The sequence below is a fragment of the Scardinius erythrophthalmus genome, assembly GCF_964197995.2.
Source record: "Scardinius erythrophthalmus genome assembly, chromosome: 5".
Lineage (NCBI taxonomy): Eukaryota > Metazoa > Chordata > Actinopteri > Cypriniformes > Leuciscidae > Scardinius > Scardinius erythrophthalmus.
This window is the reverse complement of record NC_138225.1, coordinates 49,202,941-49,347,119: the sequence shown is the minus strand read 5'-3', so window position 1 is coordinate 49,347,119 and position 144,179 is coordinate 49,202,941. Positions and strand designations below refer to the sequence as shown.

The 144,179-nt window shown below is 37.7% G+C and overlaps 2 protein-coding genes across 2 annotated transcripts; both read left to right on the top strand.

Moving 5' to 3' along the window:
• Window positions 1-41,331: 41,331 nt before the first annotated feature.
• kntc1 (kinetochore associated 1) lies at window positions 41,332-98,533 on the top strand. Its single transcript, XM_081364816.1, has 60 exons — window positions 41,332-41,705; window positions 42,683-42,803; window positions 42,906-43,021; window positions 43,434-43,515; window positions 43,645-43,757; window positions 44,342-44,452; window positions 48,387-48,480; window positions 48,580-48,632; window positions 50,158-50,270; window positions 50,374-50,425; window positions 50,728-50,832; window positions 53,227-53,270; window positions 53,418-53,483; window positions 53,787-53,862; window positions 53,955-54,077; window positions 54,476-54,642; window positions 54,799-54,910; window positions 56,284-56,427; window positions 56,781-56,837; window positions 57,122-57,193; window positions 57,302-57,421; window positions 59,831-59,974; window positions 60,840-60,935; window positions 61,816-61,919; window positions 62,403-62,505; window positions 62,664-62,798; window positions 64,210-64,329; window positions 64,571-64,643; window positions 65,929-65,996; window positions 66,094-66,422; window positions 67,668-67,840; window positions 67,977-68,074; window positions 68,948-69,089; window positions 69,331-69,387; window positions 70,340-70,503; window positions 71,119-71,223; window positions 71,317-71,445; window positions 71,755-71,871; window positions 71,974-72,083; window positions 75,146-75,377; window positions 75,613-75,702; window positions 75,783-75,951; window positions 76,092-76,150; window positions 76,903-77,119; window positions 77,481-77,554; window positions 79,800-80,010; window positions 80,283-80,395; window positions 80,579-80,634; window positions 80,776-80,854; window positions 85,047-85,171; window positions 85,366-85,501; window positions 86,201-86,296; window positions 86,619-86,675; window positions 88,198-88,252; window positions 88,354-88,417; window positions 92,104-92,233; window positions 93,993-94,082; window positions 94,163-94,317; window positions 97,130-97,232; window positions 97,333-98,533. Exons 1-60 carry the CDS (start codon window positions 41,574-41,576, stop codon window positions 97,381-97,383), a joined length of 6,702 nt encoding a protein of 2,233 aa, XP_081220942.1. The 5' UTR covers window positions 41,332-41,573; the 3' UTR covers window positions 97,384-98,533.
• Window positions 98,534-100,648: 2,115 nt separating this feature from the next.
• On the top strand, window positions 100,649-140,024 carry hip1rb (huntingtin interacting protein 1 related b). The gene is made up of 32 exons (XM_081365643.1): window positions 100,649-101,110; window positions 113,315-113,378; window positions 115,230-115,372; window positions 116,358-116,414; window positions 116,567-116,653; window positions 117,659-117,735; window positions 118,958-119,019; window positions 119,277-119,417; window positions 119,773-119,830; window positions 121,083-121,158; window positions 121,286-121,444; window positions 121,640-121,692; window positions 121,851-121,923; window positions 123,675-123,858; window positions 123,938-124,026; window positions 124,237-124,353; window positions 124,437-124,538; window positions 124,726-124,920; window positions 126,243-126,390; window positions 126,503-126,589; window positions 126,688-126,795; window positions 128,252-128,388; window positions 130,376-130,486; window positions 130,786-130,844; window positions 130,966-130,996; window positions 131,641-131,703; window positions 131,953-132,053; window positions 132,166-132,271; window positions 133,424-133,547; window positions 133,679-133,740; window positions 136,522-136,755; window positions 139,009-140,024. The coding sequence occupies exons 1-32, from the start codon at window positions 101,018-101,020 to the stop codon at window positions 139,015-139,017; spliced, it is 3,210 nt and encodes a 1,069-aa protein (XP_081221769.1). The 5' UTR covers window positions 100,649-101,017; the 3' UTR covers window positions 139,018-140,024.
• The last annotated feature ends 4,155 nt before the right edge of the window (window positions 140,025-144,179 follow it).

Below are 144,179 nucleotides of genomic sequence, written 5' to 3'. Positions count from 1 at the left end.
GCATTTTGGTCGATCGGATCACAAGTGGATGACGCTAAATAACAGGTGTAATCAGGGCCGTAGATTTAATTCACATAGTCGCCCACAACTAACCATAAGCTCTGCTCTTCTGCTCAAAAACTTCAGCATAACAGAAACTCTTCAAGCATAACTGAACATTAAATATTAACAGGTCACTCTCTGATCCAGCTCTATGTAAAGCATGCTGGGAACTAAAAGTCCACTGCCCGTTTCATTTAATGCAACAAAAATGATTTATGTTTTTCCAACACAAATACATTCAGTAAACTTCAATATTATATACAAAATTCTGTCATGAAACTCTAGATGGCGCTGGCTGATATGTCCTTAACTCAATCTGCTTGAAATAACATTATTATCTATAGGGCACAGCTGATTGGTTCCTGCTGTATCAGTAGCCAATGACATCGATACTCAACCTTTAATGGTCAGCATTTGCTGTAGCTGTTTGCAGCCAAGCGGGAAGGAAGTCGACCGGAAGTTGAAGCCGGCCGCATGCCACCATCTTGTAGCAGAACTTCACCTGCTGTTAGCATCCCATTGACTCCCATTCATTTTGACGTCACTTTGACAGCGAATAACTTTACATCTGAGGCGTTTGAAGACTCCATTTGTCCATTATTTCACGAGTTCACATCTACATATAATTAATACAATAAGTTTATGCGTATTTGGCGTGCTGTCCGGGGGGAGGGCTCCGAGCTCGGAGTTAGGCCCGAACCCAAAGTACTCCCCCCAGTTGGTAAGTGTAGATGGAACTGGAAGTGAGGAGATGGGGTGGAGGAGGGATGCTGACAAACTTTCAATGAACAGAGATAGGTCTGCTGTGAATTTATACTCTGTCATTGAGTTGATTACTGATTAATCTCCAGCTGTGCATAATTTGGTTAATTATCTGAACCTGCTCCTCCCGAACTTTGTTAATAAAACATCATTTATTTCTAAAGAAACACGACAATGTATAAAATGCTCCATTACCTTGTAGCTTATGTTATGGCCCCGTAGAAGCAGTTTTTGTAAAAGTAGGCTAACGATTGCGTCATAACCACGCGACTCTCTGTCGCACAGTAGAGAGATTACCGTATGAACAGGAGGAGAAGCTCGCGGGCAATCGGGGGGACGTGGAGGCAAAATGATAAAATAATTAATCAGAATACCTAGCAAAAGTTGCTCCTGCTCGAACCTCATGGACACCTCCTACTCACACTCTCCGTCTCTGCAAGATTTGGAAGGGAATGATTCAGATTTCTCTTGTCACATCTACGTCGTCAAGCTCAGTTTGAGTCAGGAACGGAAGTCCTAAATAATCGCTAAAAATGGGCTTCACTTGTCTCAATTGAGTTCCAATGAGATGGCTCTGTCCACTTCTTATACTGTCTATGTTTGCAGCACGCATTCAGAAACCCTCCACTTTCCCCAGCTTCACCTGTATACTGTAGATCTGCTACTACAGGTAATTCACGTGTGCTCTTTTGAATTCACGTGTGCTCTTTTGAACAGCAGCAGCATGTCTTACTTGCTCACAGCAGCGTGTCTTATATGTATTGGCAGTAGCAAGTCCCGTACTTTCTCTGCAGCAGCAAAAACAGCAGCAGCAGCAGCAGCAAAAACAGCAGCAGCAGCGTAGCAGATCTATTCCACCAAGACCAAACATATCAACATTATCATATACATTACCATGCCAAAAACTCAGAGAGTTGTCATGACATGATTGAACACAATGAAATTGAATGAAGTTAGGACAAAATAAATAATATTTGTGTTGCTTTAGATCATTTTAATTAAGTAAATTGAACAAGCAGCACAAAAAAAAAAAATTATAAGGATAAAGCAACATCCAACATATTGACTCTAACATAGCAATAGTGGGTCAAACTTCTTAACTGTTAATTTTTTTATGATATTCGTTATTATGATTCTTTTTATGCAAAAAAGTTATGGAAAAGTTGATTCTACCAAGTGAAAAATAAATACACTAAAATGTATTTGAAATACATGTATTTAATGCTAAGTATACTACAAATACATGTACATATTTATGCAATTGTACTTTTGGTATACTAAATTGGTATGCTTAAATTCTGCTTAATCCGAACAACTAATTTTGTTCTTAATGCATTTTAGTTATCTGGAAATCGTGCTGAGGTCCAACTAAAGATACAATTATAACAGTATATTTGATTGTGTTATGGAATTATTGCAAGTATGCTTTAGGGACACTTTAAATGTCTGGCATTTAAAGACATATTATACAGTGATCAAACTATCCTTACTAATAGTGATATTGAAACAGATTTTTAGGCTTAATATTAAGAAATGTGCAGTGTGCAATAAAGAATTACTTATAATATTTATATCAGTAAGTCTCAAGCGAAATGTTAGTAAATGTTAATGGATTTGTAGTATACTTAGTATGAAATAAATGTATATTTTTAATACATTTTGGTATAGTTTTTTTTTCACTGGGGTATGTATCTATGTTCAGAACTAATTACAAAGTTGTTAAATCATTTTACAGCAAAAAGCGTCTAAGCTATCATAAAATAATCTAAACTATTGTTTATTTTTAGAGTGAGTGAGTTTCTTAAAATATGGTTTTGGGTGATATGTACCTAAACATGCTTACATGCTTTTTAGTGCAAACAACCACACATTTACACAGAGTTGTTCTCTCTTACCATTCCCCCAGAGACAGAAACTGCACTCCCACAGTGACAGTTCCCTTCTTACCACTTCTGAATCAAGAAAACAAGAAAACAACACGTAAATACAAACAAGTCGTGCATGTCATAAACCGGTACCTCCCATGGGACCAGTAAAATACTGCACTGCTTGGTTAAATCAAACACCTTTGCAAGCATTTAAGTTTTCAGCAAAGGACAGAAAAAAAGAATGTTTTACACTTCATAATGAAGTGCTTGAGAAAAGTGGAGCAGATTTTCAACTGTTAACTTCTTCTTCTTGCATTCATTCCCAAGGGAAACCACATCTCAGGGTTCTCTCACCGCGTCACTAAAGAGACATTAAAATACTGTTGTCAGAAGCACTGGCATAGGATGTGATGCACAAATAGTCCCACCGCGACGCTGTTAAAAGCCCATTAAGTGCTAGTGCCCTTGCTAACGCTGTCAGAGTAATGTGCTAGTGTTACTGACACCAAAGGGAAAAAGTGTTTTTTTATTATTATTATTATTCTGTCATGTGGTGGAGGAAATCACAGCCAGTTTATAGAAAGCAGAAAGTTTGTTTGCTGTTGAGGGTGGACATTTACGCTTCCATCTACATTATTCACTGTGAGAAATGTTGTTTTTGTTTTCCCACTTGAATGGACGTTCACTTCCCCACTATTGACTGTGAAAAAGAAAAAAGAAAAACCTTGAACGATGAACACCACTGTTTTCTGCAGAGCCGCTTTATAGCTGATTCATAATTGATACATTTTTGCAACATCGACACTGTTGTTGAACTGAACTGAATCAGCAATGATCTAACTTGAGTTGAATAATGACACTATTATCTTCTAGCTGCCTAGCTGAATTAAACTCATTTCATAATTGAAATGGTTACTGACCCTAACTTTACAGTTATTGAACTGAACTGAATCAAAATCTAAACTGAAACCTGAATAATGAGCTTCTCTTAAGCAAAATTTTAATCTGTCTTTATTTGATGAAGTTTACATATTGTATCGTCATTTTCCTGTTATTTATGTGCAGCTGCTTTGAAATAATATTGTATAAAATGCTATAGAAATAAAGGTGACTTGACGACCTCCACATTTTGTTTCCGGCTCTCCGATTCACAGTTACATCCAATACAGCACCAGATGCCATTTTTGCCTGTAGGTGATGTAGATGCACTTGCTGTTAACAAAAACGTTCCCAAATTGCTGTGAACAATGTTAACACTGTTAAAGGCTATGCAGAAGGCGGGAACCAGCGAACGTTCAACGTAACTTTAATAATCACCAAATAAACAAAAACGAAAGTGAAGTGGCAGCTCCTCACGGACGACTGCCGCATGTAAACATAATAAGACATAAAATACAGACCTGGCCCTCTCTTGTCCTTCACTGTCCTCACTCCACCTTTAATCCTTCCAGAGCTCCTTCGTGGGACTCAAGACCGGTGTGGGGAGCAGGTGATGCTCATTAATACTCGCGCCACCGGCCTCGCTCCGTTCCCATGGCTCTCTGCCCCACCCTGATAATCCAGAGAATCGGAGCATAAGTGATAGTTATAGCATGAAGACATGTATTCCGTTTGTCATTCATTCATAAAATTCTACCCAATCAATGTATGGCTTCAATTTTAAAACGTCCATGACAGCCTATCATTCCGCTGCGTTCATTAAGCTCCTCCTCCTTCTGTCACCAGCCTCACCCCTATTCTGCTGCAGGGGGTAGGCTTTTGTCATTGCTGATCTGGTGTTTCGATGGGATTCTATCGACAAATAATCTATACAATTTTCTTAAATATATGTTCTTGCACGCATTCTGTTTCTCCCTGACAGAAAAAGCATTTTAGCATAAGGATAAATGCAGCTCTGGGACATTGGCTATAATTAATCCAAATGGTTGCTAAGGGAATTGTGGCTCATGGAAAAGTGGAAACATTCACAGATTAAAGAAAGACATGAGCCCCATGGGGAGAATCTTTTTTTTTTATTTACAGCAGAAAGATGGACTTCCGCCAGACCTTCTAATTGCAGTTCATTTATCTCATATTGATTTAATTAGCTTATCCACACTGCTCCAAATTGCTGATTTATTTCCTTATGTGAGAGGGCTTGAGGTGTTAGATATGTGTCTACTATGTTTGTGAGAAGTAAAAATCATAATATCCGGCAAATATTTTCATTTAAAGGAAAAATCTGATTATTTTTTTTTTTATTATTTATTATTTTTCCAATTTCATACATTCAAATCCATTTCTTTCTCAAATAGAACAGAAAATGAATCATACGAGAACATAATTTCACATTGAATGCTATTCTGCTGCCCATCATTGTTTCAGCCTGTCTTCTTCACACTGACATTTCCCACTTGGAATAGACTTACTCCAAAAACGGACTGCTGGTCTCCACCTAGAGCAGATACTGTATAAATGTCACCTCACACAATTGCAACCCTATTCACTGAATTTATTATCATGACACTCAAGCCAATATGATAATTTGCTTGGATGTGTATTTCAAGTCTTACATTGCTAGTGTTCTTTTTTTAATGTCTGTGACTCTTACCTTTTGTGCAAGAGAAGAACACAGAGGGTTGGTCTCAATCAGCTCCCTAGTTCAGTAGTCAGGGCACAGGGCCATTTTAAGGCTGTTTCAATCGCAAAATCATACGTCCCTTACAAAAAAGAAGTATACTTCAAGTTCATTTTATGAAGTATACTTAAGTAATGTTCAAGTATATTTTAAGTATACTTTATGTAGTAAGTATACTAATGTCAATATACTAGCAGTAAACTTGTAAGTGTACTATTTTAATACCGCTTGGGACTAAATTGGCCCACTTTTAGTAGGCTATATGTTTAAGTGTACTATAAGTGTAACACGTAAGTGCACAACTAGTTCATAATTACGTTTCTCATTTGTACTGCAAGTGAACTTATGGGTATACTAGTAGTTTACTATTTTAATACTTGTAGCAACTTTGAAGTATACTCTCAGTAAATTACCAGTTTAGTAGTTTTATACAAGTTTTCTTTAAGTGAACTTAACATCATATTTATAGTTTACCATTTATATATTATTTTTGCTCTTTTAGTGTACTCTCAGTAAACTACTAGTTTAGTAGTTTTATACTACACGTTTTCTTTAAGTGAACTTAACATTATACTTATAGTTTACTATTTATATATATATATTTTTTGAACTTGCAGTAGGCCTATACTACTATGTTCAAATGTTATTTTTTATATTTGAAAAATACCTTTAACTGTACTTTAATTTTAAAAACATTTTATTAGCTTCATGCATCCTTTTTTAACAACACTTGAATGTTGGTAAGTTTCATAAATAAAGGCAACATTTTAAACAAAAAAGATGAGAAAATCTAATTTTCTGTCAAAGACTACGCCTTCATCAGTTTCAGAAACGTGATCAAAACACAGATGGAGTAGATCGATCCAACACCCCAAAGCTTCACAGTCATTTTCTCTTCATGGGTTACGCTTAATTTCATTTGGTAATATTATGCAGTTTTGATTTACAAACTGTTTAATGTTTGATGATCACGTTCACGTTATTTTACATTAGAGTGAGCAATCTTCTATCACTTGTTTAAGCTTCTTCTTCTCCTGTGTTTTGATCCGGAGATTCTGTACTAGAAGATGTGTCATAGCGCCCCCTACCGTATAACAGTGAAAACATGGATAGCTGGAAAATTCACTCAATGGTGGGGAAAGAGTAAAGTAGAATTAAATTAAATTCCTATGTGCACTACCAGTGGACTAGCCTACCCAAAAATTCAGATACGCAGAATTAGAAACATATCTGTTTTATATATTTTAATCAATATTTTCAAACAATGTAAGTTTCATAAAGGGTCGTACAGACTAAATGACTTTAAAACGTCGGGCTGAACTGTGCAGTTCACACTACATGACTTGCTCTCTGTGAAATCAGGAGTGTTCAAGTTGTTGAGCTGTTCACACCACACGACACAGCGTGATTGATCCGCAACAGGAGGTAATGGACTACACGAGTTGACAACACCTCTGTCACCCAACAATTCTATCTTGTCTACAAACCACGTGACGTTTTGTCACGAAAAATCACGCAATAAAAAGAACCAGAAATGACACGAAACAGCACGCGCGCCACTACCCAGCGAAGAAGATGAACAACACAACACGCGAGTCTTTGTTTGAATATGGACGTCAGACAGAAATTAGTGCTGCAAACTATTTGCGCGATGATTTGCTTCCGTGTTTCTTTGAAAAACGCGTTTTTACCCGGTGACCTCAACCCATGCCTTGTTTTGATTGGCTGTAGCTAGACATGTGCCGCCTTGTTTTGATTGGCTGTAGTAGCTCATGACATCACTTGAGGTTGAGTCGTGCGACAGCTCCGGATATCTAACATGCTAGATATTTTTCTGGGCTTGGCGACGCGTCTGCGAGGCGTCTGCGAGCGTCTTTGATGCGTTGTTGGCTCTTTCATACTAACAGATTGGCGAGCGTTCATCGCCGCTAATCCCTCGCGATTTGCACGCGATAACACCCCGACCTGTCGGCGAGCTTAACGATTTGCAAATCGGGCTTAAATCTGGCTTAAAATCATGTAGTCTGAACTTGGCTTAAGACTGTATATGAAAAACTATGTAAAAAAATTATATTTAATAGGCTACTCGGTCAAAAGAGTTAACACAACTACAAGCCAAGTACACTTTGAATAATTAAACTTTTAAGTATATCAAAAGATTGAGTACAAGAACAGGCCAAATATACTTGAACTTTTCTCTCAGAGTAAGTCAAGTACACTTAAGTGTAATTAAGTATATTTCTGAGAAGTACATAAAGTATATTTTTGAGAAGTGTATAAAATGTAGACTGAAAGTACGCTTTCTTCTTTTTAGTTGAAAAGAAGTAGGCTATACTAATAGAACACTTGAATAAACTTATTTTTCGTAAGGGAATTATTATCGCTGTGTACAAAATCAGGTTCAGTTCCATGCTTAATTTATTTACTCTATAAGCTATTCCATCAGAAAGCTTGTTACTATATAAACTTGAACATGTTAGTTTATAAGACAGTGTGTAATATTATGTTTTTAAAAAAAAGTATTTAATAAGCTACTCAATCAAAATAGTAAACACAAGTACAAGCCAAAGAATACTTAGAATACTTAATCTCGATCAACAAGTATAGGCCAAAAATACTTAGACTTTTCTGTCAGTATAAGTCAAGTACACTTAAGTGGAATTTGAAGTATATTTCTGAGAAGTACATAAAAAGTAGACTTACTTTTAGTTTAAAAGAAGTATAGGCTACTAATAGCACACTTGAATAAACTTCTTTTTCGTAAGGGGTGCACTGAAACGTTTGCTCCCTTAAAACTCTCACAATGCACCGTGATAACCAGGCTGCATCGATTCTCACTATGTTCCCTTAGGAAGTTCTGTAGTGCGAAACATAAATCACTCGAGCAAACACACCACACATTATAGCCCTGTTTACACCTAATATTAAGATGCGTTTTGGTCAATCGGATCACAGCTGGACGACGCTAAATACAGGTGTAATCGGGGTGTAAAATGCTTTGAGCTCGTTCACTTTTTACACCTGGTATTAAGATGCGTTTTGGCCTCTTAAAAGAGCTGTTGGATTAAAGGTTGTTGTGGGAGATTGAGGAGTAGCCTATGTGATCTGAAGTAACTGCAAGACAGAAAAAATCTTGATTTATATTTGGTGTTTACACAAAAACACCTGGGGCCCTATCTTACACCCGAAGCAATGCAGCGACAGGCGCGACGCACGTGTTTTTTAGGGGTTCAAGCACGAAGTGCTGAAACCCTATTGTTATTGTTAATTTTCCCATGATGCAACATTCAGACATAAAACTGATCAGGTAGACCAAACCGTAAGTCTTGGAGACTTGAAACTTTGGGGGCTGGTAGTACTCACACTGCCCTACAGCGTCACCAAGGCCCGCCCCGGTTGGCCTGACGGGGGCGCTACAGCGTTCAAAAGTATGAAATGGCTCATAACTCATCAACCGTTAGGCCTAGGCTCAAGAGTCTTATATCGATGGATTCCTTGGCTCGAGGCAGACCAGATGCATGCCTCGGATTTGCTCGGGTATTTGGGGTTTTTCCAAAAACCTACTTTCGTGAACTAGTCCTAGGTTTTTGGCCCGACCGGAACCAAACCAGCGCGGCAAGATTCTCTGGAGTCTGAATGTCAATAATTATCAAAAAAAAGTGAAAATTTCGGTTCATGGTCCCTAAGGGCCGCCAAACCGTTCGAAGTGGGAGGAGCCCATTTTGCTTAATTGGCTATAACTATAACGGAACAAGATTTTTGCACCAAACTCAGCACACGTATGTATGAGCTCATTCTGTGGTCGCATGAAAAAGGACGCGGCGACTGGCCACTTGGTGGCGCTATAACTGTTAAAAGGGTGTCAAAATTATGTATTTCTATGGCAAATCCCATGAAATGGCTGAAAGCGGCCATCTTGCTGTCTGATTTGCATACAACCTCACAAAACCGGGCATGCGCATGCATCACATAATCCTAAAGAAGCTTGAAAACTTTCATGGACGTCGGGCCATTGGTGGCGCTTTAACTGTCATAAAGGTGAGAAGGCCTCTGTATTATCCTATGCAAAATGACATTTAAATGACTGAACAATGGGGGGAAAAAAGAGCAGAACTTCACCAAATTAGCTGAGCATATGCGCCATATTATTCTAAAGAAGCGTGCAAACTTTTATGGAGATTGGGCCATCAGTAGAGGTGTCACAGTTTAAAAGGTAAAAAAAAAATTCACCACATTTCCATGATAAATGAGCTAAAAGGGCAAAAAACTTACTTTTCCCTCTCCGCGGCACATGTTAAAAGGCTTGATAAAGTTTTTGGAACGCAGCAGCGCAAGCGTCAAGTGCCTAGACCCTATAGTTTCTTTTTTAGAGGCCTTTTTGTGGCCCTTTTTAGGCACTTATAAGGGTTTAAGCACAAAGTGCTGAAACCCTATTGTTATTGTTAATTTTCCCATGATGCAACATTCAGACATAAAACTGATCAGGCAGACCAAACCGTAAGTCGTGGAGACTTGAAACTTTTGGGGCTGATAGTACTCACACCGCCTACAGCGTCACCAAGGCCCGCCCCGGTCGGCCTGACGGGGGCGCTACAGCGCTCAAAAGTCCGAAATGGCTCATAACTCATCAACCGTTGGGCCTAGGCTCAAGTGTCTTATATCGTTGGATTCCTTGGCTCGAGGCGGACCAGCGCCAATTTCGAGTAAATTGTTTTTGTTTTTTTTACCTATTTTTGCGAACTTCTCCTAGGTTTTTGGCCCGATCGGAACCAAACCACTGCAAGAATATTCTCTGGAGTCTGACAATCAATAATTCAATAAATCATCCAAAAAATAATAATTTTCAATTAACGGTCGATAAAGGGAACCAAAATATTTGATGGCACCAGGACCACTTTTACTAAAACGGTTATAAATTGTGAACGGATAGAGATTTTTTTTGCTAAACTTGGGATACATCTTCCTGAGCTCAATCTGAGATCACTAGAAAAAATCCGGAACAATTGGCCACTTGTTGGCACTATAAAACGGTTTTAACTTGTGAATGGAAAGAGATATTTTCGCAAAACTTGGGACACATGTTCATGAGCTCATTCTGAGGTCACGTGAAAAAAAATCATGACAATTGGCCACTTGGTGGCGCTATAAAATGGTTATAACTTGTGAGCGGAAAGAGATATTTTCGCTAAACTTGGGACACATATTCATAAGCTCAATCTGAGTTGACATGAAAAAAATCGTGACAATTGGCCACTTGGTGGCGCTATAACAGTGAAAAAAAAATCATGAAAATAGCTATAAGCGCACCCAACTGTTAGTCTACTGAAAATTGGCACGCAATGATAGTCTATGAGAACATTGGTGTATCTCAAAAAACTCAGTATACGTTATTGGCACAATGCCTTGAAGGAGCCTTAGAAATTTCAAGCCAGTGTTTTTTCACAGGAGAGACCTTCTAAGACTCCTGAATCCTTGCCGAGTCCAACAATACCAAACATGCCAGGTTTCGCCTTATGGTTTTTGTAAGTGTCATTTAGAGCTTTTAAAAAATCGTGGTTATCTTCAAAGCCGTTAGTCCGATCAAGACAACAACAAAAAAAAACAAAGGAAATTTGAAAACATAGGTAAATAGCTAAACAATAACGCCAAAATGTTAAAATTATGATAGGAACTGACAAAAAAATAAATTAAATCCAATCAATTTCACCCATGGATCATTTTGATGCTCTCACGTGTTTGAAACGAACAATGATGGATTGTGATGAAATTTGTTTTGAATTGGGACTGGCGAATCCCCGTCCATACTATCAATGACCATTCGCAAAGACCCGCCCACTTTAGTTACTGTTGCTATGTCTGACAAGCGACGCCACTCTCACACCACACCAAGTTCTCACGCAGTGAAAAATACATTGCGGATCAGAGAGGACACTGCGCGCTGACAGACAAGAACTTTTGATATGAAACAAAGTCTCACCTTTCAAATGTAGTCATTTTTTAGAGACATTTAAACAATAAATACCGTTTTGTGACTCTTTAATGTGTCTGACAGATCGTTGTAGACTCGAGGCTCGGTTAAAGCTGCTCGTGAACCGATCATCTCTTCCTTCTAGTTAATTTATTGCATTAAAATAAACATGAATGAACATAAAAGGAATGTTGTTTTAAAGTGCTAAGACATCAGTACACTTTGTTTTTCAAATTTAAATCCTCCAATGTTAATCTACTAACTCTCCTGACTGCTTTGTTGGACAAAATGGCGGATTATGATTAGTCAGATCGCCTGTCAATCAAACTCCCTGCGAAGGGTCAATTGAGAATGCCCGTGCGCACAATCCTGATCTAATCGACAACTTTGCAGTTGCACATAGGAAAGCCCGGAAAATCCTGCTATAATGTAAGAGAGCATCTTTTTGATGTATTTGGACCTAGGCCTAACAATGTGTTATGGTGCGCTGTCACCAGTGGTTTTTTTTTTTTTTTTTGGTGAGCGTAGGCTACTCCTGATTTTGTTAGTCATCTCATCTCTTATATGCTGTGTATGATCATATCCTGCCCTATTCAAATTGCGTCATCAAGGGGCCAGCCTTGATAATCCTACTTAAGGGCCCGGTGTTGGCTCGTTACGCCACTGAATATAAGTGTCTAAACTCCTTATCAAAATTACATATTTACAACAAATTTGACACATATATATGGGCACACTTTGAGTACTACTAATAAAAGTGCAGGCAAGACTGTAAGAAGACTCAGGCAAAAAGGTGCTATAACTGAAAAAACGCTTTAAAACCATATATTTCCTATGGTAACCTGTATTGGCTGTAAATTGACTTTTTCATCTATGATGGCAGTTGTTAAATGCTTGCTAAATAAAACTTAATGTCTTTTGATGCTTGTGTGCTTAAAGGCCTTAAAGGCCTTAACTGCTTGAATAAATGCTGCTTGCAGCTTTAATTTTGCTAGTTTCAGTCCGACGCAGTTATCATTTTCACGTCCTGCGCCACGTTGTTTAAATAGCAAATGCATTTGCGCCCATTTGTGCGCCCATGGTCTGAAAACGAGGTGTATTCTGGTGCATTGTTGGCGCGTTGCTATTTTGAGGCAACTGAAATAGACTGCGCCATTGACCAACTGAAACCTGGTCTAAAGTCAATGGCGCAATATATATATATTTTTTTAATGAGCGTGTTAGTAATGTGCGCCTATAGGCGGGTCCACAACGCGTGTACACTCTGCTTATTAAACACACAGGGACGCACAGCAGCACACAAACATGCCAAATATTTAAAATAAAATTACAATGTAAAAGATTATTATTGTGTACATAAAGATATGGTGGAATCCGGCTTGTCCCATAGATGGTCTGCTTGCTTCGCACGAGCAGTTCCGTTTGCGCTCTGGAGACGCGTTCATTCTTTCCACTATCAAATTCCGTAATTTAAATAGCGAATCTGCCATGGCGCGAGCGCAACTGACATTTAAAGGGAATGGGAGATGAGAATCTGATTGGTTTAACGCACGTAAATCCCAAAACACACCCATTATAATACTCATTAAGAGAATTGGGACAACCCTTTTAGACCATGGCTTAGTCGTTAAACTAGCAAAAGTGGATTCAGACACGGCCTAAGTGAACTTGTGCCATGTGCTTTAGACCATGCGCTTAGATCGTTAAAATAGGGCCCCTGGTGTTTTAATCCGCCTCTTTTGTCCACTTTCAACCACTTCTGTCCTGATTTCTTCGAGCTTTTTTAGATATTTCGATCTAATGACAAAATAAGCATGCGCAATTTACATATGAACGCACACCAAAGACATTAGCTTTCGTTTCTGCTCTGACAGCCGCAAAAGACCACGCCGAACGCTGTGAGTGTGTGTTAGATATCAGGAATGGTGAGAGAACATTGTGCTTGATTCGTTTTTCGTCTTCAAAGTCAAACCAAACTTTGGGTCTTCAGCCGACAAAGTTTAAATCCCGCCTGTATAGCGCGCTTCCCACAATGTTACACATTAGGTCAGTAGGAGAGTGGGCGTCTTTTGCAGCTGTTCAAACACATTCAACCACATGAGCGTTTACACTACGAAAGAAGTCGAATGTGTTTTTGACTATCTCTGTAAGTGGTGAAAAAGTGGACAATCTCAAAACGCTTTGGACCCCATTTACACCTGAATTTAGCATTGTCCACTTGTGATCCGATCGACCAAAACACATCTAAATATCAGGTCTATACAGGGCCTTCGAGAGGTAGTCAGAAACGACTGACTGGACTGCTTTCATAGTGGAAACGCTCATGGGGTCGAATGTGTTCAAACAGCCACAAAAGACGCCTACTCTCCGCCTACTGATCTAATGCGTAAACATTATGGGAAGCCACTAGCCAGACGGGATTTGAGACCAAATCTGAGACCAAAGCTGGAGACCAAAGTTTGGTTTGAAGACTAAAACGTACTAAGCACAATGTTCTCTCAACATTCCTGATAACACACACTCACAGCGTTCAAAGTGATCTTGGCTGTCAGAGCAGAAAAGAAAGCTGATGCTCTCTGTATGTGTTTCCGTCATCGTTCATATGTAAATTGCACAATCTTATTAGATTGAAATATCTGAATAAACACTTACATTTATCCGCCCATAGACCCTTCCCTCGAAGAAATCAGGACAGAAGTTGTTAAAGTGGACAAAAGAGGCTGATTAAAACACCAGGGGCCCTATTTTAACGATCTGAAACGCAAGTATCAAATGCGAAACGCAAGTAACTTTGTGGGCAGATCTCGGGTGCTGTTGCTATTATACCGGCGGGATAAATGAAACTTGCGCCCAACACAAATCTAAAATGGGTTGGTCTGAAGTAGCTACATTACTCATAGGTGTGGTTTGGCCGTAACGTGAAATAAACCAATCAGAGCGTCATCTCACATTCTCTTTAAGAGCAGGCGCGCTTGTTGCATGGCGGATTGCTATTATAATGGCGGATTTGCCAGGCGCACACCAGGAGCGGTTCACAGCCGAGGAGACCGACGTTCTCGTCAGGGCCGTAAAAGACAGAGAAGTGGCATTGTATGGGGATGGGAGAAACCCACCCAAATTAGCTTCGGTTAAACAGGCGTATAATAATTTTGGTAAATGTGTAAGCTAGATTTATGCCTATTTTTTCACATCTTAATGGACACAACAATGATTTCCCTCATGTGGAATATTTTTCCTTGTAATTATGTATGGTTTTAAAAAATGGCAACTGCTGCGTCTGTGTATGAGAGAAGCAAAGTGTATGTGCGTTGTGCACACGCTACATTATGGCCAAGCATTCGCCCTTAAAATAGCATCTGAACGCGCCACTGAAAACGCTGAACCGCCCCCAGGAGCGCAAGTTCATTCCCTACTTTACCGATGTGCGTCTGTGGAGGGAAAAGTCCTCTGTGCGTCAGGTGCAAAATAGGAATTATACATGCGTCGGTGTACAAAGTCAATTGCGCTGGGAGCAAGATAGGGCCCCAGGTGTAAACAGGTGTGTCTCCCTCGTCTACTTATGATCTGATCGACCAAAACACATCTTAATACCAGGTGTAAACAGGGCAAATGACACGCTAAAGATTTTTTTTTTTTTAAATACAAACAATAATTTAATTATATATTTAAGCATTAACATACATTGTTAGACAGGTAATGAACATAATCTAGGTAATATTTATAATTTATTCACATCTGAAATGTTTCACGTATATATACCAAGCAAAGTATTTATAAATAACATAAAAAAATAACGTCAAAAAGATATCAGTTCTGCTGTTGTTCATAAATACCAGTATGTACAATGTACAAAGACATTGTCCTGTCGCCAGAAATAGATTCATCTGTGTCCCAATGTGTAGTGAGCCAGGGTCTTTACTATCCTAGTGCCCGAATTCGTGTACACGATATACTGATTAACGACCTAAGCAAGGGAGCTTGCTGAGATGCACTTTTTCCAGCGACTTTCTTTACTGCCATTCCGTATGATCAAGATCAAAATGTAATGCTGAGGATGTCCATGACATAACCTGACAGCAACTGTCAGAAAAAAAAACAACAAGACAACACTGTTTTCAAAGTCACAAAGTCAACCCATTGTCTGAAGGTAACAGATATAATATCAATTTAGCTGGTCAGATTCTAGAACTCTAGAAGAAAAAATCTTTAGTTGCTCAATTATTCCTCTATGTCTGATTGTTTCTTAAAGAGTACACTGAATACATCTAAAATGGTTGTAATATTCTTACCAGTAAGCCAAATTCATTTTGTGTGCAAGATTTTTGCCTTAATTGGGAGTTTGTCTGTTTTTAACCATTTCCTAATGAGCTGTTTATTGTCTAACAGTGCAGACCATCATTGTTGAATTAACAAATATCAACTGTACTGGTGTGAGAACAGCCTAATTATCATAAATTACAGCCTTATTGAATGTGGTTGCAGATTAAATACTTATAAATCATTCATTTTTAATACACTGATTGCCGGCTATAAAGCACCAGTTCATCAAAGGAGCCACCAGGCGCATATGAGCTTAATAGTTTTTATTAGGCCACCCACTAAATGTAGTCCCTGATGTAGTCATTATGAGCAATTAGTTTTGCACTGGATTTATCCACACAAAATTTGAGACAATTATTTGATAACTGGACTCATGCATTGTGAATAGTGTAAAAGAGTTGGCTGAAACCATTGGCTGAAATTTACATGCAGTAAAATGTCTTCATGTAAGCATAATATCTTGTTGCCTGTAAGCTTTATAATAAGGTTCTATACATTTTTATATTAAAATATATTAATATGTAGAAATTACTCATTGTTAACTAACCTAACTGTAGAAAATGCTAAAATATATCAATCACTCCTTAGCATGATATTATTTCGATACTTTTGCTCAGATTTTTCTCCTGAGAAAAGTACTATATTCTTCTGTCCAAATTTTAATATTTATTTGCCTAAAAATAGACTTTGTTTTGTAGATCATTTCAGTCTTAGCTGTGATTTTCATACAGTGTTGATTCTCATACAGGTGAAGCTCTGATGCAGCATTTACTTTACAAACACCTACCTAACTGAAACCTAAACTTACCTAAATATTTAACTCTGTTATTTTGTTTCACAGGAAATTCTAATCTGGTTTCTAAACAGCAATTGTGGACTTTTGCGATTGTACGCCTCTGAAGAATCAGCATCTGTCCTTTTTCTCACTCTGGCAGGCTGGCTCTAGTGAGGAGAGGAGGTGAAGAGTGCATACACACTGTTTTATGTTTGTGAGTGTGGATTATTTAGGCTACCTGTACATCTGTCAAACGGCCTGGGTAAATGGCTGAACAGTCTCATCCATATTTCAGAGCTTGTGGCAGAAGTAACAATCAGAGCTCTTGTATGACTGGGAGGCCAAACTCATGAAATATTGAAGGCATAAAGATCAGGTTAGATCATTCAGAGACTGTGGCCTGGTAAACAGTAACTTTAGTATGGGTGGGATGTTTACCCGCTTGTTTCCCCCACAAGAAAACCCACCGCCTTTAAACACAGAACAGAGGAAAAAGATAGTACACGCTGTACAGACAGTTGAACAGGCTGAACTGTGTAAGCAATATTTAGCAGTTATTTCTCATAGGCACTATGAGAAATCTATCTATCTATCTGAAGTATTCATGTGCAAAAGTGGTTCTAGCCCACATAGAATACATTTGTAAGCTTGCGTAGACACTGAAACTTACATCATCAACATATTGGCCGCATCTAAATTGTTAACATGTTAGGAATGAACAACTTTAGAGACAGGCAGATATTTACAAATCCTTTTAGGGTCATACAATATTGAAGTACAGTTTTTCTCAATTGCTTTGGCACTGTTTTATCACAACTTTATTGCATGTCTGCAAAATGCAGTAACTCAACCAAAACATTGAATTTATGCTTCAAAATTTTTGTGTCAGTAAAATGCCACAATTTTTTTTTTTTTTTTTTTTTTTTTTTTTCATTGTGTGAACCGTACTGGTCAAAAATGTTTACATGTTTTTTCACCATGGTAGTCAACCATGGAAATGTTTGTTATATACAAATTTCATATTTGTTCTATACATTTTTGATGACACTGACTGCTTACTGTCCTATACAAGAATGTTAGTTACTGAAAAATACAGCATAAACCAGCATGAATACCATACTGGTCCAGGCTGGTTCATGCAGGTTAGTGCTGGTATAGTGCAGGTCTAGCCGGTGGACCATAGTCATGCTATTCTCAAGCAAAACAGAGCTGGTGAAGCTGGTTTAAAAGCATGGTCTTGCTGGGTTGAGTTGGGTTTGTTCGATAACAGGGTTATGAGAAGAGCTCTTGCATTGGTACAGTTACTCTATTAAAAACGTGGCCCTAGACATCAGGAAGTGGCTCAATTAAAATCTAATTAATTTTCTTATGTGTGATTTCTGATTCCGTATTCAAGTAGTTACAAAGATTCACTTCACCTGTCTAAAATGCAACATTTTAATTTTGAATGAAAGTCAGTTCATTTTTATTTTGTTTGCTGTGGAATAACTGCAGAAAAAAAAAAAAAGTTAATGAATGGTAATGGTTAACATTCTACTCATGCATTATATTTTACAAAAATGTCTATATGCTGTAACTGTATGCTGTATGTATGCTGTAACTTAAATTAATGTCACTGTATATACATATTTCTATTACGCTTTATACATTTATATTTTGTTGAGAAGTAGTTCTACGACTTTTTTTTCTAATCAAAAACTACTCTAATCTAACCTGTGTAGTGTCATGTAGACAATATATTGACATAGCTTGTGTAAACACCTCTAATCAGAAACTTTCTGGAAGTTTTGCACTTGATCACTACAGTATGTCATGTGAATTGCAAGACTTGTTTATCAACCTGTTCTGATTGTCTTTGATTGAGCTCAGTAAGTTTTCACCCCATACCATCACTGTCTGTTAGTCAACATCAGTTTAGGCAGAACGGTGATTTTTCATGTGTCTGTGGGGGGGCCTTGATGATTGAACCATCAACTGATTGTGGAAGTCCAGCTTCCTTGAATCATCAGGCATGTTTATTAAAGAACACACACTCACACACTTTTTTTTTCCTTCGGCATCATTTGTCCCTTTGACTTCTTTTCTAGCTAATGAAAATTTCCCTTACACTTAAACCTAACCATCATAAAGCCTTTGTGCAATTTTAGATTGTTGTTAAGTGCATATTTACTATGTGAGGCTGTTTTGACTGTTGGCCATTGACTTGTCCCCACATTGTTGCTTTCAGGATCTTTGTCTGGACATTTAGTCCTTACGATAGACAAAATGTGCATGTATAAGTGAGTCTTTGAACATGTTACTCAATTTCCTTAATCTCTATAATAGATTATAGTGTAGTTTAGGAAGACACTACCCTGGTGAAATATACATAACACAACATACAGTGCAGTTTGTGAAGGTTTATTCTAAAATATCTATAAAGATTTAAACATTTGAGTTTGTAAATAATAATAAAAATTCTCTCTGCACAGTGTGTCAATCACAAATCAGAGTGATGACACTTTTTCAGCACATCCTCAGTAGAATTTCCTGTCTGCGAAAAATAAATGTAATTGTTTCACATTTGATCTACTTTAGTCTCTGATTCTTTATGGTTTCTACATTTGACCAGTCATTGTACTTTGGGAATTTTTGCATTTTTAGTTCACTGTCACCTGTTTCTGGCAGTTTGATAAACATTTTTTACATTGCATTTACAACTTTCTCAAATGAGAACTTTTATCTGTCGACTCACAAATGTTGGTGATGAACTTGTTATCAGAAAGTCCTTGGAGCTCCAGTCAACGGATCCAGCTGCACAGGGCCCATGGAGGCTTGTTAAACCCCTGAGGAGGGTCCCTAGTTGGCCCATTTTCCACTGCCCTGAGGGCCAGCTAAGGTTCTGCTCTCTCAGGTCAGGTAGTCTAAGTTTGGCCCACTGGGGTGCTCCAGGCCAGATGACAAAAAAACGTATAATGCAACCTGCAGCAGTGAATAGGGAATCAAGGCTGCTTTGCTCTGAGGATCTTTGGGATGGTGTTTGGATAATAATAAGGGTTGGAACTTTTTGGCTTGTTTCCATGGAGACCTGGGTTTCTGGGAGAAAATTGAGAATATAGCCCTGGGCATTGCAGAGGAATGTTGGACATGCTGATGCAATACATATTTCTGCCATAAAGACCTTTTGTTTTTGTTTGTTTGTTTTTTGTTATATTTCTCTAGTCTTATGCGAAGTCTAACATGACACCATGTTAAATAAGTTATATAAAGAAAGAGGGAAAAAACAGAATGACTTTGAAAAGTGAATGAAATCCAAAGTTTCTAGCAACATATTCAGTTAGACCCTGACGTGAACGAACCATCAATCACCAAACCAAAATGAAACCCTCTTATAATTTCTTAACAGGGTTACAAAACTTTATATTATAATTCAACTATGATCTTAAGGTTTGTACTTGTGTTGCTTTTAGTTTGTGGAGATTCCCTTCTCTGAAAGGAGTTTCCCAAATTCATGCATTTGCTGGTCCAACACGTTCTCACTCCCATCTCGTCACATATTGACACTTGGTCATAACCCCTCGGGATCACCTTTGAAAGCACAGGGTACTGTGGTGGATTTTTCCATAAACCTAACTATGTACCTGGGTCTCGTCTACAATCGATGTCCCCTAACGTCTACAGTTGACGTTTAGTCTATCTGGGTCTCGTCTACAATCGACATCCCCTAACGTCTACAGCCAACGTTTGTTTCGTTTAGTCGACATCCCCGTTTAATCATATTTATACTCTAGCGCATCTACAGTCGACGTCGGCCGAGTCACCTAACTAACTTGTTCCTTTAACTAGCTTGCTCCCCTATTTGACTTGCTGCGCAGCAATAATAAACCAACAGACTTTAGCAAATGTCCTTTAAATGCTTTGATCATGGCCGAAGGAGATCCCGAGCTGTTCTTAAAGAATCTCCCCCAAAAAGAAGAATACATCATGGCCGGAGGATCTCAGACAAATTTCATTGAGAATCCCACAGCGAAAATGACATGAAACATTACATAATTTCCCTACAATTTGATTGGTTCTTTATAGACAAGTCCTCTTGTTACTAGGTAACCACAAGGTTTCAAGTTTAGACATTTGTCTAGTTTCATGTCCCATATTTGTTATTTTTACTCAAAAAAGTCACAAGCTTTCGTCAAAGGGGAATATACATTTAAAATTAAAAAGCATATGAACGTTGTTCCTGCAAGAAAAACAATAAAAAAATCCATCACAGTACCCACTTAGCATAATTTTTCGACACGCAGGGACCCCCTTTGTTTCCAATGAGAAACCTTTGGCACCATACACAGATGCGTTGGGCATGGGAATGTTATCGTCATGATGAAATTATATATTGGGTTATAATTTTGACATTATGACATGTTGGAGTGTAATTCTCAATTTAATCAGTCAGCATAATTTTATTTACATTTATTTATTTATTTTTATTTACGTTTGAACACGTTACCAAACCCCACCCCTAAACCTACCCATTTGCCTATTACTGTATATGATATAAAACAAAGGAAAACAACAGGCAGATATGACTACAGGCACAATTTCTTTAAAAAGTACAAATATCAAGTGCTCCGAGGCCAAGCGATTGATTTGTGTGAAGAAAAGCTCTAAAAGCACTCACTTTCTCCATCCGCCGTACATCATATGCACACATTCAAAAAACTGTCACCCGAAGAAACGTTACGTCAGCTTTAATAGTGAAATTGCATGGCTCTCATACAGTATGTCTCATCGGTTGCTTTATTACATCAGCTTTGATTGTGAAATGGGCTCTCGTATGTCTCGTGAACGATTGCCTCATGCTAAAGAGTCGGGTATATATTTTGAATGAGATGTTTACGAAGCGGGATTGTGCAGCAATTAAAACATTAAGATCCACTCTGTTCATCACATAAAGATATCGTACGGCTTTAGAAGACTTGGAATGCAACAAGTTAATATTGTTTTTTGGTCAGTTTTTGCAATAAATACCTGTGTGTGTACTTTTATTTGCCTGTTGTGTGTTTTATATTGTTCAGAAGTAGGTAGGTTTAGGGTAGGAGTGGGGTTAGTTGCTCCAAAATATAAAAGTAGCCTATAAATATTAATAAAGTCATGTCTACTTTTACAAATGCAAAGAATTATTCATCCTGGTCTGACGCATAAAAACGGAAAACAATGAGGTACCCTGTACGTCGAAAAATGACGCTAAAGGATTAAATGACCCTGTGTCACAGTGTCTGGTTTATGTTCCTTGGGTCACCACTAGATGTCCTCCTTCCTCACGGTGTCATCCACATATTGAACTACATTCCCCACAATCCTTGTCTGTACCAATCACTGTTAATTACACTCAGCTCTCCGTCATCATTGTTTCAGCTGTTCCCTGTTTCATTGTTAGTTCCCTGTGTATAAAATCCTGTCTGTTTTTGTATGTGTTACGGAGTCCTTGTATTTATCACGCCACTTCTGTGTTCTGTTTCCTGCCTGTTCTTGCTTGTATCTTGTTTTGGACTGCTTATTTGGATTTTGACCCCTGCCTGGACTGGTTTATGATTACGGATTTTCCTTATTAAAACTTACTGCTATTGGATCTTCTCCCTGTTTCTTGTGTGGATCGTGACAGAAGGACTCCGTCACATCTAGATCCAGCAGTATGTTTACCAGTGCCTCTTTCCCAGCCACCGAGCGGGAGAGGGGGCAAGGTTTTGAGGGGACCCGATTGGTCATTTTTCGAGGGACCCGTGGAGGCCGCAGTAGAGGAGGTGGACGTGAGAGAGACCAACACCACTCTACACTCTGGCCCCTCTTTGACCCTGGGTTGGTGGTTTCCAGCCCAGTTCCGGTGGTCCCAGTTCCGGTGGTCCCGAAACGGAGGAGGAGAAGAGGGACTCCCTCCGTGACTGTTCCGGTGGATCCTGTTCCGGTGGATCCTGTTCCGGTGGTCCCAGTTCCAGAGGTCCCAAGTCCGGTGGTCCCAGTGCCGGTGGTCCCAGTGCCGGTGGTCCCAGTGCCGGTGGTCCCAGTTCCGGTGGTCCCCGAACAGCCCGCTGTCGTCCCGGAGGCCGTGCCCAAACAGCCCGCTGTCATCCAGGAGGCCGTGCCCGAGCAGCCCGCTGTTGCCATAGCAGCTGAAAAGCTCTTGGATTATTTTTCGACGCTATTCGAGATCCTAGAGTTTCCCAGGAGTATTCACGTCCCGTCTGCCCAGCCAGAGACTATTCACATCACATCTGCCGAGCCTGTGTCTTCGGACAAGATGGCCGCCGCTGAGCCTGTTCACGTCACGCCTGCCGAGCCTGTGTCTTCGGACAAGATGGCCGCCGCTGAGCCTGTTCACGTCACGCCTGCCGAGCCTGTGTCTTCGGACAAGATGGCCGCCGCTGAGCCTGTTCACTTCACGCCTGCCGAGCCTGTGTCTTCGGACAAGATGGCCGCCGCCGAGGCTGTTCACGTCACGACTGCCGAGCCTGTGTCCCCTGACAAGATGGTCGCAGTCGAGCCTGTGTCTGTTCCTGAGCCGGAGCCGGTGGTGTCTGTTCCTGAGCCGGAAGTGTCTGTTCCTGAGCCGGAGCCGGTAGTGTCTGTTCCTGAGCCGGAGCCAGTGTCTGTTCCTGAGCCGGAGCCAGTGTCTGTTCCTGAGCCGGAGCCAGTGTCTGTTCCTGAGCCGGAGCCAGTGTCTGTTCCTGAGCCGGAGCCAGTGTCTGTTCCTGAGCCGGAGCCAGTGTCTGTTCCTGAGCCGGAGCCAGTGTCTGTTCCTGAGCCGGAGCCAGTGTCTGTTCCTGAGCCGGAGCCAGTGTCTGTTCCTGAGCCGGAGCCAGTGTCTGTTCCTGAGCCGGAGCCAGTGTCTGTTCCGGAGCCGGAGCCAGTGTCTGTTCCGGAGCCGGAGCCAGTGTCTGTTCCGGAGCCGGAGCCAGTGTCTGTTCCGGAGCCGGAGCCAGTGTCTGTTCCTGAGCCGGAGCCAGTGTCTGTTCCGGAGCCGGAGCCAGTGTCTGTTCCGGAGCCGGAGCCAGTGTCTGTTCCTGAGCCGGAGCCAGTGTCTGTTCCTGAGCCGGAGCCAGTGTCTGTTCCTGAGCCGGAGCCAGTGTCTGTTCCTGAGCCGGAGCCAGTGTCTGTTCCTGAGCCGGAGCCAGTGTCTGTTCCTGAGCCGGAGCCAGTGTCTGTTCCTGAGCCGGAGCCAGTGTCTGTTCCTGAGCCGGAGCCAGTGTCTGTTCCTGAGCCGGAGCCAGTGTCTGTTCCGGAGCCGGAGCCAGTGTCTGTTCCGGAGCCGGAGCCAGTGTCTGTTCCGGAGCCGGAGCCAGTGTCTGTTCCTGAGCCGGAGCCAGTGTCTGTTCCTGAGCCGGAGCCAGTGTCTGTTCCGGAGCCGGAGCCAGTGTCTGTTCCGGAGCCGGAGCCAGTGTCTGTTCCTGAGCCGGAGCCAGTGTCTGTTCCTGAGCCGGAGCCAGTGTCTGTTCCTGAGCCGGAGCCAGTGTCTGTTCCGGAGCCGGAGCCAGTGTCTGTTCCGGAGCCGGAGCCAGTGTCTGTTCCGGAGCCGGAGCCAGTGTCTGTTCCGGAGCCGGAGCCAGTGTCTGTTCCGGAGCCGGAGCCAGTGTCTGTTCCGGAGCCGGAGCCAGTGTCTGTTCCGGAGCCGGAGCCAGTGTCTGTTCCGGAGCCGGAGCCAGTGTCTGTTCCGGAGCCGGAGCCAGTGTCTGTTCCGGAGCCGGAGCCAGTGTCTGTTCCGGAGCCGGAGCCAGTGTCTGTTCCGGAGCCGGAGCCAGTGTCTGTTCCGGAGCCGGAGCCAGTGTCTGTTCCGGAGCCGGAGCCAGTGTCTGTTCCTGAGCCGGAGCCAGTGTCTGTTCCTGAGCCGGAGCCAGTGTCTGTTCCTGAGCCGGAGCCAGTGTCTGTTCCTGAGCCGGAGCCAGTGTCTGTTCCTGAGCCGGAGCCAGTGTCTGTTCCTGAGCCGGAGCCAGTGTCTGTTCCTGAGCCGGAGCCAGTGTCTGTTCCTGAGCCGGAGCCAGTGTCTGTTCCTGAGCCGGAGCCAGTGTCTGTTCCTGAGCCGGAGCCAGTGTCTGTTCCTGAGCCGGAGCCAGTGTCTGTTCCTGAGCCGGAGCCAGTGTCTGTTCCTGAGCCGGAGCCAGTGTCTGTTCCTGAGCCGGAGCCAGTGTCTGTTCCTGAGCCGGAGCCAGTGTCTGTTCCTGAGCCGGAGCCAGTGTCTGTTCCTGAGCCGGAGCCAGTGTCTGTTCCTGAGCCGGAGCCAGTGTCTGTTCCTGAGCCGGAGCCAGTGTCTGTTCCTGAGCCGGAGCCGGTAGTGTCTGTTCCTGAGCCGGAGCCGGTAGTGTCTGTTCCTGAGCCGGAGCCGGTAGTGTCTGTTCCTGAGCCGGAGCCGGTAGTGTCTGTTCCTGAGCCGGAGCCGGTAGTGTCTGTTCCTGAGCCGGAGCCGGTAGTGTCTGTTCCTGAGCCGGAGCCGGTAGTGTCTGTTCCTGAGCCGGAGCCGGTAGTGTCTGTTCCTGAGCCGGAGCCGGTAGTGTCTGTTCCTGAGCCGGTAGTGTCTGTTCCTGAGCCGGTAGTGTCTGTTCCTGAGCCGGAGCCGGTAGTGTCTGTTCCTGAGCCGGAGCCGGTAGTGTCTGTTCCTGAGCCGGAGCCGGTAGTGTCTGTTCCTGAGCCGGAGCCGGTAGTGTCTGTTCCTGAGCCGGAGCCGGTAGTGTCTGTTCCTGAGCCGGAGCCGGTAGTGTCTGTTCCTGAGCCGGAGCCGGTAGTGTCTGTTCCTGAGCCGGAGCCGGTAGTGTCTGTTCCTGAGCCGGAGCCGGTAGTGTCTGTTCCTGAGCCGGAGCCGGTAGTGTCTGTTCCTGAGCCGGAGCCGGTAGTGTCTGTTCCTGAGCCGGAGCCGGTAGTGTCTGTTCCTGAGCCGGAGCCGGTAGTGTCTGTTCCTGAGCCGGAGCCGGTAGTGTCTGTTCCTGAGCCGGAGCCGGTAGTGTCTGTTCCTGAGCCGGAGCCGGTAGTGTCTGTTCCTGAGCCGGAGCCGGTAGTGTCTGTTCCTGAGCCGGAGCCGGTAGTGTCTGTTCCTGAGCCGGAGCCGGTAGTGTCTGTTCCTGAGCCGGAGCCGGTAGTGTCTGTTCCTGAGCCGGAGCCGGTAGTGTCTGTTCCTGAGCCGGAGCCGGTAGTGTCTGTTCCTGAGCCGGAGCCGGTAGTGTCTGTTCCTGAGCCGGAGCCGGTAGTGTCTGTTCCTGAGCCGGAGCCGGTAGTGTCTGTTCCTGAGCCGGAGCCGGTAGTGTCTGTTCCTGAGCCGGAGCCGGTAGTGTCTGTTCCTGAGCCGGAGCCGGTAGTGTCTGTTCCTGAGCCGGAGCCGGTAGTGTCTGTTCCTGAGCCGGAGCCGGTAGTGTCTGTTCCTGAGCCGGAGCCGGTAGTGTCTGTTCCTGAGCCGGAGCCGGTAGTGTCTGTTCCTGAGCCGGAGCCGGTAGTGTCTGTTCCTGAGCCGGAGCCGGTAGTGTCTGTTCCTGAGCCGGAGCCGGTAGTGTCTGTTCCTGAGCCGGAGCCGGTAGTGTCTGTTCCTGAGCCGGAGCCGGTAGTGTCTGTTCCTGAGCCGGAGCCGGTAGTGTCTGTTCCTGAGCCGGAGCCGGTAGTGTCTGTTCCTGAGCCGGAGCCGGTAGTGTCTGTTCCTGAGCCGGAGCCGGTAGTGTCTGTTCCTGAGCCGGAGCCAGTGTCTGTTCCTGAGCCGGAGCCAGTGTCTGTTCCTGAGCCGGAGCCAGTGTCTGTTCCTGAGCCGGAGCCAGTGTCTGTGTCTGTTCCTGAGCCGGAGCCAGTGTCTGTGTCTGTTCCTGAGCCGGAGCCAGTGTCTGTGTCTGTTCCTGAGCCGGAGCCAGTGTCTGTTCCTGAGCCGGAGCCAGTGTCTGTGTCTGTTCCTGAGCCGGAGCCAGTGTCTGTGTCTGTTCCTGAGCCGGAGCCAGTGTCTGTTCCTGAGCCGGAGCCAGTGTCTGTTCCTGAGCCGGAGCCAGTGTCTGTGTCTGTTCCTGAGCCGGAGCCAGTGTCTGTGTCTGTTCCTGAGCCGGAGCCAGTGTCTGTGTCTGTTCCTGAGCCGGAGCCAGTGTCTGTTCCTGAGCCGGAGCCAGTGTCTGTGTCTGTTCCTGAGCCGGAGCCAGTGTCTGTTCCTGAGCCGGAGCCAGTGTCTGTTCCTGAGCCGGAGCCAGTGTCTGTTCCTGAGCCGGAGCCAGTGTCTGTTCCTGAGCCGGAGCCAGTGTCTGTTCCTGAGCCGGAGCCAGTGTCTGTGTCTGTTCCTGAGCCGGAGCCAGTGTCTGTGTCTGTTCCTGAGCCGGAGCCAGTGTCTGTGTCTGTTCCTGAGCCGGAGCCGGTAGTGTCTGTTCCTGAGCCGGAGCCAGTGTCTGTTCCTGAGCCGGAGCCAGTGTCTGTTCCTGAGCCGGAGCCAGTGTCTGTTCCTGAGCCGGAGCCAGTGTCTGTTCCTGAGCCGGAGCCAGTGTCTGTTCCTGAGCCGGAGCCAGTGTCTGTTCCTGAGCCGGAGCCAGTGTCTGTGTCTGTTCCAGTTCCTGTGTCTGTGTCTGTTCCTGAACCGGTGGTGTCTGTGTCTGTTCCTGAACCTGAGTCGGTGGTGCCAGTTCCAGTGCCAGTTCTGGTGGTACCAGTTCCAGTGCCAGTTCTGGTGGTACCAGTTCCAGTGCCAGTTCCGGTGGTGCCAGTTCCAGTGCCTGAGCCGTTGGTGTCTGTTCCAGTTCCTGCGCCGTGGCCGCCCGAGGGGTCTTCACCGCCGTGGCCGCCCGAGGGGTCTTCACCGCCGTGGCCGCCCGAGGGGTCTTCACCGCCCTTGCCGCCCGAGAGACAGTCTCCGCCCTGGCCGCCCGAGGGACAGTCTCCGCCCTGGCCGCCCGAGGGAGAGTCTCCGCCCTGGCCGCCCGAGGGAAAGTCTCCGCCCTGGCCGCCCGAGGGAAAGTCTCCGCCCTGGCCGCCCGAAGGATCGTCTTCGCCATGGCCGCCCGATGGGCCGTCTGGGCATCTGCTTTGCCCTGGCTACCGGCTAAGTCATCACCCCCTGTTTCTGTTCCCCTCCATGGTCCTGGCCCTCCATCCCTCCCCCTGATCCTCCACCGTTTCACCTTCCTCCTGGACTTTTGTTGGGTTTTGTTTTTTGTTATGTCTTGGAGCGTCTGGTAGCCGCTCCGTAGAGGGGGGGTTATGTCACAGTGTCTGGTTTATGTTCCTTGGGTCACCACTAGATGTCCTCCTTCCTCACGGTGTCATCCACATATTGAACTACATTCCCCACAATCCTTGTCTGTACCAATCACTGTTAATTACACTCAGCTCTCCGTCATCATTGTTTCAGCTGTTCCCTGTTTCATTGTTAGTTCCCTGTGTATAAAATCCTGTCTGTTTTTGTATGTGTTACGGAGTCCTTGTATTTATCACGCCACTTCTGTGTTCTGTTTCCTGCCTGTTCTTGCTTGTATCTTGTTTTGGACTGCTTATTTGGATTTTGACCCCTGCCTGGACTGGTTTATGATTACGGATTTTCCTTATTAAAACTTACTGCTATTGGATCTTCTCCCTGTTTCTTGTGTGGATCGTGACACCCTGTGCATTAAAAAGTGATGCTGAGGGGTAATGTCCAAGCTAAAGATGTGATGAGTTGGGTATGAGAATGTGTTGGCTGGTCTGGTTGCAGTGATGTCTTTGGAAGCCCATTGAATAGTAAATTGATTGATGCATAGAAGTCACATGGACGTGTTGAAGTTTGCATTGGCACAAAGATTAGAGTCAGAAACTGAGGCATTGTAGCAAAATTTTACTTAGAAAATGAGACCCGAAAACGGTTCATGCTGGCAGCCTAGACTAACCAGGATGAGAGTCCTGCACGCGGGCACTGGTACTAATACTTGATGTAAAGGGTGAAATAACATTTATTGTCATTTGCTGTGCAGATGAGGGTCGGGAATCAATAGACATGGGCGGACTACAGGTCCAGTAATGATCTACGGTACCCACTGATAGGAACTGCTTTCAAACGGTCCCATGTTTGTCACATTCTGTAGTCTGAAGACTGTCAAAGATTTCTAATTACAAGGCGATTTGCAGCATTTAGCATTGTCTTTGCTCTCAAGTGCTCTTTGAAGCAAAGAAAAACAGTATTGGTTACACTTTATTTTGATGGTCCCTTTTAGACATTCTGCTGACTATAAGTAACATTGCACCTACATGTCAAGTGTATTCATTAGAGTATTTCATTAGAGTATTATTTGAGTATTCTGTTGGGGTGGGGGTAAGTAGGATAAGGGGTTATGGTTAGTACAATAAGATGAAATGTACTTGCAAAATTAATTATAGTCAGTAGAATGTCTATTGGGATACCATCACAATAAAGTGTTAGCAGACAGTTTGTTAATATTCAAATACTCTTATGAGAGTTAGTTGACAACTTTTGTTAGTCAACAGAATGTCTAAAGGGGGTCATCAAATAAGCTTAGACAAATGAACAAGTTTAAACAAGATGGACATTTAAGGGACAATGTACAATCTTATAATTTATTACACAAATCTCTTTGCCTCAAAAGAAAGTTATTTGGAGTCTAAAATTGTAATCTAAATTTAATTTAATCTTTTGAGTCAGTTTGAGCTGCAGTAAAGTAGGGTAGACAGTGTTTTGAACCAAGGAATCAATCATACTGCGAGCATTGGCTCGAGAATGGGGCACTGCCTCCAAAATGATGGCCAGGGGTTCATGATAAACACACTTGACAGGGAGGTAATTGAATCCACACAAGCTTTATTGAACACACAAGCTGAAGCAGAGGTAAACAGGTGAGTGAGTAGTTATCAAGTTTGTGGATGGAATGCAGATAATAATGAAATGTCTCTCTTACAGGTGATAGACAGAAGGAGTGGATGGATTGTTGAAGCACACACCTAAGAAGGTATGTGGGAGACAAGCACAGGTAAGTATCACTTGGAAATCTACAAGAGAAGAATCACAGGAACCAGAGTTAAGGTGACAAATCACAGGTAAGGGTCCATGTCCTAGTTCAAGGCCAGACATCAAGTAAACTGAGGTGTGTGCTTATATGTGGTGGCTGATGAGGTGAGTATTTGTGACAGGTGTCATTGATTAGAACTTGGGTGACTTGGATCATTAAATGGTGGTGGTGAGAGAGCCTGGTGAACCCATGACAAGGGGTTCTCAACTCCTGCCCTCGAGGTCCACTTTCCTGCAGAGATTAGCTCTAAACCTAATCAAACGCACCTGAACAAGCAAATCACGATCCTCAGGATTACTAAAAAGCTACTGGGAGTTAAGTTTGATAGTCCTTTGGTCCAGCAGCTCCTCTACAGGATGGAGAGAGGCTCTTGCTTTTAGAGTGTGGACTGGTCATAGTGAGGTTTTATTATAGTCTTATTAAGTATGAAACTCTAGATGGTGCAGGCTGATGGGTCCTTAATGCAACCTGCTGACAATTACATTGTTAACTATACGGTACAACCTGATTGGTTCCTGTTGCATTGAGCTTGCTGCTGATCATTTAAAGGGTTAATTCGCCCAAAAATGAAATTTCTGTCATTAATTACTCACCCTCATGTCGTTTCAAACCCCATACGACCTTCGTTCATCTTCTGAACACAAATTAAGATATTTTTGGTGAAATCCGAGAGGTTTCTGACCCCATATAGACAGCAACATCATTGGAACATTCAAGGCCTAGAAAAGTAGTAAAGACATCATTAAAATAGTTAATGTGTCTACAGTGGTTCAACCTTAATGTTATGAAGTGGCGAGAATACTTTTTGTACGCAATTTTGTGCGCAAAATTGAGAACAATTTATTTTTTATAGATATCATACAGGGTCATTATTGGAAATCACATAATCCTATTGGGAATTACATGTTCCAAAATATTAGATTGATCTAGTTTTGAACCATTAGGTTTAGTTTGATGTTGGAATCCTAAATGACAATTCCCTGTAGGGTTCTAAAGAACTGATTCCAAATAATTCCCAGAGGGGAATAATTCATAAAAAATTAATGTGCACAAATAATTAATGTGGAAATGGAAATTCCAATTTCCTTTATACATTCCTTTCACCATTCACAGATTAGAAAAAACAGCACTTAAAACAAGACAGTTGTGGAATAAGGTTTCGAGTGACTTTGGGAGACATACTAAGAAGAGTGGGACAACCAATACGTATTCTATTAAGAAGCGGTTAAGGACACCCTTGGAGGGTGTTTAGAATTGTATTTCTCAGACAGAGTTGAGAGAGAGAAAGAGGTGAACTGGTTGAGCAGAATAAAAAAGATGACAGTAGAAGGGAGAGATACGGATGTAAGGGGCATAGAAACAAAAGCAGGGGAAAATGGGGGGGGGGGTATAATGAGAGAAAATGCAGTCCACTCCATAGCTGAAAGAAATGTTTTATTCATGCCGAGGCCGTAGATGCAAGACATGACAGAACAGAGGATTGCAAAAAAGAGGGATGAATACCATTACAGTCTAGCAAACACCACTGAAATATAAATAACTTGTTTACTACTCACAGAATTATCAGCTTTGTTATTAGTAAAAAAAAAAATCAGTTTATCTTGTCAAGTTAATCTAGGATTTTATTTCATTCTTAAAATGTTTATGAGTAGCCTAGTATCAAGGACTTTAACATTGCATTTATTTAGGATTTTCTGGCCATTCTCTTCTAATAGTGAATACGGTCATTTTTTTGTAATTTTTTTATTGTGGATTTTGAATGCTGTTAGATGTTTTGCTGTAGTTTTGCTATGCTTATCACCTTTGAGGAGTTCACCATTATAGTTAACAGGCTATGCCATTCCATCACTATTTGACATGCACCTTCCTTCTCTCTTATTGAAAATGCTGTGAGCATCGCCACTCTCTCAGCTCACGTAGAAGGATGCTGGAAACACCTGAGCAGACAAGAAAAATGATCCTCATTTTCCAAAGGGCTGCAAGTCAGCCGGGAATGTCTATTATTCCATCGACACTGTCTGTATTAAGTTATTTCCCTCTCTAAATACAAAAAAAGTTCATGAATATCTATTGAGTTCCAGGTGCGGACTCAGGAGGTTTTTCTTCACCACAATACTGTTCTCTTGCGAGAGATTGAGACCCTATATTCTACCTCGCTAACTTTTTTTCTCCTGAAATTGAAGTCGACAATAGTATTGGAAATTGCCTTATAAATCCTTTGAGAAAAGCACCACTACATTTTTTTTTTTTTTTTTTTTCATGAGAGGGTTAAAGATGTTCTTTGTGTTTTCACCATCTTGTCTCTTGGATTTGATTGCTGGGCAATCCTACACCTGTTCCCTTGTGTCAGCCGAGGCTCATGAGAGAGATTTTAATGTGCTCCAAAGCCTGTGAGAATGGCAGCATGCCAGGACTTGACTGGAGGGTGATGCTGAGTGGAGCTACAAGCTGTTCATGCGCTCCCTCAATCATTTAGGTAAATAATATCATAAATAAAAGGGCCTGGGAGAGCTAGCACAATGAGGAATTGAAGAGGGATGAAGGGAAAGAGAAATGTTGATACAGTACAAGAAGGGAGGAAATCAGCTACTGTATGCCTATGAGCTACCAGGGTGATCGTATTTGCTCCCTGGGATTTTACCTTTACCTTTGTAAGGGCAATTTGTAAAATTACCTTTTGAAATGTGTCTTAAATGTGTCAACTATTTAATGTGTCAACTATTCAAATTTACAAAATAGAAGCTCTTTTATATTTTTGCATTTAATTATTAAACATTCTTTTGGGGATTCTTGTTTTTATATATTAATGTCTACACTGAAAACAAATTGTGTAGGATTTTTTGGAACAATTTGTACACAGTAAATTCACAAATAATTACAAGAAATGGCAGTAGCACAAATTGTGTAGGATTTTTTGGAACAATTTGTACACAGTAAATTCACAAATAATTACAAGAAATGGCAGTAGCACAGTGAATTTAAATGTGAAATTTTGAAGTAAAGGCAGGAAAAAATTCTTGCTCCTTAACATTTTAATTTGCGGTGCTGATATTTAATTACCTGCTATTCAGTCCTTGACTGTGTGATGTGATAATTTAACTCACACATCCTTGCTTCCTCTATCTTTCCTTTTCCCAACAAATCCCCCACCCCCACTTTAACACTCTTCACACACATCTTTCACATCCTCCAACACACAGCCACACATGTTGCCTCTTGTCAGTTCCCTCTTCGCTAGCGTGATCACACTAATGCTAAAGAGGTGATTGTGTGGAAGAAACAGTATCTTACTGTTACTCAGCATGTACGTGGATATGCAAAAACAAAGAGCCAGAAACAAAGAAAAAGATGCAACCTAAAAATAAACCTTAAAAAGCCAAGACAAAACTGAAATTGACATTATCCTCATTGTATAAAAAAGAAAAAAAAAACATGTATGGATTATGAGTATTTTGTATAAGTCATTTCATTTTCCAGTAAATGTTCCACAAAAAGTCAAGTCCATTAATTATATTTTTGTCTTATAGATATAAACGATAGGGAAATAGTTCCCCAAAAATCAACGTTGTGACATTATTTACTTAATTACTTTCCTTCATTACATCATTTCATATCATTTCAATCCTGCACACTAAAATGTTTTTTTCTTCTTCTGTGCAACAGAAAAGTAAAGATATCAACTATTTTCCATACAACAGTTCATAGTGACCAAAAAACACCATAAAACATGTTTGATTATAAGTCTTCAGAAAGACAAGATGTATTGAGCTTGACAAATGTAGTATGGAAAAAAAAATTCTTCAAAATGTCTCCTTTTGTTTTACACAGCATATATAACAACAGCATGTTTAGAACATAACACGAGGGCAAGCAAAATTATCTTTACATTTAACTGAATTGATTAATTTTATTCACTGGGAATAAAATACTTTTAATAAAAAATGTAATCTCTTAAATCTTACTGCTGGCACAAAGTAAACAATACCAATCTTACCATGCCAATGAGTAAAAAATGAATGCTTTATCTATACTTTCTATACACATTTTCCTTTCTCTGCCTCCCTCTCTTTCTTGCTGTCACTCTCTCTCTCCCTGGTTTTTGCCTTGCTGCTATGTCTCATTTGAATAATTCAGCACAGTACTAGTATTCTCCAGGGATCCATTGTCTCAGTGTGGCAGTCAAGCAAAAGAGAGAGAGAGAGTGGAAAGGAGCAAAGAAGGAAGGGCAAAAGCCATAGCAGTGAGGTTTTCTTGCCTGCTTGCCTGACTGTGTAAATCAGTCCTAATGAGCCGGTGAAATGGCAGATAGTCCAACACGCGCACACACACAGCAGCCATCATATCTTCCAGAAGCTTAAGGTATTGACTGCTCACCTGACCTTCTCCTTATTCCTCTACTTCCATCTCTGTACCTTTTCTCTGCCTTTTCGACTCAATTCAAGCCAATTATGGTGGCAAACAAGATACAGAACTGTATTTAAATGAATTTAAAGAAGCAGAATTATATTGTAATGAATTCAAATATATTAATTTAGCTGCTGTAAGTTCAGATTTTAATAATGCACTTAAGTCTTAAGACATCTTAAATGTCATCATAACACAACAAATATGTAAAAAAAAAAAAAAAAAAAAAAAAAAAAAAAAACATTAGCTAGATCCATCCATCCATTTTCCTGCTTAGCATTCCACATGTCCTTTTCCTCTAGTTCCTCTTGATGTGATACCAGGGCGCTCCCAGGACTGCTGTGAGATAAAATTCCTCCAGTGTGTCCTGTGTCTGCTTGGGGTCAGTTTGGCATGTCCTGAAACACCTTTACTGGAAGACATCCCGGATAGATCCTGACTAGATGCATAAACCATCTCAACCTCTCGGATATCTGAGCTTTGCATCTGGAATCTCAGGAATAGCCCAGATACCCTACAGAGAAAGCATTCACTTTCAGTCACTACCCACAACTCATGAGTTTCATGACTATAGTTGAGGGTGGGAACACAGATAGACTCATAAATTGAGAGCTTTGCCTTCATGCTCAAATTCCTCTTTGCAGCTTCCTGCATTATAACAGTCACTGCACCCATCTGCCTATCAAGCTCATTCTCCAACCTGCCATCACTTGTGTACAAGACCCCGAGATACTTGAAGTCCTCCACTTAGAGAAGCAACTCACCCCCTTCCCGAAGAGGGCAATCCACCTTTTCCAGCCAAGAACCTGGCCTTGGATTTGGAGGTGTTTTTCCTCATCCTCACCACTTTAGAGTTGGTTGTCTAATGGTTTGCAATAACCTCTTTGAGGCAGACACAAAGTCCTTCTCTATGGCTTTTCCCACAGCCAAGTTTTTGCTTCGACTACTGCAGCTGCAGCTTCTAGCTTGCCATACCTGTCTATTGCATCTGAAGTCCCGCAGGTTAAACAATCCTGAAAGGTGTCCTTCTTCCACCTAACAGCTGTTGGTGTCCACCAACGTCTTTTTGGGGTTGCCACCATGACACCAACAAACTTCCAGCCACAGCTCAAAGTAGCTTCTTCTGCAATGAAGCCTTTAGAAAACCCACTTGAACTCCATGTCTCTGTGACCAGGGATTTAGATTTACCACCAGGAACACATTAGGGGGTTCTTCTATTTACTTTAAGTTTATTCATTTAATGATGTCAAATAAAAACAATATATTTTCAAATGTTGTCTATCAATTTAATTGAAAAGAAACAGTTCCAGTTTTCAATGTTCACAAAAGAACCACAAAAGAGTAAAAAGCAAATTCAACAAATGAGGTTAAACCACCTCACCGCATTACATTACTCAGATTGCAATTAACTCTGTGATACACTGTACGCTTGAGTATCACAGTCCATTGTGTGTAACAAACACAATACTCTAAAACACAAAAATACAAGAACCGTTTCAAAATGCAAAAACTGGAAAATCAAAAATAAGAGTATAATGCAACAATTCCAAAACTTTACAATACAATACAACAGTGGGAATACTGTACAAAGAGAACAAAACAACATAAGTAATTTTTTTTTAAATTACCCATACATATCATTTGAGAGAAATTAGAGAAAATAGCACTCACATACAGTAACAATCAGCTCCTACACACCACCACATTCACTTCACGAGTGCTGAAATCCCCAACATTATGTTGCACACTGTGTAAATAATCACATCAAATAATTATCACATGAAAAGCACATTCAACATTTGAAAAAAAAAATGAAGTGTGTATAACATTTGGCATAACGCCAAATAAACTGGTCTACACCGCATGGTGTGACGTCATATTATTATGTTGTGACATTACACACAACATAACTTTTCAAATATGAGTTCTCAGAATTAACACAACAAAATATGCATCCACAAATGGTATTTATCAAAAATATATTCACAAACATTGTATTTACTAGTGATGGGACGGTTGATACAAGGGCTCCGATACTCAAAGCATTATTGTATCACACACTGTACCGATGCTGCTTGTCCCGAAATGACAATACCACGTGAGTGATGACGTTTGAAGCTTCGAAAGTCATGTGGTATCTGAAGGTCAGGACAGCTGGTTTGAAAAAATTGGCGCTTCGCGGGAATCGCTACTCCATCAGATGCATAAAAAGGGAAATGATTATGGAGGAGGCATTGTTTAAATGATTTAGGCCAAACACTTCCCCAAAACATAATTTACTTTCTTTTTTTTTTAAACAACACCCAAAATATTTTTTTCAGTTACAAATACTATAATTATGATCACATGTATACTTTATATTATTGATCAGTATGTGAATCCGTTGACCAGGCTTACTTGTGATGGTGCTGTCAAGTAGACTTGCAGTCTGTGAGGTAAACTAAATTCTATTGGCTATTTGAAAAGGCGGAGGAGCCATTCAATATGTCCCGCCTTAGCTTCCTGTTTCAGTGGACATTACGCCAAAGCATCATACAAAGCTGAGCGTTTCAAGGCACTTCAGTGGGCCTTTAAGGGTATTTACCACCCAGTTACATCTCTTTATTGGGATGAAGAAGTTGCTGTTCTGGAGGTTATAGATCTTCTGGACAGGATCCAAACTCTCCCAGTTCCCCCTAACAATCTCTCTGGGTTTCCCTGGTCTGTCCGGCAGTCTCTCCCACCATCTTATGATGGGCCCTACTTATGACCCACTTTTGACGGGCCCCACTTTCGATTCCAATTCTGGAATTGGATACATAAGGTCAAGAATCAGACACTTGTAATAAAATAAAAGTTCGATTCCGCTTATCGATTCTGTGTGCAAACTTTAATGAGATTTCAAACCATTTTCAAGCACAAGAAGACACAAAAGAGAACTCAATTTGTCTTGTAGACACCTATACTCATATAGTGCACAATTTTGAATGAGTTCTCGTACACGTCTTCTTGCGCTTGAATGCACAAATACACAAAAAATTAAGTCAAAATATCCAGTAACACTTTATTTTGATGGTCCCTTTTGAACATTATGTGGCTATATATTATGACTATAGACAATATTATGACTATAAGTAATGTTACACCTATGTGTCAAATAACTCTCATTAAGATATTAGTAAACTGTCTGCTTAATATCTGCTAAGTCTTTATTGTGATGGTTCCAAAACAGACATTCTACTGACTATAAGTAACTTTACAACTATGTCAAATTATTCTGACCCTAACCCTACCAGTCCACTACTCTACTAAGACATAGGTGCAACATTACTTATTGTCAACAGAATGTGTTAAAGGGACCATCAGTCGGTTTTGTCTTAAGTGAATATAAACAGTTGAGAAAGAAAACATAGTTTTTTCAAGTGTTTTTCATGTTTTTCAAGTGCATCCTGAATTTTCGGTTTCGGGTCAGTATATTCATTAACTGTATAGGTGCATCCCCTAACAGTATATTGGATCCTGCATTGGGTCTTAAAGTGAGAGCAGCCTATAAACCTGCTGCAGTCTGTCATTAACATTAATCAAAGAACAAAAAAAAAGAAAATCACTCACTGACGTTGACTGAATAACTTTTGTATCTTCAATTAATGATTAATCTATATTTTATTTATAAAAAGAAAATTATGCAGTGTTATTTTACATTTGATTATACTTTCTGTACCAGAACTTTGTTCAGTTTTTTTATTTATTTGTGCTATTGCTAATTTATTTGCTCTTATTACTGTTTACTTGTCTTTAATAATGTTTGAAATTGATATTGGTTAATACAGTTGTTTTTACTGTGGTATTTTTGTTTAAACCATAGGAAAATGCTATATATCATCACCAGGAATGGATTAATGCATTTATGAATGCGCACCATGCCAGATAGGCTTTGGCCAGAGGAGGACTGATCCCCCATCTGAGCCTGGTTTCTCCCAAGTTTTTTTCTTCTTTATTTCTGTTAACTGATGAAGTTTATAATTCCGGTAGTTTTTTTTTTCCCAAAAACAAAAAATCACATAAACTAAAAAGATTATTTATTATAAAGACCATAAACTAAAAACCTTACATTATTTAATAATGTACAACACTTCCACATTAAGTAACACAAACATAATTTGTTCACATAACTTCAAAAATAGGTTATTTTTATTTTAAGTGACCGAATAAAGTAATCTCAAAGTGATTTTATATGGTTCCCATGGTTCTCAATCTCTCCTCCATTAGGTCCATGCCTTTCTATGACAATAAACACCAACTTATCCATGTTAAACTGGCATTTTTCCACAAACTGCAGATTCCCAGTCTCTTTAGTAGGCTATTAGTTTACCGTGAGACTCTTTGTCAGGTGCATGGATGATGTCATTTGAAATGTTCTCTGCTCCTTTAGTGCCAGCCAGAACAGTGGCTATTTTATGCTGGTATATGGTTTATCCGAATCTGCTCTCCTTACACTATGTTGCATTCACATTATCTGATCTCTACCCCCTTTTTTGGACACAAGATTCACTGGCTCTTTTACCTTCATTTCTGAAGTGATGTGCATTGCCGCCATCTGCTGTTCAACACGTTCGCACTGTGCTTGATTGTCTTTATCAGCAACAAAATCACAATCCTTCTCTCTCTCTCTCTCTCTCTCTCTCTCTCTCTCTCTCTCTCTCTCTCTCTCTCTCTCTGAGTGAATGCTCTTTTAGATTTGCACCTCTGAGTTCTCTGAATTCCAACTTCCACCATCCAAGAGAACCTGCTGATTCTTATAGATGCTTGAAATTCTTTCAAAATACTACTAATAATAATAATAACAACAAAAAACTCACAACATTCAATTAAGGTCTGGTTCCAGGAGGCATGAAAAATCAGATTTTTCTTATCTTATTGAAAACATCTGATATATTTCCTTTCTGAATATTTCAGGTTTGTAAATTATATTTATTTCATGTGAAAATTATCCTTTTTGATTCATTCTTCTACAAAATGAGTGTAATGTGTTTGTAAAGACATTATTCTAGGTTTTGGAAATAGGCTAATTGCTTCCTTGCTTTAGAAAAGAAAGTTCCCTTTCGAGTGAACTCGCGCTGCGTCGATGACGCTTTGGGAACGCATCTGCGTGATTGCGTCTAAAGCACGAGTGTCAACTAGTCCAATGGCGAGACAGAATGTCACGGGTGGGTCTCTAGGAAAGGATAAAAGCACATCTGAAATGACAGGCGTCAGCCTCAGCAAGTCTTCTGTGTTCAACTGTGTGTCTTAGTTATTGTTATCTGTCCCGATTTAGTGCAGTACACAAAATCACACTTATTTTGGCGAACCAAACATGCAAACAGTGTGCTTCTCACTGCCTGCGCTTCCTAACGGGTGGGGATGCACACGACTTGTGTGATGTGTTTGGGAGCGGATCATGCTCTGTCAGCCTTCGAGGGGACTGCGAGCATTGTGAGAGGCTGCCGCTCTCCACTCCTCTCCCGCCTGTCACTTTTCGAGGAAAGTGTTCAGGTTTGCGTTCCTCATTCTGGCCCCGCTGCTGCCGAGGCAAATGGATCTCTCGGAGGGATTAGAGACGGGCGCATACTTCCATGGACACATTCTTCCTAACTTTCACATACTTCCATGTCTCCATCCTTCCACAAAACAGGAAGTTCTTGAGGTTTGCTTTTGGGGGCGAAGCAGTATAGGGTTCTTCCATTCGGTCTAGCTCTATCACCCCAAACGTTCACATCTTAGTTGGGTCTGATAAAGAGTGTGAAGAGTGTGCATTCTCTATTACAGAGGACCACCTTTCTTGGTGTGGTGTGGGATATGTAAGGAAGTAAATAATTAAATAATTAAAGGGGATTTTAGGGAATAAGAAAAAGCCATAAAAAGTGTCAAATAAGTTATATGTCTAATTGCGCTTGCAGGTTCACCACCTGGTCCCGAAAGGGAGTGGGAACCTTGGGCACATATCCAGGCCAGGGTCTCAGGATAATGTGAGAGTTGGCCGGCCCAAATTCCAGGCACGATTCGTCGACCGAAAATGCGTGCAGGTCCCCTACCCTCTTGATAGAGGCCAAAGCAAGCAGGAAAACTGTTTTTATAGACAGGACTTTTAACTCTGCTGCCTGCAGTGGCTCAAAGGGAGGTCTCTGCAGTGCCGTCAGCACCAGAGATAAGTCCCAAGAGGGTATAGAGAGAGGGAGGGAGAGAGGGAGAGAGGGAGAGAGGGAGGGAGGGATGGAGGAGGGGGGGGGGCTACACGATCAGGCCGTGCTTTCCCACGGATCACCCATCAACTGCATCGTGATGTGCGGCAATAGAGGCAACATACGAAGAGTTCAGATGCAAAAGTCTCTAAGTGCCATCTGAAATTTTCTTCTAGAATGATCATTTTTATCAAGCTCGTATATTCAAGTTCAATAATTTCACTTAAATGGCAATGCAAATTACCTAATAATTGTCATTTAAGTGAAGTTACTTAAATTAAATATACAAGCTTTATAAAAATGATCATTCTAGAGGAAAATTTCAGATGGCACTTAGAGGCTTTTGCATCTGAACTCTTCATACACTTTGAGTGTGGAGGGAGACAGCCATCGCTGCAGCACCTCTTGCAGGAAGGAAAGCACATTACCGATCAAACAAAAAACAAGAAAACATATCATTTCCTGTGTTAAAATGAAAACCTGAAATATTGAATTGCATACTTCAATAAATAAAGAATAATATAATAAAGAAATAAATAATATTTAGATTGTTTTTAAATAAATTAGTATTATAGTTCATATTTTCTGATTTTCATAGTATGTGTATGAATTCCGGTATACTTTTACCATTAAGTGACATATCAACCATTTGGTAGAAGCCGATATTTAAAAAATTATGGGATGTGCTGAAAAAAAAAATACATTGAGTGTGGTAACTAGCGACATGAGGAGATATGCCCTTTCTTGGTGGGGCAGTTAAAGTTTAATTTTTAATTTAAATTTTTTCTGCTTAATGGCTTTTCATTAAACTCACAAACTCAGTTGTGGGGGGGTTGGGGGGAGATACAGTCTTTGTATTTTTATATCAATATACAAGATTATCCTACTGAAATCAATGTGATAAACAAGTTAGGTCAAAAGTAAAGTAATCAAAAACAAGTCAGAATACATTATGAAAAATGGATTACATTAATTAAACTACAATTTTTGTTATGCATGTCATTTGGAATCAGTAACTGACTTCAATTTGTAAGTAATCTACCCAGCACTGTTAAGCGTAGAATAAATGACATAATAATAATACTCTGCAAAGAAATGGATACTCTGCTCTCAATAGATCATTTTATATAATAGGAAAGCATGATTCTGGCAATTATAATAAGAATGAGAATCTGAAATAGAAAGAATCCAACACAGAGAAGAATTAAAACCTCTTGATATCAATTTATATTCTTGTATAGCATATAAACTACTTAAAAGAAATAGCCCACATTTGTGCAACAGAATAAAGATTATGTTATACATGTAGACTATTTTTTCCCAGTACTTTCATATATCAACGCGTCACGCTCCAGCCCAGTAGATGGCGGAAATGCACCTATAGCTTCACAACCGCCGTAAAACCTAGTACAAGAAGACGAAGAAGACATCGGCGCCAAATTTCAGCGTTCATGGCGGAGTTTGCTTTCACTTGCTGATGTGTAGATTTTATGCAATCATATCTAAGTATTTTTAAGAAATTGTACTAAATGGCAAATCGTCTGGAAACGCCTGTGACATTTTGCGCCTTTTAATTCGAAGTGTCATGCCGGTCGATAGTTAATATCACGCGTCGCGTTTCACCTAAGTTAACTAACAAGCGTCAATAATGTGGAATAACGTCGAACTTCTGCTGAACGAGGACACTAACACAGTCCGACTGTACAGCGATGCTGAACAAGAGTCCGGGAACGCGTTATATCAAGTGGATACCTTGGTTAAAATCTCATCCTCCGAAAGGGTTAGCAAAAACTGTCTTTGTTGCAAACTTAACTGCTATAACGAAAAGTGCTCTCATATTGACATGTTTTCGGAACAGTGGCAATGACAGCTGGGTTTTGACGTAACGTACCATTACGATCTCATCAATGTACAGGACGGGTCAAAAGTTTGGAAACATGGCTATTTTCAGTTGTCACTTTAGTTCAGCACTATTTATGCTGATTTGATACTCCGTTATTATCAATGTTGGAAACAGTTGTGCTGCTTAATATTATTTCCAGGATTCATTGATGAATAAAAAGTTAAAAAGAACAGCATTAAAAAAAAATAGAAATCTTTTCTAACAATAAAATCTTTACTATCACTTTGTATCCATTTTATACATACATACATTGCTGATTAAAAGTAATAATTTCTTTCAAAAAGAAAGAAAAAAAAAATGACAGACCCAAACCTTTTGAGTAATTTGTTACAATTTTTTTTTTTTTTACCTTTTATTCATCAAAGAATCCTGAAATATAAAAATATTAAGCTGATAATGACTGAGTATTAAATCAGCATATTAGAATGATCATGTGACACTGAATACACCAGTAATGATGCTGCAAAATTCAAATGTGCATCACAGAAATAAATTATATTTTAAAGTATATTCAAATACAAAACCATTATTTTAAATTGTAATAATTTTTCACGATATTACTGTTTTTTGATCAAATAAATGCAGGCATGATGAGCATAAAAGATTGCCTTCAAAAACATTAAAAATAATAATGTTTCCAAACATTTGACCGGTACTGTATATGTAATAGTTTGTACATATTTGCATTGCATTGATACCTTGTTTAGTGTTTTACACTGAAATTATTATTTTTGTTTCAATATATCTGTATTCGAGTTGTACTATATAGTTTGTATAATGATAATAATAATAATAAATATTGTTTCTTTTCCTTTTGTTGTCATTAGTATTGTTCTTGTTCTTTTATGCTCCAGGTACTGTCTAATCCAAAGGTCTACGCCTCCAGTTCTCCAAACTGCTGTGTTGTTGTTGCTGACACTGCGGTGGTTGTCTTTGATCCTGGTTTTCAGACTGTTCTGATTCACCTGTATTTTGGTAACACAAGCTCTGTCATGCACAGTTAACATTCACTGTCCACAGTACTGTATACAAAATAAGGAAAACATATATCTTTAATTGCTCTCATGTGTGATTCAGACTCCGTAGTAGATGCTGTTACTGCTTGCCCCCAAGGCCAGTTTCTTCTGGTTGGAGAGAGAAATGGAAGTCTGCACATCATCTATGTCCCTCTGAAGAAGACGGTGCTGACCAAAGTAAGCTGGAAAAAATTGAATTGTATTAATTGCTAGTTTGACTCAAATATCACAGAGCTGAAACGAAAGTTGCGATAGTTTATTTATTAATTTTTCTTATGGTGACTTACATCCGAGTGGAACGGCTTCTTGAACAAGAAAAAAATGTTGGACGGGACTTGATTTAGTCCTTCAGGAATCGATTGAATCATTGTGGTTTGTTATTGCTGTGATCTCATGTGAGTGACAGGTTGTCCTCCTGCCTTCGCACCAGTAAACCCAGTAAACACATCAACAGAGTAGAGATGAAGCTGGAAGGGGAATTAAAGAAAAAGATTACAAGGGCACATAATTAAAAAAAAATGTGCATGGATAAAAAAAAGAAAGAAAAGAATTAGCTATTTGATTTCATGGTAACTAATCTTTTTTCCAGACTCTGCACCAACAAAACCCCTCTGATGGTGATGAGACAACCTTTAAGAGCCTAATTCTACACGAGACACCTGGTTCTAAAGGTGAGTTTCTATAAATGCTATAGTAAGCTGTAAAATAAAGATGCTACATATATAGATGTGGCCACTGACAGCATTTCCATAGTCTGTACTTGTTAATTATTAAAACATTTTCTTTCTTTTGTGTTTTAGGAGTGTATGATCTATTTTTCATTGTTAACAATGGTTTCCTACACACGTCGAATGTGGCTTTGGGAAAAATACAGAGCGCGATTGAAAACATGGATCTAGTGGCTTTAAATAAGGTAGATGTTTCAATTAATCAAATGTCTCTAATGTTTTTCACACATTTCTTTTATTAAAGGGATAGTTCACCCACAAATGAAAATGCTGTCATTAATTACTCACCCTCATGTTGTTTCAAACCTGTCACCCCTTCAAGGCCCAGAAAGGTAGTAAAGAAATTGTTAAAACATAGTTAAAATGTTTATGTGAATAAAATAAATTAAATATCTTCATCATTTAAAAGTGATTGTGTCTCTTCAGAAGACTTGGATTAAACCACTCCATTCATATATATTACTTTTACTATTTGTTATGAAAAATTTTGAAGCGTGACATTTTTGGGAGAGTCGGCTTTCATTGGAGGGACACAAATCTCTCAGGTTTTATTAAAAATGTCTTTGTGTGTTATGGAAGATTACAAGTTTTATGGATTCAAAAACTTGAGGGTGGGTAAATGATGATAGAATTTACGTTTTTGGGTAAACGATCCTGTTAAAATGATCATAGCTGGTCAATGGTTGTCACATGAGAAATGAGACCAGTCTAAATCAAAGGAAATGAGAAACAGGAGAAGGGAAAATTAATTATTTTGTTTTCCCTACAGATCCAAGATGATATTCTAATAAACTTCTGCTCTACTGAAGAGATTCATGAAGATGGTTGCATCTCAGCAGGTCTGGTCTGCTTTGGAAGCACAGTCCACCTTCTGATTGGGGTAACTTTGATTCTAAATCTTAAACTCAACTGCATTTTCTCTTCCTTCCCCAAAATAATCTGATGCTTCTTTTCCTCCCGCTTTCCAACTAAATGATTTGCTGTGGAATTATGACATAAATTGATTTCTGAAATACATTTCAGGTGTTAAGGGGTGATCACAGTAAAATTTTCATTCCATTGACTTCCATTTATACTCATTTGAATGCAGGAGATGGGAAACTAAAGCTCTTGTTGAGAAGTTTCACATTTTGCTGCATCCAGAAGTTGCGAATTTGTATCACATGAAGACTTGTGACTAGGGCTGGGTGATAAAACGATAGCAATAATTATCGTGAATTAATTTTCCTCAAAAATGATAACAAGAGTTTGATAAAAAAAGGCGCCCCATTTATCCACTCGGCTCAAAGTTCAAACGGCAGCTCAGAGTGAGCTTACTAGATCAGATGCGTTTACTCGCTGATCGATCAGCAAGTAAACGCACTGTGAGAAACACTGTGCGCATTCTGCGCAACAGTGCAGTCAGAAGGCTTTTCAATCTACAAATCGCCATGGATTTACTGTAGTAACACTAAATGCACCATGGTATTGTGGCAAAAATGTGGGATATTCATATCAAATTTTATGATATATTTAATGTAGATGTATATGTAGCATTTGTGCATTTTTAATAAATGTTTGTAATCTAATGTTTTTTTTTTTTCATAAAAATACCATAGAAACCATTCAGTTACATTTTACCATGGTAGTAAGGTGTTATGCATGGTTTTAATCTGTGGTTACCATGGTCTAAATATATGCTATTATTGAAAATCAGTGGTTAATTTTAATAAAACTCAAACAGTCAAAATATTACAATTTTACCATATAAAAATGGGGTGGTTGTTAAATTTTTTACAGATGTTACTGTTTTTAGGGATGAACAGTTATGAAAATTTTGGTCGATACCGATAATTATATATATTTGAACGCCGATAACCGATATATTGGCCGATAAGTCTAAATCCAAATTTTGATATACTTTGAGAGCCTGATTACAGCCATGTCCAAAAAACTTCAACATAAATAAAAAATATTCAATACAGTAGACTAGTTTGAACCGAGTGTAAGATTCCTTAACTTTTAAAATAAATGTTACACTCTTATGGGCCAACTTTCTTTATAATAAAACAAATGGTAACACTTGCAATAAGGTTTCATTTTGTTAGCATTAGTTAACATGAACCAACAATGAATGAACAATACTTCTACAGGATTTCTAAGACATTTTTAAGATGCAAAGTTTTATAACATAGTTAATGCACTAACATGAACACAAATATTTTAACGACAAAGGTTATTGCTCTCTGTTAGTTCATGTTAGTTAATGCATTAACAAATGAGACCTTATTGTAAAGTGTTACCAAAAAATCTTATTACCTAACAAAAAAATAAAATGCCTAAATAATGCATTGCAAACAATTCACTGAACAACATAACTTAGGCTACATATAAAGAAACAAATTGCATGTGCCATGGATAAATAAAATTAAATCGCCTCCGCATGGACAAGGAAAGGATTTTAATCACCATATTGTTGATAAGAATAATAGGAGAACAATACAATACAAAGTTATTTTTGCACAAAATCACGCACAGATGAACTTGAACTAAATTAGGACAGCCCCAATATATGTGTGTGTATGTATGTATGTATGTGTGTGTGTATATATATATATATATATAAACTTATAATGCAGTTAAATTAGGAATCAAGGCTTCATTGGGACAGCATTCTTGTAATGCACGGAGAAGAGCAATTACACAGATTAAGAGTAGGGGTGGGGGAAAAAATCGATTCTTAGATGAATCGCGATTCGGGACGTGGACGATTCTGAATCGATTCACAAATGTCAAAAATCGATTTTCTAAAAAAAAAAAAAATTCTAATAACGTAACATTGACGGAACGCAAAAGGCGGAACTCTGAAGCGGACGTGCACGTGCGCGGACAGTCTGTGGCGTGCACATAACAGAGACGCGCACATAACGGACGCATGATGGCTAAGCGCCAAATGTGCAATGCCAGTCACAAAAAGTTACATTTTGACTGTAAGTTACTCTCTGCAGATGTTCATTCACTTTCTTTGTATAAGCTGTTTTTGATTGTGGTATACAGCAAACATAACATAACATAACATAACAAGTCATAACTCTTTATTATTTAGTTGTGTACTATAAGTCAAGAGCGACTTTGTATGTTACTAATTATTCAGAATATGCATAAGTCCACAAGCATTATACGTTATGATAGCTTCTGGTACATAATTCTATATTTTTGAACGAAAACTGTTTGTGAATTTGCTACAGCAAAATGTTGTTTTTTTTTGTATGAAGGATTATATTGCTAATTGGAAATAACAAGAGGATGTTGGTTAGAAGTCTATTATTAAATGCTACTATGCTAGAGATTCAGAATATGCTGAAGTTTGTATTAATTTACTACAAGTATGCTGCTAGTACAAGCACACATTTATTTTCCTGTTGGTTCTCAGCAATGTTGGGACATATGCTGGCAAATGTAACCTTACAGTTGACTTGCCAAATCACTTCCATTTGTTTTATTAATAAAATTAATATAGGAAGTATTAGAAGTAATGGTCGTTATGGGTCATCATAAATACTTTGCTTTAAAAGTACCAAGTAAAAACATTTTTTCAATGTTTTTGATAAAAGGCACTTCCCTGAGAATTGAACTTAATAAATGTGAAAAAGACACTTTAATGTCTGTCATTATATTTGTCATTCTGTATAGCAAAGCAGATGAGATCATGATCAGAAACCTGATTAGAAATCATTATGAATAAAATCGAATTGTTTTGAATCGAAAATCTTTTTGAATCGAAAATCGATTTTGAATCGAATCGTGGCCTCAAGAATCGGAATCGAATCGAATCGTGAGATGGTAAAAGATTCCCACCCCTAATGAAGAGCCACTCTTTGGTTTTCAACCACTCAAAGAATCAGACACTGCAGCTTTTTATATAACACATTTCCCGTTAGGAATTATGATACCGCTTGTTTCGTTAGTCCGTTGGGTTGTATTGCTTTCTCACCTCAACCGAACCGCTCCAGAGTTAGTTTCAATCAGGCCGAGACCACCTCGTTCAAGCGATTGTTTTGGTGTGGATCCAAGCCCGATTGCTGTGTTCATAAATGCCTAAATGAACCAAGCTAAGGGAGAAAACACCAGGTTTCGAAACAAAAGTTCCAAACAAGCCATGTGTGAAAACGCCCTTAAAGGAACGCAAACTTTAAATCTGCAGTGTTGCAGTAAAGTGAAGTAGATCGCATATTTTTACATTTTTTAAGTATTATATGTTGAATTATGTTTTTAAGACACTGCAGAGTGACGTCTTATTGCGACTTTTGCAGTGTCCATAAAATTTTGTGTGCTCAAAGTTTAGTGTGACAACGGCTTTACGGCAGACAAGAATGGGTGGGGAAGGAATTAGGTACATCAAGTATAAAAAGAAAACTAAGAATTGACGGCTTAAACAAGTTAATTATCTATTGCTTAAACTATATACGTTTTAAAAAACCTTTAAATTATTTTCCCAAACATATTAATGTTTGGGGATAACATTAATGTTATAATGTATAATAACATTAATGTTTCATTAAAAAAAACAAAAACAGATTCCTGTTGAATTTTTTCTTTTTTTTTTAAAGAATCATGGACAGACTATGCCTTTTATTCTCTCTGCTTCAAATGTTAAACAGTTCTCCTTTGTTAAGGACATTGTCAAAGATATGGAGATATTTTAAGTACTCTACCTTAGATTTATTGATTGGAGAATTAAAATGCATTTTCAATTTCATTATCATTCCCTATTGTTGACTCATATACAGTCATAATTTGTAAAATGAAAATTTTCACCTTTATCTACATGACAGGCTGATGGTGCTAATGCTCTTTCACTTTGGACCATGGGTCATGGGCAGACATCACTGTCTCTCACAAAACTCCTTGACTCTGCTTTATTGTCAGGTACTAAATGTGTTCTTGCTATGTTTACATTGATTATTACTAAATATGAAGTGTGTTAATAGCTGTAAATAAATGAAATGTTCTGTTTGTCTATTCAAGAGGTGAAGAAGATTCAAGTTGTGGATAATTGGTTGTATGTCCTAAACAAAGAGGTAAGGCCTTGTGGAAACTGATGTTGATGCTAGAGATGCACCCAAATAAAAATTCTTGCCTGAAACCCAAAATATTTTGGACTCTAGGGGTGTGTGATACTGACAAAAAACAAAACAAAAACGGTTCTGATGTGTCCGAATTTGTTTCACTCATTTCATTCACTCCTTCAAGGGGACTATATTATTAGACTAATGTAGGGAATAGTGAATGAGTGTATAGGAAGTGATTCTGACAAACACAAGGCTGTGAAAGCAGACTATTGCGCATACGAGTTTACCTGTCCAGCTGATGATTAATGTCCCGGAAAACGTCTGTAGTCCCATTTAGCAACATGTTAGCAACCACCTTTTTCAAGTCATGTAAAAGCATGAGTGGGGTATCACTGGTGTGTTTTATGTCATGGAGTAAAACGTGAAAATATCTTGAGCTTGTTTTCACCTCAGACCGTATTTCAGGCTCTTAACCAAAAAACTAAAGAAAAAAAAAAAACATTGAATTTGGGATGATGGACCCAGAAGTGCTAAAATGCTAACTTGTTTATCACTCTATAGACCCGCTGTCCCTGAAAAATTTAAAGCTGTTTATTTCATTTGTACCTTTTGTTTTTGCCCTATTCTTTGTAATTAGTTTCTTTGTTCTTACTTTTAATAACAGATAAAATAAATAATGAAATAAAATAAGTGAAATTATAATTGATTGGTCATATTGCTCGCATGTACTTTGGTCTAAATGGAATGTCATTCACACCCCTACAGTCAATGATCGCAGTGTTGATATCTGCAGTGTAAATTATGACTAGTAATAATTGTATAATGCATATCTGCATAAATTAATTTTGATTAGTCAAAACTGAATTATGGAACATATTAGTCAAGCTTGGGGCATTAATTAGTAAAATGGCTTGCTATAATGTGTCAGCTGATGAGATCAGTGACATCATTAAAGATGTATCAAATGGAAATTTGACTACTCTGTTTTTTCTGAAATCTTGAATCATCAGTCCTCAGGCCTTATAGCGCAAACATGGTGTTGATGCTATTTTAGCTTCTTGCATCATGTCATACATTAGGCAGATGCTGTTTATAGAACTTTGTTCTCTGTGGAATTTGTTATGAGCCTAGATGACACAGTCAGTTGTCATAGCTCTTGGTAGTTCGTTTTATTTATTAAGTCCTTCCTGAGATCAGAGGTGTAGGAAATGACATACAAGTTTCCGGCTGTTATCTAGCTGAGATTTAGCTGCAATTCACACCATTTGAAGTCCAATGTAGTTCTCTGAACTGTTTAAAACTGTTTAATGTCAGCATTATTGTTAGCAAAATTGACAATTAAATGACAGTTTGGTGCAATTTTCTGTATAATTTGTAAAAGTGTTTTAAGGGGAACTTTAAAAATACATATTCTTAGTGATCTGATTGATATGGGCTGATTACAGTGTAAAGAAAATCTGTTATTGGCATCAGCTTAAAATTTCCTTATCAGTGCACCACTAATTTGTCTATAAAATATTATTTTTCTTTCTAGGGCATGCTCAGCTTGTTGGACATCCACTCTTTTGTCATGCTTTGTTGCTGGCCGGATCAATACATTGTTGATTTCCTGCTGATCTCAGAGAGAAACTCCTCATCTATTACACAGCAAGTGTCTTGTTTGCCTTCTTTTGTGAGACATAGAGAGACAGGGTGCTTGTTTTTCATGATTAATCCACACATTGACAGGTAAATGTCTTGTGTTGAACAGGCAAGATGATAACAGCTTGAAAATCATGACCTTGGTAGCTGAAGAAAACAAGGTATGTTTATTACTATTTCAGTCATAGACGACTTTTGCTATATGCGAGAGACTGTCCATGAATTTTCTTAGCAATTATTTTTTCAGGGGTAGGTTGCTAGGTCTTTCCCCAACCCTCTCCATTACTCACACTCACACCCACAGACAATTTAGCATCACCATTTCACCTATACTGCATGTTTTTGGGTCGTGGGGAAAATTGGAGCACCCTGTGGAAACCCACACGGACACAGAAAGGATGTATATATGTAATTGAAAATACAGTTTTATTCCTCAAATGTTTTCTTTGTTATCTGTGTCAAGGGTCATGCTAGGAAGCTTGTGATTCAGTCCCTGCCTTCTATGGAGATTTTCTACTCTCTAGAAGTTTCTTCTGAGTCTTGGTTGATCCAGAAGGGAATCAATATGGTAAATATTACAATGCATATTTACAATATGGAAATATATGAAATGAAATGAAATGTAATGTAATGCAAACCTGTAATATTTGTTGCTAATGTTCAACAGGTTGTCCTTAGAATTTCTTTGTCATATTTTGTAGGAGAGATACTGGTTGAAATAAAGCGAAAATTTGAATATTGTTTCTATCGCAATTATGCCAGTACTTCTTGGCTGAATTTCCAATGTCTGAGCTATGGGTGTAACTGTACACAAGAATGACAAAAGTGGTACTGTAAGTTTTCAGCACGGCAGGAGGGGAAATCTAAATATTAGTTGCTGCTTCAAATTTCTGGAAATCCGTATAAGTCTGACTGCTCTGATTGTTTTTCACATAGCTTTTTGTTTGTGCCTATGTCATTTTCTCACGCTACATAAAACATTAACAATGTCAGTCATATACTGTTGTAGGTAGGGCTGGGTATCGTTCAAAAAATTTCTATACCAATACCGATACTGATACCTTGATTTCGATACCGGTTCCTGAACGATACTTTTTTCTATACCAATTTTATGAAATCCATTTTAACAAGATTACTTAACACATTACCTCAGAAAAACTTTGGTTTAATTTTTTCAGTTTGACTCATGCTCCTTAGTCAGTGCACAAAGGAACAAAAAAAAGCACAAAGGAACAAAATATTCCTTATACATATACATAAGGAACAAAATATTTTTTTTATAAAGAGCTCATGCTCACCAAAGCTGAATTTGTTTGATCAAAAATACAGTAAAACTTGTAATATTGTGGAATAGTATTACAATTTAAAATCTTATTTGAATATATTTCAAAATGTAATTTATTCCTGTGTTGTCAAAGCTGAATTTTCAAAATCATTACTTCAGTGTCACATGATCCTTCAGAAACATGAAAACAGTTTTTGGAAACTATGATACGCTGATTCTTTGATGAATATAAATTTCAAAAGAACAGCATTTATTTGAAACAAAACGTGTAATGTTACAAAAGATTTCTAAGGTCATTTTTGATCACTTTAATGCATCCTTACTGAAAAAAAAATTCTGACCAACACATTTTTGAACGGCAGTGTAGCCTACATTCAGTAGGTCATCATTATTGCAATATAGTGATCAACAAGGTATCTCTTCATTTACCAGTCAAAGACGGAGCAACTTTCTGCTCTTATGTTTACTCCGTGCACTGTCAAGGGCTTCATATCTCACTGTCAAGGGCTTTCATCATATCTGTCGCGGTACCGGTCTTTGCAGCAATTATTTTACCGCAAATACTGCATCGTACGCTGTTGGCATCGAGCCTGGAGAAATGTAGCCACACTTTTGATCGACTTTTCCACATCTCTAGGGTATTGTGAGTGTGTGTGCTCGCGTCTCTTTGAGTATGTGCGCGAGTTTGTGTGTGTGTGCTCGCGTCTCATATGAGAATGTGCGTGGAGAGTTCCGCGCGTCTCGTGTGTGTAGAGTTTGCGTGTATGTGTGTGAGCGACTTTAGGTGTGTCGTTGTGCATTTCATATGTATTTGTTTGAGCACTGACGTTGACGAGTTAACCCCTTAGGTATCGAAATCTGGTACCGAAAAACAAGTCATTTTTCGATACTCGATAGTATCGATGCAATTCGGTCGGTACCTAAAAAGTATCAAACTCGGTACCCAGCCCTAGTTGTAGGAAACATGCGCAAAGCCGTTGCAGAAACAGGGTTGTGTTGCTTTTTGAAGTGCATTTTGAGCGAAAAATAACAATATGCTATTTTTCGGCCTGGTCTACACACCTCTTTGAATTTTGTGACCAGTGGAGACGGCAGCACGGAAAATAAAGTCACGCATGCCATCCTTCTACGTCTCTGCCACTGCTTCATAAGAGGTTGCAGTCCAGCGTCGCCACTGTACATTGTCATGTTGTAAGACAACATCTGTATTGCAAACACCTCCATGTTGCTTTAATTTTTATGGCAATGACATTGGTAAGTCTATGCCATAAAAACCAAAGCAGATAATCTGCAAAAAGACCGCCAGTGTATCAGTGTGGACAGTTAAATCATTTAGAACCAATTCTAATCGGATACACAAGTTTTTATTTCATCTTTAGTGGCCACTGTTGTACTGTAGAATGACAACAGGCCCTTTGAGTCTAGTGCTGGAGTAGCTGTGGGAGAAGGAAAACCAATTTTTTTGACAACTTTGGACTCGTTGATATCCAGTACTTCCAAAAATTGGTTACCAATGCAATTTAATCTGCAAAACCTATATATTGGTCGACCTTTAAAAGAAACGATACTCGCCGGTTTCTACCAGTATGTCATCCATCCCAAATATAGTTATGATTAGCCACCTGCCCTTGATATCTTGTATTGAAGGTAATTCATAAATTCAACTCTTTTCCTCAGGACACTATCTATTTGCTGGAGGGAATTTTGGCGAACTCAAAGAGGTGACTAACAGACACAGTTATGACAGTCTATAGATATTAAGGGAAATTAACTTTTTCATTTATATTGTGGTGTTAATATGTTGTAGTGAATTCATCACATTTGTGCATAGCGAAAGGTTAATTTTGAATAATTTTTCTGTCTTAAAGCAGCCATGAAGATCCAGTGTCTACTGTTGTGATAAGATGCTTCACAGAGGCGCTGCCGGAGAACAGGTGCGCTCTTGAGAACATAAGTAATACTGATTATAATTGAATTTACAATTTAATACTGATTTGGTTTTAATTTTATGTTGGTTTCAGAAAGATATTTTTAATAGATTCCGCTGAAGGAATGCACTGATTGATTTTAATGCTTGTTTGGGTGGTTTTGCTCCTTATGCATTATTTATTTTGTTTATTTTATTTTCTATATGTTGCTTCACTTTAATACTTAAGTTAAATGATACTTTTCTTCAGGCAAGCAGACTGCTTTTAATGCAGTACTTAGTACACCATTTCTCTTTCTGCTTCCTCCAGACTGAACAAACTTCTTTATAAGCACAAGTTTGAAGAAGCAGAGAAATTTGCAAAAGCTTTTGGGCTTGATGTTGAAGTAAGACATTAGTACATTTTCCATATCAACATTTCCCAGATACAATATATATTTCATGGGAAGTTGACAAGGTTTCTTTTTGTTTGTTTTAGCTGGTGTATAAGGTTAAGCTGAATGTTGTGCTGGAAAAGCTCATCTCAACATCAGGCAGTGATCAAACCCTTGAGTGGCCTGAGCTCATTGATGAGGCTAAAACCAACCTGATGAAGATCATGGTAATATCAGCTTTACAACAAATGTGAATGCGCAGGGCTTCATGTGAGACTTACACACAATGGTGGCTGGAGAAACTAATAACACTACTATCATTCTATTTTATACGTATGTACAGTTAGTTATACTACAGTATGATGTAATGTTGGGATGCATTTGTACATTTGCTGATATTAAAAGGGTGACATGAGTAATATATTTTATTTTACATACTGTAGTAGTGGTCATTGGTCTTACTCTACCTTATCACTTTCATAGCCCACCCAGCAGTTATTACGATGCATTGCAATACTTCACAACTGGTTAAGATTAGTGTTATATCTTCTTATTCTTTAAAGGCAGTCATCCTATGGGTTATATTGTGAATGTTTAGCACTTAGTCTTCTCAAATGTCCCACAGGATGAGCAGTTTGTGGTGCAGTACTGCCTAACTGCTTCCTGGCCTACTCTCAGCATAGCTGAGGAGATGTTAAATTACACCTTGAACCGTTTCCCGTGCTGCCAGATCCAAACAGCCTTGGCTAAGCTCGCCACCTTTGCCAGCATGTATGGACCCAACAACTTTGAGTACGTTAAGCTGGCCAGCAGTTACTTTTTTCTACGTTTTTCAAATGTTAGACATGAAGTTTTTCCTTAATAAGCTTTTAAAACTTTAGAAATCATTTAATCACTTCTTGTCCTACACATCCTTCTGGCTAATTGTATTCTCCATCTCCATTACAGGGGCATCTCATGGATTGAGTTTTTGAACAGCACAGATTATCTTAAAGACATCCATGCTCTTCTGAAAGAAGGGAATCTTAGTGGAGCACAATATTTGTGGCTACGACACGAGGTAAAACTTGAAGTATGGTTTGTTCTGTTGCTTCAGTATTTGACCAGGAACCTGCCAATGGCTAGTGAATTGAGAATTTTAGCCACAAGAATTTTAAACTGGACTTGAATGTGTATTTTACATTTACATTTTTTCATTTTTACATAGTAATATTTATTTATTAGTTTTCTCTTTGTGTTTACAGCAAAGCACAAATTATTGTTATATACTCTAGCCCGGTGGTTCTCAACCTTGTTCCTGGAGAGCAAGAGCAAAAGTATTTTCCGCAACATTAGCATGATTACGAATGACATTGATTTTATGAAACTGGTCAATAAACTACAAAATAACATTTTCAGTTACATTTTAGAGACATTATTGTTTTTTTGCATTATTCTGTCAACAAATTTCCCAGTGAAACCATAGCAGAACTGTTTTGCGTCTCCGAGCAACACAACAGTGCTTTGCTACTGAATAAATCCACCTTTTGAACTAATCAGTTTAATGAATGATTCAACGACTAAATTAATCAGCCCTTTGAATGAATCATTTAAATGAATAACTCAATGACCCAACTCATTTATTTATACTGTGATTTGCTGACACAGACTGGTGGTTTTAGTTTCATATTTTAAGTTCAAACATTTAAAACAAACTTTGCTTGAGTTTTAAAATGAACTGCCAGGACCAGCAGTTTTCACTCTACAAATCGAGAATATAAGCTTCACCATCAAGTTCTGAGCACAAACATCTGCCGGTCACAGACACTAAAAGCCTCTGTGCAGTGCAGCAGTCAGACGTGTACCTGCACCAACCATCAACACCATGTGCCAAATCATTGATATTGAATATAGAAAGGTCCATTGTTAAACAAAGACAAATGCATACTAACAGTTCAGAGACGAAGGAAAACAGACAAAAAGCAAAACATTGAGAAATAAACAAACAGCTTTAATGTGATGGGGCAGCAGTTATTAAATGAACTTTATCCATCCCAGATTCCCGGGCCATATGAGCCAGTATGGAGTCCAAAACCACTGGTTCAATTGGGATATATAAGAGCCTGTTAAACATAAACTAAAAACAGAGTGCACTTTTAAGGCATTTTATGAATGTGTTACTCATTTCATTTTGGTAGAACTGTCCTCCATGTGGAGTTTTGACAATGAATGAATTTCTGACTTTCTATAAGTTTCTGATGGTATACTTTATTTAGTACTAAGGTAGAAGGTGCAGGTGCAAAAAAAAAAAACTTTAAATATCTTTGTTTTTAATTCTTTTATGTATTTATTTAGTTTTATTAGTAGTCAGCAATGTAACTTAAAGTTGTTACTACAGGTTCTTTCCCCATGATAATTAGGTTTTTCTTTTCTTTTTTTCTCTCTCTCTCTCAGGGTGAGTTTGCCAGTGCATTCGATGAAGACTGCCTACATGCTCTGTTGGGCTCCATTTCATCAGACATCCCATCACAGGACCTAAGTCTGTGGTTTAAGGGTGTTGTGGTCCCATTTATATGGAGAGTGTTGCCCAAAGGACAGGTATGAGGGCAGTTAATACACTTGATTTTAAACTACACAATTTTTTTTCAGATTGTCTTAATGACCTCTTAGTTATATGCGAATTTGAATCACAACACCAGTTATCGGGAATAATTCTTGCCCTGCAAGGTGGATAACAAAGGGTTTTGTGTGTATGCCAGTTTTGATGAATCACTATGAATAAGGTAATACAATTCAAGCAAAATGTTTGAAAAGCAAATAGTTCTTGCACAATCTTACTGTAATTTTAAGTTCTGTTGTAATCTCTTGGTTGAGAATGGAGCAGTGATTTTTGAAATTAACTAGTTAGTTGTGCTTCATATTAACACTTTTTATGTTTTAAATGTACACAGAAAATCCTCGCCAGGTGGTTGGAGCAGCGTGTAAGGAATCTGGAGTTAACCGAAAAGGTTGTTAACTCTTATGACAAGTTTTTCAAAAAATTTGAATTATTTTGAAATACCGGGATATTGCTTTTCAAAATAAATTCTGAATTTCTAAACACAACCTAGAAAATTATTAGCCAGCCCATTTGTGACCCTTTCTGTCTCTAAAGCATAATTTTCCATTTTGATAGACATCGATAGTCACACATTGTGTAGCCAAATCTCATTTGGGCCAAAGTAAATACAAAGATTCTCGTTCTCAGGTAATTAATTTTTTTTAGTATAATTTTTTTATTTATTTTTTATAGGGTGACTGGCCTCATAATGGACTGGTTCTGGCTGAACTTGGCTTGCCTTCCCTCTGGAGGTCTATGGGTTTGGTAAATGTCAAGTTTGTCCCCAAATTTAAAGCTGTTTGAAAGTGTTGAGGACCATATTCCTGGAAAGTCGTAGCGACTTCCTCAGATAAGAATTCAATTGTTTTTCAGACTGAAACCTGTGGAGCAGAGGAAGTGCAAAATCTGAGGTCATTAGTGGCAAACCTCCGACAGCTGTGTGACCTCTACACCAAATATAACTGCCACCTTTCACTGTCTGACTATGAAAGGGTGAGTATGAAAGTTTAGATTAAGTTCTACAGATGATGGCACTAGCAGCTGATTTTGTAGTGCTGAGGGGTGGGGTGGGCGGGTTAATCAAAGGTAATTAAATATTAAAATGACTTGTTTTGCATCAGTAAGTGCAGTAACTAATAATATCACGTTTATTTCGTGTAAATTTGACAGGAAATTTCTTGAAACATTTGACTGTAAAGCACTGAGCTTAACTTGCAGTTAAAATCAACTTTTATTAAAGAGGTCATATGATGCGATTTCTTGTTTTCCTTTTCTTTAGTGTGTTAAGTAGCTGTTAGTGCAAGTATAAGATCTGCAGAGTTACAAAGCTCCAAGTGTCAAACCTAAAGAGATATTCTTTATAAAAGTTAAGGCTCAGCCACGCCTTCCTAAAACGCTTCGTTCAAACACACCCCCAAAAATCTATGTCAGTGTGTGGGGGAAGAGTTTCATAACTTCGCCCAAATGTATACGCAAAGAAAGAAGGCGTAACTTTTATTCTCGCTGTATTATTGTGGCCACTGGCGCTGCCATGTCATGGAGATACTGTGTTTTTCGTTGCAAAAGCCAAACTACTTTCTTTGGCCTTTCAAAAGAGGACACAATTCGAAAACAGCGCTTAAGCTTTATTTACAACACTGTTTCAGAATAGTACAACTAAAATTTTCGCTGTGTGCTGCGCATTATTCGGAGGACTGTTTCCAGAATATGGGAGAGTTACAAGGCACATGGGAGAGTTGCACAAAGGCTGATTCTAAACAGTGAGACAATTCCATCTTTACATGTACATTCTGGTGCTTCTGACTCACATAGCCTGTAAGTATGTTTTCATATTTTAATAATTTGCTACTGACTATTCAAGCGCTTGTCATTTTTACGATCACAAATGCAGACATGGTTTTGTGTTTACATAGTGTTCTCACAGCCATAGCGCGGCGGCACAACGCATAAAAAGACAGTATAAGTCATTATAATCAGTAATTATGTCCCCAATGAAATAAAACCTTACACAATCTGGTCCAGTCGCGCTGGCAAAGTTGATCGATCAGCTTGGACATCTGCATTTTCCGGATCAGATTCGGGCTCAAATTGATAAGGTAGTACCGACATTATCACCTGTCATTATTGCTTTGGGAGCTGTTGTTCCAAATATGTTATGGGGCGTGACATTTCTGTCACACGCTTAAGGTTTTTGGGCCAATCACTGCACGGGATCACTGGCCAATCAGAACACTTCGCTCTTTTCAGAACGATGAGCTTTGTAAAAATCTACGTGTTTCAGAAAGGCGGGGCATAGAGGAGCAACAATAATGTACAGTATGTGTAAAATAATGACTTTTTTTTACCTAAAACTGCAGAAACACATTGCATTAAACCAAATACACAAAATAATGTTCTTTTTTGAACCATCAGATGACCCCTTTAACAACAGTTACATATGAAAAGTGCTTCAATTTTACTCTCAAAAGGTTGTACGAACCCTGAAATGAATAATGTAAAAACATTTGACTATTTCTGCCACAATACCATGGTTACAGATAACATTACTACCTTAAATCCATGGTGAATATGGGTAATATTTGTACTGAAAAGCCTAGACTAGAACCATGGATAGAACCAAATCCCCGTCCCACATTTTTCTTTTTTCGATAATCTAGATATATCGCTACTTCTGTTTCATTGCTTTAAATAGACGTTCTAGCACCTTTGGTTATATTTATACTGGTTTGCTGCTTATTTTTTTTATCCCCTGAAAGTGTCTGGGCATCACTCACCTTATGTGAATAGCACTTACTGAGTTCCAATAGTTCATTTAGTGAATGTATAAAGTTAGTTCCCCTCCCCACAGTTATAATTTACTACAAGAGTAATGTGATATTGGCCATATAATGGCAGGCGGGCTAAATGAAAATGCAAATTCACTCTCTGACAGTAGGAGGTACTTATTGAAAAGCAGAAATACAGCAGTTACCCCTGTATATAAACCATCCCACCAAATTTCAGATCTCTTTGATTTAAAAGTTTGATGCCCAGACAAATCCTTTTGTTGCAGATGTCACTTGGTGTCATACTTTTTATCTAATGGATTCAGAAAGATTAGTCTCTAAATATATTTTTTGAGGGGCACTGTGTTGTTGCTAAATATAAATACAAGACAAACATGCTAGTGTTGTGACAAAATTACAGTATTCTGTTTTAATACTAGTAGAATTCCACAAAAGTCCACACGTTTTCTTTTTAGAATGGTTTCAGTGTTTTTGTTTTGTTATTGGACCCTTTGAATTAGGTAAATTTATCTATAAAATGTTTTTTTTTTTTTTTTTTTTTTTACATTTATTGATTATTCATGCACTGAGTATTCATATTGACACAAAGCATTGATTAACCTGTGTTCTGTGGCAGGGAAGCACACGTAGTATGGCCTTTCTGATGCTGGATAAGGTGAAGGCCCCAGAGCTGATTCCTGCGGTTATTGAGAACAGCATTGAAACTTATGCTCTTGAGAACGGATTGGACCTGGACCAAACCCTCTTACACTATATCAAGGTCACCTTTATTTTTCAGTAATTAGGAAAATGGTTGTTTATAGTGTTATTTATAGATCTACTCTTGTTGCACCAAAGTTTTATATTAACATGTTTTTTGCTGTGTTAAGCATTGTAGCCAATCTCACACGTGTGATGCTTTGCAGAAGGCCCTGTCGAGGCCACTAGACAGCACTCAAGTGTAAAAACACTAAAACACTCTATATTATAATCAGTAGTAGTCATATAAGGTCATGTATTGTGTGCATAAATTCTGGATTCTGTTTGTAAGGGAGCAAAGTTGAACAAAAACTGATAATTAAATCATACAAATGTAAAAAATAAATTAATAATAATTAAATGTAAAATTATGTAATACATAAAAACAATCAGAATAAATCACTTACCGGTACTAAAAAAGATTTTGTTTACCTGTATAACAGTTGACAATTAATCAACCTCAGACAACCATGTTAAATTATTGAAATATAAGATTAATATCAGGGGGTACTTGAGTAAATATTTTAGATCAATTTGGCTGACAAAACAAAATTGTTAATCCCTAACTATATGATTGGCTTTATATGCCTAATGTTTCATCTCATTTTGGTAGTTTTAATGTTTTAAACATTTAAAGTTTTTTCTCAAGTAAATTATCAATTTTACATGAAAAAAAAAAAAAACCTTGTGCAGGTAAATATGACTATTAAAAAATATATAAACGATAAAGAAGTCCCTAATATATTTGTATACAATGTACACTACAGACATCAGTGGTCTATTAGTCTACCTTTTGGGAATGGGAATTTTTAATGAATTGTTATTATAATATAATAGTTATAATTTATTGTGTTGTCAGTTTATGTTTTGATGTGTTTAAATTTTAGGACCTGCTAGACTGTTGCAGCTCTCAAATCACCTCTCTCTTCACTGAATGGGAGGCCAAAGCCGTGGCTGTACTACACTGCATGACAGACACTAATGTAAGATCTGTTCATACATCTAATGCACAATATCCAATTTATATAAATTATTTATTTATTTATTAATTAACAATTAGTGATGCAATTAGTGAAAATTCCTTACTCACGGTATGGATCGACATATACTCTAGTGGTATCGATACTATTAATACTGGTGTTGTATAGAGAGGATCGATCCTCACAAAAATATTGATAGTGTTTGACTAGGAATTTTATGAAATATTTAGTGCAAAAAAATGGCAAAGAAAGAAGAGAGGAGAAGAGAAAAGTCACAGAGAAAAGTCATCTGGAGTTCTCTTTCTTATCTCACTATGGGAATGGTTCTTAACTGTCCTTAGACAAGCCGTAAAGGTATGTCGCCAAAATTAGCTGCTTTTGATAGCGGGCATATTCACTTCTACAGTGAATATTATTTGTGCTAGGGATGAACTAGAGAACATGTTACAGTGAATTCTCTTTCTAACTGTTCTATTATGACGACTGCTAGTTCTTCGAGCGGTGGAGCGAGGGGAAAGGAAGCCTCGAACCAATGTGTGTGGATGAATTTTAGGAAGGTGGGACTCCTGCTTCACTGTCGTGACTCGCGATTGGTCTTTCAAATGATAGACATTGTGATATTGGTGCTTCCAGGACTGGTCAAATTGGCTTTCAAATTGAATTACTCATTTTGATTTAAATTTATGTATGTATGTGTAGGCTATATGTAGAGAGCTGTCAATTTGAATCACATGAGAACTAGAGATTGCTGGGGATGCAGCAAAGTTGAGTAGGGTTCCTAAATGCTGTCAGTGTGAAGGCCTACTGTCAAATTGACTTTAACTTCCTGTTTTTAGTCACAGTTAATTCAGTTAGCAAAAGATTGTCTTTTTACATGTTTTAGAAGGTGATGGATGCTGTGATTGAAATAATGTACAAGGCCGTGGTGCCCTGGAGTGAAACCATCGAGAAACTTGTTCAGCAGCACTTGGAGAAGGAACATCCAAAGTGAGTGGTGTGGTAAATACATAGTTTTTTTTGTTTTCTTTTTCTTAATTTTTTTTTATTTATAAGCTCTTTTACATGACTTCACTGTAGAGTGAGGCTTCAAGGCTAGCTCCGGTGGCACATGTTAACAGCACTCAGAGTTGTTTACACTATTTCAACACTTCTGCATTTTACTTTTTTTAAATACAGCACATCATTTTTGACTCATGCACTTTAAAATTTTGATTTCAGTTGGACTAAATTAATAATTTCACTTAAAATAAAGTCTGACTGATCTCATACTAGTCTGATTTTTGGGAAGACCTGAGTGATGAAATTGTTGCTTGACTCCATCCAGAATTTATACATATTAATCGGACATATTAATGGTCAATGTGACTTCAGACTTTACAATTGGATTACATATTTCTGTGTGTTTGCAACATATAGCTGCAGTACATCAAATTCAGTTAGCACTATTTGTAAGTATTTTCTTATCTACAGACAGGAGTTACTGAGAGAGGGTTACAGATTGATGGAAATAAAGAAGCTTCTCAGATGCTATGGCATCCGCACCTTAGCTCTCTCTAACACTCGTGATATCATGGTAAGTTTGTCTTCATTAACTTAAAAGTCCTATTATGTGCGTTCATTTAACAATTTTACTATTCCTTACTTTCTTAAAGATGTAAAGGTTTTGACCTTTGTATCAGCCACTCTGTTCATGCAAGTACCTGATATTTCACTGATGTTTGCTTTGTTTAGATGCTTGTGAGGCACATTCTTAAGCAGGACCTGCCCACCTCTCTCGAGGACTCACTGAAGTTGATTGAGGCCTACAAACTAAACCCAGCAGAGATCCACCATCTTCACTGCATCCAGCTTATACAGTGTAATAAGGTATTACTTCCACAGAATTGGGACTTGGCGGTATATAGGTAACACCATGATAGACCCTCACATTTCTTATTAGAGGCAGAAATGGGTACATTTCTATAGCGGTAAATGAGGGACCTACAGCAAACATCATTATTCAGTTTCCTTTTGCTCAAATAATAAAGAAAAATCCTCGATAGACTTTCTAAAAGAGAAGAAAATATATAGAGATTAATTATGCCCGCAGAAGAGAGAAAGATGTACATTTTACCATCACTCCCTCGGCCGTTGTATTATAAACACACTTGCAGGGTTGTATATCCAAAAAAATAACTGTGGAACACGTCATTAGTCTGTCTACTTGTCTTTTTAACTTTTTCTCAACTTTTAGTTATTAATTTTGCGCTAAATGAAACAATCACAAGTCACGCGGAGACGTTCTTGACCACTTGAGTGATAATACAAGCTAAATAAATGAACTGACTCAGCAAATATTTTAATGATCAATGCAGAAGAACTGATTCAAGAAAACGTTCAAAGTCAAAACGCAGCGCTATTGCGCATTCTACAGGCTTGCAGTTTCATAGTCAATGAATACCACTCATTTATGCCAAGCAATTGTTTACGATCTACCGTTGATGAATTGACAATATTGACTTTATGTTGTTTGTATTGTGATGTTTTAGATTGTTCTAAGAGTGCATATTTTATCTCCCTTGTATGTTTAAGTGAGGAGCTGGAAAGTTGTTAAGGCATTTCAAAATAAGAGTCTGAGTGTATTTCAGGCTTTTTTATAATTAAATGTCCTGGATTATACCGAGCATATTTTTTTCTGGTTATAATTGGTGTCTCGGGTTACAAAATGAAGTGTATCTGGCATATACCAGTACTTTAATATTTAAGAATATACATAATTCCATAATTATTAAATAAACAATATTTGAAGCAGAAACATTTAAAAACCTAGTTAAAAAATAATAATAAATTAATCATGTTGCTTGTAAATGTCTCCTTGTATCCCTTTATTAAGGAAAAAACGGATTTTTTGATATATTTTTTATATGCCCGTAAATTTGCTCCAGAATTTCTTAAATTAGGAGCACATTCAATCTGAAATTATCCAAGGCTACTAATATCAGACCTGACCCATGCCTGAGGCATTTTTCAAATTTTTGGACCTGAACCTGCTCGGGTCTCGGGTCAGACCTCAGGTTTTGGAATCGAAGTGGACCAATGAAGACCTCTAATGAAACCACTGCAATCTCCAACAAATTCATATTCAGTATATTGTAATATATATATATATATATATATATATATATATATATATATTTCCTAGCCCTAATCAGCAGTTACAACATGGAACTGTTAAGAAAGCAGTTTCAAATCAGATAGGAATCAAGGATGATATATTTGGATATTGTTGTATTCACAGAGGGAGAAGTGCATTGCGCTGCTGAAGAATCTGCCCCATTCTGAAGCAGAATTTGTGATTGAGCGAATGGCCTGTTGGGCAAGACTTGAACTTCAAGACAAGCGACACATTTCTGAAGAGGTCAGCATTTGTGTGAGAGAAATGTGGTGTTAATTGGTTAAAAAGAAGTAAAGACATTTTGCATAAAGTCTATAGATTTAAATTGACAATGTTTCAGTGGAAAAAAATCTTAATACTAAAGTAGGATTAGTTTTCTATATGAAAAGTTTTTGCATTGTTATTGTTAAACACATTTGGATATGTTCATCTATATAAGCAAATTTTATATATATTCTGAATTAAATGTATTTTCTTTCAATAGCAGAAGAAATTACAAATGCTAATATCTCAGATTATGGTTGAAGCTTTGAAGTACCTGCAGAGCATTCAGACAGGTGAGTGCACAACCAAGTATTAGTACTGGTTTTCTGTCTAATAATGCGGTTTTAAAAGGATAGGTCACCACAAAGAATTTACATTTGTGCTCCTACCCCACTTTGAACCCAAACCCCAGAAAGGAAGTACCCAAATTAAAATATAGTTTATGAAGCATTTGGACTAGAAGCATAATTGTGGTCTCATTTGAAAGGCAGTTTGTTTTATTAAGACTCAGAATTACAGTCACAAAGAAAAATAGTTATAAAGGCTTAAATGTTACATTTTTATAAAATAAATTTCATTAAATATTTTATTAATTTTTTTTTTAATTGCCCTTGTTGCAGTCTAGAAACCCAGTGCAAGTTTGACCATATTCCATTTAAAATAAACATCAGCTATGAGAATTTGTGAGATTAAACCATGTTTCTTTTTCTCCATTAATACTGTATAACATCATTTTAGAGTTTAAAATAACTTCCTTCTGTTGTCTGAGGTGGTTTCTTGTAGATTCATAGTTTTTTTTTTCCTCAGTGGATGCATAAGAGGCTTGTTAAAGGCATTATTGGCATTTTTGATTTTATCAAAAAGATAGTTCCGGTCCTTGATTCTGATTGGTTGAGCCGCGTTCAAAGCCATTGTAAATTACTCCTCAACAAACATACACCAGTGACTGCATTACTTTAGTATTACTACGCAACTTTGTTGCTGCATGTGTTGCTTGGCAACCTCTTTGGAACTACATTGCTTGGCGGAGGAATAAATGTGTTATAATGTTATATTTTTTGTTGCTGGTGTTTATTTTATGAATAAAATAAATATTAAAATGAATATTTTTGAGTAACCGTTTTATAAAAGCAATAAGCCCTTTGAAGCCGTGTTTTACAGTGAATTTAGAACAGCTAAGGGGGTTTTTACAACGCCCCTTAGATGTTCTAAATTCACTGTAAAATACGGCTTAAAGGGGCTTAATTGCTTTATTATATACCTCCTATAACAAATGTTAAAAAAAACAAATGTCACTATATGATTTATACGATAAAACATAGGCATTATAAGACATATCAAGCCTTTCTAATTGAATAAAAAAAATGAAGACTTATGCAGTAAATATAATAAAACAGTGATTACTGAACAAACAATACTCATTTTGACTGGAAGAGAAGTGTGTACATAAGGTCAAAATCTGCAATTTAAACATTTTAATCGACTGATAATACTACTACGAGCAATTTAATATATATTTTTTTATGAGCTAGATTGATTGTTTTAGACAGTTTAATTTCCTGTCCTTTCTTCTTGTAGATGATGCGTTCAAGAAGACTGAATGTGGGAACAGTCTGAACATGTTCACAGCCATGTCTCATCTACAGGTCTTTATTTGTTCATAACGGATTTGAGGCATTTAATGCCATATTGGACATACATCTACAAATGGGTATGTTTATTTTAAAATGTTTTTGACTTTAGGAAGACTTTGACATCTTCTTAACACCAGAAGAATATGAGGATCCTTTAGTGAGACATAAGTTCAACCAGCAGCTCATCACCGCATATGAGAATGCACAAGCATGGCGGCGCTCAGGAAAACAACACCCTGACAAGGTTTCAAGTAGTCACCTGAATGGTAATGCTGCAATAGCCAATGATCCTGATGGTAAAACGAAGACACTCTCTACTGAAGCTGGGTTACACCGGCTGGCCAGGCAGCTGCAGAAGACAGAGCAGGAACTTTGGGCAGACCTGGCGCTGAGAGCTCTGGATGCTGGAGATGTGGAGAAAGCCCTGCAGATCCTAAGGTAAGGGAGAAGGGAATAATGGATGGGTATTTAAGGATCTAAATGCTGTGAAAAAGTGTGTACATTCGGAATAAGCAGTTATTTCTCAGTTATTTTCATATTATCAAGCATACTTTTCAATCTACAGTCTAATAAAAGTTTATCAGAAAAATAATACAACTGCACCTGATTCTGAATATTGATTGATCAATTGATCTAAAAAGTCTATAACAAAGTACAAAACAAAGTGGTAGTTGTTAATAAAAAGATATTTTAGTATGCATAGCCTACAATTTAATAATCTAATATAATAAAGTTTTGGTTCAAATGTGTGGATGAGGAAAATATAGCGTCTTGAAAATCTCTGCGTCTCATCAAAAAATAAAAATGTTGCGGCTCTGTCAAATGAAGGAAGGGCATTTTGAGTTTCCAGTGCTGACAAAATAAAGGTAAAATACACAAACAACCTGTTACTTCTGTATCTGAATACAATCCTGCCAGACAAGCTGCTCCACTTCACTGTCTGCTTCTAGTATTTCCTAATTTTATAATATTATCTGTGTAAATAGTAAGCCGAAAACTAGCAAATTTCAATGGTCCCATTACTCTCTACGTTTTACAAATATTGAGATGGGAAAGATACAATGCAATTTGTGATATGCGCAAAAGAGATGCACGGTTGGCGGTTACAGCCGCGGACTCCGCGGATAAACCGTGGATCGGGCGGATGACGTGCCGAAAAATAATATTTTAATTAAATTCGGGCGGGTGGCGGGCGGTTGAACCAATCAAATGAAAAATATATGTATACACCAATCAGCGGATGGCGGGTGGGTGCGGTTTTGAAAATTGGTCAAAAACTTTGGTACGGATGGATGGCGGACGGATGATGAGTTTTGTGATGCGGTTGCGGATGAAATAATAGCCCATCCGCGCATCTCTAATGCGCAAGTAAACTGCTTAAGTCAAGTCACCTTTATTTAGCGCTTTATACAATACAGATTGTTTCAAAAGTAGCTTTACAGTGATAACAGAAAAAAGATTCAGTGATGCACACTTTCTCACTCAAAAAGCAAGCACATTTCAGCAAATGGACAATTTGATGAGAAAATATAAAAATATATTAATTTGTGTTAAGATGAACAAATGTCTTTATTTTGGAATAACTAGAGGGTGAGTAAATGATAACTGTACGTTCATTTTTGGGTGAACATTCAGTTTAACTTCTAATATCTTTTCTCATACTTTTCTTTTTACCTCATATAGTGAGCTATACCAGCATCACTCCAACTGCAGCACAGGACGGGTTCTGTTCAGCACTGCGCAGCGCCTCTGCCAGATGCTGGAGGAAAACGTTCCCATGGTTCTGCCTGAAAAGGTTAACCTCCCTGCTGTCATCCATAAGCTGGCCTGCCAGGCCATTACAGTCTGCCACAGTGGTACTGAAACACTTTCACCATTCATATTCTCTTAAAGTACATATCACTTGAGTTCTCAACCAGTCAGCTTATTTATGTATCACTCATTTGTCCTCTACACCAACTTCAAAAAGTACATGTATTTTCCCTTTCACAGACCTCTTGCTTGACTGTTTGGAGCTGTGTAAAAGCACCAGAAGTGCTGCAGATGTGTACAGACAATGTCAGATTGAAGATTTTGGATTTTTACCTAAGGTAAGCTTGCTAAACATTGTTTGTTCATGTATACACACACGCGAGTGTTGACAGCACCCCAATATATTCCATCAAGCTGTCATCACTGGAAGCATCAGTGGCAAGCCTTCAGTTGACAAAGGCTATCTTCATCTGGAGTGATATTCAAGCCACTTTGCTTTCCCCATACACTAAAAATATATGGAATAAGAATATATGGAATATATATAAATTCTGGAATAGATATTCAGTGTTTCCTACTGAATTTTGTGAGATTGTTGGGTGAAGACTGAAAGGTTGCAAGTTCGTTCCTGTGTGGTGCAACATTAATTTTTTATATTTCAAAAGCTGCAATTTAAAGGTGAACTAAGTAACTTTTTTACCTTAACTGAACAGCTTTGGAGTCATTGGAATGGTTACATTACTTATTTCGGGTTGAATGGTGGTCGTTTCGGACCCCCCTGGTGCCCATGAGCGGAAAATACGCACTTGCAACTTTGAGCCGGCGAGCCGCCGGCCGCCGCGTCAAGAAGTCTCGCGTGATATCAGGTCTCGCGATGTAAACAATTGCTTTACGGCCAAAAGAAATCTGCTAAAATGCTGTCATCATTGCGCTCCCTCACGCTGTTTGAACCCGAATGAAGAAGACGTTTTAAAGAATGTCCCATCTGCTTTGATGTCGTTGATCTACCAGCCTCTGGTGTCCGAGAATCACCTACGAGTTTTTACAACAGTGTTGTCAAATATCTATTCCGAAGCTGTGGGGGGAGCTCTAGAGAGAAACCTGCGAGCAAAAAGCAAGAATACAGCGAAGAAATCCCGAAGTTACTGAGCCCCGCTTTAAACCGGGATGTGTAGACTTTTAATATGCCCACTGTATATATTTCTTTTCAGGAATCTGCATTGACTGGTGAAGAGGACACTTACACTGATTCCCATTTTCATGATGTCTTTAATGAGGACTGCATTGTGCTAGATCCAGTCTCAGTGCTTCCACTCCAGTATAAAATCACCAGAAATCTGTTGCCACTTTCAGGTAAGAGTTTGCTGTTACTGGTGTGATATATGCAAACTAGTGCCTTGAGTTGATATGAATGATTGTTTTAAATTAGACCTTGGAATTACCCAACAAATTTTAATATGGGAATTTTTGAAGTGTAGGGCTGGAATTAAGAAACAGTTTTTGTTAATTCCTTCCTTTGTGAACATATATTAATGTATTCCTATGATTGAACTAAAACGTAATGATTTAAACATAAAACTGTCCTTTATTCTAGAATCGAGACTTTATCCTTTTGGCTGTTCCTGCCTGTCATACTGTGCTCTCAAAGAAGGTAAGAGCATCATATTATTGCTTTGACTAGTATACTGTGAGACTGTTTTAACCATGCTTAATCCCAAGGTAAGGTCTTAAAGGACAAGTTTCTCATTTATTGGTCTGCAAAATTCTGCCGGCTAATGCAAAATGCATTATTTGGCTGTCAAAAGTCTTTTGCTTGGTATAGGAAACCTGGAGAAAGAACATTGTTCATTTACATATACTTATGACATTTTAACAATCCAAAGCTGGTTGAAAATCAGCGAATGTGTACATGAGCAGAGAAGGACAGTCCAACCACTATCCAAGATTTTGGTAGCGCACCAACTCTGGCTTTTTCCCCACCAGTGAGGTCAAATTCTAAAGTACCAGATGCCAATTGGTATCCCTAAACCGGGCAAAGTCTTTCTTATTTTGACCACATAATATGGGAAGGGGTTGAGCTAATCTTTTTCTATTATAATAGGTTGTGGTTGTCGTTGTTGAATATTAGAATATTATGCATTAATTCACTTTCATGTTTTCATTATTTTTAGTGCATATTCAACATTACCAACTTTAATTGGTGATGACATTAGCTTCTTCTCTGTAGATTCTTTAGTTATCTTTAGTTATCAAGACTAGCAGCTTTAGGGGGCCATTGGAAAAGGGGCGTGTGTTAAACATTAGTGCTAGTTGTTTAAGTGTAGTACTTGTCCAGGGATTAAAAGTGTATAGTATGTAATCTCACAACATACCTACCCAGGATTAATTACTGATTCAGGATAAAGTGTGAACAGTGTGATACATGGAAATAACCTAGGATTACATTTTTCAAGACTAAATGACCCTGGGTGAACTGTTTCAATTGTGAAAGGCTGTGGAATATAAAGAACTGTGGTTTATTATATTTAAAAAGCAAAATGTATTTTAAAATTTGTATCGTGTTGTGAGAGGCAGACTTAAATGAAATGTCCTTATTTTCACAGAAACTGATTTGGTTGGGCCTTTACTCAATCCCATGGCCTCAATGCTGCAAATGCTACAGGAGTGCAGTCAGCTTGAACTGGCTCTGCGCCTTCTGATGGAGTCTTATGGCAGTATATTACTGCACTTTGTTTCTAACAACATGGACATCTCGCTAAGCAAAAGGGTGAGAATTCTGTAAAATAATTGAGTTAAAACAAAAACCTATTATGTCTTTTAGTCTGTAATGTTGGTGTTTGAGCATGAAAACGGTCTGCAAAGTTACAAAGCACAAAGACCACTCCAATGGGAGTTATTCTCTACATCAGTAAACTGTTTCTGAACTCCAAGAAATGGCTTGATTGTGGTCTTGAGTTTTCTTCTGGGAACGAACACATCACAATATTCCTCATTTAAATAATTCCCACCCAAGGCATATGCAATTTAAATAAAGGTGTTAGTAGTTTGTTGAAACTCGTGGTCACGGTGATGGGCCTGACATTTACGAAACGCGCTTTAAGCGGTTGACCAATCACAAAACACTGGTCCAGCCAACCAATCAGAGCACATTGCCCTTTTCAAAAGGAAGGGCTTCATAGAGAGAGAAACTAAACAGAGCTTTGCTGACAGACTGGGAAAAGAGGTGCTGCAACAATGAAAAATATGATATGTGAAACAATTTTTTGAACATTCAAACCTATTTTAGTAGACCCTAAAATCAAAACCAAGTCTTTGTAAAAGGGCATAATATAGCATCTTTCAATAAAATGCATTTTTACGATGTTGTATTTCTCATTTCCAGCTTCAGTCTAACAACCGCATGGCCAGAGACAAACAGACTCTTGACAGGATAGAGAAAACTGTTCTCTCGTCCATCACGGTGGTTGTGGTCTCCTTGTTACAGAAGGTGTGCAAAGACACTTAAGATGCACAATTATATTATTTCTATGAAATTATGTAGTTCAGTCAGTTCATTAACTGTAACGGAGTTGTGTTTCAGGTGCTAAACTGGAGAGTGGTCGACTCTGATTTGGCCATCGGACTTTGCACCATTTTGTCCAAGGCAGCGGTCGTGGATATTCTGTGGAAGATGATCACCAGTGCCTGGCAAAATTACGACAAGATAAAGGTCAGACTGAAATTTGGTTTGTGACTCAAGCATTCATTTATTAGTTGTGCTTACTAGGTCGAACTCCTAGTTCGTAATTACTTATGTATTGATTGGTAGGCAATTTTGGAGAGGCTAGCAATAGTAAGATAGCTTTAAAAGCATATGATCCCACCCTCCCTTCAGAGCGTCTCCAAAGCCGCACCTCCGTCAAAACATATAATCCAGGCGATTTTTGATTATTACTAATAAATTAACCTTCACTCAAATTTTCTTTAGAAAATGTAAAAATATACTTGAATAATAAATGTATTAATTTATCTTCTATAGGTTGTTGCTATGGTCGGAGCCCATCTAAGTTTTTTGTATAAGGATGAAGAGGAGAGAGTAAAGTTTCTGTCTGTCATCACTGATGCAGAGTGGGGCATTCAGCTTGGCAAACTTGGGGTCAGTGCTGAACTTATGCAAAGTATTTCATTATTAAAAAAACACAATATGGCCAGAACTGTGTGAAAAACTTATACTATGTCCATTGACATTTCTTCTTAGGTTTCCATCCAGTCTGTGTTCAGGCAGTGCGCAGAGACGAAGAGAAACTTGATCCCTACACTTGTGAAAAATAAAAATATCACTCCTGACATCATACTGCATTACTGCAGGCAAGTCAGCTATTCACTATTTTGCTTTATTTATAATGGGTTGTAAAACACATATTTGGTAAGGTTTCTAAGATTATCAATATTTATTAATAATAATGTATCATCAGTGTTTTTGAAAAGGGAATATGATTCTCTTTAATACTGGGCATTTCTTTTTGAGCTGAAGAGTGAATGAACAAAAGTAAAATAAAGCACTATAGAAGCGGGTTAATTAACTTAACCAAACCAAACACTGTAAAGGAGATTCTTTTAAATCTGCACAACAAAAACATAATATTACAGCTTACACCTGCACAAACGGATGAAAATGCAGAAGTGAACTCGGCCTTGCTAGTCAGAATGTGTAACTTCTGTTAATGCGCTCTTCTCATAACAACGTGCTAAAACACAGGCAAATGACAGCACTATGAATTCTCAGTAGGGCTGGGCGATATGGATTTTTTTTTTATCACGATATGTTTTTCCATATTGATCGATCTCGATTCTTATCACGATATGTAGTTTTTGCAGATTCTGCCAGTGTAAGGGACATCCTGAAGCTTGAAGAAACAAGATATTCACTGAAACTTTAGAATAAAGATTAATAACATAAAAAATTAAACAATATGCCTTTCAATAATGAGCACAAAATATTTTTGTTAAGGTCTTCATGCAGCCAAAGGATTCACATTACACTCCCACATTGTATGAATCTTTCTATTGGTCAAGAGAGCAGCGTATTTGGAGGTATTGAAAAATGCAAAAATAAAAGGTTGTGCACATCATTTGTAATTGCAAACATCATGAGTCATCTCCCTTTATACAATAATACAAACTTTTACTTATTGAAACATTGTATATAAACTAACAGCTGTGACAACTATAACATCAAATTGCTTTGGCTGGACAGTGAACATCTCAAGTACAAAAAGAGTAAACATGGCCCTGGCACAAATACTACCTGAAAGATTAAGGTAGATCTCTAGAATTGTTTTATAAGTAGAATGAAATCTGAGCCAAAATTGCACAAATATGTAAACATAGTAAACCAAGGGCTGGGCGATATATCACATGACATTGTTTATAGGCACATCTCGTCAGTAAAGCCGGTTCCTTGATTAGAAGTAAATCGCCATCACCTGCTTTCAGATGGAGTGGCATTTACAACACAGAGACGTAGTTAACTGGCAAGCTGAGCCATATCGCATTAATTATCACGGATCGCCTGTGATAATTAATGCGATATGGCTCAGCTTGTCAGCTGTCTGCCATATCCAAACCACGTCCACACAATTGACGTCGTGTTACCTTTTTTTTCAACAATGTCTTCGGTCTCGAGTTATGTAGTGATGTCGCCTTCACGGTCGGCATTATTTTCGCTGTCCTCAACTTCAGTTTCGCTAATTTTTTTATCCTTTTTACAACTTTTTTCCCTCTCTCTCAGTCTCCTTCTGTTTACTGTAGTAGCCAAGCTGCTCGCTGAGAAGTGGGCGTGTCCTACCGGCATACGGCAGCCGGCAGGCGGCAGATACTGTTGCGCTTAGTTTTTCATGTGATATGATATCGAATAATATGTCCCAAGCATATTATCGAAATCGTTCAGAATATTATCGCGATCCCGTATCGAGATCGAATTATCGCCCAGCCCTAATTCTCAGCATTCTATTCAATTGTGTTCTCATAATGTTATGAATCTGTTAGATGGGCACGGCACATAACTGCATTTTGCAGTTTTTCAAACCATGTTAATCACATGTTTTTAATGAGAATTAAAATGTGAAACGGAAATACTAACCGTCTGGAATTTTGAAGTGGTTTATTGTGAAACCGGGAACCATTTCATCCCTAGTGGAAACATACCGGAGGAGAGACGTAGATAGAAACAAGATTCCAGTTGTAGTTCAGTGGAACATTAAATGAGATACTGTTTAAATTGAGTGACCGGTTCACACAGTGTCTGTTATCTTTTTCACATTACCAGAGCATTGCAGTATTTGAACAATATTTTACTGATGGATGAAAACGGAGCATGACAAATTCTTAATCCAGTCAAAGGGATGGACAATTATTTTTTGTAGTGCAAAGACCTCTAATAATAATAGAACAATGCAATCAAATCAGCGTGATTGAGCTGGTTTTATTCATTAATAGGCAAATTAAATTAAAAGCTAATGTTGAATTTACTATACAAACTTGCATATTTTTATGGAAGCTTGTTTCCGCCACAGAATGAAAAATAAAAAAGGTAACTGCAACTTTTTATTTCACAATTCTGACTTCTGACAATTCTCAGAATTGTCTGATATAAACTCCCAATTGTGTGAAAAAAGTCTGAATTGCGAGCTATAAACTCCCAATTGCAAGAAAAAAAGTCTGAATTGCGAGTTATAAAGTCAGAATTGTGAGTTTATATCTCACAATTCAGAGAAAAAAGTCAGAATTGTGAGATCTAAGGTCGCAATTACCTTTTAAATTGTTTTATTCCGTGGTGGAAAGAAACAAGCTTCCATATATTTTTCTTCAAGTCTTAAACTGCAAGCATTTTCCATATTTAAAAAACAAAACAAAAATAAAAACCGCTTTGGAAAATTGTAGATAAAAATACCGTGAATCTAAGACATATTTCTAACAGTAAGCTCCAAAATATGACAAATGTGTACACTGTTGTTAAAAAAATAAATAAAAAATCAGTCAGCTGCACTTATTTACAGTACAGTTTGTGCACTTACTGTGTACTTAAGAAAGTACTGGGTAATATAAGTTACCTATGCAGGTTAAGGTATGGTTCAGGTTTGGCACATAGTTATTACCTGGTTATTGTTCTTAATATAATAAGTCAATAGTATTTACATGCAGAACAGGACTATAAAGTAAAGTGCTTCCGAATTTTCTGTATTAATTTGTCGCAAGTGTTTTGCCCGTATTTGTATCTCACTTTGCACAGTATTTTAGAGTTGACGGAAATTTCCATAAACTTAATGGATAATGTCCTGGCAGAAATTTACCAGTACATTTTCTGTACTTGTTTTTTCTCACATTGTAGGCCTAATACTCAAGTTTTTTTTGTTGTTGTTATTCTGCAGCACATTTGGATTGGACAGCGATTCTGCCATCAATCTGTACATAACCACTCTACTACTGCAGGAAGATAGATGGTATGAGATGGAGATTGAAGAGGGTGATGCCAAAGGTACCCTGCGGGGTGAAGAGTCACTGCTACGAAAAGACGACATGCTAGAAAGAGCTCTTCAGATTGTCCCTCAGCTCGGCTCTACCAAAGACCTTGTATTCAGTCTCAACTCCGCCTTGACCAAGGTCTTGTATTGCATACTTCACCTCTGACAGCCTAATCCCAGTGATTTTAACTTCTATTCTCCATGGAAAATATTTCATAAGATTATTGTAATATTTTATAGGGTACAGGACATAAGGCATTGACTAATGTTTAGTTTGTGCGACTAAGTGACATTTGATTACTCAAATATCATTTTGATTTGTTATAGTAGATTAATCTAATGGTATATACTGTATATGAATGCAATATTTACAGTTAAATCCTTACAACTATGAGTGGATAGAGAGAGTCCTCAAAACTATTCAGATGGCGGATGAGAGCACAAACCTTCTACCCCTTGGTCAGGTCAGTGAAATTCCAAGATGGCTGTTTGATTTGGCAGAGGAATAAGTTTCATTGTAACATCTTTATGATTTATTGTTTAGATGGTTGGATTACTCCAGCATTTAAAGTCACATAGAAGAATCTCTCCTCCCACTGACCTGGAGAGCTCATATCTTTTGGAGAACGGTCTTGAACCCACTGCTCTAGCTAACACCCGCCTGCCTTTTCATCTGCTATTCCAAACAAACCACGCCTTCTGGAAAATTGTCTGTGTGTATCAGTGTGTTGATTTTTGGCAACCTTGTTTATTGTACCACAGCCTTCCAGATTTACCTTATTGTGTTTTTAATTTGTCCTTAATTACTAATTTATTTTCTGTTTCCTCTTTTTATTGTGTGCCGTGCCAACAGCTCCTGAACTTAGTGAGGACACTTTACCCACGCTGCTCTTCATCTGTAAATTGCTGAAGGTAACATACATGTTGACAGAGCTAAGATCACTGTCCTTCTTATTATTCCTGCTTTTAGTTTATTTTTTTAATTTCTTTTTTATTTTTATTTGCTTGTCAATGATTTATTATTATTAGAAATGTAAAGTGACAGCACACAGTTTGCATCTACAGCGCTAATAAAACAAGGGCTTTGAAGTGCCCCTTTCACACAGAAATTCTGTAAATTTTCTGTAAAAGTCGTTCCACAACTGTTTTGGGATTGCGTGATTTTGTTCATTCACACTGCCAGAGCATTCCTGTACTCTGCATTTCTTCACACACACCCTGGTCGGTCCGTAAAGCCAAAGTGACATCACAATACCACATCTTTGCCAGGAAGCCTCTCATAAACAATTGCATTGTATGTAGTACCGCTAAGCTCACGGTTCATTTTACTGTCTATACAATGACTATGGCCACCCCTAAAATAAACTGGCCACCCCACTGCCCCCACCCCAACCCCCCACACCCCACCACCCACCACCATCCATCAAAACCATGTTAATTGTTTACATTAAACCTAGTATAATATATTTATCTCTACACATTATCTGACATGGATAAATATCAAAATTCAACAACTCAACAATATTAGTGCAGTTTTAAAAAAAACATATAACTGACATTCATAAGAGCAAGAGTTATGTGAAGAAACGTGTGTGTGTGTGCCACTTTGTGCCTCTTTTACAGGAGATATTTACAGTATTTTTTCTGTTTTGCTTTTTACCCAGCTTAATCTTGATAAGCTGTATGTTTTAGCTGTGAACCATGTGTTCAAGAAGAATCTTTTGCCTTTGCTAATGGATCAGTCTAAGAAAAACCAGCATCTTGGTCCCAGCAAAGAGTCGTCCAGTGTGACTCAAAGTATCTTTAAACATGCACTGTGCATTCAGAATCTGGAACTTGCTGCAGCCACAATCCATAAAATTGCTCAGGACCTTCCTGCAGGTGAGTACAGCACTCAATCCCTTCAACACTTTTTTTTTTTTTATATATATAAAGCCTGTCTTGTTCAGGTTTCTCTTTTACATACCCCGTAAAATGAAAGTGAATGTTGGCAAATGATGTCAAGCTCCAAAAATAGCCAAAAAGTAACATGAAAGTAGTTCATGTGACTTGCACATTATGTCGCAAGTCTTCTGAAGAAATACAATTTACAACGTATACTTTGGTGCCTGATGCTGCTGTAGTGGACTTGAGCAGAGTCATTGTAATAATAAATAAATAAATAAGAAAATTGGTTGGACAGTGCTGTGTATCGCATTTGATTTATTTTTTACTTTTTATTATTATTATTATTTTATTTCAGGTGCAGAAAAGACTGATTTCTTAAAGTTCAGCTTGGAACTCGTACACAGGTTGCAGAAGTCTGATGCTCTGGAGGTATGTTGGCTTCCTAAAGAAAATCTAAATATATTGTTTTGAGGACAATGTAAAACCATGTTTTGCAAGTGCACCATTTATATATTTTTAAGCTGTCTTGATAAATAAACATGAACATGAAACATGGATCATCTGTTAAACCAACCCACTTTCCAAGGGAAGACAGAACTTGATCTGATCATCACACGTGGTCAGTTTAAAGACTTTAAGTACACCTGATATTAATGCATCTCCAGTAGCCTCTTTTGATCAGATTTTGTCGAGTGTGCTGGTTTTGTGACTACACATACTTTTAAGATTTTGCACATTTTGATGCTATTGCATTACATTTACGTTTAACCATTTAGCAGATGCCTTTATCCAACTTACAAATGAGGAGAACAAAAGAAGCAACACATCAACAATAGGCAAGTGCTGTAACTAATCCCAATTAGTCTAGCACAGTAAATGCAAGTTATTTATTTTTATTTATTTTTACTGAATAATATATAATATAAATATAGTAGAATACTAATACTATATTACTATATTAATACTACTGTGTTAGTATTAACGAGTCAAGTGAAAAAGATGCGTTTCAGCCGTTTCTCGAGAGTGGCAAAAACAGCAGCTGGAGATTAGTTTGGCTGGTCATTCCACCAGCAGGGAACAGTTAAGGTAAAAGTCAGTGAAAGCGATTGTTGTGCCTCTTTGGGATGGCACCACAAGGCAATATGAAGATTTAATTAAGATTTAAATATGGGTAGGGAATAGTATTTATTTTACATATATATACAAAGATTTATTTTTATTTTTAAAAACAAATGTTTGCAAAAAAGACTAAACAGAATTGCATAAAATGATTGATTGATTGATTACTTGAGTTATTTTCAGGCAGTGCTGCTGAATTGGCTGATTTAATTGATCTCCCAAGCCTGATTTAGGTGTTGCCAAAACAGAGCAGCTAATAGACTGGAAAAGTGCATCTAATTGACAACCAAACACGGATTACTTTTTGTATATGATGTTTAGTGACCGGTAAATCTGGGATAACAGCTCTGGACAACACCACAATAATGAAATGATGAAAATAGTTTGCTGCAAAGTGGTTACAGTAAACAAATAAAAACAATCTCAAACAAATCAAAAGTTTGAGTATTCAAAGTCTGATCTGAATCATATGTTGATCCTTCCCCCTCTCTGTCACCCCTACATTTTTGCTTGTATTCTTTTGTATAATATAAAAAAAAGCCTTAAAAAACTATCAGACCATCAGAGGCTTTCACAAGAAATGAGCAAATTCAATGTATACATGCTGCCGAATCATATGCATTCATGCAGCTGTTTCATTGTGTTCTGTATGATTTTGAACGACTTGAATAAGAGTTCCAACAAACACAAGCAAATGCTTATCAGTTAATGATGGAGAAAAGTACTTCTCTTTGCATCTTCACAAATTCATTCATAAATTGAAACTCAACAGGTATAAAGTATAATTAGTAATCAAAAAAACAAAACAAAACTGTTAATGAGAAGACCAGCACTGGACAGGTTGGTTTGAAAAGGTTAATGAAGGATAATTGTTAATGGCTGAAATCATGATTCATTGTTTAAATCAACAGCCCTAAAAAGTAGTAATAATAACTCTGTCCTTGTGAGTAAATTTGTGTTATGTTGGTGCAATAAATGTTGTTACAGTTTGCAGTGCCTCTATCATTAAAAATGAACTTGGAACTAGTAGTTGCCCGATACTGTTTAAAATTCACTTAAAGGAATACTCCACGTAAACAAAAAGAAAACGGCATTTGCTCACCCTCGTGTTATTACGAAATTGTGACTGACTTACTTCTGTGGAACCGTTTAGAACTGTCCATGCTAGTTTGCTGACTAGTTGAAATTCACGCAAAGTAGAGGCTGTTCAGTTTAAAGAAATAACATAAACACGTAGGAATGATTGAAGGAATTTCCCAATTTCTACCTGACAGCTCAAAATTTAAATCATTATTTTATATTGGCATACTGGCAGGTATTAGACGAATGAGCAAGGATATATTTATCGCCATGGCTTTGCATTTTGGTTGACTATACTGTGTTTTATTGTGCAATGACAGAAAATTGGATTTCTGAGTTCACGATTCCTTTTTTTATTAGTAAGGACTAAGGATGTTGTTAACCACATTTATTACACAAATCTCTGTCTGTCCCAATCCTTCATTACTCTATCCCTCTCTCTTCTTGATTGTGTCTTGTTTGGATCATTTACCAGGAGAATTTGCAGGCTCGAGGTGAGGCACTCATCTCTAAACTGCAGTTGCAATATCAGCGCTCGGCCACAGAGAACGCTCTCCTTTCATCTCAGCTCAGCTCCCCAGAGCTCCTCAAGCTCACAGGCCTGCCTGGGCGCCTTATTGTAGCTCTCTTTGAGCATAGCTCAGTGGTGGACCGTTTGAAAAACCCTGCTGGGATGACTTACCCTGGTAAGGACAAGGCGTATAGTATATCTGTGCTGTAAGATCAATTTGATCTTGCATTATTTGCTGTATTTTATTGATCAAAAGTGACAGTAACCTAGTGACATGTTCAAGTCTTTACTAAGTTCTTTCGAACATTCCATTCATCAAAGATTCTTGAAAATAAGAAATTTCTTTCAAAAACCTTATTGAATCTTAACAACCCCAAAAATGTTAATGGTAGTGCATGCACGTGTGCTTGGATATTTATTCTGCCACCTTTTTCTGAAACTGGACAGACATTCACAGCGTGGCCAAGGATATTGCCTCCATCAATGGTGTCGATCTTCTGAAGATCCGGAACATTCTTTTGGAGAAATGGTTGTGCCAAACAGGGCAGTCTAATGGCAAGGTGTGTAAAATATATCAGACACGCTGCAAATTCTGCAAAGTCTTTTGAGAGACCAACACATTTATTGCTATAGTAGTACAGCAAATTCCGACTAAAGCTTGATTAAATCTACACATGTAAACATACTTGGTATGAGGGTGCATTATTAAACTAGACTTAAATTCATACATTCTTTTTCTCTAGGACATAAATCAGCAGGACTATGTGACTGATATAAATGATGACCCTGATCTCATGAGGTACTAATACAAAATACAAAAAGATTTTACCATGTAATATTACCAAATGGATTAAACATGTTTTTGTAACATGGTCAGAAGTCTTATTGAAGTCTTTATCTTTCCCCTGTTTCTTTTCCTCTCATTCTCTATATACTGCAGAGTTGTTTATTTGCTGCAGATGCACCCCATGGATATAAGTGCTCGTTTGCTCAGTCCCATCCTGACAGCTCAAACGTGGGTAAGTAAGACTTTTCACCCTCAACAGAAACCTGGGCATCAGGCCCTGTTTATACTAGTGCGTTATCGTTTTAACATGGCGTTTTAAAATGAAAACAATCCGCGTCCATACTGGCGTTTCCACTGCATTTCAGAAAAGACCTCCGTCCACACTATACACCCGAAAACGCATGTCACATGACCATTCATGCACACTTGGCATGCGTGTAGAAGTGTAAAGAGTTGCTGATTGTTCCCGATAACTCTAAAATATAGGCTTGGCTCTTGCACATGTAGGCAGCTGCAGTAATATAAAATGCAGAGTTTAACTGCACAACTGCTGCTAAAAAGGTTGTCAAAGTCAGCAAAGCTTGCAGTTCCGTCTCTATGTCATTGTTTGCACAGTCGTCGGGGCTGGTATGTTTATGTTACAGAGCTGTTAAGAGCGACGGCTCTGGCCTGTTATTGTCATGTTCCAGTAGCGTAATGGTCATAGGATAGGGGCTTGACGAATCAGGGAAGGATACGCAGTGATCCAGAAGACCCTATCAGGGAGCGAATGTGGGCAGCCACGCCTTCGTTTTCAACTGAGTGTTTTGTGTGAACTAGCACCTAATCATTGTTATAATATGATAAAAACAAACATTTAAATGAAAAAAATTATTCATTTTGTTTGGAATTGAATTTATTCCACGTAATATAAGAGGTGGGAATAGATTGAAACATTTACATTGTTATACTTTTTGGATTTATACATTTAAGGGTACGAAGCTAACTTTCTTGTAGTAATTATCATTATTATATACTGTTGATGGATTATAAAAGTGTTTACTTTATGATGTTTAGGCCTATGTCATATGTTGAAAATGTTTATACGAGTGAATGTTATCTTCATCTTTTTGAAAGAGCACTGGAATTACTAATAGTGTTTGTATGGTAGAACACTGATTGCATTATAACATCCCTGCTGAAAAGATCAGCATCGCTGGTCACTAGTGAGGTGTTTTAGATGCTGGTCTGTTGTATGGGATGCTGGTGTTCCCACCAGGCTTATGATTTAGCTTAACCATTTTCCTTGTTCATCCAGCATCACCAGAAAGGCCATATTGGTTGACCAGAACTTTAGCATAAAAAATAAAAGTAATTTTTTTTACTTTAAAAATACAGTAGCGACATTAATTTTTACATATTGAACTTAAATTTACAGTAAAAAAAAAAAAAACTTTAATGAACTGATGTAATGTTAAGACACCAACTTTTCGTACCATACAAACACAGGTGGTTAAGAGAAATCCTCATAATAAATCAAAGTTCATCACAAGTATATTTTCCACAAGCTGAGGTAAATACTAATATATAGAGAGTTGTATGGTGTCATACAAACGAATACAAAACACATCATGGTAACACACGACACTAAAATAATGCAATAAACATTCATTTAACATCATAAAATGTCGTAAAACCCTAATGTATATAACTGATAACAAAAAAAGTAACAATTATTCAACAAAAAAAAAAAATACAAACAATGCTGATTGTTTGCTGATCTCATGCTGAGAATTCTGGGAATATCAATTTATCAGTTTTTCACTGTCATTTATATGATGACTTTTTTTTTGTAAAATTGCTAGGGCTGTGACGAGATCTTCTGTCATGAGATCTCGCGATATTAAAATGTGACAAGATTTCTCATCAAGGTGAAAATGCTCCATGACAGAGCATGAGGGTGAAATACACAGAAAATGCCACCGATACATTTACATCACATAACGTTGCCCACCGTGGCACTTTCATGTTGCTTTTTTATAGAAATAAAAACCATTTAATTCAGTTGGATGACGGTCGTTTCAATTGTAAACTATTGTAAACGTCTGCTCTGCTCATCCGGCACGAGCTGCAGAGTCACACACAGTGCAGCAGGAATCACAGTTCACTGATCACGCAACGAGAGTAAGGCGAGATGACTGACAAGGAAGACCATGGTGGAGGATTCGTTGTGCAACAGAGACTAATAAATGTCTTGTCTTGTAGAATGCACAGTCAGGACCGCCGCACACAGAGTACATGCGATCGCGAATCCGAGTAAAGTAAAACGTGAGCTCCCTGATGCGCCCAAATTAGGCTAGATACGATACGATAGCCTGTCTCCCAATATCAAACCTATCTTAGGCTGGACTGTGTAGTTGTAACCACTTCTTAGCTCTGGTCTTTGTTTTGGTCTCTGTTTGCACATTGACTATTGAAAGAGTACTTTGATTATGGTTGAACTTGTGATTAAGATTGAAATTGTGATTAAAACTAAGAAAAAACTGTTATTTTGTTATTTATACTGTTTTTATTTCTGTTCAATTTGTGGAAAGGAGTTCAATAAAGAGGTCAGACACAGCCTCAATCAGAAGTTCTAGAACAGGGGTCGGGAACCTTTTTTGACCAAAGAGCCATTTTTTCATTTTTGGATAATGCATTTTTCCAAAAGAGCCACAGTAGGAAAAAAAATTGCCTATATATATATATATTATTAAAGTTAATATTAAAGACGTGCTTTTTTCAATAAAAAATTCAACCGTAGTAATTATTATTAATATTATTTAATTATTAATATTATTAACAAATATTCAGCAAACAATAAATAAGTTGGAATATGGAATTAATTCTGCAGGGCTTTCACTGTGAGGTTGAGTACCAAGTGATGAGCATATACCATTTTGTGTGCGTGTGAGAGAGAATGAATGCACACAGTACTATCTGCTGTGTTTACGTGAATACTCGACTTAGCATTTTGATATATTTCTGTGTTTATTTGGCCGTTTAGGCGCGCAACCGAAGACAAAGGCTGCTTGTCCGTGTTGCGCTCGGAGCGCGCGCACAGTATCCTGTCAGTTCTCTTTCGCGACTTATCGCGCTTTTAATATTTCTTTTCAATATAAAGCACATCCTGTTCTTTTCTTTCTCATTCATTCATGTTTTGTTTTTAATAACTTTAAACAGAATCGTCAACTGAAATCTGCGCGGATTATCAAAAATACGACACATTTATAGGACATAAAGGGTCTCTGCGGCAAAAGTGAAAGTAGCCTACCAGCGGGTGAAATGTCTTTATGCGCAGCAAAGCACCCGTTTCAATAAAATGTTATATTAAAGTTTATAAAGTCTACTTTTACATTTTTGCTGCTGTTCTAGAATGGGTTTCGCCAGCTTGAATCCCAGTGCAGGAGCTGTAGGTTACCACAGAAACGTAAGCGGTTAGTTGATTGCTGTGGTGACTCGTGACACTCGCGAACAGCACTGAACACGCACTTTTGCCGGTACAACTTTAATATTATTATTATCATAAACTTTTCATTAACTTCAGTAGGCTGTACTACAACAAGGGAATTGTAATTGGTTGCTTTTTCTGCAGAGAGCCGATCTCTGTTGATGTGTTTTAATTGTTTTTCATCGATGGTTTGTTGGTAAAGGGTTAGAGACCTCGCGAGCCACATGATTTTTGCCAAAGAGCCAGATGTGGCTCGCGAGCCATAGGTTCCCGACCTCTGTTCTAGAAGCTCATGTATAAAAAACTTTTACAGTGCTTGTATATTGTTGTATTTAAATGCATATGATAATTCATACTCAAAGTAGAACTGAAATGACATTCATTTACAAGATTAGTTAAAACATTTCAAAATGCACCTGCAGACTATTTTTCCAGTCATGAATTTTGTCATTAAGAAATTCTTGTTCTCGTGTCTCGTCTCATCTCGTGAGCTAAGTGTCTCGTCACACCCCTAAAAATTACATTAAAGCTTCTGTTAGATCTATAAATATAAAATAGTAAAAAGTTATAGAACTTACCATTAACCAATTAGCATTTTTACAGACTTTTACCGTGAAAAATTACAATTATTCTTTTACTAAATTTTAACTAAACTTAAAAAATGATATTAAAATAGAAGCAAACTTGAAGATGCAAAACAATATCTTGTTCACCAAGATAACTTTATCTCAGGCATGCATTAGATAAGGTTTTGTCAGATTGCAAGAGTTACTTCTGAAAATGTTTATAGCATCATTTAGAATGTATTGAAAATAAAGAAATTAGTGATGTGTTACAAAATAAATGTTTATACTGTTATAATTGTTTTTTACTTGCCTTATAAAGTAATTAGTGGCATATTTGTTGGCAGGGAAAGTAAAGGTCTGACATGCTTAACATTTGTTCATCTTTTCAGCCCCTGGGAGGATCGGGCCTTCGTCTGACCTTTGAACATCGTAGCCGTGCTTTGATCTGTCTCACTCACTTAGCAGATGCTAACACTTTGGAGGCACTTTCCAACCGGCCTAGTAGCAAAATCAAGTGAGCAGCATCTAGAAAATACTATTAAATTAAATTATTTCAGTTGTTTGCGTGCAATTTTAATAATAATAGAACTGTAACCATTTTATATGTCCAAATGTTAATGCAAAAAAAAAATGTTTGCCATTTTGTTTTAATCAAGATTGATGAATTTGCTGCATTAATGACTAGCCTATATATTGTTGTTTTCACAGATATTATTTGAAGTGTTACATGTACCTTGCCCAGATGGAAGCCCTGAACATTCCCTATACCTTGGAAATGTTCATCAGCAGCCCAAAAGAAGGCATGATCAAGGGTTTATGGAAGAACCACAACAACGAACCTCAGGTAGATATTGCAACTAATATTGAACCCCCTCATTTCAACAGACAAGTTCTGTCAGTTCTTACTACAGTTTTGAAATAAGTTTAGTATGAGGAGGAGTGGTGGGGGAATTCAAAATGTTAAAATCAGTAAGATTTGTTTGTTAGTTTGTCTTTTTCTTTGGTTGTTTTTAAGAAACTAATACTTCTATTCAGCAGGGAATGCAATAAGATGTTACAAAAGATTTCTATTCCAAATATATGTTGTTTTTATAACTTTCTATTTACCAAAGAACTCTGGAAAAAAATAAATTGAAGTTTTCAACATTGAGATATATATATATAATTTTTTTTTTTTCTTTTTTTTTTGGGAGCACTAAAATACATTTAAATTGAAATCAGACTTCTTGATGTGAACAGGCCTTAAGGCTGTGCTTGAGCATTTAAAGAAGTGTATAATTTTCTCTGTTTTATATACTTTATCCTATCCAATTTAATGAGCAGAGAAAACTGTTAGGAATCCATTTATAGTTTGATGAACACTGTGGCATTGCTCTTTTTGAGTGTTGTTGGACCCATTGTAAAACATATAAACACTAAAAAAATATATAAATATCAGTTAAAGCTTTATGTATGTGTTTTATGTATATCTTTATTGTCATGCAGACTATCTCACAATTCCACTAAAGCATAATCTGCATACATTATTCATCATTTTTTCCAGGCTGTCCGTCTTGTGGCAGATCTTTGTTTGGAGTATGAGGTTTATGACTTGCAGCTGTGGAACAGTGTCTTGCAAAAACTTGTGTCATTCAGTATGGTAAGTCACATGTACATTACTATCCTGTTAAAGCTGTTGCAGTCATTAGTTAGAGTCATTTTGTGTACTTGTGCACAAACACTGCTTCCTGAAACAATGGCAATGCTATTTTTGATATTGGAAAAACCCATGAAAATTGTGCATGTGAACTATGAATCCTGTCTTTTTTTAGACGATTAGTCATGCTTTTCACTGGTTTGAACAGTGTACCTAAAGCTGGCTGATTCATGTGATGTTTCTTTAGGTGGACGATACATTGCTGCCTCCTTGTGTTCATTGCTGTTGTAAATTTCTGAAAATATTTCTTCTTTTTCTTCTATAGACAAGCTACTTGCAGAAGGTTCTTGAAGCTCTCATTGCAGTGCCCAGCCTTTTAGAGGTGATCATTTTCCTAACCTTTGTTTTTATTTAGATCAGGGATGTCAGACTCATTTTAGGGCAATGGCCAAACTAAAATATTATTTCTTGTGGGCCACAACATGCTCAACACAATGACAACAGAACAAGATTTAAATACAAATAACAGCATATTGTATTACTGTATTGGAATCTATATTTCAGCAGTTGCCGGTGTAAAGAGGTCACAAGTGTAAAATGGTCTGTCGTCTTGTTATAAGTCTTGCAGCAGCATTTTGCGCAAACTCTAAGCGAGATGGAGAGAACTGACTAATGCCATGCAGTAGTCCTGACAGAATGAAGTAAAAGCATGTATAGCATTCTCAAAAACCTTAGAGATAGCAGATTTTAGTTTTAAGAGAGTTCCTTAACATTAGATTGCCCTGAAAGCGAATGCCCTTCCTGAGACATATATTCTACCCAAGAATTTTTTTTTAACCCTCAATCTTTTTAGAAACATAATGCATCTGTGTGAGTCCATATAATGCAAGTGAATGGCTTCCCAAATGTTGATGCTCTAACAAAGCACACAGCCATCATGATGGTAATCCATCTGAACCAAGTGGATAAATCAATGTCTTCTGAAGCAAAACAATAGGTGTGTGATGTAACATGTGTGTTGTGAATCTCATGCAAAAAAAAAAAACCTTTTAATGTGAAATATTTCAGAGGGCTAAAATCAGTTTAGAAAAGGGCCTTTATTCTAGCCTGGATGCCAGCCGAACTTAGCCCCGCCCACAACATTTGAGGTTGGGAAGTTCGGTCTGGACTTGATCCGTTGTGGAGCAACTATGCTCGAACCAGAGCTGTTCGGACCAATCAAATTTTCAGGGCGGGCTTTATTTGATGATGGACAGATGATCAACAGTAACATAATCATCCACATCACCAAAGAGCACTTGGGTTGCGATAAGATTTGTTCGCTGTATTGTCGAGTTCTAATCCTAAATGGAGGAGAACTTGTTCGTATATGCATTCACCTTTACTATTTCTCTCAAAAATGATAATTGTGTTGGTAAGTACTCCGTGTATCCTTAAATTATTTTTACAACACCAGCAAAGATTGTTTGCACTCATCTTCTTCTACTTTTTCCAGCGTGCGTGCAGTTGAGTTCTGTTGACAACTATGCATCGCTCAACATACGTCACTTACTCCGCTGCTCTGATTGGTTGTAGGTCTATTCAATTGAGTGTAGAGGCATTTTCTTTCGTGGTTCGGTTGAAACACGCCCCATAATCACAGCCCAATGGAGCAGTATCAGACTCATATTCTGACTAGAATCTGAGTATGACGACGTCAGGCTACCTTTATTCCTAAATGATCAGTTTTTGATGTAAAAATACAACATTATAATTGCACCTCAGGAAACATAAAATAGAAATTGCTGGATTGGGCTCCTCCATGGCTAGTGTCTTTGACGCTTCTGATTTAGGTAAATTTAACACGAAACCGCCAAGATTTTAATTTATATATTTTATTTGTTTTTAATATTATTTTCCTGCAGGGGCAAAGTCTTTCCAGGATATGGCGAAGTGTGATTCAAGCCCCTTTCTTGACAGGTAAAAATGGAAATACTTAGAAGTTTCTCTATAATGTTGCATATACATTTTTATTATTTAAATGCTTTTTTCACTGTTTGTCTGTTTGATTATTTTTACAGCCTCTCTTCCTCTCAGCCCTCGACAGCATGACGTTATGTATCAGACATTTGTCCTGCTTCTAAAGTAAGTCTTCAGTCCAAGGGTCTGTTTGATCAAAACAGAAAGTATGAGTATAGTAAGCAATAGCTTATTAGTGAAGTTGTTTACAAAAAAGTTGTTGTTAGGGTAGGTTTATCACTGAAAATTGTATTGTTCTTTGTCTACTCTTATTGTAATAACTGAACACAATGGCAACAGCATTCTTACATGTGCTCAACGGCTTTTGGCTTGGTGGGATTGGGCAGAAGGTGCTCCCTGTTCCTCCTCTTCCTAATTAACTGACAGAATGCCAGTGTCTTGAAAATTTTCCCCTGCATTTGGCCTAAAACACTGTCTTCATTGTCATCCAGTTTGAAATATTGACTACATACACAGAGGTTCGCAGCCTTTCACCTTATTTACGATTCTTTTCTGCCATCACCCACTGCCTACAACGCACTGGATCCTTAACTTGAAACTGAAAATAACTCACTCCCGCTAAACATTTACTCTTTGAAGTCTTGCACACGGGAACAATGCCAATCGAAACCATTATGACGAAAAGTTTGCTAAGAAGTATTTCCTTCTAAAGCAAGGTGGTATTTGACTCTGGTCAAGCCTATCCATAGCAGACTGGTGGGAGTGGTAATTTTACTGGAAAACCTGCAGTTTAATAAATAAATAAATAAATAAATACACATTGGAATAGTGTTATCAAAAGACCCGGTACTTCAGTACCAAGTCGGGGTTACACTTTATTTTAAGGTGTCATTGTTACAGTGTAATTATGAATTAAATTACTGAGTAATATTAATTAACAACATGTACTTACTATAGGGTTAGGGTAGGATTAAGATTTGGTTGAGGGTTAGTTGCATGTATTTATGCAAAATGTATTGTTATTACTATGGTAATTACATGTAATATATGTAACAATGACACTGTAAAATAAAGTGTTACCGTAGTCGGTACTAAAAAAAATTTAACTGTTACAGTACCAGCTTTTCTTAAGTACCGAAGTACTGGGTTAATCCGGTTCTTGATTCGCTGTCCGAAAGGTGCACAGTTGCGTCCTCTTCATAAAAACACTGAGACATGGCGACCGGCGGCGCTACTAATGCGGTGGCTCTGAATCCACTCGTTGACAAGAAAGGAGGAAAGAGCCACATATGGAAATATTTTGGATTAGGCTAATGTCACGTTGCTATAAGGGGCCGTTCACATGGCGCGTTTTTTGCTCTTGCAAATTCGTTGTTTCAAACGTAGGCGCGCGGCATGCATGCTCATAATAGAAGCGACACGCTCGTTTTTCCAGGCGCGCCTTTGTTCATGGTTGCATAGCAATGACCAATGCCACAGGAGAGCAAGCACTTGTGGAAAGGAGGAGGAAGCGGTGCGAACAGCGCTCTCCATGATGAAGAGGAGGGTGACCAGATGTCCCGAAAAAATTCAGGACAGTCCCGAAATCTAAGCTTTTGTCCCGAATCAGGACCTAAATGTCCCGAAAATTATACTAAAGCAAAATCTTGAGTAGTTTTTGTCAGATAAAACAATAAAAACTGTCCGTGGAGGTTGAGTCGTCCTGCAACCAGCCCCTGACGGCTGCTCATTGGCTGCAGCATCTTTTTTGTTTCTTTTTTTGAAGTTCTGCAAAGATACCGTATGCGTGAATTTAAATTTGCATTGATAAGCTAATTTTCATTAATTGGTTTCGTTGACATGGCTGGTATCCGGACACCGTCCCGAATTTCAGCCAATCTCATCTGGTCTCAGATGAGAAATAAAAAGCCATCCCTGTAAAGCTATGATCAGCTGTTCGGCCAAGCTTTCGATGTTGTTATGGAAAGGCCGAAGCTGATCGGTTGGTTTTTGTCACATGACCTTTTGAGATGAGATGTCGAGATTTTTTTCATCTTGCCGCGGCATAGCCTACATTTAAAAAAAAAAAAAACGAATTTGTACACGCAAAAAACGCGATATGTGAACGGTCCCCCTAAAGTGGTATCGGGTGCGGTTGTTTCAGGGTAGTTTTACGAGCACAGTATCGGACTGACACCCAAATACTGGTATCAGTATCAGTGCATCCCTATTTATGTCATTAATATTAGTCCATCAGAAAAGTAGTTCTAGGCTTATTCTTGGCTGGATAACTCTTAGCAGGTTTAAAAAGCCCTTTTGAAATTAAAGATGAACGCAGTTTTGGATTAAATAAAAGTACAGTTAAGTCAAATAAAACACGTTTTATCTCCTGTATTATAGTTTGGTAACAACACTACAGTAGGATGTCATTCATTAACATTACTTAATGCATTTCTAACATCAACACATTGAGTGAACAATATATTTTTACAACATTAATTAATGTTTGTGAATGTTATTTAATACAAACACTTGATTGTGCATGTTTGTTCACTTCATTCATTGTGCATTAAATAATGTTAACAGATAAAACTTTTGATTTTAAAAATGTATTAGTACATTTTTTAATTAATTCCAAGGAGAATAATTGCTACAGTATATAACTATTGTTAATTGTTAGGTCATTTTATCTAATGTTATGTAAGATTTATTTATGTAATCTTATTGTAGAGTGTTTTTAATACTACAGTTTCTATCTTTGTAGCTGTGAGATATACACTTTAATAGATGTAAATTTAATCAAAATTAAGCTTTGGTACCGAAATAGGTACCGAGAACTGTGGATTTTCACAGGTATTGGTACCGAATACTGAAATTTTGGTACCGTGACAACACTACATTGGAAAATAAGTTCAAAGAAATTATTAAAATATAATGGCTAAACAAGCCATTCTCTTATATTTTTATTTTTCAAAAGTGCATACTCTTCCTGCCACTACACAATACTTTGACAACTTTGTCCTGCTACTTAATAATTCAATTGTATCTGTGATTTGATCATTTATTTCTGCTGTGTCTTCAATATTTACTCAATATGGAGCACCTAAAGGCACGGTAGTGGAAAAAATATAGGATGGGAGGAAAACAATTGTTTTCAAAGCTTCTGCATTGTCTCGCAAAACTATTGCATTCTCTCGCAAAATTTTGTTCTCGCAAATCTTGTTGAGTTCAGGCAAACACTTACTGTTTAATGTCCCGCTGGCAATGTTTCAGACAACTCTGTACATCAACAATGGAGTGGTTCGTCGAGTTTTATTTTGAACTTGGACTTAAGCATAAATAAATTCAGTCAGTGCTTAGTTCAAGGAGTTCAGTAAATTTGGTAATATATTCACTGATTCAAACTTCCCAGATCAATAACTTGTGAGCTAAATGTTGTTAAAACACAACTGACACCTCTTTCCAATCATAGTACTGCAGACAATGAGCTACAACCTAATTTTCCTCAAAATGAGCTTTATAATATAAATTGATCTCTAAGCAGAACTGAGAGTCAAGTCTGAAGGTACCGTATGTAAAGTGCAAAACCCGAAAAGCGCTAAGCACTGACAAGTCCAAGTTCAAAATAAAACACTATGAAACGCTCAATTGCTAATGTATGAAGTTGTCTGAAACACTGCCAGCGGGACATTAAACAGAAAGTGTTTTTCCGAATTCACAAGATTTGCGAGAGAACGCAAAAGTTTGCGAGAGAAGGCAAAGCTTTGAAAAATATTTTTTATCCCATCCCAATTTTTTCCACCACCATGTCTCTTTAGGGGCTCTGTAACTCAAAGATAACCATTTCTCTTTTTTTTTTTTTTTTTTTTTAGATGTCCATTTTTATTCACTTTGGATCTGGTTGCCATTGCCAAGCGGTTTTCTCAGTTCAGTCTGCAGGCCTTCTCTTTGGGCACACTCTTGCTCATACCTTGTGTCAAAAAGAAGGAACCACAGATTCAAGTAGGTTCACAATTCATAACAATAAGAGGGATCATAAAATTGAATTTAGTTTTTTCAGTTGCCTTGATACTATTTTTACAAGTAAATGGTAAATATCTCGTGTTTTATGAGAAAACGCTTCCCTGTCATTGATGAGACTTTACGGCTTTCCCTGTTGGGGAAAGGGCCGCTATTACACATCTCCTGAACGAGTACAGTATCTCCAGATCAAAACACAGGCAAAGAAGCAGAAACAAGCGGCCTCATGTAATCAGATGCATATGAAAAATAATGCGATCATCAACAATAAACAGCATATAAATCAAAGCGGCCTAATGTTACCGAGTGAAATGTCGACCCAGGACGGTTAGTGGTTAGGACTGTGAAGCTTTGGGAGTGTTGATGGACTCGATCTACTCCATCTTTGTTTTGATCATCATTCTGAATCCGATCTGGACGTAGTCTTTTATGAAACCCCTTCAAGTGTTGATAAAAGATTGCATGAAGCTAGAATAAAACTGTTTTGTTTGTTTGTTTAAAAACAGAGGGTCTCTTCTTTATTTTGATATATTGCATGTTCAGATCCATACAACTAAATATTCTGGGGGACAAACAAATTTTGTGAAAATGGCCAAAACACTGGCGATTGCTGGCAAAAAATAAATAAAAAATAATCGCTGGCAGGGAAAGAGTTAATTGAAACATAATTGAAAATATGCTGAAATATATATTTTTTTGTGTGTGTTAAGTGTGTTTTTGATTATCTGTGAGATTAGAACTAAAAGTTTTGAAAATGTACCATTTGCTTGTGAAAATAGTATCAAAGCATTTAAAAAAAAAATGGAATGAAATTTTATGATGCTTATTTTTTTATGGTGTATGTAAACTTGACTTTGACTGTTGATTTATATATACACTCATCATTTCTGAAGTTCTATTAAGTACCCAAGACTTCATTTCAAGACAGATATGACTGCAAGGGAGTCAGATTTTGATTCAGTAACAGCTCTGACAGATTCACGGAGTTCATGTAGTGAAGCTTTTGTCAGACTGATTTGTGAAGGATTCATTAAAAGTTCAGGTATTTGCTTGTGATTCAGAATTTTGCTCAGTATATTTTATTTCTTATTAAATTTTAAAGTTAATTATTAAAATATTAAAATATTCACTTTAAGTTGACAGCCTATCTCATTTTCTGCCCACTATGTGATGTTAGATGTACAGTGTAAACCGTAAGAGAAACATTTATTTAAAACTTTCACAATATTGTTCCAAAGCAGTTTTACGGAGAATAATGCTTTACAACCCCAAAAGGCTGAATGAAGCCATAATAATATACCTTTTGTTTACCTTTGTTGTATGGAAAAGAGTTTCTTGGACATTTTGCACATACTGTATCTATTTAATGCTTTGCAAAATAAAAGTGCTAAGTTGTGTGAGTTTTGTATACTATGAGGGCAAGTAAATAATTATAGGTTTTTTTCTCTTCCTTTAATTTAAATTTCACAAACAGGCACTGAGTAATATGAATTAACGTACTTAGGATACAGTTAATGTTGGGGTTTGGTTTAGGGTTAGTTGCTTGTAATTGTGCATATTTTACTATTATTACTACTATAGTAAGTACATGTAACGTGTAACTATGTCACCTTAAAATAAAGTATTGTTATTTTTATTTTGAATGTTTACAAGCTTTCCTGTTTCACTGATCTGTGATCTGAATAATGCGTTTGATTTTCAGTGTGCACTAAAACAATATTTTGGGTGTTTTAAACAATAGAGCTTCCTGTTGTCCTGCAACCCTACCCTCATTCTGGATCAGATAGAGGAAAGCATGACCACTGGAGAGTTAGCCGGCATTCCTTCACAGGTTATTCCTTCTCTTATTGTTAAACAAATCTTTTCACAGTACTTCAGTTGTATATTTTAATTCATTTTTATTTGCACTAGATCAGAGACACGGTGTTCACGTTCCTTTGTGAAAATGGCAAGTCCCAGACGTTGATGAAGACCAAACACTTCACTTATTTGAAGAGGCACTTGATCTCGAAGGGTCTCTCTAAACTAGTGCAGGAGCTGCTGAACTGCCTTATGGAGCAAAATGGGTTAGTTGATCCTACTTGAAATTTCATACATTATTTTTTTCTGATTCAGTTCATGAGTTTGCTAAGTTAAACAGCATTTTTTTGAACTGTTGTTGTACTGGTGAAGCTGTTCTACATAACAGATTTACAAGGAATAATGTACAGTCACCACCGGGTATTGCAAAATAAACCTTAACAGAGTGATCGGGAAGTATTAATACAAACACTGCAACAACTAAAGGATTTGTTTGTTTACTCATAATTTACTCACCCCCATGTCATCCAAGATGTTCATGTCTTTCTTTGTTCAGTCGAAAAGAAATTAAGGTTTTTGAGTAAAACATTCCAGGATTTTTCTCTATATAGTGAACTTCAACGGGGAGCAACGCGAGACGTAGGAGGAAGTACCGACCCAGTGTTTACAAAGCAAACGTGCAAAGACTGAGTCAAACGGCCTTTACAAAAAAAGGTGAAACAACGATGTCGGACAATTTTAAAGTTGGAGGAGAAAATGAGATGGAGTTTCCACCCTACCCTACGTTCCGCCTACGTCACGTCACGTGTAACCTTTCCAACGTGACCACGTAATGCGTGAAGTGAAGTCATGGACGTACATCGCAGAGCTAGTGAAAGACAAAGATTTGTGGTTTAAAAGTATATCAACTTTAAACTATATAAAGAAACTGCAATTTGGACCTTCAGACCGTTGATCCCCGTTGAAGTCCACTATATGGAGAAAAATCCTGTTATGTTTTCCTCAAAAACCTTAATTTCTTGAAGAAAGAAAGACATGGAGTTACAAGTTAAACATTCACATGAAGATACTGTTTAGGGAAAGTAACTACTTTCAATACATAATCAGTATTTATATTTGATTTGATGTGTTTTTTTTTTTTTTTTGAGAAGTAACAATCAAGATATAACGTATAACAAAAGATTCTGGTTCTTTGTAATATATAGGAATGAGCCTATTCTCTGGTCCAAGCAAATATAGCAAAACTAATTATCAGAGAGAACTGCTACAGATTTTACTCTGGCCTAACAGTAATGGGATGTTAATAAAGAGCCCCTTATATTCACAAGAAAAAATAAATACATTACAGTGACATTTCATTTTTTTAGGTCACAAAAACCTGCTGTTGTAAGTTTCCGATTAGTGGGTGAAGCTTTCTGCATGTTTTGTCTTTTCAGAAGTAATTTAATTACAATTCAACTTTTTTCTGACTCCATTTTATCTCAACCTCAAATTTAGGTTAGAATGCCAATTTATTATTGATCATTTATATGATCATTTATCTAGACATCTTTTCTGTGAAACATTTCTGTAAATACTCCTGTCTACCAAGACAGGAACCTCTTTCAAATGGAAACATGAGCTAACAATGGGAATCTGCATAAATTATGGTCCCAGACCTTGGCAGTTTACACCTTACTGAGGACAGAGGGCAATTTACATTACCCGCCCGCCACATATCTCTAAACTCTTAAAACTAGGGATGCACCGAAATAAACATTCTGGGCCGGAACTGAAAATTCTGGATGCACTTGGCCGAAATTTATTTATTTTAAACACATTTTTTGTATAATTGTATAATTATTATTATTAGACTTTTAAATTAAATGCAATAATTTTACTGAATCTGAATAATAATAAAAAAAACTTCAAGCCAACAAAATAAAATAACCACACTTTTATTTAAAGTGACACAAAAATTAGACAGAAAATAGCAACTATATTAAAAAATATTAAATATCAAAATATTATTACAACAGAATCAGATTTAACAGATACCTTTTTTGACCAATTATCAAAATAAAGTATAGTCCTACAACGCTATTATTATGAGAGCATGTGAGCATCTAGCAGGGAGTGGGTCAGTGAACGAGAGCACGGCTACAGCACACTGTCAGGCTATTGCAAACAGAAACAAGAAAAATTTCATGTTGGCACGTTATTTGAGTGGACTTTGCTTTTCCGGTGAGCGTGATCGGTTCGTGAGTGGAGTGTTTGGGCTGTGAGTGACAGAGCAGGGCGCAGCGCACACACGGAGCGGAGCATTGAGCAGAGAACGCAGCGCGCACACACACTGAACTGAGAGCGCACACACACACAGAACGGAAAGCGGAGCCGCTCGCAAAGTTACAAAACATGCTGCGAGAGAGGGAAACCTGATCGCTGAATACCCTCTGTGCATATTTTCTGCCTTTTTTTTTTTTCTCTTTCGGCCGAAAACGGAAAATGCCATTTTCAGCGACCAACATTTCGGTGCATCTTCTGTGGGGATGAGACAATTGTACCAGTCGCACTGAGAAATTTCAAATGATCACAAACATGTAGAGTGTTGTTGGACAATCGTTCACATTAAACCTTATAGATTTGTAGGTGAATTTCAGGTGATCTTAGCATGAGAAGAGAAGAGATGGGGAAAGAGGGGGTGATGAGGTGTGGTGCGTCTCGAATGGTGTTCTTACTTATGCAAGAGTGTTCAAATGTTAATTTCCTTTTTCTCAGAGAGAGTAGCCCTCTCTTCCAGTTCTTCCAGTTTCTCCAGTCTTACACTGTTTTAACTGAAGAGTGCAGATTTTTTATATCCACTGTTACTTGCGTAATTTCCAAAAATGTTTCTTCACAAGTAACTTGCAGTTTTATACTTCAAACGCCAGAGGGCCAGAAGTTACATTGTGTAGCTTTAATGATGGAGGTATTTGTATTAGATAGGTGTTCCTAATCTTTATAAGTAAAACAAGTTACTTATAACTTGTTTCCAACACAAAGTTGAATAAAAGAATAGTTTCACTGAATCTTTCACTGTCCTTTTTTTCCTTTGAATAGTGAAGAAGAGGCCATTTCCTTTGCCCACGAATATCTGAAATACAGAGAGATGAAAGGAGGACAAACAGCACCTGTGAGCGACACTCTCTCGGATCCTGTCAGGGTAATTTTTTGTACATTTAATTGCTTTTTATTTGTTATGAATGTTTATTGTGGTTATATTAAATCTAAGGTTCTCATTTAATTTTTGTTTTGTCCTTCAGGTATTTTTGGAAAAGGCACTGGAATCTAGGGGTGCTCAAACATCAGCATAAGATAAAAAATATATATATTATTTGTAATCTGTGGGCAGTAATACAGTATTTTCACTCTGATTGCAAGACTGCACATGTAAAATGTTATCTGCTTGCATATTTTACATTGTATATTGTTTCTTAATAGTATTTCAGTACTCATATTTTGTGGATATAAACACCATTGTGTATGTAGACAGCTGATTTAAATAAAAATTACTATTTCTTTTTTCGAAAATATGGAAGTGTTTATGGAGCATTTTAAAAAAGGACCAAGAGCATCCCTCGTCGCGTGTCGCTGCCATGGCTGGTTTGGACCAGAGCCTTTGAAAAACAGAGTGCCGATAGACTACCATAAGCATTGAAGAATGCAGAAGTAATGCGTCGTTGGGCAACCAATAGTTCCAAACACTGAATAGTTCCAGCATTGAACCCTATTCATTTCAGTGTTTCTCAAGCACACTTGCTGGTAGGTTGATGAAATGACTCAATTTTTGACATTCCTCGGGAATCTAGCCAGTAGTGGTATTTTATGATTTAGTTCATGTTTATCATTAGATAATAGATAGTTGTACTCTAATTAAAGTTAGCTGATGTGAGCAACAGTTTCCATGGCAGTTGTTAGATAGAATACTGTGATGAATGTAAGATGCTCCACACGTTTATTGCTCCCTGTGACTAATAATTGTAAAAATTATTCCATTTAATTTCCCAGAAAAATGGCTTGTAATCTTTTGAGAATGTCAAAGAAAGATCTCATTCTCCTGGTTCCAACCTTATCTGAAAGAAGCACATATTACACTGCTGCTGTAGTGAGACTTTGAACTTTAATCTATCACTTGTGCATAAAGAAATGTATACATCTTTCAGTAAACAGGGCAGGTCTAGTGAAGTGATGGAATTACAGGCCGACTTTAATTGAATGAAAGAACTACAGTTTGTTTATTGGATTTACCAATTGTTTTTGTCTGACATTGCACAAAGTGAAAATTGTAGTTATTTTGTAAATATTAGTTCGATATTAGTTAATGCAAATAGTACCAGATACTATTTGCACTTCACTATATTGTTGTAGCTACATACAAACAGTATGCAATAATAACATTGTGTATATGATTAAATTTATAAAATGCCTTCTGTCATTTTCCATATCAGTAAACACCTCTGACAGATTTTTTGTTTTCTTGATTATGTTTTACTCCTGTTTGGTGATAAGTGATCATGAAAGTGATTTAATTCGTCACACTTTATATTAGGTGTCTTTAACTACTATGTACTTGCTTAAAAAAATAAGTGCAATGTATTTATTGTGTTCATGTTGTACTGCAAAAGACTTTTGGTGCCATAGAGGTGGTATACGGGCAGAGGTGGACAAAGTACACAACTTCCTTACTTGAGTGAAAGTACAAGATACTACTGGTCAAATATTACTCTGTTGCAAGTAAAAGTTGTAAAGACTGATATTTACTTAAGTAAAAGTACAGAAGTACTTGTTTTTAAAGTACCCAAGTATCAAAAGTAAATGTCAATGCATTGTTTTATTATTGTTGTATGTAATACTTACAGTACCTTATGCCTCTGAATCTATGCCTGCCCCTACCCTCATATCAATATCGAATGCATTTCTAGAACACAGTTCCAGCAGTGGGATTGAATGTGAAATTGAATAAGCGCACTCAATAATGTCCACAATGGTTTCGGACACCCAAATGGCTGTTCCCTCAAATTTTAAAGTTTTTGGGCTTTTAGTATGAATATTACTAAAACTGCTATAAGCTAGTGTGCTCCAAAACAATGACAAAATTTGCATTTAGAAGACCAAATCCAACGTTGAAAATTTAAATCAGATTGATGTCAGAATCCAACGTCAGATTGACGTTAATCTCCAGCATTGGACAGACGTGGTATTGTGGTTGAAAATGAAAATCGTGTTGACATCAGAAACCAACATCTGTCGGGTTCTAATGTCGACCCAACTTTCTTTTCCAACCAAAATGCAACCAAAATCATCCCCTAACTGACATTACTACTTTCTAGTCAAGTCACCTTCATGTATATAGCGCTTTTAACAATATGGATTGTTTCAAAGTAGCTTTACAATGATTATAGGAAATTACCATAACTGATTGTTTAGGCTTTACAACAGCTCTAGGATAAGCTTATTGTCCATCTTAAGTTAGTTTGTATTGATTGATTCTCTTCAAGGACCTTGACAGAAATGTAGTAGAGTAAAAAGTACGATATTTGTCTTTCAAATGTATAGTGAAGTTAAAGTAAAATGTTTCCAGAAAAAAATAATACTCAAGTAAAGTACAGATACTTAAAAAGTATATTTAAGTACAGTACTCAAGTACATGTACTTTGTTACTGTCCACCTCTGTATACAGGTAGGTTAGGGACAGGTTTGGTGGGTATGGTTAGGTTTAAAGGTGGGTTAAGGTGTAAGGGAAGGCTATAATTATCGATGTACTATATATATATATATATATATATATACATATATATATATATATACATATATATATATATATATATATATATATATATATATACATACATACATATAAGCACTATGTAAAAACATGCATGTACATAATAAATGCATTGTATCAAACGATAAATTGAAATGTTAGTACATGGTAGTTAAAGACACATAATATAACATGTCACCAAATAATCTCACTGTTAAAAAAAATCTATTGGGCTTGATGTAGATTAAACACGCAGTGGTACACAAACAAACAGTCTCCATACACCACATCTGAATCAATCTGGAAGTGTAAGCCGTTTATATATCCTGCATTTTGCACACACAAAAATATATATATTTTTAAGATTGAAACATTTCAGTTACATAACAAAATTCTAACAAATAAACCAACGTCTATGCACAGCCCTGTTGTGCATGGATAAATAAGGCTATGACAAAACTGCAATATTCCATAAAAAAAAAGAGTGACTAAAGAAAGAGTCGCTCATCTCATATCTTTTGCCAGCTCTGACTAGCTTGGCATTTTCCTGGTCTTGGATAAATCACTCATCATGAAATAAAGCTTAAACTGAAGGCCTGAATGGTATTGTTTGGTTCAACTCACCTGTTGATCAAACATTGAATTTAACTTGTACCAGATTTTTTTCTTTGTTTTGTTTTATTTTGTGACTTTGGAAGTAGCCTTTATTTTTTAAATATCACTTTCATTATAAACTCTTATTTTCCTTATTCATTAACTTTTTGATAACTGATAATCAGACCTGCTGAAACCCATATGTCTTCTAAATAGAAATAGAAGCTGAATTGTAAGTTTCAGATGGGGTGTACTGTATACTGTAGCGCGTATGACGCAAAGGTAGCACCTCTGCGATGATTTATCACTTTATATGTGAACTCTCTTGACCAGATGTCAGCTTAGGCGTTATTAAAACGCGCATTATTACTCCTCCCACAGACAGCAATGCTGTAGTACGACTCAAACCGGCAAGCAAAGCCACGAAGCCAGAACAGGTTTTTCCTCCATGTCCTACTTAGCGTCGCAACACGCAAGAAAACAACCCTCACACCGCCACACTGGACTGTCTAAGGACGGATACTTTGGAGCATAACACGATACGCTAGGGAACTGTTTGTTAACCATAAACCACGAGAGCACCATAAAGGATGAATTCAATACGACAGGTGCCTTCGCGGGTTAAAAGCAAGAGGACGGAAACGATGTTAGGAGGCGAGAGAGATCATTTCGAAAAACAGCAGGTATGGCAACCTATGTATAGTTGATATTTTGTTACGATGCTAATGGTTAGCGTTCTTATGTGGATACTGTGCTAGCAATGACTACATTTTACGACGTAATATGGTGTACACTTTAACCAGCAGGATAGCCTACATTACTGTGGATGCACGATTACAAACACAGCTTGCGTAGGCACTTTCTCATCTACACTAGTGCAGTTTTAGCGTATTTCCAAAAACATTTATTTAAAGTGTTAAACTCAAACTTGCCGAAACGAAACAATATGTTTTCAACAACTGGCAAGACCAGTTTATTTGACATAACGTCATCCGGGGACTCGTTGAACCTGTCCATACAAAATGATAAGAAGAACACAAATGTTTACCACGTGATATTAACATATGTTATTCTTTTGGCTAGGATTATTAATTCTAGACTGCTTCCAGGATTATCTGACTGGACTGTATGATTTGTGATGCCCATGTGCACTGTCAGAGGGATGACGTAAACTGTATCAAAGTAAAACGATGTATTTATGCCATAGATTGTTTTTTACGGTTCCTCTAGATTTAGCAAACTACAGTCACATCTTTCTCTATTATTTGCCAAATAAAAAATAATAATAATAAATAAATAAATAAAAATGCTGAGACATATTACTATAGCCTAATACAAATCACATCAACAATTAAACTGGGATAATATTGAACAGTATACATGCATGCATTTATGGGCTAATCTTGATTAAAAAGTTTAAATAGACAGACTGATAAAAACAAAAGATCTGAAAGCATGGTAGTGAATTGCAGTCTTATATTACTAATTTTGAACATTTCAAGGGAATTAAACAGAAACATCTTAATCAAAAAAGATCCAACTGAATAAAGAAGAAAAATAACTATAGTATTCACTAATTATTATTTTTATTTATTTTTTTTGGCATATTGAGAAGGAGAAGAATATATCTTCTGTTCAGGCCATTAAATATCAAACTCTTGATGTCACAAAAGTATGTATAGATATACTATACTAACTATACTATACTATACTATACTATACTATACTATACTATACTATACTATACTATACTATACTATAACTTGTCAAGACACTTACAATAGACCTTAAAAAACCTAACCATATTTACTTGGGGTTAAGGGACGCATACCAGACATAGATCTATGTCTGGAATGTGTTCCTTAACCCCAAGTAAATATAATTAGATTTTTTAAGGTCTATTGTAAGTGTCTTGACAAGTTATTTCTGTTTAATTATATGTCAATACCAATCTTTAGTCAATGATAGCATTTCAGTTGTCACTTTCCCTAGTCATTAGCATTTTGAACAATTCCACCAAATAATGCTAGGCCTACAAATAAGGAAGTAATTGTGTATGCTTCCAAGCAAATTATTGAATTAGAAATAAATAAATATGAATGTTTACTGTGGTTTATCCATACATTTTGATATTTTAAATCCATGTTTCATGTAGATCTTACAATAGCAATGATACTTTTCACATTACCTATTAAGTTGCTGTTAGAGGAGAGGGCCAAAATTTGTGTGATAAAGCATCATACATTTGGTTAATTACCCTATATAAAAAGGGTTACACTATTTTAAGGTGTCATTGTTAGACTGTAATTAGCACATATATTTAAGTACTGAGTAATATTAAGTAACTACGTGTAGCCTACTAACTAGGCTACAGGGTTAAGATTAGGGTTTGGTTTGGTTTGGTTTAGGGTTAGTTGCATGTAATTATGCTTAATTTATAGTTATTATAGTAACTACATGTAACATATGTACAATGACACTGTAAAATAAAGTGTTGCCAAAAAAAAAGAAAGCATGTGATGTTGCATGATTAATGATGCAATGGCTGCATTTTTTCCCCTTAGTTATGCAGGACCAAGAACCTGGTCTGGCAGGTTCTTCTTCCCTTTTGCTTTGTATCCCACACATAGTGTTGTTGCTGGTTGAAAATGGTGAGGATCAGTCAGTACTAAGTGACTTAAGATATCAGGTAATGGTTTGCATACTATAAGTAGCTTGTCAACTAACTCTCATTAGAGTAGTAGACTTTTAGGTTAAGGTTAGGTGTCTGGGTAAATGGAATAAGTTGACATGTAGTTGACAAATAAAGTTACTTATAGTCAGTATGTATTTTGGGTGAGCATCAGAATAAAATGTTGGCAGATATTAGGTAGACAGTCTACTAATACTCTGGTAACTGACATGTAGTCGCAGAGTGGACCATCGAAATAAAGTGTTACCTAGTTAATTAGTAGTTTTATGATAAAGAAAATTAAACCATGAAATATTTTCAGAAATGTTATGTGCTTCCAGAAAGGTATGTAATTTAAAGGGTTAGGTCACCCAAAATTATAATAACGAGTATAACTTGTTCTTCCATGTAGCACAAAAATAAATGTAATGCAGAATGTTAATGACTGCCAGCCTCAGTCACCATCCACTTTCAGTGCAACTTTTGTCACTCTGTCTCTAAGGCCCAGTTGTTCAAATGTAATCAGATTTTGGTTTTTGGACTGGCTCAAATCTTGAAAATGGGTTGTTCAAAAGAAAAAAAAGTCTTCTGAAATCGGATTAGATCATGTAATCCAATCTTGATTTTGATCTGGATCAACCCCTCAGTAAGAGTTGTTCAAAACTCTTTAGTAAGATTGGAACACTTTTGATCCCAAAAATCTGGATTATCCTGATCCCAGCAGAAGGATTCAGGATTAATTTAAGGCACAAAACGTAAAACTTGGTCAAAAATGGCAATGTTTGTATTCATGTAGTAAATTGTACACATTTAAATATTTTGCACTTCATTTGTTTAAACATAGCTGTAGGCTTATCTATTAAGCATTGCAGTAAAGTAAAGTTAAAAACAATTGAGATTGTGTCCCCATAAAATTTTCCAGCTTTCAAAAATAATGATGAGATGAACCAGTCCGAGGTAGTTTCTAGCAATTGCACCCCTTATTGCATGTATATGTTTATTTATTTTGTGTGGGTCAGATGAGCGGCCTAACCATTTAAAAGAAATTGGAAATAGATGGTGGTTTTTATATCATATAAAGGGATAGGCCTAGTTCACCCAAAAATGACAATTCTATCATCATTTACTCACCCATATGCTGTTCCAAACCTGTATGAGTTGAACACAAAAGATATTTTAAAGAATGTTGGTAACCAAACAGTTGTTGATGGTAGCCATTGACTTCCATAGTATTTATTTCCCCCAATGGCTACTGCCAACTGTCTGGTTACCAACATTCTTCAAAATATTTTCTTTTGTGCTAAACAGAAGAAAGAAACTCATACATGTTTGTAACAACCTGAGGGTAAGTAAATGATGATAGAATTTTCATTTTGGTGAACTATTAGGCTACATTAATTGTCTTGCTTTCAGTCTCTTCAATTAAAAAAAGTGACCCATAGCTAGTAGCCAACATTATGAAATGTAGTCCCATTTAGAGCTCTGGAAATAGGGATTTGGCAAAGTTTGTATCTAGATCAGGGTGATCCGGTCCAGAATTTCTTTAAAAAAAGAATTACCTGGAAAGCAAAACATGACATTTCCCAATCTAGACCCAGATTAAAGTTTTCGAAAAACTGGGCCTAAATGAAAGAAAGTCATTGGAACAACATGAGAGTGAGGGTGTTAACAGACCTTTCATTTTTAATGGAACTGTTCATTTAATTGCTCACACAAAACGCCAGAAACGATCTCACACAAAAGCTCAATGTTCTTTTCTCACTGACTGGTCAACTATGCCACATAGTTCTGTCTGTTTACTTTGCAGCCCTGTGTGTTTTGCGTCAGTCTGCTGTAAGCTCTCGCGTGAGTTGGGTCGCCCTGCATTGGCAAATGTTGCCAAGCAACCTATTGCCTTTGTGTTATCTCTCTGTAAAGCGAGTATTCAGAGGTGGTGAGTATATGTCAGCCTACCGTAGGGATGTCCTTGCATGAGTCAGTGAATGCACTCTTAGTGTGGGTTGTGTCAGGAGGGGCATCCGGCTTAAAACATATGCCAAAAAAATATGTGAGTGATCCTCTGTGGTGACCTCTAGCGGGAGCTGACAAAAGTGAGAGAGAGATCGTAGGGATGTCCTTGCTTCAGGAGTGTGTATGCAGAGGAAGTTACCTTGAAAGAACAGGGTGTATTGTACACTGCTGACGTGCTGAGCTTTTGTTGGTAACCAGACTGTTGACTGTAGCCATTGACTTCCATAGTATTTTTTTTCCTACTATGAAACTCAATGGATAGCGTCAACTGTTTGAATACCAACATTTTTTTAAAATATCTTTTGTGTTCAACAGAAGAAAGAAACTCATACAGGTTTGGAACAGCTTGAGGGTAAGAAAGTGATCTAAAACATTACAACAAACCACAACTATGACAACAAAAAATATGGTACAAGAGGCCAAACATATTACACGTTAGTAATATAACAACCATTGGTTGTTTATGGTTGCCAAACAACATAGTACATTAAAATAGATTGTACTCAGATGTGCGTGTGTCGGCATATTGCTTTGGATGTGGCTAATCAAACCAGAAATGAAAATGTATGAAAATCTGAAGTTGTCTGTCAGTATGTAATGTTTTACCAGTGTTCTTGTACCTCAGTTTCACACAGTCGTCCTTTCTTTTTAAGTAGGTATAGAATGCCATTCTATTCACTGAGAGCAGGAAGGGCAAACTCAGTTCTGGCTCAGGTTTCCTTCAGTGTTGAGAGTTTAGCCGCCTCTATTTGGTGACACAAAAAGACAGTAGGCAAAATGAGAAGCATGTGAAACAAAGTCTACCAGGGACAGTTTTTTGCTCTGCTAATGGCCAAATGGAGTTACATTTCATGCTCTGGAATTGTTTTATGTAAAATGTATATCCATCTTTTCCATTGTAATGGTTTAATTAGGCTAAATTAAAGAGGTCATGTATTTTAGCCTACCCTTTTACAAAGTCTTGATTTTGTAGAATAGGTTTTCATACTTAAATGTTAAAGGGCACCTATTATGCAAAATTCACTTTTACATGGTGTTTGAACATAAATGTGTGTTGGCAGTGTGTGAGCAAAACCACCCTAGAATGATAAAAATCCACCCAGTGTTTTTTTTACAATCTCAATAAATCATAAGCACTGTCTCAGAATGAGCTGTTCTCAGATTCGGTGCAATGTGACGTAGAATTGCACAAGCCCCGCCCACGACGGTTGATTGACACTTCAGTTTGAGCATAGACCCGCCCTGAGTGAGCTGGACACAGTCCGCCATTGTTCGACGCTTGAGCAGCTGTAAGACAAGAATGTCTCCTAAGCGATTGAGGTGTGTTGTTGATGGATGTAAGAATGAACATAGCAGTCTTCAATCAGTTCTGATTCGGTTCGGGAGTTTAGATAAAAACCCGCCCGCACTTACAATTCATTGGTTGGGTCCTTACATGCGCTTCGTGAGGCACACTAGCACACACACGCAAGGTCTCTCGCTCCCTCTCTCTACACGTTCTTCCCCCGGTAGACGTAGAATCCACAGCTAGATCAATGAGAAAGCCCTATTGTAACGACCATCATTTGAAGTGTCACACAGTTCTGAAATTATCGTACATTATAGGATTTTTTCCATTATTGATCGTACATCGTACAGAGGTCAAAATTATCGTACAAATACGATAATTATCGTACATCTGGCAACACTGGTTGAGATTGTCCTTCTGGTTCTTCTGAGCGAGAGCTCGTGAGGCTCCGCCCCCTGGGCCGGCAGAAGCAGTTAATTTGCATTTAAAGGGATACACACAAAAACAGCGAGTTTTTCTGAGCCCCAAAAAATGACAATTTAAACATGCTGTAAAAAATGATCTGTTGGGTATTTTGAGTAAAAACTTCACATACTTACTCTGGGGACATCAGAGACTTATTTTACATCTTGTGAAAAGAGTCATAATAGGTGCCCTTTAAAAAAAATGAGTTGTTCACATATTTTTCATTATTGCTGCACCTCTATTCCTAGACTGTAACACTTTGTTTAGTTCCTGTCTCTATGAACCCTGTCTTTCTGAAAAGTGCAGTGTGCTCTGATTGGTCACTGGACCAGTGGGTTGTGATTGGCCATCTGCTTCGCCACGCCCCTTACCCTAACCACAAGTGTCAACACACTACTAATGTAGCTCAACCAGGCCTTGCCCTGTCTTTTTCCTTTGCATTTGCCTTGGTTAGGAATTATTTAAATGAGGAATAATGTGTCACGTTCATTCCCAGAAGAAAACCTTCCGGGTGTTTCAGGGAGTGTGCACTGATATAGAGAATAACTCCCTTTGGAGTGAATTTGTGCTTTGTGACTTTGCAGAACCACAGTAAATAAAAATGTGAAAAAGCATAATAGGTCCTCTTTAATTCATTAAAACAACATGTCAATTGAATTCATAAATATTTTTCAATATTTTAAAATCCAATCAATGAAAATATAACAATTCATTTTTAAATGAGCATTTTATTATACAATAGTAAGATATTTCTATCATATTTTCTTTAAGTTAACCAGACTTTTGTGAAGACTGTTGAGATTCTGTTTCTGTGTAATAATTACTGACTTGAAAGTCCTAGTCCAAATCCGAAATTTGCCAAATTCCATGCTATACAGTAAATTCCATTTATATGCCTGTATTCTAGGCATATCTGCTTTTGTTTTTCTGCATTGTGGAAATCATAGGGTCCTAATTATCTGATTGTATTAACACATTATGTTAGAAGAACTGTCAGTGATCTCTTTTAATGAGTTTCCTGCTTAGTTTTTTTCAGTGGACCTTCATGGAGTTAGTGTTAGTGAGACTCTCATGTAGTGGTTAGTGTATTTTTTTTGGTTTTAGATTTCTTTTATGCTCGTAGGGGTATGTGATATTGACAAAAAAAATTAAAAAATCTAGATATTTTCTGCCATTTTGTTGATTACGATAATTGTGTCTGTGCTGGTACCTTGGCTGGTTTAGGCCCATCGTGGACAGCTAAGTCAAGTCAAGTCACCTTTATTTATATAGCGCTTCATACAGATTGTTTCAAAGCAGCGGAACTGTTGATTCAGTTCCGTTGTATAGTTCTGTTATAACAACTCTCCGAGTGTTTGGCATGGTAATGGGTTTGACAATGATTGGTCTTGGTGAAATATATCTGCTACACTGCTGCTGCTGTTATTGCTGCTGCTGCAGAGAAAGTACGGGACTTGCTACTGCCAATACAATCCCGACACGCTGCTGTGAGCAAGTAAGACAGGCTGCTGCTGTACAATATGAATTACCCATTGCAGATCTATACAGGTGGAGCTGGGGAAGATGCAGGGTTTCTGAAAATGTGCTGCTCTGCTAAGGCAAATGCTATCCGGCACATTCTCACCTCTGAAAGGTTATCCCATTTCAAATGGAATTTATAGCTTGGTGGTTTTTACAGCCATAGGCTTCACAATGCTGTGATATTTTCTATGAAAATTAATTGATTTGTTTGTGTGAAGAACAACGTCATGTTAACTGTTCCAAGATGGCGGACGCATCAACGTGTCTGGTGTGGTCGAATGTGGCATCTATCTACGTATACATATCTATGGTAAAACCTGCCAGTTTAAACCAATGTGACAAGATGGGGTGGTGTATCGTTTCCATTGCACCGACCCTTAAAGTCCGTGTGAACCGCAAGATGCAACCAACTTTACTTTAGTGTTGTGAAGTATTTCCTAATGAAACTGACATCATTGGTAACAATCCTCCGCTATCTTTCCTGTGATGGCGCTTAAATATCATTCTCTGCGTCTGCACTCCATGTGCTGTAAAAACAGTGTATTTTGTGATGTGGAAAGCTCCCTTATCACACAGACCTGATCCTCTGATTCATAATGAGAAGCAGGACCGCTCACACACTGGAAGTTTCTGGATATATCTATCATAAACACACTTCTATCATCTCTCAATGATATTCTTAAACTATGTAAAATCCACACAGTTTAACAGACCCATTAGTAGTAGTATTGCTGCTGTAGCTCGTTTCATAGTTTCTCATGCTTACTGTAGATTATTGCAAAGACTCATGGTTATGTTATATATAATGTGTTCTTGGAAATAAATGATGTCTTAAATAATTTCTTATGTATATTATTTTAATATGTCAGGATAAATTATTACAGGATAATCCAGATTTTTGGGATCAAAAGTGTTCCAATCTTACTAAAGAGTTTTGAACCACTCTCACTGAGGGTTTGATCCGGATCAAAACTAAGATTGGATTACATGATCTAATCCGATTTCAGAAGACTTTTTTTCTTTTGAACAACCCGTTTTCAAGATTTGAGTTAGTCCGAAAACCAAAATCTGATTACATTTCTTTTGAACAACTGGGCCTTAGAGACAGAGTGACAAAAGTTGCACTGAAAGTGGATGGTGACTGAGGCTGGCAGTTTAACCGTGGAGGGAAGAACCCCCTAAAACGGGGTCTATCATGAAAGTTAGCCAATAGGAAGACCATCTGTCTAAGATAGTGTGCCAGCGTTTGGCACCTAACCAGCCCAATTCCTCGGGCTGACATGCTTTGTTCTGCACAATCTGCTCTTTGTGCTGTCCATTGCCTTCATTTTGTTCGCCCAGATTTGGGGCCAACAAACACAATCTCACTTGCACATTAATGAGCCACAGACCAACATTCAAAGGCATGCACATTAAATTCTGTGCTTCTGTTTTGTGATTTTGTAAAACATCTTCCAAACTCAAGATTAAGTTGTCAACGTTTTATTTTATTATATATACCCTGGCCTAGCCGATCTGAGAAATCATTCACTGCTAAACATGCAAGAGAATTTATAATATAATGTCAGTCATTTATTCATTTTTTTTGTTTGTTTTTTTTTGCATTATTTTTTCATTTTCAAGTAAGTATGTAAGACTTTAAGAATTATTTAATTAATGTAATGAAGATAATTGTTATTTCTAGTAGTATCATTTGGAAGACATGGCTGCGCATTATTAGTGAGCTAGTGATAAAGAGTGGTTATTTTATTAGTGGTAAAGATTTTTTCTTCAATATTTTCTTGTTTTAAAACATACAATGTGCAGCTTTAAATTATACATTTTGCCATGCAAAGGTTTATCTAGTGTAAAATTGCATCCGTAAATTGGATTATATTTAATTTTGAGAAAACATCTTTTTTCTGCAGTTCCACAGCACTTCGTGTGACGCCTGATCCCAGAACCAAAGATGTGCTCACGGCTTGTTGGAATTACTCGTAGAACTTAAATTTACAACTTGTAAACTCTACCGCTATTACTTGTACCACATAGTGCTGCAATGTGATGAAACTCTCAAAATGGCAGCAGTAAAAAGCAGTTATCTAGGAATATTTCTGTTTAAAAATTCCTATAATTGACTATTGTTAATGTCTTAATATGTCAAAATAATTGAAAATTAACAGAAGACATAGAATACAGTTTAATATAGCTAGCTTAGAGTTACTAATGTCTTAAATAAGGTAAATAAACTTAAGGCATTTGCATAACTGTATACTTGCACTACTTGCATTGTGGTTGTGGTACACATTGTGGCGCTAATATTTATGTTTAATTCAGTTTTTGAAAGGAAAGAAAACAAGGCTGTGAGGGATGGAAGTACAGTGAGCCACAGACCAACATTCAATGAGTTCAATGGATTATACTGTTGTTTAACAACAGACGATTGTTCAGCTGGCATAACGTCTTTCCAAAAAAGTAGACAAACACATTACAAAACAGTTTTGAAAGTTGTAAATTGTGACAATTACATGACCTAGGACCTTTATAGGTTGTGTGCCATTGTAAAGACTGTAAGGGCAAATTCCAAACAGCATTTTTGCACCCTTGAAGGGCAATTCGGGACGGGGACGCCATTTGTAGGGGTGTTCCAAATGAAAATGAAGGACCGAATCTCTTCACGAAGGACCCTTCCACAAGTCTGTTAGCGGAGGGAACATGCGATGGTCACTTCAAGGAAGTAATTTAATCGTTTATGGTCATGTGACCCAGGGCGATAAGTCCTTGCGATTCATATTAAGTTTAAAAAAGTTTCATACTTAAGAAATGTGTTTAATGCTTTATGTGTTTTTGCTTAACTTATACAGTTAGGGTAACTCTCGCCAAAATTGAACCTAGGCTCTTTTTGTTAATCTACCCGAGTAAAACTTTCGTTTAAAAGCATAATTAGAATGGAAACTCCACTTTTAAGATTGACCGTCTTTTCGTTTTCGGTCAAATTGCCGTTTGAATGGGTGTGCTTGGGGCACTTCTATGATAGCATCAAAAATCACTATTTTTAAAATACTAAGAAGGCTCGACGCAACATGAAACTTTGCTCGAAGTATCACCAGAGGCTCTACACATGAACTCGAGCATTGAGAACATTGTTTGTGTACGCAGAGTTTACTAAAAAGAAAGATTTTGAACAACTCACTGTAGCTGTTGTTCTTCCCGGCCGCCGGCATTTTGACAGTCAAAAATAGTCGATCTGTATCACTGAATCATTTCATTATTATATGAGGATCCTTTTTCAAATACAAGATCAATATTGATTTTCACTAACGACAAAACAACAAATTATCCGTGAATTTATATGGAACTAAGCTTTAGAAGCTTTCCATCTTTACTCTCCTCCCTGTTACGGAGATCGACTATTTTTGACTGACAAAATGCCGGCGGCCAGAAACACTAACTGATAAAGTGAGTCATACAAAATATTTATTTTTAGTAAACTCTTTGTACACAAACAATGTAGTCAGTGCTCGAGTTCATCTGTAGAGATCCTGGTGATACTTCGAGCAAAGTTTTATGTTGTGTCGAGCCTCCTTTGTATTTTAAAAATGTCGATTTTGATGCTATCATAGAAGTGCCCCAAGCACTCCCATTCAAAAGGCATTTTGACCTAAAACGAAAATACGGTCAAACTTAAAAGTGGAGTTTCCATTCTAATTATGCTTTTACTCGAAAGTTTGACTCGGGTAGATTAATAAAAAGAGCCTAGTTTCAATTTTGGCGAGAGTTACCCTTTAAGAGCAGATTGACACACACACACCAAAAGTTCAAAAGTTTGGGATCGGTACGTTTTTTTAATGTTTTTAAAATAAGTCTCTTCTTTACCAAGGCTGCATTTATTTGATTAAAAATACAAAACAGTAATATTGTGAAATATTATTATAATTTAAAATAACTGTTTTTTTTAAATAACTGCTGATTTGCTGCTCAATAAACATTTATTATTATTATCAATGTTGAAAACAGTTGTGTATTTTTTTTTCAGGATTCTTTGATGAATAGAAAGTTCAAAAGAACAGCATTTATTTGAAATAGAATCTTTTGTAACATTATAAATGTCTTTACTGTCACTTTTGATCAATTTAATATGGAAGCCCTGAATCGCAACAAAGAAATGAATAAATAAAGTCCCATTTTTCGAGAATAAAGTCGAAACATTACGAGAAGTCTTCCGTATAAGTTTGTGTGTGTGTGTCGTCACGAGTGCATTTCTTTACAAAAAAATAAATAAATACGAACTTCTACGGAAGACTGTATTCTCGTAATTTTGACTTATTCTTGAAATATTACAACTTTATTCTCAAAATATTTCGACTTTAATCTCGAAATATTTCGAGTTTGTTCTCAAAATATTTCGACTTTAATCTCGAAATATTTCGACTTTAATCTCGAAATATTTCGACTTTAATCTCGAAATGCTAGAATTCTTTTTTTTTTTTTTTTTACGTTGTGGTTCAGGGCTTCCGTAATTTAATGCATCCTTGCTGAATAAAATAATCAATTGTTTCATTTCTTTCCAAAAAAAAACAAAAAATTCTTACTGACCCCAAACTTTTGAACGGTTGTGTATAATGTTACAAAAGTTTTATATTTCATAAAATTTACACAACTGTTTTCAACATTGATAATAATCTGAAATGTTTCTCACTTCGGATTGGAATTTGCCCTGTCATTTGCCCTGATTGGAAGTCTGTCCCTCACAGCCTAATGTGAGCCTTCACATAATTATAGAACCTTCACATGACAAGACGCCATGCCTAATGTTTTTGGTTTACTGTTTTTGTATTTATTTGACAGGGAGACCTTGAAAATTCACTTTGAAAGGACATGAGGATGAATAAATAATGACATAATTTATATAAACTTGCATAGTAATTTTTTTTGTTTCTCTCTCCTTTTTAGCTCAGCAGTATCAGTAAGGCCATCAATTCCACAGAGACGCCGCTGAAGGAGAAACATGCACGCAGTATCCTTAATTCAGACATCTATTTATTATTGGTTATTCAACTATTATCGTACCAGGTACAGTAGGTCAACTGAACCCTTCGCTGCAGGATAAGGAGTAGTACTGCAATCCGGTCTGAAGTTCTGTGTTTGTTAATATGGGTTTAAAAGTGTTGAAAATAGTTTCAAACTTTGCTGTCTGATAATGCTGTTAATGCTGGTCATATCATTGAGTGTGTTGAGATGCACATTCTTAAACCGATTATGCTTAATAAGCCGACATTGTGCGTGGTCATATAAACACGTTGAAGCGTTTTCCTTTATTGGTGTAAGATCATAAACAGCTTAAGAATAAACTGATCGACAGAGCTAGATTTTTGACCATTACCTCAATTTCACCCAGCATGTAAGCACCTTAACCTGTTCTGTCAGTTTTTTGAAGTGTGCATGTGATAAGAAAACGTCTTTATATACAAGAGGCTGCTCACTGCAGAGCAAATGGGTGGAGCTTACGTCTAGCTCCTCCTCACTAGACGTCCAGCGGGGAGGAACGAATGTAATCTGGGCCTAATGGGTGGAGCTTGTATATCCAACCACATCCTAACCCTACCCACAACGCTATCCCTCACCCCATTAGACGTCCAGAGAGGTGGAGCTGGATGTCATCTGACTCTGCAGTGAGCACCACTTGTTATATAGAGCAGATTAAAGCACATCCAGCCACAGCGAATGTTTTGCGGTAGGGGAGGAGAAATATATCGCAAACTCCGACTTTTTGTTGACCCAAGAAATACACTACCCAGCCAAAAAAAAGTCACTGTTTGGATTTAAATAGGCAAATGTTGAAATAGTCTATGATTGGATCATTATTGCAGTGATTATTATGTTTCTAGCATGTTACATGTTTGGCAACAGTTCTTCTAACCCTAATTGATGGAGTGTGAAGCTTTTCATTTCTTAAACAACCATGTAGGAAGACACGTCATGGCCATATTCCAGAAAGACAATGTCAAGATTCATCAAGCTCAGATTGTGAAAGAATGGTTGGGAGGAGCATGAAGAATAATTTTCACACTTGAATTGGCACCTCTGAGTCCAGACCTTAAATTCATTGAAAGTCTTTGGGATGTGCTGGATGAGACTTTACTAAGTGTTGGACTCATTGCCAATACAAGATCTTGACCAAAAAATGATGCACCTCTTGATAGAAATAAGTGTTGTGGGGGATTTATTTCCATGTTATTTATAGCGACTTTTTTTTTGGCCAGGCAGTCTATAAAAAATATGTTTTCATCTTGTTCAGCCAAAGTACAAGTGGTACATTTGTAGAAACTTCAAATATGAGAGGAGAATGAGTGTGTGCAAGTTTGACATTTTGAAATACTCTGGGGTTTTAATGTTTTATTTAAGGTTTTATAGCGGTTTACAGGGGAGAAACATGAATGAAACGTATTCGACATCAGCAGCTCCTATATCAAAATCCTAACGAATAGATAATTATCAAAGTCATCTTACAAAATCATCATACATGGTATGCAGCAAGCTTTTCTTGTGATCTTGCTAACCCTCATGTGTACAGGACCAGGTACTTTTCATAATACATACAACACCAAACACAACTGTTTGCCAGTTATTGTGTAGAAAACATTACCTCATAGCTCCATCTAGCATCCAATCAGTGCTAATAATCAATTTGAACATGGATACCATACTGGTGTGAAAGACATCATCGCAAGTCTACATATCAGTCTTGAAACAGTTAGACAGCAGGCTTTCCCTTAGTTTGATGAATTGTGGTATTACATAAAAACAATTTATTAGTGTGATGTGATAATCAATTGTGTTGAGATCTTTTCCTTAAAGGCATGAACAGGAATTATTTTGGGAACCCACAGAGAGAAGGGGGCCTATACCTTCTGGTCATATGCTGTTGGTCTGCCTTTGCCAAGCAGCGCCATCCTTAGCTGGAAGTTCTCCCATGTGTTACACAAAATCTTGCGTGATGGTCACCGAAATGTAAGCATGCTTTCATTTAAATTTTGTTGGAATTATCTGTTCAAATACACTTTTATTCATCTATTTTTGAGCACAGATGCATGCGATCCGGAATTCAGTTCTCTTTCACAGCTTACTGTGCTTGCATGGTCAAATACACACACAATTGTCACAATGCACATCGTGTGGAGTATTTATGTAAACACAATCTGCTATGTCCCACGCGAACGTTAACAGTTAGGAGAAAATCAGATGTGTAACAGTATATTAGATCCGTGCATTAATTCTTAAAGGGACAGCAGCTTCGTAAATGGCTGCCATCCGTTTTATTAATGTTGATAAAATAATCACTAACTGCTTTTGGCTGAATCACTTTTGTATTTTATGAATATAATATGAATCAATTTATATTTAATTCATAGAGCGAATATTATACAATGTTTTATTTTTACATTTGATTATTCGATTTCTGTACGTCTTACTGCATGTTAAATAAACCTAGGCTACTGTACCTGAAAAAATTATTTCGTTCAGGTATTTGTCTTATTGTTTGTAATTAGCTTCTTTGTTCCTATTTTTAATATAAAAAAATAAAATAAAATTGTCTGCGTTGCTTTATTACAGAAGATTACCAGTCATGTGTGTAATGATTGCAGTCTGCTTAATGATAATATTGGGTTGACTAAAATGGGAAGAAAAACAAAATAAATGTCAAGGTTCACATTTAATTCAGTGTGATTTATTTCAGTCAAATAGGAAAACTAACACGAAACAGTAAACTAGAATAAAATCTTCAAATATATTGAATCGAAATTTGATTCAAAATCAAGAATCGATTTAATGAGGCACCAAAAGATTCCCACCCCTATCGTTTTAGAAACATTTTCGTATTTCTTGAATATATTCATTTAAATTACAATGAAAAATCAAAGTATGTGTGCATTGTCTAATGTCTTTTGTTCTTGGAGCAGACTGTATTGTGTATTGTCTTATTCATTCTTACCAGAGCTTACAAGACTGCATGAGACACTACAGCAACATTGCTGAGACAGGGTTAATGTGGGTAAGTCAATGTTCATCCACAAAATCCCTAATCTCAACATTCAGAAAAAAGGAAACTTTCTTTTTGACAGGTTTGACTGAAAAATGTAATTTTTCAAAAAGGTTAAGGTTAATTAATAAAAAAGGTTTATTGTCAATAATTTCCATCTTCAGAATAACACGCGAGACAGACATGGGTATGCACAGCTGGTTTCTCTACATTCCAAACTCCTCTGCACCAAGATTGAGTTCCACACAAAGGTAAATTTTGATATATTCACATCGAGCCCATAATATATTTTCCACATTTGACAGCCATTATTTTAGGTCAGTGGTTCTTAGCCTTTTTGACTTCAAGGCTCTCTTTTGTATGAGACAATATTCAAAGGCCCTCCAACCAGATCTCATGAATAAATATAACTATTTTACGAGGTGACAATTTTGTATGAAAACGTGTTAATAAAGTCCACCCATAAGCAAATCAAACAGAAATGTATCCATGACATTGTAAAAATTCATACGAATTAAAGTGTGTTGGGCCTCTTGTTGTAACTCTGCAAAGCTTTGGCATATTGACACCAAACTTTTCACTGTCAACTCACACTGACCACAACACATTCATCTGGTAACATTAGTCAAAAGGGATAAGCATTTAAATCATACTATTAGTGATTGTGTTTATGTTTTTTCAGCTATTTTGACTTTGAAAAATGTCTTTAATGACTCTTTGTTGCAGTTAGTCTGATGCTCCCAGACATGCTTACATAACTCATTATGCCTTTTTATGCTTGGCCCTATTGGCTGCTGCTTGCAGCTATATTTTCATTTACAATTATTTGTATCTCCTGGTTGAGAATTACTGATTTAAATAATATATATAAATGTATACCTCAGTTTACTTAGAATAATTACACTTAAAATGTAAAAAAATGCTGTTCTTAAATATGGTGTAATCTTTTAAGTTTTGCCATATGATCAAAATGTCATTTAAATTGATAAACCATACACTTGACATCTCCAACAAATATAAATATGCCAATGGTGACAGTTAAAGACGTTTTTTTTTTTTTTTCATTAATATGCTAGGGAATGGTGTCTTGTTATGAGCCAAATGCTCATGTGAATAACTTTTGTGCATTTTTTTTTTTATAAAATAGGAATTTGTATTTCTATCCTAGTTTCACCAATTATCACTATGGATTCCAGTGTGAACAAAGGGATAGTCCTGCTTAGTTTAAATGAAGTTTCTCTGTGCTCTCTTTGCAGCATTCTGAAATTCCAGCCAGTCTAGAGGTCTCAGATGAACTCCTGGAGCGTACAGCGGGAACAGACATCAATAATGTGTATGTGGAATTCCAATTACTCTATATTTATTTCTTCTGTATTAGATCTCGACAACCTTGATAATCGTAGGAGTGTTTAGTGAGCACCAGATCAGCATATTAGAGTGATTTCTGAAGGATCATGTGACACTGAAGACTGGAGTAATGATGCTGAAAATTCAGCTTTGCATCACATGAAAAAATGGCATTTTAAAATATTTTACTGAAGAAAATAGTTATTTTAAATTGTAATAATATTTACTGTCTTTTTGATCAAACAAATACAGCCTGGCCCTTAAGAACCCTTAAGAATAATGTCAATATGATGGTGTCAATGTGAAGTTTTTCTACTGCTTACTGCTGGCCTAACAAGTGAAAGCACTTTACTAGATTAAAATGACAAGGTACTCCATCTCACTCCAAATACATTTCAGATGGTTTTAAAAGAGAAACATTATGCTTTATTGACAGCTTTGTTTGGACACTGAGGACCCAAGAGTAAAGTTAGTTAGCCTTTATTGAATTATAAAGTCAAATAAATGAGAGATTTTGAGGCCCGTGATGGAATGTCCCACATGGCGTGCATAATGATGTTAGCCATGTGGGACATTCCATTCTATCTAGATTACAAATGTAGTAGCTAAAAAAAAACAAAAAAAGTTTATTCTTGTCCCAAAAAAATTATAATAGCTTCAAAATAGCAAAACAATTTTTCCATGTTGCTTGTAGTGTAAGCCAATCACATGGCAGCAACTCAATCCATTTAGGCATGTAGTCATGGTCAAGACAATCTGCTGAAGTTCAAACCGAGCATCAGAATGGGGAAGAAATGTGATTTAAGTGACTTTGAACGTGGCATGGTCGTTGGTGCCAGACAGGCTGCTCTGAATATTTCAGAAACTGCTGATCTACTGGGATTTTAACTCGCAGTCTTTACCTCTAATTTGGCGTAAACAACATGAAAGCATGAATCCATCCTACACATCCTGAAAGCATGGGCCCAGATCTCAGCTTTGGGATGTAGTGGAGTGGGAGATTTGCATTATGGATGTGCAGCTGACAAATCTGCAGCAACTGTGTGATGCTATCAGGTCAATATGGACCAAAATCCATAGAGGGAGAACCCAAGGGGGTCTGACCCGGCAATAGCTAGGTGTACCTAATAAAGTGGCCGGTGAGTGTATGTTACCTTACTTTAACATGTTAACTTCTAAAAGGGTTTTGTCTCTGATTCCTGCTTCAGGTTCCAGCTCACAGTGGAGGTGTTTGATTACATGGACACAGAGCTTCGATTAGCAGAAGCTGGTGAGTGTTCAGATTATGGTGTTGTCCCAAAAAAAGGTTTTCTGACTTTGCAAAAGTGGTTATAAAACTTTCTGGCAAACCAAAATCAACCTTATTATAGAAGTATAAGAAGTTAATGTTGGATTTTGTAGTCTCCTACTTTTAGTTTGGTTTTGATTGTGTCATGGAGGTTACTGTCTTTTGAGTTTGACATACATGAAAAAAACCTGCATAATCTGGTGCGAGGTTATTTTACTCTGTATTGTTTATATTCATAGTGCTCCGCCAGCTCAACATGTCCATTGCTATCTCCACACTGACGTCAAGCCAGTGTAAACTAGCACCGCTCATCCAAGTCATCCAGGACTGCAGTCACCTGTACCACTACACCGTCAAACTGCTCTTCAAACTGCACGCCTGTAAGAGCTCGAGTGCTGCTGTAGCTCCATCATGCTTCCAACACTAATTCTACTGATAAAACTTAAAGCTGGTCGACAAAGAAAATAGTTGTAAATGTCTTAATCAAAAGCTTCTTAAAAGCTTACCAATGGGGCAGTTAAGTGATGTTGGCATTTCTACTTTGTCTTTTTATACATTCATAGGACCCATTTATTATCTTAGTTTTCAGAATTACCGAATGTAATTTGTAAATCAAAACCAGCTAATAATACTCACAATGTGAGTTTAACATTAATGCATTTCTAATAAATGCTGAAACTGCACCCTAATTGCACTTCTGGAGCTGGTTGTTGATACTGGTTGTTATGCTGACAGGTTTACCAGCTGACACACTCCAGGGACACCGCGAACGCTTCCATGAACAGTTCCAGAGGTACATTTAATCATTTCATACTCGATTGTTTTAGACATTTTTATTTTGTCTGTAGCATTCTGTATTCACCATATGATTCACCGAAAATGCTTGGGCTTTTAAGTGTACAACATTTATATTAACATAGCAGTGAGGGGGCATATTTCCATGTCTTTAATCAATGTGTTTTTAGGAAATGGGAAAGAAAATGTTACATGTGGCTAAAATCATTCAATTCGTGGTTGATTTAAACAGCTGTCACTTCAAGTTCACCCAAAAATGTTAATTCTGTGATCATTTACTCACCTTCATGTTGTTTTGAACCTGTATGTTTTTCCTTCTATGTATAAAATGCTTATTCCCAAGTATTCTGAAGCCAAACTATAGCATTGTTTAAGAAACAGACAGGAATTTATGGTTTCATTCACAGTAAATAGAAATCCGCCTCAGCTCTACTTTTTATGCTCTTAAGGAAAGTAGAAATTTCTGAATTTTTTGAACAAATCATTCTTTTGAGTCTTCTTTTTTTTCTAACAATATTTTATTAGTCAACATTATGAAGGCAAAGTATGAACAGTAATTGGGATTTTACCATTACAAAAACAAGAACCAATCAATCATCAACAAAACATACACACATACATATTCATAAATACATATGTTATACAGTACTTACATCAAACACCTTACACCTCCAGGGACATAAACAGCAATAGCATCTTAAATTGTTTCTATATTCTCATTATCTATCATTTTCATATTTTATTTTGATGTATTCTAAAAAGTGATAAAACCAAAATATACAAAGATATTTTTGAACAGAAGATTATCAGTGAATAATGATTTAAATTTCTCATACAAAGAATGGCTTCAGAATATTTATGTAGCGCACAAGTTGTATTTATGATCATATTATAGTCCTTTTTTAAATTACTTTTTGAAGCAATGTCCGCTATCCATACTGTCCACGCCACTGCTCCTCTTAATGGATGGGTTTCTTTTGTAATTTTCTCTGGCTCAATCAGACAGTGGTGGGCAGAGGTGGGTGGAATGAGAAAATGATCACAACACTTTTTACTGTTTAAACCAAATCAACCCAACAAATTATGAAAATGACTGTATCTACTTGTAACACATTTTCCTTGATAGAGTAATAGATTTATATTTACATATTACCTCAGTGATTTTTAAAGAATCCCATGGAGATTGTCTTTTCTTATGTACAGTTTATATGATTATTAATTATCATTATGATGATGATTATATTTTTTAGCCTCCAAACATTCCTCAATAAAGCACGAGATATGCTATACTTCAAAAGGCTCATCCAAATACCTAGACTGCCTGATGTAAGTAAACTATCTTTGAATTCCGTTCAACTTATTGAAACTTAATGCTGACAAGGAATAAGGATATATTTGTAAGTGTGATACATATGTTTCTAATTAAGTATTTTCCTTTCTTTTTTCATTGAAGTCTCCACCCAACTTTCTCCGGGCCTCTGCTCTGGCTGAGCATGTCAAACCCATGGTTGTCATCCCAGATGAAGAGGAGCTTGAGGAGCCTGAAGAGGATGAACCTGAGCCTCTGATAGATGTTAGCGAAGCACAGCCTGTCATGGCATCTCAGCCAACGGTACTTAAAGCAGAAACTAATGAGCATGATCATATAGATAGGGTGATAAATAAAACATTATTTGTGCTGGCACATAGACCTTTTTGTGAATTGTCAAATGTTGGAGCTTTATAGAAAATTTTGCATGATCCATTCTTGAATTTCTCAGCTCTGATTTATTTAGCTTCTTAAATGTCTCCTGTTTTGTTTTTTAAGAGTGATATATTTGACCAGGCCTTTGGACCGCCTAATAATGGATTTGATGATAGGTAGGTTATTCTTGATAATCATACCATAATAATTTGTTTTTATGGGGAATTATGAAAGAGACATTTATGAAAATGTCAGAAAGTTAATATTTTAAAGACACTCTGTATGTCTACAAGTATGTACCTGTACTTTACTCTGTACTTCTTCTGTAACACAGGGACCTCCAAATCGAACACCTGAAACGAGAAATTGAATTGCTGCAAGCTGAGCTTGAGAAGATCAAAGGAGAGGTGAGACACTGTCCGTATTATTTTCAAGCATTTAAACCATTGAAATTGGAATACAGTTTTTGAGATGAAACAAGACTCCAGACTAACATCTGAGAACAGTGGCACCTAGACTTACCATGATATTATATTTTCAAACCGGTATGGTACCATGTATAAATGACCCCTGTGGTGTGATTCAAAGGAGTAGCGCTGTTTCGTTCTGCTTTTGGAGTGTGTGCCATTTGATGTTTCTCATATACAACAGATATGACAGTCCTTATCAGTTGAGCAACTTGATAGTGGCACCAGAAGGAAAAAAGGTCGCAAAATGTGACCATTTAGTCACAGTTTAGAGCCCTGTAAAATGATACTGGCTGTTTTTTCCTTCATGCTTCAGCCAAACAGCAAGTCCACACAGCTAAATATATATCGGTTCAGATTTTGTTTACATTTGTACTGGAAAAATTCTCATATTCCAGCTAATTTTGTCAGCAACAACTAGACGTGATTCTCAACTCTGGCCCTCGAGGTCTGCTTTCCTACAGAAATAAGCTCCAACCTCATCTTCCTATAACTTTCTAGTAATCCTAAAGACCTTGTTCAGGTGTGTTTGATTAGGGTAAGATCAAAAAGTCAAGTCAAGTCAAGTCAACTTTATTTATATAGCGCTTTTCACAATACAGATTGTATCAAAGCAGCTTCACAGTATTAAATAAAATAGTACATCAGTGTTTGTTTCTAGTGTAAAACGTCCATGTTTGGTAATGCTGATCAATAGTATTGTTGATTGATTAATTAAATTAAGTATCCCCAACTGAGCAAGCCAAAGGCAACAGTGGCAAGGAACCGAAAAACTCCATCAGGTGACCTAATGGAGAAAAAAAAAACTTGGGAGAACCCAGGCTCAGTCGGGGGCCAGTTCTCCTCTGGCGTTTATGAACTAGAGACCGGATTTAAATAATCAATTACAAATATTATATGAATTCCTGGCTGAAGAGATGCGTCTTTAATCTAGTTTTAAACTGGGAGAGCGAGTCTGAGCAACGAACAGTATCAGGAAGACTATTCCAGAGTTTTGGAGCTAAATGTGAAAATGATCTCCCTCCTTTGGTTGATGGAGGGAGATCATTTTCACATTTAGCTCCAAAACCCTGCAGGAAAGTGGACCTCGAGGGTCAGAGGTTAGAACCTCTGAACTAGACCAAGAATAGTTATGCCTGCTACTTCAGCAATCCTATAAGATCATTACAAATCACACTGTATGACATGGATCTAATAAACTTGGGTACGACATGTTTGTAGACTATGAGGATGACACCTATTGAATCGTAGATTACGATGCAAGTGGTGAACAAATAGAGCAAATTGAATCGCACTTTGGTTTTTATGTGCGCTAAAAAAAAGAGGAAAAAGCGTAAAAGGAGAATATGGACTAGAGGAAAGTGGCCAACTTGGCATTTAAATTTTGCAAATGAAGCTTGAGTGTACAATGTGTACCGGGCATTGCTCAGACTTGATGTTTCTAAACACCATCCTAAACCAATTAAGTAACAATTTCATACAATGATATGTCTATATGATTTGTTTGCAACTTTTGCATCCTTTTTGAAGCTTGAAAGCGAGCCACTATTCACAGCCATTGAATCGGGAAACGTTACTGGAATATTCATCACCTTTTGTGCATTGGAATATGTGCTATAATCTCAACATTGTGGGTTTTTTTCTGTCCCTTTCGCCCGTATTCTACTCTTCCACCTCTCCCCTGTGTTCAGGCTCAACGCTATATCACACAGCTCAAGTCGCAGATCAACATTCTTGAGGCAGAACTGGAGGAGCAGCGCATGCAGAAGCAGCGCACCCTGGTGGAGAATGAGCAGCTACGCATGGAGCTAGAGGCCGTCCGCCGCCGCAACACTGAACATGAGAGCGTACAGAGCAACTTTTTTGAGGCAGAAAGTGAGTTTGTGCAAGCATGCAAATAGATATTCTTAAACGAAAATATGGCCGCTGATGCTGATGACTTTCTCACTCATAGAAAAATCCCAAGCAACAGAGTTGCGTTATAATAAACTGAAGGAAAAGCATGCTGAACTGGTTGCCAACCATGCTGAACTCCTGCGAAAGGTATGACAAAGAATACATTGTACCTATGTGTGTATATGCGATCACAGAGATATTACTTACCTTAGTTTGTCTAATAAATTGATATTCTGTTTTCTGGAAATCTGAATAAATCAACTGGTATATGCCTTTATTACATAGAACTTTTGTACATTTGCATATGTGCATGTTTAAAGGATATGCAGTCGTGAATGTGTCCTTTATCTTTTATAGAGTGCGGACACAGTAAAGATGTTGTCAGCCACACACCAGACTCAAGAGGAAATTGAACGAACTAAGCAACAGTTATCCTTTGAGGTAGATAGAGTCAGACAAGAATCAGACATGAAGGTAAGTGTGCACACAAGTCTTCCTTCACTTGAACTGTAAAAGCACCCAAGGACTGATTTTAAGACGTCATCTTGTTGCTTTAGATTGAAGAACAAAAGTTTGAAATGGATAAGCTGAGAAGGGAGCTTGATGCTAAGAATGCAGAGATCCAAAAAGTCAAGATTTCATTGCAGACCTCTGAGATGGTATAGTATTATATAGTATTAGTATTAACATAACTTTCAGGATGCCTTTCCTTAGCTCATTGGCTTGCACCATCAGCCAATTAATTACTGTTATACAGGCTTCAGACAATTGACAGGTTTTCCCATAGTGTCATTTACTGAATGTGTAAATAAAGTCAATATTTTTTATTTTCTGTGTTTCGTTCAGTCAGGAGAACAGATGAACAGCTCCATGGCTGCACTTCTGGCAGAAAAGGAAAGGCTAACACAGTCTATGAGCAAGAAAGATGCCGAGCTGTCCTCTCTGAAGAAGGAAGCTCAGCTGAAAGATTCTTCTCTACAGCAGGAGCGAGACAAGACCATCAAGGAGCTGGGAGAACTACAAGGCAAACTCAAAGAGAAGGTAGGGTTATGGGTTATGCTAATGAAGAAGACTTGGACTGATCTATATTGTGGCAAATTCACTGCAAGTCATTGTATAGGGCACAACATGGCCACCCACTCAGAACACCTTAGCAACCCAGAACACCACTGAAACCATTTAGCAACTGCCCACAAAACCCAAGCAACTGCATCTATTTATCTACCTGTTGTGTGTGGGTTATATGCTAACTTCAAAGTTCTTACCCAGTGCAGTTCCGTGGGTTCTTGGTTTTGTTCTGGTGATCACAACACTTGTTTAATTGAACATTTGGAGGCGAACATCATCTCTCTCTCCACTATCACAACTGCCGCCAGACATTTCTCTCCTGCAATCTAAATCGTGGGGTGCTGTTCTCGTGATATTAACCCCAAATAATGTTCTACAGTTGTAGAACATTATTTATAACCTTAAATTTCACTCCTCGCGCTATCTATTAGAGGTAGAAAAAATGAATGTAATCCGGACGTACTACATTCGCCATGTTGGCATTATCATGTGACCTACCAGCATCAAATGTGTTGCTTCACCACCATTCACAAATCCTCTCCCATGGCCTCATGGGATAGTAAAGTGTCCATCGTATGCTCACTTCAGAATCTCAGTGGAAGAAGTAGGTCATCCGGGTACTTTTCCTTCATTGGTACTGTGAATTCGGACATACTCCTTTTGTCACTTACTGTTTTTTGCCTACTATATAGTAGGGAAGTATGCAATTTCAGATGCAGTCACAGCCTCAGAATGGCGGCCATGTTTCTCAAGACACACTACTAACACTGCATGCAAATTTTGAAGACAATCGGACCAACAGTTCTTTAGTTAGAGACAATTTAATGTTTTGTTGTATTATAATGCCACCAAATGGCATCTCCAAGTTTCGTAACAATACATCAGTGCTTTTGTAAATAATAGTATTGTACTGCAATATTCAAAATGGCCTGCTCACAAAATGGTTGACATGGGAAAATTGTGTATCGATCATTTTGGTACAGTATGATGCACTGAATCTATCGAGACCAGTCTCATGATCTTTGGTCAAACTATTTGGAAGTTACAACTAAGCAACAAATGTAATCATTTATAGCAATGTATCCCTTTGGTTTGTCTCGGATACATGTACTGTTGCAGCCAACGCCACTACGTGAATGTGGAATTTCTCCACATTCGTTTTGCGGTATTAAATTTAACAATTAATTTGAATGAATATCTGATATTAAAATTCCTGACCTCTATTTTGGGGGCACTAGCTTTATACACATATACCAGCACTGTGCTAAGGTAATTTTTGTGCTATGTGTCTGTAGTCGAGTCATGAGGAGCAACTGCAGCAGAAGTTGTTGGAAGAGCAGTTTACACTTCTGCAGGCGACAGTCACTGAGGCTGAGAACATCATTGAGGACGCTGTCGCTACACTGGACGACCCCCTGCACATCAGCTGCTCCAGCTCCCCAGGTACTGCCACTCATCCCAACAAAACTTTTTATCTAACGAGTATTTACATTTTTTATGAGCTGGATGATCTGCATGATTTTAATAAAACAATCCTCAAATTGACTGTCACTAGATTACCTCATTACCCGAGCAGAGGCCACGCTGGGCTCCATTGATAATGTGAAGACGGGCCACTCTGAGTATGTGAAGAGTATGAGGGGTATGTTCTGTCTCTCACTCCCTCACCATTTGTGTATATGTTTGCATATTCTTTATTCATGCTTGAATGTTATTTCCTGTTTACTGTTTTTGGTTCAGATGCTGGGGGTCTGGTTAGGGCTCTTACAAAATTTTCTCATCTTGCTGCTGACACAATAACCAATGGAAGTGCAACGGCACACATGGCCCCTACTGACGACGCTGACCGTAAGAGCACACACTTATAAAGCTTGCTCTTTGTGGAAAACACTTACATAAGAACAAACCCCACAGCTGTGTTAACATAGATTATGATTTTGTTTACGTGCAATTTACTGTTTTGTTATGTGAAGACGAATTTATGTTTTTGGACGAATCTCACAAAAGCTGTCAAAAACATGTTCTGGTGACATTTCACTCCAAAATCAAATTCATAAATAATATATTAGAGAAAATAATGCCTATTTTTGCAGCATAACATTATTTCATTATTTCCCTTTCATTATTTTATTGCTGATGCAATCATATATCAAGGTATCATATGTAATAATTGATATCAATGTTTCAGGTTATTGTCAATATTTGAATTGGTTGATATGTTAATTCATATAATTTCCCTTGCATTTGCTGCCATGGATTTAATTAAGTTATTGTACGGTATTCAAGTCAAGTCAAGTCAAGTTTATTTATATAGCGCTTTTCACAATACAGGTTGTATCAAAGCAGCTTCACAGTATTAAATTAAAATAATACATAAATGTTTGTTTCTAGTGGAAAACGTCCACGTTTGGTAATGCTGATCAATAGCATTGTTGATTGATTAATTAAATTAAATATCCCCAAATATCCCCAATATTGAGATGTATTGAGATGTATTGAATCATTCCAGATGTCATGGGTTGTATCATGTTGTAAGGTTGAGTTAAGAGAGGTGGAGTTGGACAGGGGATAAAAGAGGGTTGGACTCAAAACTGGGTTCTGATGAGCCAACAGCTCTTAGGTAGCCTAGAAATCTAGACGCACCCTTGCGGCAGCAAAATGTATTTAGCAGCCAGTGTAGTCTAGCAACTCTCCGTTGACTTTCGAGCTGGAAAAACCAAACTCTAGTCAGACCAATCAAATCGTGTATAGAGTCGGTGGGCGGGCTTTACATAATGACGGCAGAGTTGTGAGTGTGACCGTTCCGCGTGAATTCCCTGCTACTTGAAAACAAAGAAGAGCTGCTGCTGCCGGCGAACAGCGGTCTTTCCAATCGGCTTTGTCCGTGACTCTGGAGGACTTGGAGTTAAGCTTATCTTTGAGAAAAGAACAAAGAACGGCACTTAAGTCATTCTTAAAACAGGAAGATGTGTTCGTAGTTTTGCCGGCCAGATACGGCAAAATTTGAATCTATCATCAACTAGCTCCGCTGTTGGGAAAACGCTCGGGTTGGTTGTAGCGCTGTCCTATTGTGTGCAGAGGGAATTTGAAAGACAGCCGTTTATCCCGCCCCTCGGATTAAGCCCTGACAATGGTGACTTGCCAGACCTAACATCTTGATGTAGGTCTGCCTTGCCAGGCTAGCTCTTAGGTACTAGTGGGGTAAAATGTGAACCTAGGTATATTTTAATGAGATTTGCTCTTGTAGAACTGCCTACGATGTAACTTTGTGTCAGCTTATGTGTGTATGCGTGTTTATTTATAGGTCTGACAGATCACTGTAAGAGTTGTGCCACCCAGAGCCTGCAGTATCTTAGGAAACTCAAGTCAAAATCAACTGTAAAAGGGGCTGATCCCACCTCGATTCGAGCTGCGGTGCAGAAGATTCTTAGAATAGCACAGGTGAGGAGTTGCAAAGCACACACACTCTATTCCAAAACAGAGTGAGCTGCTTTGCTGTCTATATAGGCAGCTACTTTCAGCATCATTCTTACTGAAATAAAACACTCTACATAGGCAGCAGTTTTCTTGAAGCGGTCATGACATGAGAAATCAAATTTGCCTTTGAGGTCTTTGTACAATTAAACCATCCTATAAGTTTCACAGCTTAAAACCTCCTCATTATAAATGAAGCAATTATTTAATCAAACTCCAAAAACATCTCGTTTGGATATTGTGGGATTTGTGACATCACACGGCCAAATACATTTGCATATGACTTCCTCCAGAGCAAGACATCAATGAATAGCTTTACATCATCACTCCATAGGCCCTGCTCAGTGGCATTCAGTCTCTTAACAGCTGATATTTACCTACACTGGGTGTGAGCGTCGCACTGCGTCAAACGCAAATACTGAGAGCCCATTATATTCACTGTCTACACTGGATACAGTATACAGATGCGGGTTCAGTTTCTGACATACTCCACACGCTTGAGTCTGCCGACAAGAGTTCAAATGGAAGAGTGAAAGAACGTTCGCTTTGATGCGTCTAGTTTAAACAGCTCATTTGCGTCTCTGTACAGACTTCAGAAGGATATTTTAATGGCGTCCCGGATCACATCAGAGGATTATATATTTGTGCGTAGCATTTAGTATTGGCACAGTGTAATGGAGAGTTCGCTAAGAAAATTTTGTTGAAAAATGAAGCAGCCAACTGTATTGGATCTGACAGTAGCTGCATCACAAATCTTAAGTAAATGATTTCATAATGCTTTTAAAAGCATGATTGTAAATGAAGATTTTTGAAATTCGACAATATCGCAGATTTTGTTTGTTTTTTTTTACCTGAGGGAGGGGTTCAAGTAGACCAATCACAACGCTTGCGATCTGCGTAGAATTGACGACGCGTTGTTACATTTTTATGAGAGGTGCATGTCAGGCTACGCCATAGGCTATGGATGCTACTCACAGCCTATGACGTAGCTACGGCGTAGGTTCGACACAGAAGTATAAATCAGCCTTAATGTTTAGAGAGTCACACTGGTAACCCGAAGGTTGCGGGTTTGGTTCTCAATACCGGCAGGAAATGGCTGAGGTGCACTTGAGCAAGGTACCTAACCCCCAATCGCTCCCCGGGTGCCAAAGCAAAATGGCTGCCCACTGCTCCAGGTGTGTGCACTAACTTGGATGGGTTAATGCAAATTCCGAGTATGGGTTACCATACCTTACCATGGCCTTCACATTTCACTTATAAACTTATATATACTTATATACAATCTTTATTAACATTATAAATTAACCTCAAGGAACATATTAAAATATTCTTAAAAAACCATGTCATGACCCCTTTAAGAGTCACACAATTGTGTCATATCACACAAATAGTTTAGCACATGCAAAGTGAGCAATACAGAAAGTTAGCAATACATTACTCTAATGAACTCTAAAAATAGCACACAATTTTGGGGTAAAATTTTGGGTAAATTTGTTTTCATTATTACATTTCATAGATATACAGTACTGCAGCAAATTGATCAATTTATAGCTCTATTTATAATTCACGTTCAACATACAAGCTTGTTGCAGTGCATTGTGTATTAATAGATTAAATATCATTCTTCCTTCTGTTCATTTATTGAAACAATGCCTTAATTATTTTTATTATTTTTTATTTTTAGTTATTAGATTGATTATTTTCTACCTCACATTAATGACTGCGTTGTTAATGACATCTATTATATACTGTCTGAAGGCTGACAAATATTGAGATAATTTGTTTTAGCTATACCACCCAGCTCAACACACAGTACTTTATGATACATATTTAAATGCACACACAATTAATATCTCAATCATTCTTTTACTCCAACTTTGCTCTGCTTGTTTCACTCTCTGTTTTTTCTTGTCCCTCTATATCTTGTATTATTTATTTCCTTTTCCTTTTTCAGGATCTGAGGCCAAAAGGAATAGATGTTGGTAAGGACGAGCTGGGCGACATGGTGGATAAAGAAATGGCTGCTACCTCTGCTGCTATTGAGGAGGCTGTTAGGAGAATAGATGTGAGTAAAAACGGTACAGAGTCATTTATTAGTCACAGAAACACTCTGCTATCTTAACCATCTGCTGTAAAACATTCCTGACATATAATAACTTCTTATTGCAGCTTAGTGTCCAGCTATGAACCACAGACGTGTTTACAGCCCTGTTATGAATAATTGCTTTATGAAGTGTTATGTTAGTATTTGTGCTGATACTGGGTCACAGAGGAGCATATTTTTGTTATTGAGGCATTAAGGTTATTATATATTATATCTTTTGCTTTTGTTTTGATCATGATTTTAATTGTTTGGCTGTCTAGGAAATGATGAGTCAGACCAGGAAGGATGCAACAGGAGTCAAACTGGAGGTCAATGAAAGGTCTGTGATTTGTATGCCTGTAACCTGTTGATTTGTTGAGACCTATAAAATGTCACTCGTTTAATATACAGCATGCTTGCATGTTTAATATGCATTTTCTCTTTTCATATTTTTCTCTCAGGATCCTAAATAGCTGCACTGGCCTTATGAAGGTAAGACTAGAACTTATGAAATTATATATGCTGGAGCCACTATATATTGGAACTGGAAAATTTGAATTCTATTTACTTCAGTAGATATGTTTCCATTCACCTATTTTTATGCAAATTTGGGGGTATCGCAGGGGTATCTAGCAACATATAGAAACTTTCAAGCAGGCTTTAGCTACTTTCTGTTGAAAGTTGTCAACATTGCACAGTGGCTCCCCGATTGCAGCTACTTACATTTTTATTACAGGTATTTTCCCAGGAAGTGACGATTTTGTTCTCTTAAAACATAGGGGATGGAAACTATGCTTGTTATTTTGTGTGCAAATATTTGATGGGATATTCCAATTTTGCGCATAAGTGAAATTTGCAACTTTGATTGGGAACATAGCTAGTGATGTGAATAAAAGAAACTTGTTCTATCTGTTGAGTACTTTATTTTAAGGTGTCCGTGTTACTGTGTATTTACACAAATTAGTACTGAGTGATATTAATTAACCACATGTACTTACTATAGGGTTATTGTTTGTAAATATGCATAATTGAATGTTATTACAATAGTAAGTACATGTAACATGTTAAACAAGGACACTGTTAAATGAAGTTACTGTGTTTAATTTATATATTTTTCGAATGTTAATATCCTGCAGGCAATTCGTCTTCTGGTGTTGGCATCCACAGACCTGCAAAAGGAGATTGTGGAGAGTGGAAAGGTAAAGTGTTACAATTAGTATTCAGATTATTATCCTTGTCATTATTGTTTTCCTTGGTGGCCTAAATTGTACTTTAAAGTTAGTTTCAGTCTGTATTATCAAATGTAAAGTTTTAAATCCTAAAAATATTAAGTCTGTTTCTGATATTATGCATTTTGTGCATGTTTACAAAAAATTTATAGAATTGATATGCATGTGATTGTTGTGTGTGTGTTACCTGAGAGATCCCTCAACATGCATTATTTCTAGGGCGCAGCTTCGGTGAAAGAGTTTTATGCTCGTAACTCTCGCTGGACAGAGGGTCTTATTTCTGCCTCCAAAGCTGTGGGATGGGGCGCAACACAGATGGTGTATGTATTTTTGCTACATGTCCAAGAGTTATAATACATCTTACGATACAATTATTTTTTCTTTTCATGAAAACTGTTTTGTTAACGAATGTGTGCTTTCCAATTCCAACAGTGATTCTGCTGATAAAGTGGTGTTGCACACTGGGAAGTATGAGGAGTTGATCGTCTGCTCTCACGAGATCGCTGCTAGCACTGCACAGCTTGTTGCCGCCTCCAAGGTGACACTTTTATATCATATATATATATATAAGGCAGCAAATCGAAAGCAATCAGAAAAAATTTATGGTGCAATAATTTTCGAATGCATTAAATGGTCTATATTAATACATTAATCACATTGTTTTTCCCAGTCCTAATGTTTGGGTTTATATGTTAATTTTAGGGTTTTTTGGGGGCAAAGTATATATACAGTAAATATACAGCTTTTTTGTTGCTTGCGACAATACTGTTGCACCACCTATTGCCTGATGGACAAATTTTACATGGCTCCTCAGAATTACATCATATGCATGTGCATTACGTTCTGTGAAAAATGGAAATTTTATTCAGTAGTAATAGCCTTCAGAGTATACCAGGCTACACCCCTTACTAAATGTCCAGGAGAAAGCATGCTGGATCCAACTAGTACTTATTGACCAATACATTTTAAAGAATCTTCCTACACTGCTTTTGTTGAAATTGACACACATCCAATAACTGCAGAAATACGTGACAACAGTGGTTCTTGAAGCAAAGTTATTTAGGTTGAAAGGACCCATCGTGTGCTGAATTAATTGTTGAGCACTGCAGTAAAATAATTTATAAACTATAATAAACTGTGAAAATAAATGGCTGTAACTTTTGAAAGGAAAAGCAATAGCCATTTAAGTAAAAGTGGCCATGCCCTCTACTTTTACTCTCACTATGTTGGTACACAGCCTAATCTAGTCACCCATATTGAATGCACATTTATAACATTATACTTTGTGTTATATTACCCTGGCATTAAATTAAACACACACACATAGACAAAAAGTAAACACTGCTACAATAGGGTGCAGTTGCAGAGGGAGAGACTAAACTGTTCACTTTCTTCAGACTGTCATAATCTCTCATTTTTCTTCTTGTGCACAGTCATGGAAATGCATTATTTTATTACATTTTTTTGTTATTTTGCAAAAGGGAAAAATATTTATTATAATTATTTGCTTTTGGTCTCCCATATGTCTCAAAAGACGTTTATCCTGCATTTCAAACCCAGAAATGTAAAAAGGGTCCATAATGGTCTATACTGTGTTGTCTTGTCTCGACCATTTAGTTGCAGTCTACTATTGTTTGTCATAATTTGTAATATTTGCTTTGTTTTATCATCTTTGCTCTATCATCTACAGGTGAAAGCTGACAGTGGCAGTAAGAAGCTCGGTGTTCTCCAGCAGGCCTCGCGTCATGTGAATGAGATGGCTGCTGGAGTGGTGGCGTCCACCAAGACCGGGCTGGACCAGATCGAGGATAAGGGTAAGTGGGATGTTATAGGGGCTTTTGTGTCATGGTTGCTCATGCTTCTCTTTAATAAAAACAATTTTCATTATGCTATGACACATTTATTAAAAAATTATTTTTTTTTTTCTTCTCATGTGCATATTAAGACACCATGGACTTCTCTGGCATGTCTCTAATTAAGCTCAAAAAAGAAGAAATGGAGGCACAGGTTTGTTTATTTTTGGTCACATGCTAAATGAAATTGTAAGGATGTTGTTTATTTGCATGTATGACTTGACAAATACTTTTTCCGTAAGGTATTAGTGTTGGGGAACAAAGGTTATCGGATCTTTTGGAAAGTTAAGATATCAAAACCTGGGAGTTCTTATTTAGACTGTAGAATGAGTGGAGACCTGGTTCGACAGGGGCGGATGAGATCTAAGCTGAAGCCTCTGTACTCTTTCCCCTCTAACCACCACACACTTCTTTCGATTTATGAAAGTCTTGATGGTTTCTTCTTGAAATCAGAGAGCTGCTCAAGAGAGTAGTGGTGAAGTTGTGTCGGGTCTTCTGGAGCTGACGAAGAATGACGAACTTCAACAATGTTATGTTGACTTGATGGTTGTCAAGATCTGAGTCAGATAGTGGTCTTGAACTTCCACAGAAGTCACACTATTAAAAATAGATTAGCCAATACAAAGGTGTAATTTTGTGCAGAGAAAAGTTTCCTAACTTATTCACATAATCAGAGTAAGCTGGCAGATTTCTGTGCTGTTAAACTCTGATTACTGCAAAAGAAGTATAATGCAAGTTAAATGGTACACATCAACATCCAGGAAAGTAAGAGATATTATTTTGAAATGAGACGTTACATTAATTAGTCAAGCAGTTCATTCAGAAGGTACTATAGCCTTCTGAAGCACATTTTTAGGTTTCAATTCTTTATTTGGCTTGTAATACAATATATACTATATGAAAACAGATTGAAGCATTTAAACAGATATCTGCTAGCCTGGATGCCAGCCGAACTTAGACCCGCCCACAAATTTTGAGGTCGGGAAGTTCGGTCTGAACTTGATCCGTTGTGGAGCAACTATGCTCGAACCAGAGCTGTTCGGACCAATCAAATGGTCAGGGCGGGCTTTATATGATGATGGACAGATGATCAACAGTAACGTAATCATCCACATCACCAAAGAGCACTTGTTTTGAATTTGTTTACAACAAAGATGGCTGTCGCTGGAGAATTGAGATGTGTAGATTCCGCCATCGCGTCTGTTATAGAAGATATCGACAGCGCATTCATTTTAAAAGAGGAACAGAGAACCGCGATCAAGGCATTTGTCGATCGGAAAGATGAATGAAGAACATACGTCACTTACTCCGCTGCTCTGATTGGTTGTAGGTCTATCCAGTGTAGAGGCATTTTCTCTCCTGGTTCGGTTGAAACACGCCCCTTAATCACAGCCCAATGGAGCAGTATTAGACTCATATTCTGACTAGAATCTGAGTATGACGACGTCAGGCTAGATATCTGCTAAATATTTTCAAGAAATGTGAATATGTGAATTATTGTACTGTCATCTAAGGTTCCCTGAAAGAAACAAGGTATTTTAAATGTGCACACCCGTCATCCATTATTTCCACCACATAATCAAGCAACTCTTTTGATGACATGACGTGTTTTCATGAAATTTTTTACCCACACCCTAACCGATCTGACCCGTTTAGCATAAAGACAGTGATCCGAAATGCACGGCATTAAAATAAATCTACTAATGCATCACCATATCTGATGTCAGGGGAGCGTTTTGCAGGGTTTCTGCGTAGCACGTCACTAGCCTGTAATGAGGATTGTATCTCGAGTCGTGCGCTCGGTCTGCTCAGCAGGGGATGATGGTAATAGTCAGACAGGCAGAGGTCAGCTCTGGGAGATCAGACCACACACAGTGTTAATCCAGGGATGAAGCGAGATCAAGGTCAGTAACAGGCAGAGTTTGTTAGGAAGAAGCAGTGATGATAAAGCAAATGAAGCAAATAAAAATGGGGCAGTCTCACACTTGGTAAGAGTAGTACACAAGATCAAAGCCAGACGTGATAAACCGAAGAGTGATGAAAGCATCACTTGGCAAAGAGATGGCATGAGCTCTGGACACATGTAGTCACAAGAATGAACAGACCGTGAGCCCAACAGGGAAACGGAGAGCAAAACATTAACACAGAAGAGCTGCACAGCAAGACTAGATTTAGAGCAAGTAATAGAGCAAGCCTCTTTGTGGGGAGATAAAAACAACAACAAGCTTGCACATTCTAGTTCTGACATCGCAGCTATTACACAAGGTGAAAAGCACAGGACCCTAGTACTAAGCCTTGTGGCACTACTTTTGATTGACACGACGCTTTATTTACTGAAACACAGTGATAGCAGTCGGTCAGATAGCTAAGATTTAAACCAAGCTAATGCCATGCTTTGTCAAGCCAACGTAATGATAATGATTGGCATTAAAGTCCGTAAAGTGGCTAGATGAGCGCAGATTTCCTTGATGTGTTGACGTAATTTCGAAACATGAAGTCATAAAATGCCATGGTCATAGGGTCGATTCCCTGATGTGATTCAGTATACACCACTAAGCTGACCTCCAGCTGCTTCAGGTATTCAGTGTCAGTTTAGCAGTCTTGTGCGGTTTATTGTAATGTGCTCCACTGATCTGCAATGCTATGCCTGGCGCTGGTTAATAAATATTGTCCTAGCAATCAGCATTTTGAAACAAATTGAATGCAAATGAAAGGCTCAAACTCAAATAGAGAGAAAGGGTGTTTGAATTAAAGGCAATTTTCACCAGCTGTCAATGTTTTAAAGGGATGGAAAAGCGCTTGAATTTACAAGACCTCAGTAGTTTAGTGTATTAATGAATGCTAGTGATAAGTTTCTGAAATTCAAGCAGTACTTCTGTGGGTAAACTCGATATGATGCATATAATATAACCTTGCCTTTTATTTCCTCTCCCAGGTGAAGGTTCTAGAGCTTGAGACCATGTTGGAAAATGAGCGCCTGCGTTTGGGTGAGCTAAGGAAGAAGCACTATGTGATAGCTGGCGTCCCTCTAGAGGAACTGGCTCAGGACAACGGCCTGGTCGCCTCTCCAAACGTGACCGCTGGCCCGCCATCCCCCAAACCCTCAAAACCCACTCTAATGAAGAAACCAGTTCTTGCACAAAAACCCAACATCCCACCCAAAAGCACGGTAACACTCTTTTTGTAAATGTTACACACAGTTTCATCTGTTTAGGTTATTGACTTTGAGGGGTTTTCATATGTTGCAAGGAGTCTTTTATAGATGTAAGTGAATACGAATAGTCATTTTTGGTCACACTTTGGATTAGGGTCCAATAGGCCTATGTCACACTTCCTGCTTCCGGAACGCGGAGTAGGGATTCAGAACTTCCGGTCAACAGTATTTCTCAATAAGGATTTAGATTATCAGCCATAATGTCTAAACCATCCGAGGTAGACTGACCACGAGCTATGAGTTTGTGAAACGAAGGTTTTTGCTCCTGTAGAAGCTATAAGTTCGTATGAAATCAACCTTGTTTTAAGAAAAACATGTTTTATCTGCGATCTTATGAAAACTACACTACCCACAATCCTAAGCGTAGCAGCAACGTCTGCTGATTGGTCCAACTCGCTGTTACCATAGAAACGTTTACCTTACTGGCGAACGGCCCGCCGCTGCTGTTGTAGTGTACCGGGTTGCTTTGCGTTAGGACGTAGACAGCCATACCTCAGCTTTCACGCTTTTCCACTTGAGAGTTTTCATTTACCATCCGAACCACATCGTCATATGTGACTTCAGGCAGGTTGCGGAGAGATTTGGTCCAGCGGTATCTATCGGACTCCGCCATTGTAAAGAGCTAACCGGAAGAGCCGTATCCCTACTAAAAGACGTACTTCCGGTCTACAATTTTTTCGTGATATAGGCCTATTCTCACCATTAACTACGACTTTTGCCTCAATAAACTCCTAATTACTGCTTATTAATAGTTAGTAATGTAAGGGGATTTACAGTCTAAGACCCAGAACCAGATATGATGAATGAAGACCCGGAGTCAGAATTACAATAAATTGAAGAAAAGTTTCACTGAAGATAGTTTGCAGTTTCATCAGGCAGAAGTTCAGCTTCAAGACTCACACAGGAGTTCGTAGGCCGCCCTGCTTACAGTTACAAAGATCACAGCAGTTATACCCTTCACCACTCACACACACACACACACACACACACACACACAGCAGTTATACCCTTCACCAAACACACACACACACACACACACAGCAGTTATATCCTACACCAAGGTCTAAGCTACGTCCTTGCTTCAGGTTGAATGCTTCTGATTGGCTAAGAAATAGATAAACAGTAATTTTCCACACATATACAGATAGACAGAAGCATATCTCCATCGATAATGCGGCTGACACTCAGACCCTGAAGTCAGGCACGTCGTGACCTTCCAGTTCGCAGATTTGGGTTGCCGGCCGCCAGCATGTCCAGAACAACAACTCAGTCAATCTCCAATAATGCCAGTGGTTCCTTAACCTGCAACCAAGAAGACTAACACACACACCGACACACAGCTTTTCCAAGGTTGGGTTTGGCCAGGCTCTAACTATAAACAGGAGAGTCGTCTCAAAACATCAAGATAATGCGTTCTTTCTCATAAGGAGAGCTACTCTCTAGTCTAACTGGAAATAAGGCTTTAACAAAGAAATGGTCCCTTAAACTGTAGACTTCAATGGCTATAGTTGTCAGGGTACTCTAGAAAAACAGATGTATGTGTATGTTGAAGACCTTTCTCAACAAAACAAGTCCATATTTCATTTCTGGAAGCCGGGCTAAATGAGCAAGCACTGTTACTGCATTCATATCAAATACAGACATTAAAGAACACATGAAAAGATCATTTCAGTAATCACACTGGTAACTTTTATAACAAAGTAAAATCTCATAAGCCTAGAGAAGTCATTCAACTCATTTGATATTTAGAAGGAAAAATATTGATTAAGCAACTAATGATGTAGCAACTAATAGTTTCAATACTACTGAGATCCAGGGCAGACGCTAGTAGTAACACACAAACACAACTTTGTTACTCTGAAATTCATTAGAAACAGACAGATGTTGGACACCTAAGGTTTACTTAGGAACTTTTCCCTTTTTTTTTAAACAGTCATCGGACTGCTGGTGTATAGAGAATGTTGGATCGAATCTCCACGGCAGGAATATTGAAACCATTCTCTTTACCAGATCCTGTCTCTTTTGTTTGGTATCTAAAACAGTTTTGTCTAATATTCAAAACAGAAAGTCTTGTCTTGTCTGGTACCAAAAGGGTCATTTCTGAAAAAGTTATTGTGTACGTTAGTCATCAAAGGAAACTAGTTAACAGGCTTGTCATTCGTTTTTATCACGCTTCATCAACTAAAGCTTTCTGTCCATTTCTTACAGATGAGGTGAGCACATCTGGATGAAGATATTTGACATGCACACAAAACCTTTACTAAATTTCTCTTTCTTTTCCCATGTGTGGTCATTCAAACGGTTTACCATTTACATGTGAGACCTTTGCCTTCTTTCCATTTGAGAGTGCCTTAGAGGCTACAGATTCTTTTTATCTTAGATATGGAGCTATATAGTACTGGGTGTTCATCATTTGCATACAGTTTCAAACCATTTAGTTTTTAAATTATAGACATTGTTTTATTTACAATACACATAGTATGTAATAGGGCAAGTAGTGAAAAACGTCTGGCTTAAAGGGATAGTTTACCCCACATAATACTAATTCCAACATTATTGCAACACTACAAAAACTATACATACAGATCACAGCTTTTATTCATTTTCACACAAATTATGATTACAGGGCAGATTGATTCATAATTTAATTTAACTTATTTCAATATTTCAACTTTTTTGTTCATACGGTGTTGGTTTGGATCTCATTGACTTTTATTGTACAGTGATGAAAATTGACAAAAAAAAACACTAAAATCTATTTTTCAAAATGTATTTGTGTGTGTGTGTTCCACAGAAGAAATGCAAACAGGTTTGGAATGAGTAAATAATCATGTTGATGTGAACTATCCCTTTAAGGACAGAGAGAACGGTATTGCAATGGATTTGTAATGTGTCTGCATTCACAGACATTATTTTATGTGTGATTCTTATATAATGTATTTAAAATATATTTAAAACATACTTCATTTTATGAAATACATAAGGGTATTAACATGGTGGAAAATAATTCTGCAATGTTGTGCATATATCTATCAAGTACTGTATAACTGGGATTTTGTGTTTTAAAATAGGGTCTTACAAAAATGTATTTTGCTTTTCCACTGTGTCTTAATAAAATGCGTCTATGTCTTTACACATCAACATCTATATATATATTAACATATTTTAGTCATGTTTGACTGTCCCTTGTGATAAATGTAAAACGAACAATAAATATTTGAAGGAAAAAAAATGTTTGGAAATTTACTTATTTGTCAAATGCAATAAAATTGTGGGCAATGATTATAAAAATATGAATGGCATTTTATGTACTATGATTTATGTTGTATGATTCATAATTTCTTCGAGGATGTGGTGCCAGGGCTGGAACTAACCTGCTTTTTGCAGAAAAACACAAGGAGAGAAAATGACATCAGCTACTGTCTCTGCGATAACTTAATAATACACATATGGGAACACTTTACAATACGGTTTGTTAACATTAGTTGATACTTAGTTTACATGGACTAAGGATGAAAAATACTTCCAAACATTTAATAATCTTAGTTAATGTTAATTTAAACATTTACTAATACATTATTAAAATCAAAAATTGTATGTTAATATTATTTAATGGACATGAGCCACGAACTAACAATGGACGATTAATTTGTATTAACTAACGTTAAATATGAATAAATAGTGTAACAAATATTACTCATTGTTCGTTAATGCATATAGATAGTTTTATTGTAAATAAGGATTTTATGATGCTAAAATGTTAGATATTAGTGAAATTTCACAATTCTCCATATACCAAAAAGTTCTCAAGGAATTATTAAAGACAAGTATACAATCAGTAATAACATAAGAACAGAGAATGTGTGTCTGCTGCATGTAACCACTTAGATATTTTTTTTTTTTATTAAAACAAATATAAATAAAGTAAAACAAATAAATACAAAAAAATAATAATAATAAAGGCAGAAAAGTAAGAGGTCTATAAAAATCAATTCAGGACTAAATTTAATTAAAAATGAATTGTGGGCTATTTGTTTAGTTTTATCGGGTAATATATTCATTTTTAATTTATCTTATTATTACATATCATTTATTTTACTTAAATTGCATATCAAAAGAGGTATTTGTATCACTAATCAGCAATTTACCACCAATTAATGCATTGCATGCGTGTTCCATGCACTGTATTTTTTTTCTGGGCAATAAAGGCAAATATTCGTTTATAATATATTATTACAATATACATTTGAGGCATGTGTCTATACCTAAACTGACTTTCAAAAATAAAACGACCCTGAAAAATATTGCCTGGAGTAAAGTGTGACATCTCACCCCGCTCTCAGAATAGTTTTCAAACGATTTGTACTGCCATGTCGCCTTTGACCGCTAGATGGCAGTTTAACATAAACTCCGTTAGTGTTTGAGAGAGAGAGAGAGAGAGAGAGAGAGAGAGAGAGAGAGAGAGAGAGAGAGAGAGAGAGAGAGAGAGAGAGAACAAACATAATCATAAAAACAAACACATGAAATGATTTTGAATAATTTACAAACGTACCACATGTGTTTTATAGCCATGCTGTTTGCAAACAAAATTCATGGAAACAAAACTACTTTATCATACAGAATTGCCATCAGCCTTTACAGGCATTACAGGCTAATATATCATTTTATTTTGTTTTACCAGCCGGAAGGTCTTGAACCCCTCTATGTCTATTGTTTACGCCCTGTCCTTGGACAAATTAATAGCCAGCTTGAACTAGTTAGAAATCACTTAATATGTTCCTTTACACAGCTACTGCAGATTTCAGTGGATTTTCAAGCAGAGTGAGGAATAATACAGATGTGGTCTTTCAGAAGCATACAGCACACACACACACACACACACACTGCAAACAAGGAGCCGTGAAATATGCTTTGATTAAAGGCTACTGAATCTTGTTTATTAGAAGTTCATCATCAAAATATGTTTGATCATCTCAATCAAAGTCTAGAGGGGATGCTGACAGGCCCCATTTACTGATACTATAAATACATGAGCCACACACACACACACACACACTCCCTCTCTTTCTTTTTTGCCTTTCTATCTCACTGTAACACACTTCTACATGTCTCCAAGGCAAACTTTTTTTGACTTGTCCCTTGAATTTCTTCTGAGAGAAAAAAAGATAAATGGATGCGTACGTGGGGTGAGTTTATATTTGTCCGACTGTAATCTGCTGGCATATTTTTGCTATAAAAGAGACATAAACTGAACAAATTTCCCAGCCATTTGACGAACTGAAATGGAATAATGAGTCCCTGAACAGAGCATCTCATCTTCATGGACGGCAGCAGATTTGTCAGTTCTTGCTGTGAGATGTTACTCCACTCTTCCACCAAGACACATCTGGAGGGACGATCAGCTGTCCTCCCTGTCTCTCTCTCAGGCCTCATGCAGTCCTCAAGCCTCCTGAAGCAGGAGTATGGCATGTTCACGCTGGTGATTCCGGACCCTGGGCTCTTTCTCCAGGGCCTCATTTATAAAACTTGCGTACGCACAGATTTGAACTTGGAATGTGCATCCGCCAAAATTGATGCCAACATTCATATTTATTAAAACGATCTTTGACGAGTTAAAGTGCTTAGCGCCACGTCAGGGTCTAGGCAGAGGCAGACGTATACACTTTTCCTTGTGGCGAAGAGTCGGTGTACTACAGGTATTTGGATATCTAAGCAAATCTTGCTAAGAATTCTCATTTAAATGATTTGGAAGTTGACTGGTGCTCTTTTAGATGTTAAAGGGGTGGTTGATTATGATTTCACTTTTCTAACTTTAGTTAGTGTGTAATGTTGCTGTTTGAGCATAAACAACATCTGCAAAGTTACCATGCTCAAAGCTCAAAGCAATGGGAGATATTTTCTTTAAATGAAATTGCTTTTTAAGAACTACAACAAACGGCTGGTAGGGACTACACGAGCTTCCTCCTGGGTTAGTGACATCACATAAACCCCGCCCCCAGAGCACGATTTATAGATGATCAAGATATGCTAATCAATGACTAGAAGATAACTACACATAAGCTACATAAATTCATCAACTAACCATTCAGAAATGTTGTCTACATGTTGTCACTTCTTCTTGAGTCTCTCCATCTTTGTCTGAATCCGGTTTGAACATAAAAGGCTAAAAGTTTTTGAAATGTTCAGTGCATGTGTGTGTGAGGTAATAGAAGCTGCTAAGAACGAGCTGTTGAAGCTCCGCCCTCTGTGCCGGGAGCAGCAGCTCATTTGCATTTAAAGGGACAGACACAAAAATGCTCACGTTTTTGCTCACCCTCAAAAATTGACAAATTTAACATGCTATATAAAAATATCTGTTGGGTATTTTGAGCTAAAACTTCACATACACACTCTGGGGACATCAAAGACTTATTTTACATCTTGTGCAAATGGCATTATACCCCTTTAATGACATTAATTAGGTTTACCAGGCGGAGATCTGAAACCATTCAGCTGCGCACAATTTCAAGATCGTTTGAGGAGAAATTTCACATCTGGAAGAGAGGCATACACACTTTTTTGAGCGAACGTTCGTTTTCTGAATCACACATACGCACATTTGAGATATGGTCGTAAGATCAAATGTAGGGCGGTTTCTATGCAACATTTTATAAATGAGGCCACTGTTGTTTTTCAGTTAGTCAGTAGAAAGGTCTCTTTAATGTCCACTCCTGGAACTGTGACCTTCATCGTGTTCCACTTCCACCTGTAAACCGTTAGTGTCTTGAGGACTGTTCCACAGGTGCATGTCCAAAAATTGTTAATGGTTCATTGAATAAGCATAAAAAACATTGTTTAAACACTTTCAAATAAAGATCTGTAAAGCTTATTTAGATTTTATAAAAAGAAAACCGTGAATCGTGATGGTGAATTGTATAGACTGAACAATATAATACTTTAGTTTAGGGTCCAGTTCTCACTATTAACTAATTTTGTATTAGCATGCATATTACTAGAATATTGGCAGTTTATTAGTACTTGTAAAGCACATATTAATGCCTTATTCTGCATGACTATATTCTACATCCCTTAATCCTAATACCTAAATTGAACAATTACCTTACTAACTAAGCATTAATTAGGAGTTTATTGAGGCCAAAGTTAAAGTGGCTAAAGTGTGACCACTGTTCTTTCAAATGTTAAATCCCTAATGGAATAAATTAATACAAAGAGTCAAATCAACATGACAATTCTCTGCTTTTCAAGTCACATTCATTTTGATACCAAACAACAAAGTGAAAATCCTTGTTCCTTGGTCCACCTGCTTCTTTTGCCACTGCTTGTCAACTAAAGCACAGAAGTTTGGAGATTCTCTGTAGCTCACAGCTTGAAATAGTAGT

Bases quoted from the DNA above. Each gene is read 5' to 3' on its own strand.
- kntc1 (XM_081364816.1), top strand. From the start codon at position 41,574: ATGTGGAATAACGTCGAACTTCTGCTGAACGAGGACACTAACACAGTC. The intron at 66,423-67,667 runs GTAAGGGAGAAG...TACCTCATATAG, and splicing joins AAAGCCCTGCAGATCCTAAG to TGAGCTATACCAGCATCACT. The intron at 94,083-94,162 runs GTTATTCCTTCT...TATTTGCACTAG, and splicing joins TAGCCGGCATTCCTTCACAG to ATCAGAGACACGGTGTTCAC.
- hip1rb (XM_081365643.1), top strand. From the start codon at position 101,018: ATGAATTCAATACGACAGGTGCCTTCGCGGGTTAAAAGCAAGAGGACG. The intron at 101,111-113,314 runs GTATGGCAACCT...TCTCCTTTTTAG, and splicing joins ATCATTTCGAAAAACAGCAG to CTCAGCAGTATCAGTAAGGC. The intron at 119,020-119,276 runs GTGAGTGTTCAG...TTATATTCATAG, and splicing joins GCTTCGATTAGCAGAAGCTG to TGCTCCGCCAGCTCAACATG.